General features: G+C 49.9%; 4 protein-coding genes across 17 annotated transcripts in view; 1 reads left to right on the top strand and 3 right to left on the bottom strand.

Moving 5' to 3' along the window:
* Positions 1–13,488, bottom strand: part of FBXO15 (F-box protein 15) — a 45,511-nt gene extending 32,023 nt beyond the window's left edge. The window contains exons 1-4 of the mRNA XM_076055120.1: positions 12,656–13,488; positions 7,936–8,031; positions 4,081–4,185; positions 1,896–2,780 (exon numbers count right to left, since the gene is read on the bottom strand). Coding sequence (XP_075911235.1) covers positions 1,896–2,780; positions 4,081–4,185; positions 7,936–8,031; positions 12,656–12,777 — 1,208 coding nt within the window. The 5' untranslated portion in view covers positions 12,778–13,488. The remainder of the gene's footprint in view (positions 1–1,895; positions 2,781–4,080; positions 4,186–7,935; positions 8,032–12,655) is intronic.
* Positions 13,489–45,181: 31,693 nt separating this feature from the next.
* Positions 45,182–89,719, top strand: LOC116957072 (chondroitin proteoglycan 2-like). Of its 13 annotated transcripts, none has more exons than XM_076055033.1 (19): positions 45,182–45,399; positions 47,220–47,244; positions 49,853–49,999; positions 53,505–53,552; positions 58,134–58,292; positions 59,452–59,505; positions 62,096–62,254; positions 64,480–64,539; positions 67,155–67,313; positions 69,004–69,051; positions 71,652–71,810; positions 73,613–73,672; positions 76,273–76,431; positions 78,284–78,343; positions 81,010–81,168; positions 82,292–82,450; positions 84,598–84,639; positions 85,025–85,189; positions 88,954–89,719. In XM_076055033.1, the coding sequence occupies exons 1-19, from the start codon at positions 45,331–45,333 to the stop codon at positions 88,959–88,961; spliced, it is 1,899 nt and encodes a 632-aa protein (XP_075911148.1). In that variant the 5' UTR covers positions 45,182–45,330; the 3' UTR covers positions 88,962–89,719. The 13 variants fall into 13 exon arrangements, with proteins under 13 accessions (XP_075911148.1, XP_075911146.1, XP_075911145.1 ...); XM_076055031.1 differs by having other exon boundaries at positions 68,998–69,051; XM_076055030.1 differs by having other exon boundaries at positions 68,992–69,051; positions 73,619–73,672.
* Positions 89,720–98,772: 9,053 nt separating this feature from the next.
* On the bottom strand, positions 98,773–111,778 carry LOC116957090 (chitin-binding domain protein cbd-1-like). 2 transcript variants are annotated; one of them, XM_076055028.1, is made up of 8 exons: positions 111,406–111,778; positions 108,410–108,434; positions 107,536–107,694; positions 105,779–105,820; positions 105,230–105,394; positions 104,138–104,185; positions 103,506–103,670; positions 98,773–99,500 (listed from the first exon to the last, which is right to left on the bottom strand). In XM_076055028.1, the coding sequence occupies exons 1-8, from the start codon at positions 111,472–111,474 to the stop codon at positions 99,493–99,495; spliced, it is 681 nt and encodes a 226-aa protein (XP_075911143.1). In that variant the 5' UTR covers positions 111,475–111,778; the 3' UTR covers positions 98,773–99,492. The 2 variants fall into 2 exon arrangements, with proteins under 2 accessions (XP_075911143.1, XP_075911142.1); XM_076055027.1 differs by having other exon boundaries at positions 105,779–105,826; positions 111,406–111,777.
* Positions 111,779–137,392: 25,614 nt separating this feature from the next.
* Positions 137,393–144,179, bottom strand: part of TTC5 (tetratricopeptide repeat domain 5) — a 32,849-nt gene continuing 26,062 nt past the window's right edge. The window contains exons 9-10 of the mRNA XM_076055040.1: positions 142,256–142,400; positions 137,393–138,504 (exon numbers count right to left, since the gene is read on the bottom strand). Of these exons, the coding sequence (XP_075911155.1) occupies positions 138,385–138,504; positions 142,256–142,400 (265 nt within the window). The 3' untranslated portion in view covers positions 137,393–138,384. The remainder of the gene's footprint in view (positions 138,505–142,255; positions 142,401–144,179) is intronic.

The following is a 144,179-nucleotide window of genomic DNA, read 5'->3' as shown; positions in this document are numbered from 1 at the left end:
AGGTCTGGACCGCGTACCCAAAGCAGCCATTGCAGCTGCATGAGTCACAGTCCTAAACCTCGCCCATTTACCCTCGACATCAGGAGGAGTCGGGGACGATGCCAATCCCAGCCGCAAGCGATGATGAAATTCTCGCTTGCAACTTTCATCAGATAACTGAGACCAGGCCACTTTATGTTGGAATGGGGTCCTGGGTGTACACCCACCACCGGAGTGGAAGAATGGCAGGCGCATCTTACAGATGACTAGTCGATGGTCAGAGGGCAGATCAGCTCCACGGTAGGTCCTGGTGTCAAGGACATGGGCTCGCATTCGCTGGTCCGTCACTATGTAGTCCAGCAGATGTTCTTGCTTGGACCCGGCATGCATCCATGATGTTGTGTGGATGCGCCGATGCCGGAACAGCGTGTTGGTAATTACAAGCCCATGGGCTGCACAAAAATGTAGCAGCCTCCTACCGTTGTTATTGAGCTGATCTGGCCCATGCCCTCCAATCACTCCAGACCAGGTGCCAGTATCATGACCAACTCGGGCATTGAAGTCACCCAACATGATGACTCTATCCCGAGGGGCCACTTTAGCCAGCACCTGTGACAGGAGGTCATAGAAGGCATCTGACTCATCGGCTTTGCCTGCATCCCTCCACGGATGTTCATCTTCGGTGGGGGCGTAAGTAACCACGATCACCATTCCTCGCCTCCGGTTGATGGGAAGGCGAGCCCAAAGTAGCCTGGGGCTTACAGCTTCCCACACCTCACCGCCACGCTCCCACGCCCCCTTCATTCTTTTGTTCAAAAGAAGACCCACACCCTGTTGTTTGGCAGTCTGCTGCCCCGAGTAGAGGACTGTCCACCCCTCATGGTGGCAGGAGCCAGAGCCGGTCCACCGGACCTCCTGAATGCCGCATAGATCCAGGCGGTACCGGTCCAGCTCCCGACAGAGGAGTGGCAGCCTCTCCTCTGCAGTGAGCGTTCGAACATTCCACGTGGCCACCCGTAGTGGCTTTTCGTTGTTTCTGGAGTAGCCCCGAGGGTAGGTATTCAATCTCCTGGCTCCGCCAATTGGGGTTTGGCCAGGAGACGTCATAGACGCCGGGCCCCCCGGGGCCTCCGGCACAAGCTTATTAGTTACATATTTCAGTTTAATTCGTGGTTTCGTGGTAATTAATTGAAGGTGGAGGGGTTACCAGCCCCTCGCACCCGTCCAGAGCCCCCGTTTAGCCCCTGTGGTGGACATATATGCCATGAGGGGAGGAGCCAATCAAAATTGGATCTCCCCCCACAGCACTGTCCACGACAGAGTTGCCCGTCCGGCACCGCGAGGAGGTAGGGGGTTGTTTTGCCACACACACACAGACACACACCCACACACACACACCCACACACACACACACAGACACACACCCACACACAGACACACGCTCACACACACAGACACACACACACTAATACACACACACGCACACACAGACACACCCACACACACACACACACCCACACACACACACCCACCCACACACACCCCCACACACACACCCACACACCCACGCTCACACACACACACACAGACACACGCTCACACACACACACACAGACACGCTCGCTCACGTACGCACACGCACACACACTCACACACAGACACACACACAGACACACGCTCACACACACACCCACACACACCCACACACACACACACCCACACACACACAGACACACACACACACACTAATACACACACACTCACACACACACCCACACACACACACCCACACACACACACTCACACACACACCCACACACCCACACACACACACAGACACACACACACACACACACCCACACACACCCACGCTCACACACACACACACACAGACACACACACGCTCACGTACGCACCACAGTGCCCCGTGCAGGCCGGCGGGGATGCCCGTGCACTCGTTCACCGGCAGCTTCTGCCGCAGCCGCCTCATGGCCAACGTGAACCGCTCCTGGCACGACCTCAGGTACAAGCGCCTCCAGTGGCCGGCGCTGTCCGACTGCTCCGCCGCCGGCTGTCCCGCGGGCTGTCCCGCCGGCTGTCCCACGGGCTGTCCCGCAGGCTGTCCCACGGGCTGTCCTACAGGCTGTCCCACAGGCTGTCGTCCAGGCTGTCCCAAGCGCTGTCCCACAGGCTGTCCCTCAGGCTGTCCCGCAGGCTGTCCCGCAGGCTGTCCCACGCGCTGTCCCTCAGGCTGTCGTCCAGACTGTCCCACAGGCTGTCCCACAGACTGTCCCACGCGCTGTCCGACAGGCTGTCGCCCAGGCTGTCCCGCAGGCTGTCCTACAGACTGTCCTGAGCGCTGTCCCGCAGGCTGTCCCACGGGCTGTCCCACAGACTGTCCCGAGCGCTGTCCCACAGACTGTCCCGCAGGCTGTCCCGCAGGCTGTCCCGCAGGCTGTCGTCCAGGCTGTCCCGCAGGCTGTCCCACACGCTGTCCCACAGACTGTCCTGCACGCTGTCCGACAGGCTGTCGCCCAGGCTGTCCCGCAGGCTGTCCCACAGGCTGTCCTGAGCGCTGTCCCGCACGCTGTCCCGCAGACTGTCCCACAGGCTGTCCCGCAGGCTGTCCCGCAGGCTGTCCCACAGACTGTCCCGCAGGCTGTCCCACGCGCTGTCCCACAGACTGTCCCGAGCGCTGTCCCACAGACTGTCCCACAGGCTGTCCCGCAGGCTGTCCCGAGCGCCGTGGTGCGCCCGTGACGAAGCGCGACTGTCTCTGGTACAGCGTACGCCACAGCCCGCTGGGACGTGGCGGGGGGGAGGGGTGAGGAGGAGACGGTGGTGGTGGTGATGGTGGTGGTGATGGTGGTGGTGATGGTGGTGGTGATGGTGGTGGTGGTGATGGTGGTGGTGATGGTGGTGGTGGTGATGGTGGTGGTGGTGATGGTGGTGGTGATGGTGGTGGTGGTGGTGATGGTGGTGGTGGTGATGGTGGTGGTGATGGTGGTGATGGTGGTGGTGATGGTGGTGGCGGTGGTGGTGGTGGTGGTGATGGTGGTGGTGGTGATGGTGGTGGTGGTGGCGGTGGTGGTGGTGGCGGTGGTGGTGGTGGTGATGGTGGTGGTGATGGTGGTGATGGTGGTGGTGGTGGTGGTGATGGTGGTAGTGATGGTGGTGGTGATGGTGGTGGTGATGGTGGTGGTGGTGGTGATGGTGGTGGTGGTGGTGATGGTGGCGGTGGTGGTGGCGGTGATGGTGGTGATGGTGGTGGTGGTGGTGGTGGACGTGATGGTGGTGGTGATGGTGGTGGTGGCGGTGATGGTGGTGGCGGTGGTGGTGGTGGACGTGGTGGTGGTGGTGGCAGTGATGGTGGTGGCAGTGGTGATGGTGATGGTGGTGGATGTGGTGGCAGTGGTGGTGATGGTGGTGGTCATGTTGGCGGACGTGGTGGTGGTAGTGACGATGGTGGCAGTGGTGATGGTGGTGGATGTGGTGGCGGTGGTGGTGATGGTGGTGGTGATGTTGGCGGACGTGGTGATGGTGGTAGTGATGGTGATGGCGGTGGTGGTGGTGGTGGACGTGGTGGTGGTAGTGACGATGGTGGTGGTGACGGTGGTGGTTATGGCGGTGGTGGTGATGGTAGTGGACGTAGTGGTGATGGTAGTGGTGATGGTAGTGGTGATGGTAGTGGTGATGGTAGTGGTGATGGTAGTGGTGATGGTAGTGGTGATGGTGGTGGTGGTGATTCTAATGCTGATGATGATGCTGCTGCTGAACATGTGGACGATGAAGATGATGATGCTGATGATGATGCTGATGATGCTGCTGCTGCTGCTGCTGATGACGCTGCTGCTGAACATGTGGACGATGAAGATGATGATGCTGATGATGCTGCTACTGATGCTGATGATGTTGCTACTGATGCTGATGCTGCTGATGCTGCTGATGCTGCTACTGATGATGCTGCTACTGATGCTGCTGCTGATGTTGCTGCTACTGATGCTGATGATGCTGCTGCTGATGATGCTGCTACTGATGCTGATGATGCTGCTACTGATGCTGATGATGATGCTGCTGCTGATGATGCTGCTGAGTGCGTACTTGTCACTGGCCAGCTCCCTGAAGTGGCGGTCGACAGTGGAGAGCTGCAGCAGGGCCGGCACGTCCAGCAGAGACATCACCTGAAGCATCACCTCCCTGGGCAGCCTGGGGGGCACGTGGGGGGGCACGTGGGGGGGGGGGCACGTGGTGCTGACACGTGGTGCTGACACGTGGTGATGACACGTGGTGATGACACGTGGTGATGACACGTGGTGATGACACGTGGTGCTGACACGTGGTGATGACACGTGGGGGGGGGGGGGGGTGACACGTGGTGATGACACGTGGTGATGACACGTGGGGGACACACACGTGGTGATGACACGTGGTGATGACACGTGGTGATGACACGTGGGGGGGACACACGTGGTGATGACACACGTGGTGATGACACGTGGTGATGACACGTGGTGATGACACGTGGTGATGACACGTGGTGATGACACGTGGTGATGACACGTGGTGCTGACACGTGGTGATGACACGTGGGGGGGGGGGGGGGTGACACGTGGTGATGACACGTGGTGATGACACGTGGTGATGACACGTGGGGGGGACACACGTGGTGATGACACGTGGTGATGACACGTGGTGATGACACGTGGTGATGAAACGTGGTGATGACACGTGGTGATGACACGTGGGGGGGTGACACGTGGTGATGACACGTGGTGATGACACGTGGTGATGACACGTGGTGATGACACGTGGGGGGTGACACGTGGTGATGACACGTGGTGATGACACGTGGTGATGACACGTGGTGATGACACGTGGTGATGACACGTGGGGGGGACACGTGGTGATGACACGTGGTGATGACACGTGGTGATGACACGTGGTGATGACACGTGGGGGGGTGACACGTGGTGATGACACGTGGTGATGACACGTGGTGATGACACGTGGTGATGACACGTGGTGATGACACGTGGTGATGACACGTGGTGATGACACGTGGTGACGACACGTGGTGACGACACGTGGTGATGACACGTGGTGATGACACGTGGGGGGGACACACGTGGTGATGACACGTGGTGATGACACGTGGTGACGACACGTGGTGATGACACGTGGTGACGACACGTGGTGATGATACGTGGTGATGACACGTGGTGATGACACGTGGTGATGACACGTGGTGATGACACGTGGTGATGACATGTGGTGATGACACGTGGTGATGACACGTGGGGGGGACACACGTGGTGATGACACGTGGTGATGACACGTGGTGACGACACGTAGTGATGACACGTGGTGACGACACGTGGTGATGATACGTGGTGATGACACGTGGTGATGACACGTGGTGATGACACGTGGTGATGACACGTGGTGATGACACGTGGTGATGACACGTGGTGATGACACGTGGTGATGACACGTGGGGGGGACACACGTGGTGATGACACGTGGTGATGACACGTGGTGACGACACGTGGTGACGACACGTGGTGATGACACGTGGTGATGACACGTGGTGATGACACGTGGGGGAGACACACGTGGTGATGACACGTGGTGATGACACGTGGTGACGACACGTGGTGACGACACGTGGTGATGACACGTGGTGATGACACGTGGTGATGACACGTGGTGATGACACGTGGTGATGACACGTGGGGGGGACACACATGGTGATGACACGTGGTGATGACACGTGGTGACGACACGTGGTGATGACACGTGGTGATGACACGTGGGGGGGTGACACGTGGGGGGGGGTGACACGTGGGGGGGTGACACAGAGACACGAGGGAGACACACAGAGACACGTGTACAGGGAGACACAGAGACACGTGGGGAGACACGAGAGAGACACAAAGACACGAGAGACAGGGAGACACACGGAGACACGAGAGAGACACAGAGACACAGAGACACGAGGACAGGGAGACACACAGAGACACGTGGACAAGAAGACACAGAGACACGTGGACAGGGGGACACATGGAGGCACGAGAGAGACACGAAGACACGTGGACAAGGGGACACACAGAGACACGAGAGACACACAGAGACACGTGGACAGGGACACACGGAGACACGAGAGACACACAGAGACACGTGGACAGGGGGACACAGAGACACCTGGACAGGGAGACACACAGAGACACGTGGGGAGACACGAGAGAGAGACGTGGACAGGGGGACACACAGAGACACGTGGACAGGGAGACACAGAGACACGTGGACAGAGGTACACACAGAGACACGTGGACAGGGGGGGACACAGAGACACGTGGACAGGGGGGGACACAGAGACACGAGAGAGACACAGAGACACGTGGACAGGGAGACACACAGAGACACGTGGAGAGACACAGAGACACGTGGACAGGGGTACACACAGAGACATGTGGACAAGGAGAAACAGAGACACGTGGACAAGGAGACACACAGAGACACGTGGGGAGACACGAGAGAGACACAGAGACACGTGGACAGGGAGACACAAGGAGACACGTCGACAGGGGGACACACAGAGACACGAGGGGAGACACAAAGACACGTGGACAGGGTAGACACAGAGACTCGAGAGAGACACAGAGACACGTGGACAGGGGGACACGAGGGGAGACACGTGGACAGGGGGGACACACAGAGAGACGGAGACACGAGGGAGACACACGGAGACACGTGGACAGGGAGACAAGAGGGGAGACATACAGAGACACAGAGACACGTGGACAGGGAGACACACAGAGACACGGTGACAGAGGGACACACAGAGACACGGAGACACGAGAGACACGTGGACAGGGAGACACACGGAGACACGTGGACACGAGAGAGACACGGAGACACGTGGACAGGAAGACACGAGGGGAGACACACAGAGAAACACAGAGACACGTGGACAGGGAGACACACGGAGACACGTGCACAGAGGTACACACAGAGACACGGACACACGAGAGACACGTGGACAGGGAGACACACGGAGACACGTGGACACGAGAGAGACACGAAGACACGTGGACAGGGAGACACGAGGGGAGACACACAGAGACACCCAGAGACACGTGGACAGGGAGACACACAGAGACACAGAGACACGTGGACAGGGAGACACACAGAGACACAAGGGAGACACACAGAGACACGTGGACAAGGAGACACACGGAGACACGTGGACAAGGAGACACAAAGAGACACGTGGACAGGAAGACACACAGAGACACGTGGACAGGGAGACACGAGGGGAGACACACAGAGACACACAGAGACACGTGGACAGGGAGACACACGGAGACACGTGGACACGAGAGAGACACGGAGACACGTGTACAGGGGGACACGAGGGGAGACACACAGAGACACACAGAGACACGTGGACAGGGAGACACACGGAGACACGTGGACAGAGGTACACACAGAGACACGGACACACGAGAGACACGTGGACAGGGAGACACACGGAGACACGTGGACATGAGAGAGACACGGAGACACGTGGACAGGGAGACACACGGAGACACGTGGACACGAGAGAGACACGGAGACACGTGGACAGGGAGACACGAGGGGAGACACACAGAGACACACAGAGACACGTGGACAGGGAGACACACGGAGACACACGGAGACACGTGGACACGAGAGAGACACGGAGACACGTGGACAGGGAGACACGAGGGGAGACACACAGAGACACACAGAGACACGTGGACAGGGAGACACACAGAGACACGTGGACAGGGAGACACGAGGGGAGACACACAGAGACACACGGAGACACGTGGACAGGGAGACACACGGAGACACACGGAGACACGTGTACAGGGAGACACACGGAGACACGTGTACAGGGGGACACGTGTCTCCCTGTCCCCACAGACACACCCATGAATGGTGAGGTGGTGTGGCCGAGCGGCTGAGGAGCGACGCCGGGAAACCGGCGGCGGCCTCACGCCGGTGCCGGCCCCAACAGCCTTGAGCCTAGGAGCAGCACACACACAGACTCATAGAGATACACAGACTCATAGAGATACACAGACTCATAGAGACACACAGACTCATAGAGATACACAGACTCATAGAGACACACAGACTCATTGAGATACACAGACTCATAGAGATACACAGACTCATAGAGATACACAGACTCATAGAGACACTCACACAGACTCATAGAGATACACAGACTCATAGAGACTCATAGAGATACACAGACTCATAGAGATACACAGACTCATAGAGACACACAGACTCATAGAGATACACAGACTCATAGAGACACACAGACTCATTGAGATACACAGACTCATTGAGATACACAGACTCATAGAGATACACAGACTCATAGAGACACACAGACTCATAGAGACTCATAGAGACACACAGACTCATAGAGACACACAGACTCATTGAGATACACAGACTCATAGAGACACACACACAGACTCATAGAGATACACAGACTCATAGAGATACACAGACTCATAGAGACACACACACAGACTCATAGAGACACACAGACTCATAGAGACACACAGACTCATAGAGATACACAGACTCATAGAGACACACAGACTCATAGAGATACACAGACTCATAGAGACACACAGACTCATTGAGATACACAGACTCATAGAGATACACAGACTCATAGAGACACACAGACTCATAGAGATACACAGACTCATTGAGATACACAGACTCATAGAGACACACAGACTCATAGAGATACACAGACTCATAGAGACACACACACAGACTCATAGAGACACACAGACTCATTGAGATACACAGACTCATAGAGACACACACATAGACTCATAGAGACACACACACAGACTCATAGAGACACACAGACTCATAGAGATACACAGACTCATAGAGACACACACACAGACTCATAGAGACACACAGACTCATAGAAATACACAGACTCATAGAGACACACACACAGACTCATAGAGACAAACAGACTCATAGAGATACACAGACTCATAGAGACACACACACAGATTCATAGAGACACACAGACTCATAGAGACACACAGACTCATAGAGACACTCACACAGACTCATAGAGACACACAGACTCATAGAGACACACACACTCATAGAGACACACACACAGACTCAGAGAGACACACACAGACTCATAGAGACACACACACAGACTCATAGAGACACACACACAGACTCATAGAGACACTCACACACAGACTCATAGAGACACACTGTGGGTCTCTATGTGAGTCTATGGGTCTCTATGTGAGTCTATCGGTCTCTGTGTGAGTCTCTATGTGAGACTATGGGTCTCTATGTGAGTCTATGGGTCTTTGTGTGAGTCTCTATGTGAGTCTATGGGTCTCTATGTGAGTCTATGGGTTTCTGTGTGGGTCTCTATGTGAGTCTATGGGTCTCTATGTGAGTCTATCGGTCTCTGTGTGGGTCTCTATGTGAGTCTATGGGTCTCTATATGAGTCTATAGGTCTCTATGTGAGTCTATGGATCTCTGTGTGAGTCTCTATGTGAGTTTATGGGTCTCTATGTGAGTCTATGGGTCTCTGTGTGAGTCTCTATGTGAGTTTATGGGTCTCTATGTGAGTCTATGGGTCTCTGTGTGAGTCTCTATGTGAGTCTATGGGTCTCTATGTGAGTCTATGGGTTTCTGTGTGGGTCTCTATGTGAGTCTATGGGTCTCTATGTGAGTATATGGATCTCTGTGTGGGTCTCTATGTGAGTCTATGGGTCTCTGTGTGAGTCTCTATGTGAGTGAGTCTATGGGTCTCTATGTGAGTCTATGGGTCTCTGTGAGTCTCTATGTGAGTCTATGGGTCTCTGGGTGAGTCCCTATGTGAGTCTATGGGTCTCTATGTGAGTCTATGGGTCTCTATGTGAGTCTATGTATCTCTGTGTGAGTCTATGGCTCTCTATGTGAGTCTATGGGTCTCTGTGTGAGTCTATGGGTCTCTATGTGAGTCTATGGGTCTCTATGTGAGTCTATGGGTCTCTGGTGTGAGTCTATGGGTCTCTATGTGAGTCTATGGGTCTCTATGTGAGTCTATGGGTCTCTATGTGAGTCTATGGGTCTCTGTGTGAGTCTATGGGTCTCTATGTGGATCTATGGGTCTCTATGTGAGTCTATGGGTCTCTGTGTGAGTCTATGGGTCTCTGTGTGAGTCTATGCGTCTCTATGTGAGTCTATGGGTCTCTATGTGAGTCTATGGGTCTCTGTGTGAGTCTCTATGTGAGTCTATGGGTCTCTGTGTGAGTCTATGAGTCTCTATGTGAGTCTATGGGTCTCTATGTGAGTCTACGGGTCTCTGTGTGAGTCTAGGGTCTCTGTGTAAGTCTAGGGTCTCTATGTGAGTCTATGGGTCTCTATGTGAGTCTATGGGTCTCTATGTGAGTCCACGGGTCTCTATGTGAGTCTACGGGTCTCTGTGTGAGTCTATGGGTCTCTATGTGAGTCTGTGGGTCTCTATGTGAGTCTATGGATCTCTATGTGAGTCTATGGGTCTCTATGTGAGTCTATGGGTCTCTGTGTGAGTCAATGGTACTCTATGTGAGTCTATGGGTCTCTATGTGAGTCTATGGGTCTCTATGTGAGTCTATGGGTCTCTGTGTGAGTCTCTATGTGAGTCTATGGGTCTCTGTGTGAGTCTATGGGTCTCTGTATGGGCTCTATGTGAGTCTATGGGTCTCTATGTGAGTCTATGGGTTTCTGTGTGGGCTCTATGTGAGTCTATGGGTCTCTATGTGAGTCTATGGGTCTCTATGTGAGTCTATGGGTCTCTATGTGAGTCTATGGGTCTATGTGTGAGTCTATGGGTCTCTGTGTGAGTCTAGGGTCTCTATGTGAGTCTATGGGTCTCTATGTGAGTCTATGGTTCTCTGTGTGAGTCTATGGGTCTCTATGTGGGTCTATGGGTCTCTGTGTGGGTCTCTGTGTGGGTCTCTATGTGAGTCTATGGGTCTCTGTGTGGGTCTCTGTGTGAGTCTATTGGTCTCTGTGTGAGTCTATGGGTCTCTATGTGAGTCTATGGGTCTCTATGTGAGTCTATGGGTCTCTGTGTGAGTCTCTATGTGAGTCTATGGGTCTCTGTGTGAGTCTATGGGTCTCTATGTGAGTCTATGGGTCTCTATGTGAGTCTAGGGGTCTCTATGTGAGTCTACGGGTCTCTATGTGAGTCTACGGGTCTCCGTGTGAGTCTATGGGTCTCTATGTGAGTCTGTGGGTCTCTATGTGAGTCTAGGGTCTCTATGTGAGTCTACGGGTCTCTGTGTGAGTCTAGGGTCTCTGTGTGAGTCTAGGGTCTCTATGTGAGTCTAGGGTCTCTATGTGAGTCTAGGGGTCTCCGTGTGAGTCTATGGGTCTCTATGTGAGTCTGTGGGTCTCTATGTGAGTCTATGGATCTCTATGTGAGTCTATGGGTCTCTGTGTGAGTCTATGGGTCTCTGTGTGAGTCTATGGGTCTCTGTGTGAGTCTCTCTGTGAGTCTATGGTACTCTATGTGAGTCTATGGGTCTCTATGTGAGTCTATGGGTCTCTATGTGAGTCTATGGGTCTCTGTGTGAGTCTCTATGTGAGTCTATGGGTCTCTGTGTGAGTCTATGGGTCTCTGTATGGGCTCTATGTGAGTCTATGGGTCTCTATGTGAGTCTATGGGTTTCTGTGTGGGCTCTATGTAAGTCTATGGGTCTCTATGTGAGTCTATGGGTCTCTGTGTGGGCTCTATGTGAGTCTATGGGTCTCTGTGTGGGCTCTATGTGAGTCTATGGGTCTCTATGAGTAGTATATGGGTCTCTATGTGAGTCTATGGGTCTCTGTGTGACTCTACGGGTCTCTATGTGAGTCTATGGGTCTCTATGTGAGTCTATGGTTCTCTGTGTGAGTCTATGGGTCTCTATGTGAGTCTACGGGTCTCTATGTGAGTCTATGGGTCTCTGCGCGCGTCGCCCAACCGTCAATTGACAAATGACGTCACAACGCCCTTCCCCCCTCCCCGCGACCGATGACGTCACTCACGGTCACGTGGCGCGCGGGCGTCGCGTGGCCATGGTAACGGAGGCCTTAAGGAACAGGCTCCGTCTAGGCCAAACGCTTTATTATTTAAAATAAAATAACAAAAAACTTTAAAACTTTTATAAACGCGAATATGAACATACGCGCGCGCGCAACTGTGAGATATAACTCGAGGGGTGGCGTTTAACAAAAAAAAAACGGAGTTACTTTCGCGATTATAACTTTTTAAAAAGATATGGAAAAAAATATATCGTTATAACGACCCCGCGTTGCTACGTAATTATTATTCCTTATACTAAACCGAGTCGCTCACAACTTATACACTGTTGTTGCTATGAAAACAATTATGTAACTAACATACGTTGCGTTTAAAATGCTAATGTTTTTTTTATTACATCGATGCTGTTTGTAAATACAACTTACAATGAACCTCCCCGCATAACAACAACTTAACAACAACTAAACAACAACAACTTAACAACAATTAACAACTTAACAACAACAAAATATACTCAATGTATATCCCCTCAGAATTGTTTGTTGTTGTTGTTGTTATAAAGTAACCGGCCGGCTTTGCTTTACCCTTTAGCGGTGACTTGCGCAAGCCTCTGATGTTGTTGATGTTGTTGTTGATGTTGTTTTTGTTGTTGTTGTTGATGTTGTTGATGCGGCTTAGAATGCGTTAATTTCTTTACGGCATCCATGGCCAATCGATCCGGGCGACAAACACCATGGGAGGTTTGAATCGATTCCCATTCAAACGTTGGGGGGGGGGTTGAATCGATTCCTGTTGGCTGGACCTGATGGCTACTTTCGATTCCGCCGTTGCAGTCGACGAGGGGGTTGGTGGCTGAGGAATCGATCAAAAGAAAATCGACTTCGATTTTTTTACGGGCCGCGATACGCTCTGTTATTTATTTATTTATTTGCTCGTCCCGCGGTTGAAATCCGAAAATCTTTGAAGCTCTTCCCCCCCCCCCCCACATCTTAACGTCACATCCAGAAAGGATAACAAACTATTATTACTGAGAAAATGTTTCCCCCATTTCTTTTTTCTGGCTACAAAACAGGAAATTATTATTCTTGGTTCTTTCGATAAAGTCACCACCACGTAGAAGGGAAACAATAAAATAATAAAAATATGAAGCAATTAAATTATTGTAAAACAATAAAATTATTATTCTTGGTTCTTTCGGTAAAGTCGCCACCACGTGGAAGGGAAACAATAAAATAATAAAAAAAATACATAACAATTAAATTATTGTAAAATAATAAAATTATTATTCTTGGTTCTTTCGGTATAGTCACCACCACGTAGAAGGGAAACAATAAAATAATAAAAATATAAAACAATAAAATTATTGTAAAACAATAAAATTATTATTCTTGGTTCTTTCTGTAAAGTCGCCACCACGTGGAAGGGAAACAATAAAAAAATAAAAAAATATATAACAATTAAATTATTGTAAAATAATAAAATTATTATTCTTGGTTCTTTCGGTATAGTTACCACCACGTAGAAGGGAAACAATAAAATAATAAAAATATAAAACAATTAAATTATTGTAAAACAATAAATTATTATTCTTGGTTCTTTCTGTAAAGTCGCCACCACGTGGAAGGGAAACAATAAAATAATAAAAATATAAAACAATTAAATTATTGTAAAACAATAAAATTATTATTCTTGGTTCTTTCGGTAAAGTCGCCACCACGTGGAAGGGAAACAATAAAATAAAAAAATATAACAATTAAATTATTGTAAAATAATAAAATTATTATTCTTGGTTCTTTCTGTAAAGTCACCACGTAGAAGGGAAACAATAAAATAATAAAAAAAATATATAACAATTAAATTATTGTAAAATAATAAAATTATTATTCTTGGTTCTTTCGGTATAGTCACCACCACGTAGAAGGGAAACAATAAAATAATAAAAATATAAAACAATTAAATTATTGTAAAACAATAAATTATTATTCTTGGTTCTTTCTGTAAAGTCGCCACCACGTGGAAGGGAAACAATAAAATAATAAAGATATAAAACAATAACATTATTGTAAAACAATAAAATTATTATTCTTGGTTCTTTCGGTAAAGTCACCACCACGTAGAAGGGAAACAATAAAATAATAAAAATATAAAACAGTAAAATTATTGTAAAACAATAAAATTATTATTCTTGGTTCTTTTGGTAAAGTCACCACGTTAGAAGGGAAACAATAAAATAATAAAAATATAAAACAATTAAATTATTGTAAAACAATAAATTATTATTCTTGGTTCTTTCTGTAAAGTCACCACCACATAGAAGGGAAATAATAAAATAATAAAAATAAAACCAATTAAATTATTGTAAAACAATACAATTATTATTCTTGGTTCTTTCGGTAAAGTCACCACCAAGTAGAAGGGAAACAATAAAATAATAAAAATATAAAAAATAAAATTATTGTAAAACAATAAAATTATTATTCTTGGTTCTTTCGGTAAAGTCACCACCACGTTAGAAGGGAAACAATAAAATAATAAAAACATAAAACAATTAAATTATTGTAAAACAATAAATTATTATTATTCTTGGTTCTTTCGGTAAAGTCACCACCACGTGGAAGGGAAATAATAAAATAAACTAATAAAATAATATTGAACAGCACCTGATGATGATTGCTGCTCGTGCTGCAGTCGAAACGTCGTGAGAAATTTATTGTTTTATATTTTTATTATTTTATTGTTTCCCGTTCTACGTGGTGGTGACTTTTCCGAAAGAACCAAGAATAATAATTTTATTGTTTTATATTTTTATTATTTTATTGTTTCCCTTCTACGTGGTGGTGACTTTACCGAAAGAACCAAGAATAATAATTTTATTGTTTTATATTTTTATTATTTTATTGTTTCCCTTCTACGTGGTGGTGACTTTACCGAAAGAACCAAGAATAATAATTTTATTGTTTAACAGTAATTGTATTGTTTTATATTTTTATTATTTTATTGTTTACCTTCTACGTGGTGTCTTTACCGAAAGAACCCAGAATAATAATTTTATTGTTTTACAATAATTTTATTGTTTTATCTTTTTTATTATTTTATTGTTTCCCATTCTACGTGGCGGTGACTTTACCGAAACAACCAACAATATGAATCCCTGCGGTCACGAAATCTTTAAATACAAAACAGCCATGTTAAGATGTTAAACACACAAAACTGAAACCTCAAACAAGGAATCGTGTTGCTGCGTTTCACCAGAATACTTGCGGCCGGAATCACACTCTGTTAATGAATGTGGCGTTGTCTTTGAAACTGATTGGTCCACACCAGAGACAGCTTTCTTTTGACCCTCGTCTCAAAACGTTGTAGAATAGTAGGTGCTCACCCCTAGCTATAGGTACTCTGATAGTGGCATTGGCCTTGTAACGTTCACCTGTAGGTGTCTATGAGTCTCTGTGGGTGTGTGTATGGGTCTCTGTGGGTGTCTATGAGTCTATGTGGGTTTCTATGGGTCTCTGTGGGTGTCTACGAGTCTATGTGGGTTTCTATGGGTCTCTGTGTGTGTCTATGGGTCTCTGTGTCTATGAGTCTCTGTGGGTGTCTATGCGTCTCTGTGGGTGTCTATGAGTCTCTGTGGGTGTCTATGAGTCTCTGTGGGTGTTTGTATGGGTCTCTGTGGGTGTCTATGAGTCTCTGTGGGTGTCTATGAGTCTCTGTGGGTGTCTATGGGTCTCTGTGGGTGTCTATAGGTCTTTGTGGGTGACTATGGGTCTCTGTGGGTGTCTATGAGTCTCTGTGGGTGTCTATGAGTTTCTGTGGGAGTCTATGTGTCTCTGTGGGTGTCTATGGGTCTCTGTGAGTGTCTATAGGTCTCTGTGGGTGTCTATGAGTCTCTGTGGGTGTCTATGAGTCTCTGTGAGTGTCTATGAGTCTCTGTGTGTCTATGAGTCTCTGTGGGTGTCTATGAGTCTCTGTGGGTGTCTATGAGTCTCTGTGGGTGTCTATGAGTCTCTGTGGGTGTCTATGAGTCTCTGTGTGTCTATGAGTCTCTGTGGGTGTCTATGGGTCTCTGTGGGTGTCTCTGAGGCTCTGTGAGTGTCTATGAGTCTCTGTGGGTGTCTATGAGTCTCTGTGGGTGTCTGAGTCTCTGTGGGTGTCTATGAGTCTCTGTGGGTGTCTCTGAGTCTCTGTCGGTGTCTATGAGTCTCTTTGGGTGTCTATGAGTCTCTGTGTCTATTAGTCTCTGTGGGTGTCTATGAGTCTCTGTGGGTGTCTATTAGTCTCTGTTTGTGTCTATGAGTCTGTGTGGGTGTCTATGAGTCTCTGTGTGTGTCTATGGGTCTCTGTGGGTGTCTATGAGTCTCTGTGGGTGTCTCTGTGTCTCTGTGGGTGTCTATGCGTTTATGTGGGTGTCTATGAGTCTCTGTGGGTGTCTGAGTCTCTGTGGGTGTCTATGAGTCTCTGTGGGTGTTTATGGGTCTGTGTGTGTGTCTATGGGTCTCTGTGTCTATGAGTCTCTGTGGGTGTCTCTGATTCTCCGTGGGTGTCTATGAGTCTCTGTGGGTGTCTATGAGTCTCTGTGGGTGTCTGAGTCTCTGTGTGTGTCTATGAGTCTCTGTGGGTGTCTATGAGTCTCTGTGCGTGTCTATGGGTCTCTTTGCGTGTCTATGAGTCTCTACGGTGCTAGACCAGAGGACGCCAAACATCGTCTTTTGAGACGAGCCTCAAAAGAAATGAAGGTGTCTCTGCTGTGGACCGAACAGTATCAAGGACAACGCGTCATTCATTATCAGAGTGTGGTGCTTGTGTTTGCATTTTGACCGCAAGCATTGTGGTGAATGCTAGTAACGCGATTCAGCTTTGTTGCCAGAAAGATAAGAACGGGGGTTTAAAACCCCCGTTCTTATTTCCTGGATTCTTTCCGTAAAGTCACCACGTAGAAAGGGGAAGTAATTAAGTTTAAATATATATTTTTTAAACATTGCATAATAAAAAAAAAATTCTCACGACGTTTCGGGCCACAACGCAAGCAGCCGTCCTCAGGTGAAGGAACAGAGAGCCATCTTAAAAAGACTGTGGGTGTCTATGAGTCTCTGTAGGTGTCTATGAGTCTCTGTGGGTGTCTATGAGTCTCTGTGGGTGTCTATGAGTCTCTGTGGGTGTCTATGAGTCTCTGTGGGTGTCTATGAGTCTCTGTAGGTGTCTATGAGTCTCTGTGGGTGTCTATGAGTCTCTGTGTGTGTTTATGAGTCTCTGTAGGTGTCTATAGGTCTCTGTGGGTGTCTACGAGTCTCTGTGGGTGACTATGAGTCTCTGTGGGTGTCTATGAGTCTCTGTGGGTGTTTATGAGTCTCTGCGGGTGTCTCTGAGTCTCTGTGTCTATGAGTCTCTGTGGGTGTCTATGAGTCTATGTAGGTGTCTGAGTCTCTGTGGGTGTCTATGAGTCTCTGTGTGTGTTTATGCGTCTCTGTGTGTGTCTATGAGTCTATGTGGGTGTCTGAGTCTCTGTGGGTGTCTATGGGTCTCTGTGTGTGTTTATGAGTCTCTGTGTGTGTCTATGAGTCTCTGTGGGTATCTATGAGTCTCTGTGGGTTTCTATGAGTCTCTGTGGGTGTCTATGAGTCTCTGTGGGTGTGTATGAGTCTCTGTGGGTGTCTATGAGTCTCTGTGGGTGTCTATGAGTCTCTGTGGGTGTCTATGAGTCTCTGTGGGTGTCTATGAGTCGCTGTGGGTGTCTATGAGTCTCTGTGGGTGTGTATGAGTCTCTGTGGGTGTCTATGAGTCTCTGTGGGTGTCTATGAGTCTCTGTGGGTGTCTATGAGTCTCTGTGGGTATCTATGAGTCTCTGTGTGCGTTGATGGGTCTCTGTGGGTGTCTATGAGTCTCTGTGGGTGTCTATGAGTCTCTGTGGGTGTCTATGGGTCTCTGTGGGTGTCTATGGGTCTCTGTGGGTGTCTACGAGTCTCTGTGGGTGTCTCTGAGTCTCTGTGGCTATGAGTCTCTGTGGGTGTCTATGAGTCTCTGTGGGTGTCTATGAGTCTCTGTGGGTATCTATGAGTCTCTGTGTGTGTTTATGAGTCTCTGTGGGTGTCTATGGGTCTCTGTGGGTGTCTATGAGTCTCTGTGGGTGTCTCTGAGTCTCTCTGTGGGTGTCTATGAGTCTCTGTGGGTGTCTATGAGTCTCTGTGGGTGTCTATGAGTCTCTGTGGGTGTCTCTGAGTCTCTGTGTCTATGAGTCTCTGTGGGTGTCTATGAGTCTCTGTGGGTGTCTATGAGTCTCTGTGTGTGTTTATGAGTCTCTGTGGGTGTCTATGGGTCTCTGTGGGTGTCTACGAGTCTCTGTGGGTGTCTCTGAGTCTCTGTGTCTATGAGTCTCTGTGGGTGTCTATGAGTCTCTGTGGGTGTCTATGAGTCTCCGTGGGTGTCTATGAGTCTCTGTGGGTGTGTATGAGTCTCTGTGGGTGTCTATGAGTCTCTGTGGGTGTCTATGAGTCTCTGTGGGTGTCTATGAGTCTCTGTGGGTATCTATGAGTCTCTGTGTGCGTTGATGGGTCTCTGTGGGTGTCTATGGGTCTCTGTGGGTGTCTACGAGTCTCTGTGGGTGTCTCTGAGTCTCTGTGGCTATGAGTCTCTGTGGGTGTCTATGAGTCTCTGTGTGTCTATGAGTCTCTGTGGGTGTCTATGAGTCTCTGTGGGTGTCTATGAGTCTCTGTGTGTCTATGAGTCTCTGTGGGTGTCTACGAGTCTCTGTGGGTGTCTATGAGTCTCTGTGGGTGTCTCTGAGTCTCTGTGTCTATGAGTCTCTGTGGGTGTCTATGAGTCTCTGTGGGTGTCTATGAGTCTCTGTGTGTGTTTATGAGTCTCTGTGGGTGTCTATGGGTCTCTGTGGGTGTCTACGAGTCTCTGTGGGTGTCTCTGAGTCTCTGTGTCTATGAGTCTCTGTGGGTGTCTATGAGTCTCTGTGGGTGTCTATGAGTCTCCGTGGGTGTCTATGAGTCTCTGTGGGTGTGTATGAGTCTCTGTGGGTGTCTATGAGTCTCTGTGGGTGTCTATGAGTCTCTGTGGGTGTCTATGAGTCTCTGTGGGTATCTATGAGTCTCTGTGTGCGTTGATGGGTCTCTGTGGGTGTCTATGGGTCTCTGTGGGTGTCTACGAGTCTCTGTGGGTGTCTCTGAGTCTCTGTGGCTATGAGTCTCTGTGGGTGTCTATGAGTCTCTGTGGGTGTCTATGAGTCTCTGTGGGTGTCAATGAGTCTCTGTAGGTGTCTATGAGTCTCTGTAGGTGTCTATGAGTCTCTGTGGGTGTTTATGAGTCTCTGTGGGTATCTATGAGTCTCTGTGTGTGTTTATGAGTCTCTGTGGGTGTCTATGGGTCTCTGTGGGTGTCTATGAGTCTCTGTGGGTGTCTATGGGTCTCTGTGGGTGTCTACGAGTCTCTGTGGGTGTCTATGAGTCTCTGTGGGTGTCTATGAGTCTCTGTGGGTGTCTATGAGTCTCTGTGGGTGTCTCTGAGTCTCTGTGTCTATGAGTCTCTGTGGGTGTCTATGAGTCTCTGTGGGTGTCTATGAGTCTCTGTGTGTGTTTATGAGTCTCTGTGTGTGTCCATGAGTCTCTGTGGGTGTCTATGAGTCTCTCAAAAAGACGGCTCTGTGTTTTCTTTTTTTTGTTACCGAAAGAACCGAGGATTTGAATCCCCGCAGTCGGGGAAAGATTCAAAAAATCGAAACCCATTCTCATGTTTTGTTGCTGGCAAAGGAGATCTCACGATGTATAAGTCAGGTGTCGTCTGCTTGTTCACAAGCACCGCGCGCGTGTGTGTGTGCGTGTGTGTGGTTCACGCGGGCAGCTTTGATTCCTTACAAAAGCCATGATCTACGGGGCGTTTGAACGTCTTGACACAACCTCCTGAATTACTGCCAGAAAGGGGTTAAAAAATAACACACACACACACAATTATTATTTCGATTGAAAGCTTTCGTGACTGCAGGGATTCATATTCTTGGTTCTTTCGGTAAAGTCACCACCACGTAGAAGGGAAACAATAAAATAAAAAATATATAAAACAATAAAATTATTGTAAAACAATAAAATTATTATTCTTGGTTCTTTTGGTAAAGTCACCACGCAGAAGGGAAACAATAAAATAATAAAAATATAAAACAATAAAATTCTCACGACGTTTCGACTGCAGCAGCACAAGCAGCAATCATCATCAGGTGTGAAAACCACAGCAAGAAACGATGATGATTGCTGCTTGGTGTTGCAGTCGAAACGTCGTGATAATTTTATTGTTTTATATTTTTATTATTTTATTGTTTCCCTTCTACGTGGTGACTTTACCGAAAGGACCAAGAATAATAATTTTAGTGTTTTACAATACACAGAGACCAGTAGATTCACACAGAGACCCATAGACTCACACAGAGACCCGTAGACTCACACAGAGACCGGTAGACTCACACAGAGACCCGTAGACTCACATAGTGTGGGTCTCTATGTGAGTCTACGGGCCCCTACATGAGTCTATGGGTCTCTATATGAGTCTATGGGTCTCTATGGGAGTCTATGGGTCTCTATGGGAGTCTATGGGTCTCTGTGTGAGTAGTTTCTTTGTCTCTGTGTGGGACTCTGTGTGAGTCTATGGGTCTCTGTGTGAGTCTATGGGTCTCTTTGTAAGTCTATGGTTCTCTATGTGAGTCTATGGGTCTAATTGTGAGTCCATGGGTCTCTGTGTGAGTCTCTATGTGAGTAGTCTATGAGTCTCTATGTGAGTCTATGGGTCTCTGTGTGAGTCTCTATGTGAGTAGTCTATGAGTCTCTATGTGAGTCTATGGGTCTCTATGTGAGTCTATGGGTCTCTGTGTGAGTCTCTATGTGAGTAATCTATGAGTCTCTATGTGAGTCTATGGGTCTCTATGTGAGTCTATGGGTCTCCATGCGAGTCTATGGGTCTCTGTGTGAGTCTCTATGTGAGTAGTCTATGGGTCTCTATGTGAGTCTATGGGTCTCTATGTGAGTCTATGGGTCTCTATGTGAGTCTATGGGTCTCTAAGCGAGTCTATGGGTCTCTGTGTGAGTCTCTATGTAAGTCTACGGGTCTCTGTGCGAGTCTACGGGTCTCTATGTGAGTCTATGGGTCTCTATGTGAGTCTATGGGTCTCTGTGTGAGTCTCTTTGTGAGTAGTCTATGAGTCTCTATGTGAGTCTATGGGTCTCTATGTGAGTCTACGGGTCTCTGTGCGAGTCTATGGGTCTCTGTGTGGGTCTCTATGTGAGTCTATGGGTCTCTGTGTGAGTCTCTATGTGAGTAGTCTATGAGTCTCTATGCGAGTCTACGGGTCTCTCTGTGGGTCTCTATGTGAGTCTATGGGTCTCTGTGTGAGTCTCTATGTGAGTAGTCTATGAGTCTCTATGCGAGTCTATGGGTCTCTGTGTGAGTCTCTATGTGAGTAGTCTATGAGTCTCTTTGCGAGTCTACGGGTCTCTGTGTGGGTCTCTATGTGAGTCTACGGGTCTCTATGCGAGTCTACGGGTCTCTGTGTGAGTCTCTATCGGAGGAGTCTATGAGTCTCTATGCGAGTCTACGGGTCTCTATGCGAGTCTACGGGTCTCTGTGTGGGTCTCTATGTGAGTCTATGGGTCTCTGTGTGAGTCTCTATGTGAGTAGTCTATGAGTCTCTATGCGAGTCTATGGGTCTCTGTGTGAGTCTCTATGTGAGTAGTCTATGGGTCTCTATGTGAGTCTATGGGTCTCTATGTGAGTCTATGGGTCTCTATGCGAGTCTACGGGTCTCTGTGCGAGTCTACGGGTCTCTATGTGAGTCTATGGGTCTCTGTATGGGTCTCTATGTGAGTAGTCTACGGGTCTCTATGTGAGTAGTCTATGGGTCTCTATGTGAGTAGTCTATGAGTTTCTATGTGAGTAGTCTATGAGTCTCTATGTGAGTAGTCTATGGGTCTCTATGTGAGTAGTCTATGGGTCTCTATGTGAGTAGTCTATGGGTCTCTATGTGAGTAGTCTATGGGTCTCTATGTGAGTAGTCTATGGGTCTCTATGTGCGTAATCTATGGGTCTCTATGTGAGTAGTCTACGGGTCTCTATGTGAGTAGTCTATGGGTCTCTATGTGAGTAGTCTATGAGTCTCTATGTGAGTAGTCTATGAGTCTCTATGTGAGTAGTCTATGGGTCTCTATGTGAGTAGTCTATGGGTCTCTTTGTGAGTAGTCTATGAGTCTCTATGTGAGTAGTCTACAGGTATCTATGTGAGTAGTCTATGGGTCTCTATGTGCGTAGTCTATGGGTCTCTATGTGAGTAGTCTATGAGTCTCTATGTGAGTAGTCTATGGGTCTCTATGTGAGTAGTCTATGGGTCTTTATGTTAGTAGTATATGGGTCTCTATGTTAGTAGTCTATGGGTCTCTATGTGAGTAGTCTACGGGTCTCTATGTTAGTCTACGGGTCTCTATGTGAGTCTACGGGTCGCTATGTGAGTAGTCTATGGGTCTCTATGTGCGTAATCTATGGGTCTCTATGTGCGTAGTCTATGGGTCTCTATGTGAGTAATCTATGGGTCTCTATGTGAGTAGTCTACGGGTCTCTATGTGAGTAGTCTATGAGTCTCTCTGTGCGTAGTCTACGGGTCTCTGATGGTCACCTTCTTCTTACAACCCGCTCTGAGTCCGACCTGGCACTCACCGACAACACCAACACCAACACCTCTCCTCTCCCCCCCCCCCCTTGCTCAGGCTGAAGAATCAAGCCCCAGGGCCTCCTGGATGCCAGGAGGCCCTGGGCACCGACTGGACTACGCGGCTGTCACGGACGTCCGCATCCACCGCGCCGTCGCTCGCGCGGCTGACACCACAGGCCAATTCGATCGGCGGTGACCCTCGAACCGAACCGCGGACGCATCGGCCGACCGAAACCGCGGGGGGGGACGAAAAGGCGCGGCGGTGCAGGCACCGGCCGTCCGAAATTTACGCTCGGCTCAATGATTCGCCGACGGAAAAAACCCCCCACGCTTCGGGGGTGAATGTTCACGGGGCGCTGGACGCGGCAAACCCAAGACGCCGGTTATCACCAGCTGCGCAAACACTGCCGGCTCCACGGGACGGGTATGAGAGGCGTCGCCGGTTTTGATAACAAAAACGACGGGGGGGGGGCAAAACCGCAGGCACCATCGATGAGACGCGGGAAGCATCCGTCACCCGGCAACAGCGCAAAACACAGTCAAGGTGGGGGGGAGCGGACGGACGGGAAAAAAAAAGATTGAACCGCACGTCGCGCCTTAGAAGCTTGGACGACCGAGGCGAAGAAATGCAATGCCCGCGGGCATTCCGACGGACACCCGCCGCTGGAATGATTTATTTTTTCCGCTGTCGTTGCTTTTGTCTCTTTTATTTTTTTATGTTTAAAAACAAAGACAGAAAGCGACAGTCTTCAGGTGGACCATGGCGACAGGGGGGGGCGGGCCTCGCGCAGCCATCGTCCACAGGCGGGACGGGCATCTTCGAGGGCAGAAATGCCATCCATCGCCTTCCGCTGGCAGGAAGGGCCTCGGCAGGCCTTTCCGGCCGCGACGGCCCGTTTCGCAATGAAGGTGGTGGTGGTGGTGGTGGTTTTATTTTCATTTTTTCATTTTTCTTCGGCTGAGGCCGCGTCCGTTCTTGATTTGAAGCTTTCGTGGCTGCTGGGATCCACACTCTGTGGTTCTGTCGGGGTAAAGTCACGTACTTGGAAATAGAATGAGTAAAAATCACGACGTTTCAGCCACAACACAAGGCGGCCTTGATGAAGGCCGCCTTGTGTTGTGGCCGAAATGTCGTGATTTTTTGTCATTTTATTTCCAAGCACGTGACTTTACCCCGATAGAACCAAAGAGTATGAGGTCGCGTTACTCGCGAAAGTGTCTTAATAACCCTCCACCACCCGGCACGGCCGATCAGCAAAACAAATATAAAAAGGCATCACGTTATAAGAATAGGTTTTACCCTTTTAACTGGCACAAAAAACTGACACCTTTATTCAAGGCATCGTGTTTGCAATAACCACAACACAAGCAGTCAAAATGCAAACAAAAAAGACAACTCTGACAAACTCTGACAGTGCCGATATTATTATCAGAGTTGTCTTTTTTGTTTGCATTCTGACTGCTTGTGTTGTGGTTATTGCAAACACGATCCCCTTGAATAAAGGTGTCAGTTTTTGTGCCAGTTAAAAGGGTAAAACCTATTCCTATATCTTGTTTCTGGCAAAGGAGGTCTCATAAAGGTGTCACGTTGACAAAAGGGACGAAATAGTTCGCTACTTTAGCCCCACGCCGGTGGTGTGTTGTTGTTGTTGCTGTTGTTGCTGAAGAGTGAATCCCACGACATTTGCAGTTTGAGTAGTTCTGTGACGTTCCGCTGGCAATTACATCCCCAGCATCATCAGCATCATCATCATCGGGCAATTCGCCAGAATGGTAAGGGCCCTCTCCACTTGCATCCGGTCTTAAATAGAGCAGCAGTAGTGTGACGTCATCGTTTAACTCATTTCAGGTGCGGTGATTTGAGGCGTATGGGGGTGGGGGTATTGCAATTCATAATAAAGTTTTTTGGGTTAGATCGCGTTTATTTATAAATGTGTCGTAACCCTCCACCACCCGACACGGTTATTTTGTCTTTTTGTCAACGTGACACTTTTTTTTTGCTGATTGGCCGTGTCGGGTGGTGGAGGGTTACGACACATTTATAAATAAACGCGATCTCACCCCAAAAAAACCTTTATTATGAATAATATTGGTCGCGAAAGGCTACGTGTTAAACGGGTATTGTAATTATATAATCGATTGGTAATCGGCCAATGGTTCTGATTAGCAATGAGTTGTAGATTAGCAATTAGTTGTAATGCGTGCTATTGTGATTATATGCTACGTTAGTAACCCGCTAATCAGCATGTGTTTCCCCTATAAGGAATTGTAATATGCATTTTTTTTAGCTCTTTCGCTAAAGTCACGTTGAGGGGAAACAATAAAATAATAAAATATATATGAAACAATAACAAAAAATTCTCACGACGTTTCGACCATAACACAAACAGTCGTCATCAGGTGTGTCACACAGAGAGAGAGAGACACAGACAGACACAGAGACACAGAGAGAGAAACACAGACAGACACAGACACACAGAGAGAGACACAGACAGACACATACACACAGAGAGAGACACACAAAATAAATAAATTTATGCAAACCGACACACCTGATGACGACCGTTTGTGTTATGGTCGAAACGTCGTGAGAATTTTTTTTATTGTTTTACATATATTTTATTATTTTTTTATCGTTTCCCCTTCAACGTGGTGACTTTACCGAAAGAGCTGAGGATTTGAATTGCCGCGGTAACGAAAGCTTTAAATCAAAAATGTAACACGCATTGCTCAATAATACGCTCCCAACTGCAACGCTGCTGCGGGCCCTCCCGTGTTCCGCGAGGTTCTGCAACACTCCACCGCCGAGGATTTAGCCGGAGGGACCCGACGATGCTTGAAGCGGCGAAATCTGCCACGCAGGTGGAGGATAACAAACCTAGTGGGCTAGGCCAGACATCCCTGCTGAGATTTACAAACCTAACGGGCGCGCGCAAACTCCCTCGTGGCCAGGATCAGTTTTTTTCGCTTTAATTTATTTTGTCGCAGATCCCTGTTGAAGCCATTTCGGCTCTTGAATCGGCTGCAACAGCAACAGGCGTCTTCTGGTCCAACACCGGTGGAGACTAAAGGGCTCTAAGAAAAAGCCGTCTCGGGTGTGGACCAATCAAATTCAAGGACAGTGCCAATATTATTATCAGAGTTGTCTCTTTTTACGTTTGCATTTTGACTGCTTGTGTTGCGGTTATTGCAAACACGATCCCCTTGAATAAAGGTGTCAGTTTTTGTGCCAGTTAAAAGGGTAAAAACCTATTCCTATATCTTGTTACTGGCAAAGGAGGTCTCATAATGTAAATGCTAATCCCGAGCCCTCAATACTCTGATAGTGCGCTGTTTTTGAGTTGTACGCCTTTTGGCGTCTTCTGGTCCAACACCGGTGGAGACTAAAGGGCTCTAAGAAAAAGCCGTCTCGGGTGTGGACCAATCAAATTCAAGGACAGTGCCAATATTATTATCAGAGTTGTCTCTTTTTACGTTTGCATTTTGACTGCTTGTGTTGTGGTTATTGCAAACACGATCCCCTTGTATAAAGGTGTCAGTTTTTGTGCCAGTTAAAAGGGTAAAAACCTATTGCTATATCTTGTTACTGGCAAAGGAGGTCTCATAATGAGAAAAAAATACATCTTAAAGTGACTACGTGTTGACTGTGCAAAACAGGAAATCCGGAAAAGCAACGTGCAAAATATTCCTGAAAACAGCAACACCAACAACAACAACAACTTTTGATTTAAAGCAATTTGGCAATCTTTGAAATAGCGTAATCAAGCGGGCCACGGGTTAATTGTGTTTTTGACCGACCGTCTGTGTGGTGTTATATGGTTTCCAAATTTTGCTGGAACCCTGTTCGAATTAGTGCGTTCCCCCGTCTATCTCTCTCTCTGCGTCTCCTGTTGTATCTGTGTCTGAATATATATATTTATCTGCGGTTATGTGTCTCTCCCCTCTCTCTCTCGTAAATTTAGCTCTTCTGCACCTGATGATGATGATAATGATGATTGCTTGCGTTGCAATCGAAACTTCGTACGCCGTTTTACGTAATTTTTATTATTTCTTATTTCTAACGTGGCTTTACCGAAAGGAAAGAAGAAAAAACCACCACCACCACCACCACCAAAGAGTAAGGAAAAAAATAATAATCACTGCCAAGAATTCCACTCGGCAGACTTCGACAAACTTTGCCGACGAAGAGTCCTTCCTGAAACGCAGAGGGGGCATTCGACCCGGCAGGGGGGAATACCCTTCTCAGGCCCGTCAACTCCGAGAGAAGTGTCAGGAGCAGAGACCTCCATTGTACGCGAAACCTTCACCTCGATTTGGCTGGCAAAATGTGTTCATTGAACGCGTAAGCTTTAGCGACCAATATCATCCAAGGTGTTGGCGTGCCAGTGACGAATTGGCCACGTTCTGTTCACGTGACGAACCGTGCTAGTTGGCTGTGTCGGGTGGTGGCGGGTTTTAACGACACAACAACATTTATATATTCTTGGTTCTTTCGGTGAAGACAGCACGTAGAAAGGGAAACAATAAAATAATACAAATATTAAACAATACAATTATTGTAAAACAGTAAAATTATTATTCTTGGTTCTTTCAGTAAAGTCACCACGTAGAAGGGAAACAATAAAATAACAAAAATATAAAACAATAGAATTATTGTAAAACAATACAATTATTATTCTTGGTTCTTTCGGTAAAGTCACCACCACGTAGAAGGGAAACAATAAAATAATAAAAATATAAAACAATTAAATTATTGTAAAACAATACAATTATTATTTTTGGTTCTTTCGGTAAAGTCACCACGTAGAAGGTAAACAATAAAATAACAAAAATATAAAACAATAGAATTATTGTAAAACAATAACATTATTATTCTTGGTTCTTTAGGTAAAGTCACCACGTAGAAGGGAAACAATAAAATAATAAAAATATAAAACAATAAAATTATTGTAAAACAGTAAAATTATTATTCTTGGTTCTTTCAGTAAAGTCACCACGTAGAAGGGAAACAATAAAATAACAAAAATATAAAACAATAGAATTATTGTAAAACAATACAATTATTATTCTTGGTTCTTTCGGTAAAGTCACCACCACGTAGAAGGGAAACAATAAAATAATAAAAATATAAAACAATTAAATTATTGTAAAACAATACAATTATTATTTTTGGTTCTTTCGGTAAAGTCACCACGTAGAAGGTAAACAATAAAATAACAAAAATATAAAACAATAGAATTATTGTAAAACAATAACATTATTATTCTTGGTTCTTTAGGTAAAGTCACCACGTAGAAGGGAAACAATAAAATAATAAAAAATATAAAACAATAAAATAATTGTAAAACAATATAATTGTTATTCTTGGTTCTTTCGGTAAAGTCACCACGTAGAAGGGAAACAATTTTATAGTTTTACAATAATTTTATTGTTTTATATTTTTATTATTTTACTGTTTCCCTTCTAACGTGGTGACTTTACCGAACGAACCAAGAATATTAATTGTATTGTTTTATATTTTTATTATTTTATTGTTTCCCTTCTAACGTGGTGGTGACTTTACCGAAAGAACCAAGAATAATAATTTTATTGTTTTACAATAATGTTATTGTTTTATATTTTTATTATTTCATTGTTTCCCTACTACGTAGTGACTTTACCGAAAGAACCAAGAATAATAATTTTATTGTTTTACAATAATTGTATTGTTTTATATTTTTATTAGTTTATTGTTTCCCTTCTAACGTGGTGGTGGTGACTTTACCGAAAGAACCAAGAATATGAATCCCTGCGACCACGAAGAGCTTACAATCAAAACAATTGTATCCTTACGTGATCTAACCTTCTACGGGAAAACGCGTGTTGACGTCCTCCGCCCGTTGCATCAAGGGGTACACAGGCTGTCATCCTCTCGGATGGTGACACTTCAGAGGCAATGGAAGCAAGGGCCGGTGTGAATCCAAGGCTGCGTTATTGATATCACTCGGAGGACTAGACGGGGGGTGATGCCTCCAACATCAACCGTTTCATAGCCAAATCGAAAACATCAATCACATCCGTTATTGGATTCCAACGTGCTGATGATCCATCATAGAGGTGTTTTTTTTTGGGGGGTGAGGTCGCGTTGTTGTGTCGTTGAAAGCCACCACCACCCGACACAGCCAACCCAGTGAGAGGTTGTCACGTGAACAGAACGTGCCAATTCGTCACTAGTACAGCACTAGTGTGTAGTGTAGTGTGTAGTGTAGTGTGTAGTGTAGTGTATAGTCGTGTAGTGTGTAGTGTATAGTAGTGTATAGTGTAGTGTATAGTGTAGTTGTGTAGTGTAGTTGTGTAGTGTATAGTGTAGTGTGTAGTGTAGTGTGTAGTGTAGTGTATAGTGTAGTTGTGTAGTGTAGTTGTGTAGTGTATAGTGTAGTGTGTAGTGTAGTGTGTAGTGTAGTGTGTAGTGTAGTGTGTAGTGTAGTGTATAGTGTAGTGTGTAGTGTAGTGTATAGTAGTGTAGTGTGTAGTGTATAGTAGTGTATAGAGTAGTGTATAGTGCAGTGTGTAGTGTAGTGTGTAGTGTAAAAAGTAGTGTATAGTGTAGTGTATAGTGTAGTGTATAGTGCAGTATATAGTGTAGTGTATGGTGTAGTGTATAGTATAGTGTGTAGTGTATAGTGCAGTGTAGTGTGTAGTGTAGTGTGTAGTGTAGTGTATAGTGTAGTGTATAGTGTAGTGTATAGTGTAGTGTATAATGTAGTGTATAGTAGTGTAGTGTGTAGTGCAGTGTATAATGTAGTGTATGGTAGTGTAGTCTATAGTGTAGTGTATAATGTAGTGTATAGTAGTGTAGTGTATAGTGTAGTGTATAGTAGTGTAGTGTATAGTAGTGTATAGTGTATAGTAGTGTAGTGTATAGTGTAGTGTATAGTAGAGTAGTACATAGTAGTGTAGTGTATAGTGTAGTATATAGTAGTGTAGTGTATAGTGTATAGTAGTGTAGTGTATAGTGTAGTGTATAGTAGTGTATAGTAGTGTAGTGTATAGTGTAGTGTATAGTAGTATAGTGTAGTGTAGCCAGGTACCACGCCATAAGCCCCGTGCTAAGCCAGCATTAAATTACATTTTCCCCATCCGTCAACTTCCAAGGAGTTAAATTAACAATTTTCTGCACCCTTGCAACGCGCACGCGCGCCCACGGCGTCCGGATGTTGCCCCTAGCAACGCGCACGCGCCCGGATGTTGCCCCTAGCAACGCGCACGCACGCCAACGGCGTCCGGATGTTGCCCCCTAGCAACGCGCGCGCGCGCCAACGGCGTCGGGATGTTGCCCCCCCCTTAGCAACGCGCACGCGCGCAGACGCCGTCCGGAAATTGCCCCCTAGCAACGCGCACGCGCGCCAACGCCGTCCGGATGTTGCCCCCTAGCAACGCGCACGCGCGCCAACGCCGTCCGGAAGTTGCCCCTAGCAACGCGCTGGCTACATCTGTGGAGGTCTGTGGGGAGATTTCTCATTCGAGTCGACACCTTCCAAGGTAAGGCGCACGGGGAGATTTGTTGCTTAGTATCCAACATTCAACGATCTTGGGGTGAACCTTTCGCTGCCTGTTACAGGAATCCATCGACCGTTTGGGCTCTCTCGGCAAAGTCCACGAAGGTGGGAAAAAATTTAATTGAATAGAATAAATTTTTTTTTTAAAAAAATAAAAATTTGTCGATCACGGCGTATTGGAAGAATTGAATGAAATAAAATAAATGCTCGATCGCCACGTATTCGAAGAATTATTTTGTTTTAGATTTTTATTATTTTATTGTTTCCCTTCCACGTGGTGACTTTACCGAAAGAACCAAGAATAATAATTTTATTGTTTTATATTTTTATTAGTTTATTGTTTCCCTTCTACGTGGTGACTTTACCAAAAGAACCAAAAATAATAATTTTATTGTTTTACAATAATTTTATTGTTTTATATTTGTATTATTTTATTGTTTCCCTTCCACGTGGTGACTTTACCGAAAGAACCAAGAATAATAATGTTATTGTTTTACAATAATTTTATTGTTTTATATTTTTATTATTTTATTGTTTCCCTTCCACGTGGTGACTTTACCGAAAGAACCAAGAATAATAATTTTATTGTTTTACAATAATTTTATTGTTTTATATTTTTATTAGTTTATTGTTTCCCTTCTACGTGGTGACTTTACCGAAAGAACCAAGAATAATAATTTTATTGTTTTATATTTTTATTATTTTATTGTTTCCCTTCTACGTGGTGGGGACTTTACCGAAAGAACCAAGAATAATAATTGTATTGTTTTACAATAATTTTATTGTTTTATATTTGTATTATTTTATTGTTTCCCTTCTACGTGGTGGTGACTTTACCGAAAGAACCAAGAATAATAACTTTATTGTTTTACGAGAATTTTATTGTTTTATATTTTTATTATTTAATTGTTTCCTTTCTACGTGGTGACTTTACCGAAAGAACCAAGAATATTAAATGAATGTTTGAATCTCCGAACGAGTGCATTTAGCAGGAACTTCGCTTCTCTCCGTAAAGTCGCGTGCATAGAGAAATAAGACAAATACATTCCGTTACTTTAAATAACAGATCAGTGTGCGTGTGTCAGTGTAAGTCCAAGTGTGTGTGTTATAGTCCAAGTGTGTGTGTGTGTGTGTTACAGGCTAAGTGTGTGTGTGTTAAAGTCTAAGTGTGTGTGTGTGTGTTATAGTCTATGTGTGTGTGTGTCACTGTGTGTGTGTGTTATAGTCTATGTGTGTGAGTCGCTGTGTGTGTAAGTCCATGTGTGTGTGTAAGTCCATGTGTGTGTGTGTGAGTCGCTGTGTGTGTAAGTCCAAGTGTGTGTGTGTGTAAGTCCAAGTGTGTGTGTGAGTCACTGTGTGTGTGTAAGTCCAAGTGTGTGTGTGTGAGTCGCTGTGTGTGTGTTATAGTCTATGTGTGTGAGTCGCTGTGTGTGTAGGTCCAAGTGTGTGTAAGTCCATGTGTGTGTGTGTGTCAGTCCATGTGTGTGTGTGAGTCACTGTGTTGTGTGTCACTGTGTGTGTGTGAGTCAGTGTGTTGTGTGTCACTGTGTGTGTGTGAGTCACTGTGTTGTGTGTAAGTCCATGTGTGTGTGTGAGTCGCTGTGTGTGTAAGTCGACGTGTGTGTGTGTGTAAGTCCAAGTGTGTGTGTGAGTCACTGTGTGTGTGTGTAAGTCCAAGTGTGTGTGTGTGTGTTATAGTCCATGTGTGTGTGTGAGTCACTGTGTGTGTTTGTGTGTAAGTCCATGTGTGTGTGTGTGTTATAGTCCATGTGTGTGTGTGTGTGAGTCATTGTGTGTGTGTGTAAGTCCATGTGTGTGTGTGTAAGTCCAAGTGTGTGTGTGTAAGTCCAAGTGTGTGTGTGTGTGTAAGTCCATGTGTGTGTGTGTGTTATAGTCCATGTGTGTGTGTGTGAGTCACTGTGTGTGTGTGTGAGTCACTGTGTGTGTGTAAGTCCATGTGTGTGTGTGTAAGTCCAAGTGTGTGTGTGTAAGTCCAAGTGTGTGTGTGTGTGTAAGTCCATGTGTGTGTGTGTGTGAGTCACTGTGTGTGTGTGTAAGTCCATGTGTGTGTGTGTAGTCCAAGTGTGTGTGTGTAAGTCCAAGTGTGTGTGTGTGTGTAAGTCCAAGTGTGTGTGTGTGACATAGTCCATTTGTGTGTGTGAGTCGCTGTGTGTGTGTGTGTAAGTCCATGTGTGTGTGGGTGTGTAAGTCCATGTGTGTGTGTGTCGGCCAGCACCGATGACGATTCTCTGAAACGGTCGTGGGCCTCCTTGAGTTCGACTCAGCTGCAGATGAGAATCAGCTGCGATGTGTAGTAAACATGGGACTCAAAGTTATTTCTTTCTAACACGACGTCTATTACTGCTTCAAAAACATGCACAGATTGTCCCCGACTTACGCTATTTGGATCTTACGGTGGCGATATGACAAAATCGTACGCGTGATACGTAGCTTCAGCGATTTCATTTCAGGGTTGCCACGATACAGTACGTCCAATGCATGTTAAACGTTTATATATATTTTTAATATAGCAGATAGGGATTGTTTCCTGAAAAATAATTCTTTCTATTAAATTGCAGGTAAGGCTAAGAATTTTCCTCGTTTATTTTCCCCCTTTACATTTTACCATGCGACACAGCATTGTAATTAATAAATACACGCAGTGTATAGTTTTTGTGGCACGGTACTGAAAATTGTTCTGTTTTGCTCAATTATCACCGTTCTTTAAGACCCCTTGGGTAGGCTAAGGCCATCTTCGACTTACGATATTTTTAACTTACGATAGGGGGGGGAGGGGTCGTTGTAACGCATCTCCATCTTAAGTAGAGGACTACCCCTGTTTTTAATGCTTCAGCATTCTTCACGATAAAGGTTTTTTTTTGGGGGGGGGTGAGATCGCGGCGTTATTTATAAATGTGTCGTAACCCTCCACCAACCACCCGACACGGCCAATCAGCAAAAAAAGGTGTACGTTGACAAAAAGACAAAATAGTTCGCTACTTTAGCCCCACGCCGGTACTGTTGTTGAAGAGTGAATCCACAACATTTACAGTTTGAGTAGTGCTGTGACGTTTCGCTGGTACTTACATCCAGCATCATCGGGAAATTCTGGCGAATTCTGGCGAATTTCGCGATGAAGCTGGGGATGTAATTACCAGAATTCTGGCCAATTTCATGATGATGCTGGGGATGTAATTACCAGAATTCTGGCGAATTTCCTGATGATGCTGGGGATGTAATTACCAGAATTCTGGCGAATTTCCTGATGATGCTGGGGATGTAATTACCAGAATTCTGGCGAATTTCCTGATGATGCTGGGGATGTAATTACCAGAATTCTGGCGAATTTCCTGATGATGCTGGGGATGTAATTACCAGAATTTTGGCGAATTTCCTGATGATGCTGGGGATGTAATTACCAGAATTCTGGCCAATTTCCCGATGATGTAAATGTTGTGGATTCGCTCTTCAACAACACCACCGGCGTGGGGATAAAGTAGCCAACTATTTTGTCTTTTTGTCAACGTGACACTTTTTTTTTGCTGATTGGCCGTGTCGGGTGGTGGAGGGTTACGACACATTTACAAATAACGCCGCGATCTAACCCCCCCCCCCCAAAAAAAACCTTTATTGTGAATAATATCGGTCGCGAAAGGCTGCTACGTGTTAAGCTACGCTTTAGCATTCATTAAACAACTCTGTCCATTACACTACACCCACCCCTCCAAGCAATACGGCCCTTGAGTGGTGGTGAGGTTCTGTTAATTCTGCTTGATTGGTGTGCATCTGCTCAGAGTTACTGGAAAGCTACGTTGGTTTATTACGCCATTAATTACACGCTTTCTATTATTAACTCACTCTGTCTGTTGTTGTTGTTGCTGACCTATCCTCAAATATTGTAACGCGATTTTAACCCACTTCACCAATGTGGCATCGACTAGACACTTGGTATACTGATGCCATGCTGATGACAATTACTATATCATTAAAACAAATATTTAAACGATCTTTTTACACGTTTCCTATTAACTAACGCTCTTGTTTGACCTATCCTCAAATATTGTAACGCGATTTTAACCCACTTCACCAATGTGGTATCGACTACAGACTTGGTATACTGATATCATGATGATGACAATACTCTGTTCCATCATTAAAACAAAAATTTAAAAGATCTTTTTACACGTTTTCTATTAACTCACGCTGTTGTTTCACGTATCCTCAAATATTGTAACTCGATTTTAACCCACTTCACCAATGTGGTATCGACTAGACACTTGGGATACTGATGCCATGCTGATGACAATTACTCTATTCCATCATTAAAACAAAAAAATTAAAGATCTTTTTACACGTTTCCTATTAATTCACGCTGTTTTTTCACGTATCCTCAAATATTGTAACTCGATTTTAACCCACTTCACCAATGTGGCATCGACTACAAATTTGCTATGCTTATGTCATGCTGATGACAATACTATATTCTATCATTAAAACAAATATTTAAACGATCTTTTTACACGTTTCCTGTTAACTAACGCTGTTGTTTGACCTATCCTCAAATATTGTAACTCGATTTTAACCCACTTCACCAATGTGATATCGACTAGACACTTGGGATACTGATGCCATGCTGATGACAATTACTATATTCTATCATTAAAACAAATATTTAAACGATCTTTTCACACGTTTTCTATTAACTAACGCTGTTGTTTCACGTATCCTCAAATATTGTAACTCGATTTTAACCAACTTCACCAATGTGGTATCGACTGCAAATTTGGTATACTGATGCCATGCTGATGACAATACTATATTCTATCATTAAAACAAATATTTAAACGATCTTTTTACATTATGAGACCTCCTTTGCCAGAAACAAGATATAGGAATAGGTTTTACCCTTTTAACTGGCACAAAAACTGACACCTTTATTCAAGGCATCATGTTTGTAATAACCACAACACAAGCAGTCAAAATGCAAACAAAAAAGACAACTCTGATAATGATATTGGCACTGTCCTTGAATTTGATTGGTCCACACCAGAGACGGCTTTTCTTAGAGCCCTTTAGTCTCCACTGGTGTTGGACCAGAAGACGCCAAAAGGCGTACAACTTTAAAACAGCGCACCATCAGAGTATTGAGGGCTCGGGGTGAGCATTTACATTATGAGACCTCCTTTGCCAGAAACAAGATATAGGAATAGGTTTTACCCTTTTAACTGGCACAAAAACTGACACCTTTATTCAAGGCATCGTGTTTGCAATAACCACAACACAAACCTATTCCTAGATCTTTTTACACGTTTCCTATTAACTAACGCTGTTGTTTGACATATCCTCAAATATTGTAACTCGATTTTAACCCACTTCACCAATGTGGTATCGACTACAGACTTGGTATACTGATATCATGCTGATGACAATTACTCTATTCCATCATTAAAACAAAAATTGAAACGATCTTTTTACACGTTTCCTATTAACTAACGCTGTTGTTTGACGCATCCTCAAATATTGTAACTCGATTTTAACCCATTTCACCAATGTGGTATCGACTACAGACTTGGTATACTGAAGCCATGCTGATGACAATACTATATTCCATCATTAAAACAATTATTTAAACGATCTTTTTACACGTTTCCTGTTAACAAACGCTGTTGTTTCACCTATCCTCAAATATTGTAACTCGATTTTAACCCACTTCACCAATGTGGTATCGACTACAAATTTGCTATGCTTATGTCATGCTGATGACAATACTATATTCTATCATTAAAACAAATATTTAAACGATCTTTTTACACGTTTTCTATTAACTCACGCTGTTGTTTGACGTATCCTCAAATATTGTAACTCGATTTTAACCAACTTCACCAATGTGGTATCGACTACAGACTTGGTATACTGATGTCATGCTGATGACAATACTATATTCTATCATTAAAACAAATATTTAAACGATCTTTTTACACGTTTCCTATTAACTCACGCTGTTGTTTCACGTATCCTCAAATATTGTAACGCGATTTTAACCCACTTCACCAATGTGGTACCGACTACAGACTTGGTATACTGATGTCATGATGATGACAATACTATATTCCATCATTAAAACAAATATTTAAACGATCTTTTTACACGTTTCCTATTAACTCACGCTGTTGTTTCACGTATCCTCAAATATTGTAACTCGATTTTAACCCACTTCACCAATGTGGTATCGACTACACACTTGGTATACTGATGTCATGATGATGACAATTACTATATTCTATCATTAAAACAAATATAAAATATCTTTTTACACGTTTTCTATTAACTAACGCTGTTGCTTCACGTATCCTCAAATATTGTAACTCGATTTTAACCCACTTCACCAATGTAGTATCGACTAGACACTTGGGATACTGATGCCATGCTGATGACAATTACTATATTCTATCATTAAAACAAATATTTAAGCGATCTTTTTACACGTTTCCTATTAACTCACGCTGTTGTTTCACGTATCCTCAAATATTGTAACTCGATTTTAACCCACTTCACCAATGTGGTATCGACTACACACTTGCTATACTGATGTCATGCTGATGACAATTACTATATTCCATCATTAAAACAAATATTTAAGCGATCTTTTTACACGTTTCCTATTAACTAACGCTGTTGTTTCACGTATCCTCAAATATTGTAACTCGATTTTAACCCACTTCACCAATGTGGTATCGACTACACACTTGCTATACTGATGTCATGCTGATGACAATTACTATATTCCATCATTAAAACAAATATTTAAGCGATCTTTTTACACGTTTTCTATTAACTAACGCTGTTGTTTCACGTATCCTCAAATCTTGTAACGCGATTTTAACCCACTTCACCAATGTGGTATCGACTACACACTTGCTATACTGATGTCATGATGATGACAATACTCTATTCCATCATTAAAACAAATATTTAAACGATCTTTTTACACGTTTTCTATTAACTCACGCTGTTGTTTGACGCATCCTCAAATATTGTAACGCGATTTTAACCCACTTCACCAATGTGGTATCGACTACAAATTTGCTATGCTTATGTCATGCTGAGGACAATACTCTATTCCATCATTAAAACAAAACATTTTTAAACAACTCACGTTGGCTGTAAATCACCAAGGTCCCCTTACGTTGTGGCAAGCTTCTTGGGCCACTTGCTGGAGTCGTGGAAGCTCTTCCATTACCAGTAGGGTACATTTGAAAACTATTATTTAATAACTGAGTTACTAAATAGAAAAGTTCAAATGTGTGTGTGTGTAAGTCCATGTCTGTGTGTGTAAGCCGATATTTGTGTGTGTGTGGGTCGATGCCTGTGTGTGTGTGTCAGTGGATGTCTGTGTGTGTGTAAGTCGATGCCTGTGTGTGTGTAAGTCGATGTCTGTGTGTGTGTAAGTCTATGTGTGTGTGTAAGTTGATGTCTGTGTGTAAGTCGATGTCTATGTGTGTGTGTGTGTGTAAGTCGATGTGTGTGTGTGTGTGTAAGTCGATATCTGTGTGTAAGTCTATGTGTGTGTGTGTGTAAGTCTATGTATGTGTGTGTAAGTCGATGTGTGTGTGTAAGTCTATGTGTGTGTGTGTAAGTCGATGTCTGTGTGTGTAAGTCCATGTCTGTGTGTGTGTGTAAGTGGATGTCTGTGTGTGTGTAAGTCGATGTCTGTGTGTGTGTAAGTCGATGTCTGTGTGTGTGTAAGTCTATGTGTCTGTGTGTGTGTGTAAGTCGATGTCTGTGTGTGTGTGTGTGTCTTTTTCGCCTGGGCAACGCCTGGCACTTCCCACCAGTTAATGATAAAAACAAACAAACAAAAAAGAACCCCACCCATCGCTTCCGTCTTCGAAAAGTTCGACAACGGGGGCCAATGATGCATCGGGGGCGCGAGACCTTTTGGAAGCCACAAAGACAAAGATCTCCCCGACCCCACCCACACCCGTGTTAGCCTGTGACAGACCGTCAGGGCAAGTGCTGTTAGCGAGTAGCAGCAGCAGTAGCAGCAGCAGCGCCTACAATGACTGGCGGCCACTAAGGCACCACGCAAACGGGGTTGGGTGGTCAGCGCCACCACGCCTGGCCGCCTTTGTCTTCCCCCCACCGGTCATAGCCATGTTCACTGCACACCGCTACGCCCAGGTACTCATTTGAAGCCGAGCGGACCTAGGGGAGGCCCCGGGACCGGTTCGGATAGTCGCCACCGGCGGTGCCGTCCGTGAGCGGGAACGTGGCGCAGCGTAGCGCTAACCGCTGCACCACCGCTCCCCCCACACACACACACAGACAAAAGACAAAGATCCCCCGTGTAGCCTGTAACAGACTGTAGGGGCAAGTGCTGTTAGCGAGCACCTATGAAGGCCGGAACGGTACACGGGGGGGGGGGTAGGTGGCCAGCACCACGCCCGACCGCCTTTGTCTCCCCAGTGGCGATGTTTACACACAGCACCAGGTACTCATTTGAGGCTGAGTCGACCTAGGGGAGGCCCGGGACCGGTCCAGATAATCGTCACCGGTGGTGGTGGCCGTGAGCGGGATTCGAACCCCGGGTCGCCGGGTTCATAGCGCAGCGTAGCGCTAACCGCTACACTATCGCTCCCCACACACACACAGACACACACACATGGACTATAACACACACACATACACACAGATACACACACACACATACACACACACATACACGTACACACATACATACACACACAGACACACACATACACACACACGTACACACATACATACACACACAGACACACAACAACAACACCAACGTCATTCGCCACTAAGTGGCGGTGACGTCACCACGACGTTTGTGCCAGGCCATGTGCACCTTGAGGCCACGTGGAGTGTCGAACGCCCGCTGGCAGGAGGTCACGGGGTAGACCCAGGTGCCACGGGTCGACTGACTGAGATGACTGAGATGACTGGCTGGTGCACCACCTGTGCCCTCTTATGTGCCAACTTGCTGTGCTTTAGCCACCCGGCGCTCCGCTCGTTGTTGTGAGCTTCGCTCCTCTGCCCTCCGTTGTTGTTGGAGGGCGACTACCTCCAACTGCCCAGTAGCGTCCTGCACGAGCCTCCTCCACAGAGGCCGATCTTGACACCGCTGGTACCGGTCATCGGCAAGTCCACTCAGCTCCACGTCCTCCTGTACCACATCACTCCATCTCTTCTCTAGCCCGTGCCGCGCCCGTTTAGCCCCCTCGATCCGGCCGAACAAAATCTGTTTCGGCATGCGGTGGCTGGGCATGCGGGCTACATGACCCAGCCATCGCAGCCTTGCCCGCCGGTAGAGCTCACCGATGGGACCTTGCCCAGATCTTTCAAGGATTTGTGAGCTCCTCACACAATCCAGCCTGGTTAAACCCAGGATGGATCGTAGGCAGGCCAGCCTAAATGTTTCTAACCGGCGAAGATGTTCCATTAGGGGGGGGTCCACGTTTCGCAAGCGTAGAGAAGGGAGGGAATGACCGTGGCCGAGAAGACCTGAAGCTTAGCGCGGAGCGACAGACCAGGTAGCTTCCGCGCAGCGTTACGCAACCGATGAAAATATATTGCCGCTCGACCGATTCGGAGCGAGACCTTACATACACACACAGACACATCGCCCACAGATTCGCCCCGAGGCACCGATCTAATCGTCTGCATTTATAGAACACGAAGACGTGAGTCGCTCATCGCCAAGAATTTTTTTGCATCGTTTCCCCGTGAAAGATTGAACGATAAAAAATAAATATTCCTCCAGCTGTGACCTCTTCAAATACCGCCGCTGGGGGTAAATTGCCGTGATTATTTTGTGTTGTTATTATTAGCAGCAGCAGCAGCAGTAGGCGAACTAATAAGGAAACAATTCGCGTGTTTAACCGGGGAGTCAGTTCGGTTTTTATAAAGTAAAAAAATGTTCAAAAGCGATCTGGGCCATCAAGGAGTGACAGCCGCTCGAGCAAGAGGCTCGTGGTCATCACCATCATCATCATCGTTGTTGTTGCGTGGAAATTACAAAGGCGTAGAGACCCACAGAGATGCATAGAGACCCATAGAGACACACAGAGATGCACAGAGACCCACAGAGATACACAGAGACCCATAGAGATACACAGAGACACACAGATATACACAGAGACCCACAGAGATACACAGAGACACACAGAGATACACAGAGACCCACAGAGATACACAGAGACCCATAGAGATACACAGAGACCCATAGCGATGCATAGAGACCCACAGAGATACACAGAGACACACAGCCATACGTAGAGACCCATAGACATACACAGAGACCCATAGAGCTACACAGAGAACAATGAATACACAAAGATTCATACAGATACACAGAGACCCATAGAGATACATCTAGACTCATAGACATACACAGAGACCCATAGAAATATATCGAGACCACAGAGATTCAGACACCCACAGAGATACATAGAGACCAATGAAGACACAAAGACTGATAGAGATACTTAGAGACCCACAGAGATACACAGAGACCCACAGAGATACACAGAGACCCATAGAGATACACACAGATATGCATAGAGACACAACAACAACCGCCATTCGCCACTAAGTGGCGGTGACGTCACCACGACGCTTGTGCCAGGCTATGTGCACCCTGAGGACACGTGAAGTGTCGAACGCCCGCTGGCAGGAGGTCACGGGGCAGACCCAGGTGCCACGGGTCGACTGACTGAGATGACTGGCTGATGCACCACCTGTGCCCCCTACTGTGCCAATCTGCTGTGCTTTAGCCACCCGGCGCTCCGCTCGTTGTTCTGAGCGTCGCTCCTTCGCCCTCCGTTGTTGTTGAAGGGCGACTACCTCCACCTGCCCAGTAGTATCCTTCACGAGCCTCCTCCACAGAGGCCGATCTTGACACCGCTGGTACCAGTCATCGGCAAGTCCACATAGTGAGAATATTATTGTGTTATTTTATTTTATCAATTTATTATTTTATTCTCATTCTACGTGACTTTACCGAAAGAACCAAAGAAGAAGTCCACTCAGCTCCACGTCCTCCTGTACCACATCACTCCATCTCTTCTCTAGCCCGTGCCGCGCCCGCTTAGCCCCCTCAATCCGGCCGAACAAAAGCTGTTTCGGCATGCGGTGGCTGGGCATGCGGGCTACATGACCCAGCCATCGCAGCCTTCCCCACCGGAGGAGCTCACCGATGGGACCTTGCCCAGATATTTCAAGGATTTGTGAGCTCCTCACATAATCCAGTCTGGTGAAACCCAGGATGGATCGTAGGCAGGCCAGCCTAAATGTTTCTAACGGGCGAAGATGTTCCATTAGGGGGGTCCACGTTTCGCAAGCGTAGAGAAGGGAGGGAATGACCGTGGCCGAGAAGACCTAAAGCTTAGTGCAGAGCGACAGACCAGGTAGCTTCCACACAGCGTTACGCAACCGATGAAAAGATATTGCCGCTCGACTGATTCGGAGTGAGACCTCTGCTGTTAAACTGGAGCCAGTCATAAGCACACTGCCCAGGTATGGGAAACTCTCCACTCTCTCCACAACTGCCCCATCACCGATTGGGAGTTGTGGGGATGGAGTGTCCGATGGTACAAAATACCCAGGCAGGTGCTTAGTTTTGGTGGGGCTGATGGTAAGGCCCCACCTCTCAGTGGCACGCTCCAGTCTCAGCAGCAGCGTCTCCAGCTCCTCCTCTGAATGAGCAGCTATTACCAAATCATCAGCATACATAACGTGGTTGAGCAATAGGGAGCCATCCCTTGACCGCACCCGGGCATCGATCAGCCTCCCATTATATCTGTACCATATGGAGATTCCCCCGGTACAGCTATTGAAGGCTTCACGAACTACGTGGTCAAAATAGATGTTAAATAATGTGGGAGCCAGAGGACATCCCTGTCGCACCCCAAGGTGTACAGAGAATGGCTCTGACTCCCAGCCATGTAGTTTTACCCGGGCCCGCTCACCATCATGAAGGTCCTTAATGATCGTGAGCAGAGGGTCGGCTACTCCAAAAGCACGAAGAACAACCCAGAGCCCAGGCCTACTGATGGTATCATAGGCCTTGACCAGGTCAATAAAGCAGAGATGTAGGTCTTGTTGGAATTCCCTACACCTCTGCTGTAGCAGACGGACAGAAAATATGGCATCTGTGCAGGACCGCCCTTTCCTGAAACCGCATTGGGGCTCCGCAAGCCTCTCCTCAGCGTGCCTGGCAAGGCGATGCTGAATAATCCTTGCCAGGACCTTTCCCGGCACACTGAGGAGTGAGACGCCCCTGTAGTTGTTACAGTCTGTGCGGTCCCCCTTCAGAGACACAGACACACACACACAGACACACACCTGGACACACACACAGACAGACGCCTAGACATACACACAGACACATACACAGACAACAACAACCGCCATTCGCCACTAAGTGGCGGTGACGTCACCACTACGCTTGTGCCAGGCCATGTGCACCTTCAGGCCACGTGAAGTGTCGAACGCCCGCGGGCAGGAGGTCACGGGGCAGACCCAGGTGCCACGGGTCGACTGACTGAGATGACTGGCTGATGCACCACCTGTGTCCCCTACTGTGCCAACCTGCTGTGCTTTAGCCACCCGGCGCTCCGCTCGTTGTTGTGAGCGTCGCTCCTCCGCCCTCCGCACACACACACACAGACACACACACAGACACACACACATAGAGACACACACACAGACACACACACAGACACAATATCACAATAACCGCCATTCGCCACTAAGTGGTGGTGACGTCACTACGACGCTTGTGCCAGACAGACACACACCTGGACAGACACACACCTAGAGACACACACAGACACAGACACACACACACAGACACACACAGACACACACACAGACAGACACACAGACACACACAGACACACACACACACAGACACACACACAGACACACACACACAGACACACAGACAGACACACACACAGACACACAGACAGACACACACACACAGACACACAGACAGACACACACACAGACACACACACACACACACAGACACACACACACAGACACACAGACACACACACACAGACACACAGACAGACACACACACACAGACACACAGACACACACAGACACAGACACACACACAGACAGACACACACACACAGACACACACACAGACATACACACACACAGACACACAGACACACACACACAGACACACACCGTCCACAGATTCGCCCCGAGGCACCAATCTAGTCGTCTGTATTTATAGAACATGAAGGCGTGAGTCGCTCATCGCCCAGAATTTGGTTGCATCGTTTCCCGTCAAAGAAAAAAATTCAAATCTTCTTCTCGGTGTGACCTCTTCAAATACCGCCGCTGGGGGTAAATTGCCGTGATTATTTTGCGTTATTATTATTAGCAGCAGCAGCAGTAGGCGAACTAATAAGGAAACAATTCGCGTGTTTAACCGGGGAGTCAGTTCGGTTTTTATAAAGTAAAAAATGTTCAAAAGCGATCTGAGCCATCAAGGAGTGACAGCCGCTCGAGCAAGAGGCTCGTGGTCATCACCATCATCATCATCGTCGTTGTTGTTGCGTGGAAATTACAAAGGCGTAGAGACCCACAGAGATGCATAGAGACCCACAGCCATACGTGGAGACCCATAGAGATACATAGAGACCCATAGAGACACACAGAGACCCACAGAGATACACAGAGATACATAGACATACACAGAGACACACAGCCATACGTAGAGACCCATAGAGATACACAAAGACCCACAGAGATACACAGAGACCCACAGAGATACACAGAGACCCACAGAGATACACAGAGACACATAGAGATAGACAGAGACCCATAGAGATACACAGAGACCCATAGAGATACACAGAGACCCACAGAGATACACAGATACCCATAGAGATACACAGAGACCTATAGAGATACACAGATACCCATAGAGACACACAGAGAGACACAGAGATACACAGAGACCCATAGAGATAGACAGAAACCCACAGAGATGCACAGAGACCCATAGAGATACACAGAGACACATAGAGACCCATAGAGACACATAGAGATACACAGAGACCCATATAGATACACAGAGACCCACAGAGATGCACAGAGACCCACAGCGATACACAGAGACACACAGAGATACACAGAGACGCATAGAGACCCATAGAGACACATAGAGATACACAGAGACCCATAGAGATACACAGAGACCCACAGATATGCACAGAGACCCACAGAGATGAACAGAGACCCATAGAGATACACAGAGACACACAGAGATACACAGAGACACATAGAGACCCATAGAGACCCATAGAGATACACAGAGACCCACAGAGATGCACAGAGACACACAGAGATACACAGAGACATATAGAGACCCATAGAGACACACAGCCATACGTAGGATGGAGGAGGAGGTGGAGCAGGGAGTGGAGGATGGAGGAGGTGGAGGAGGTGGAGGGAGTGGAGGATGGAGGAAGAGGTGGAGCAGGTGGAACAGGGTGGAGGAGGTGGAGGAGGTGGAGGAGGAGGTGGAAGGAGTGGAGGAGGTGGAGCAGGGTGGAGGAGGAGGAGGAGGTGGAGGGAGTGGAGGATGGAGGAGGAGGTGGAGGTGGAGGGAGTGGAGGATGGAGGAGGAGGTGGAGGAGGAGGTGGAGGGAGTGGAGGATGGAGGATGGAGGATGAGTAGGAGGAGGAGGTGTAGGACGTCATCGTCGTGAGATGACGCGACTGGGCGCGCCTCCTCTCCCCGGGGCGACGTTTTCGAGGCTCCCCGCGGCCGTGGAGGGCGGCGACCCCCACGGCACCGCCAGCCGCTCGCCCATAAAAAGGCGACGACTCTCAAGCAGTGGCATCACTCCGCCTGACACCTCCAGGACCACCCCAGGACCACTCCAGGACCACTCCAGGACCACTCCAGGACCACCCCAGGACCACTCCAGGACCACTCCAGGACACCGCCGATTCCCCTCTGCATCCTCTCCACGTGCCCACCATGGCTCAGAGCATCGTGCCCCTGGTGGTCGTGTTGCTCGCCGGCTCGCTGGCTCTCAGCAACGCGAACGTGAGTCCTGGACCCTACTGGAGGGGAGCCTTAGTCTGGCTCTGTGAGTCTCAGTGATTAACACTGAACCCTGTGGGAGCCTTAGTCTGGCTCTGTGAGCATCAGTGATTAACACTGAACCCTGTGGGAGCCTTAGTCTGGCTCTGTGAGCATCAGTGATTAACACTGAACCCTGTGGGAGCCTTAGTCTGGCTCTGTGAGCATCACTGATTAACACTGAACCCTGTGGGAGCCTTAGTCTGGCTCTGTGAGCATCACTGATTAACACTGAACCCTGTGGGAGCCTTAGTCTGGCTCTGTGAGCATCAGTGATTAACACTGAACCCTGTGGGAGCCTTAGCCTGGCTCTGTGAGTCTCAGTGATTGACACTGAACCCTGTGGGAGTGAGCCTTAGTCTGGCTCTGTGAGCATCAGTGATTGACACTGAACCCTGTGGGAGCCTTAGTCTGGCTCTGTGAGCATCAGTGATTAACACTGAACCCTGTGGGAGCCTTAGTCTGGCTCTGTGAGTCTCAGTGATTAACACTGAACCCTACGGGAGGGAGCCTTAGTCTGGCTCTGTGAGTCCTGGGGGATTGACACTGAACCCTGTGGGAGCCTTAGTCTGGCTCTGTGAGCATCAGTGATTAACACTGAACCCTGTGGGAGCCTTAGTCTGGCTCTGTGAGTCTCAGTGATTGACACTGAACCCTATGGGAGGGAGCCTTAGTCTGGCTCTGTGAGTCCTGGGGGATTGACACTGAACCCTATGGAAGGGAGCCTTAGCCTGGCTCTGTGAGTCTCAGTGATTAACACTGAACCCTACGGGTGTGAGACTTAGCCTGGCTCTGTGAGTCCTGGGGGATTGACACTGGACCCTACGGGAGGGAGCCTTAGTCTGGCTCTGTGAGTCTGGGGGGATTGACACTGAACCGTACGGGAGTGAGCCTTAGTCTGGCTCTATGAGTCCTGGGGGATTGACACTGAACCGTACGGGAGTGAACCTTAGTCTGGCTCTGTGAGTTTTGGGGGATTGACACTGAACCGTACGGGAGTGAGCCTTAGCCTGGCTCTGTGAGCATCAGTGATTGACACTGAACCGTACGGGGGTGAGCCTTAGTCTGGCTCTGTGAGGTTTGGGGGATTGACACTGGACCTTACGGGAGTGAGCCTTAGTCTGGCTCTATGAGTCCTTTGGGATTGACACTGAACACTACGGGAGGGAGCCTTAGCCTGGCTATGTGAGCATCAGTGATTAACACTGAACCCTGTGGGAGCCTTAGTCTGGCTCTGTGAGCATCAGTGATTAACACTGAACCCTGTGGGAGCCTCAGTCTGGCTCTGTGAGTCTTGGTGATTTTCACACCTGATGATTGCTTGTGTGTTGCAGTCGAAACGTCGTGAGAATTTGATTGTTTATATTTTAATTATTTTATTGTTTCCCTTCTACGTCGTTACTTTACCGAAAGAACCAAGCATATATAAATATATAATTGTTATAACAACACTAATTGTTATGACAACACTCGTACAACATCAGAGTGCAGCGCCACGTGAAATACGCGCTACAATGACAATAGTTTACAGCGATTTGAATCATGTTTTATATTCAAAGTGGAAATATGGTTTTGGGGGGGGGGAGGGGCAGAGATTTGTGACGTCATATTTGAGGGGGGGGGTAAAAAATCGTCCAAAATCGCGTGACGTCATTTATGGACAGCCCCTTATACAGCTGAAGGTCTCTATGTTAATAGGTGGTGTTGACATTTGACGATTCCGATGATGTTTTGAGTTCCCTCCCGATCGTGTGCTCATTCTTTTCTTTGTTTACATTTTACAGGGAAGCAGCAGTGGATTTAACAACGGTAAGAACCACAAACTACTCACACAGTAGAGACCCACAGACTACTCACACAGTAGAGACCCACAGACTACTCACACAGTAGAGACCCACAGACTACTCACACAGTAGAGACCCACAGACTACTCACACAGTAGAGACCCACAGACTACTCACACAGTAGAGACCCACAGACTACTCACACAGTAGAGACCCACAGACTACTCACACAGTAGAGACCCATAGACTACTCACACAGTAGAGACCCATAGACTACTCACACAGTAGAGACCCATAGACTACTCACACAGTAGAGACCCACAGACTACTCACACAGTAGAGACCCATAGACTACTCACACAGTAGAGACCCACAGACTACTCACACAGTAGAGACCCACAGACTACTCACACAGTAGAGACCCACAGACTACTCACACAGTAGAGACCCATAGACTACTCACACAGTAGAGACCCACAGACTACTCACACAGTAGAGACCCATAGACTACTCACACAGTAGAGACCCACAGACTACTCACACAGTAGAGACCCACAGACTACTCACACAGTAGAGACCCACAGACTACTCACACAGTAGAGACCCACAGACTACTCACACAGTAGAGACTCACAGACTACTCACACAGTAGAGACCCACAGACTACTCACACAGTAGAGACCCACAGATTACTCACACAGTAGAGACCCATAGACTACTCACACAGTAGAGACCCACAGACTACTCACACAGTAGAGACCCATAGACTACTCACACAGTAGAGACCCAGAGACTACTCACACAGAAGAGACCCACAGACTACTCACACAGTAGAGACCCACAGACTACTCACACAGTAGAGACCCATAGACTACTCAAACAGAGACCCACAGACTACTCAAACAGAGACCCATAGACTACTTACACAGTAGCGACCTATAGACTACTCACACAGTAGAGACAAATAGACTACTCACACAGTAGAGACCCATAGACTACTCACACAGTAGAGACCCACAGACTACTCACACAGTAGAGACCCACAGACTACTCACACAGTAGAGACCCATAGACTACTCACACAGTAGAGACCCATAGACTACTCACACAGTAGAGACCCACAGACTACTCACACAGTAGAGACCCATAGACTACTCACACAGTAGAGACCCACAGACTACTCACACAGTAGAGACCCACAGACTACTGACACAGTAGAGACCCATAGACTAGTCACACAGATACACACAGACTACTCACACATTCTAGACCCACAGACTACTCAAACAGTAACCCATAGACTACGCACACAGTAGAGACCCACAGCCTACTCACACAGTAGAGACCCATAGACTACTCACACAGTAGAGACCCACAGACTACTCACACAGTAGAGACCCACAGACTACTCACACAGTAGAGACCCATAGACTACTCACACAGTAGAGACCCATAGAATATTTATACAGAGACCCAAAGACTGCTCACACACACAGAGACCCACAGACTACTCACACAGAGACCCACAGACTCATCACACAGAGACCCACAGACTCATCACACAGAGACCCACAGCCTACTCACACAGTAGAGACCCATAGACTACTCACACAGTAGAGACCCACAGACTACTCATACAGTAGAGACCCACAGACTACTCACACAGTAGAGATCCATAGACTACTCACACAGTAGAGACCCATAGAATATTTATACAGAGACCCAAAGACTGCTCACACACACAGAGACCCACAGACTACTCACACAGTAGAGACCCACAGACTTCTCACACAGTAGAGACCCATAGAATACTTATACAGAGACCCAAAGACTACTCACACACACAGAGACCAACAGACTACTCACACAGTAGAGACCCACAGACTACTCACACAGAGACCCACAGACTACTCACACAGTAGAGACCCACAGACTACTCACACAGAGACCCATAGACTACTCACACAGAGACCCATAGACTACTCACACAGAGACCCACAGACTACTCACACAGAGACCCACAGACTACTCACACAGAGACCCACAGACTACTCACACAGTAGAGACCCACAGACTACTCACACAGTAGAGACCCACAGACTACTTACACAGTAGAGACCCATAGACTACTCACACAGTAGAGACCCACAGACTACTTACACAGTAGAGACCCACAGACTACTTACACAGTAGAGACCCACAGACTACTCACACAGTAGAGACCCACAGACTACTCACACAGAGACCCACAGACTCATCACACAGAGACCCACAGACTACTCACACAGAGACCCACAGACTACTCACACAGAGACCCATAGACTACTCACACAGAGACCCATAGACTACTCACACAGAGACCCACAGACTCATCACACGGATACCTGCTAACATCTCTTCCTTTATGCTTAGTTTTTTCGGTAAAGTCACGTTGAAGGGAAACAACAAATAATAAAATATATTGTTTTATATATTTTATTATTTTGTTGTTTTATATATTTTTTATTATTTTGTTGTTTCCCTTCAACGTGACTTTACCGAAAAAACTAAGAATATGAATCACTGCAGTCACGAAAGCTTTAAATCAAAATTGTATCTCTTCCTTTGTCTCCTGCAACGTTTGACCCACCCAGTGTTCTGTCAGAGCAAGGCCGATGGTCTGTACGCAGACTGCTCAGACTCCCACAGCTTCTACCACTGCTCCAATTCCCTGACGTACCACAAGCAATGCCCAGCCAACCTGGTGTTCAACCCGGCCAAAAACTTGTGCGACTGGTCAGGTACGCATCGCACTTTCACCCCATCCACTCACTCATTCATTCACCCATTCACTCATTCACCCACCCATTCATTCACCTCCTCGCTTGTACACCCACTCAACAACAACAACAACCGCCATTCGCCACTAAGTGGCGGTGACGTCACCACGACGCTTGTGCCGGGCCACGTGCACCCTGAGGCCACGTGAAGTGTCGAACGCCCGCTGGCAGGAGGTCACGGGGCAGACCCAGCAGGTGCCACGGGTTGACTGACTGAGATGACCGAGATGAGTGGCCGATGCACCACTCTGTGCCCTCTGCTGTGCCAACGTGATGTGCTTTAGCCACCGGGCGCTTTTGCTGATTGTTGTGAGCGTCGCTCCTCTACCCTCCGTTGTTGGAGGGGGACTGCCTCCAACTGCTCAGTAGCGTCCTTCACGAGCCTCCTCCACAGAGGCCGATCTTGACACCGCTGGTACCAGTCATCGGCAAGTCCACTCAGCTCCACATCCTCCTGTACAACATCACTCCATCTCTTCTCTAGCCCGTGCCGCGCCCATTTAGCCCCCTCTATCCGGCCGAACAAAAACTGTTTCGGCATGCGGTGGCTGGGCATGCGGGCTACATGACCCAACACAGCCTTGCCTGCCAGAGAAGCTCACCGATGAGACTTTGCCCAGATCGTTCAAGGATTTGTGAGCTCCTCACACAATTCAGCCTCGTTAAACCCAGGATGAATCGTAGGCAGGCTAGCCTAAATGTTTCTAACCGGTAATGATGTTCCATTAAGGAGGTCCACGGTAAGCCTCCTCATTCTCCGATGTGGGAAGCTGTAGACGATAAGAGTGGACCTGTCGCTTTTTCTCAGCCAGCCTGAACACCTCCTCTGTCAGCCAGGGTCTCTCGGGAGGTCTGGACCGTGTACTCAATGCAGCCATTGCAGCTGCATGAGCCACAGTCCTAAACCTCGCCGATTTCCCCTCGACATCAGAAGGAGTGGGGAACGATGCCAACCCCAGCCAAAAGCGTTGATGAAATTCTCGGTTCCATCTTTCATCAGCTAGCTGAGACCATACCATTAAGGGTTTGAATGGGGTCCTGGGTGTACACCCACCACCGGAGTGGAAAAATGGCAGGCGCATCTTACAGATGACCATATCAAGGGGCAGTGGGCAGATCAGCTCCACGGTAGGTCCTGGTGTCAAGGACATGGCCCGCATCTGCTGTTCCGTCACTACGTAGTCCAACAGATGTTCTTGCTTGGACCCAACATGAATCCATGATGTTGTGTGGATGCGCCGATGCCGGAACAGCATGTTGGTAATTACAAGCTCATGGACTGCACAAAAATCTAGCAGCCTCCTACCGTTGTTATTGAGCTGATCTGGCCCATGCCCTCCAATCACTCCAGACCAGGTGCCAGCATCATGAATAACTCGGGCATTAAAGTCACCCAACAAGATGCCTCTATCCCGAGGGGCCACTTTAGCTAACACTTGTGACAGGAGGTCATAGAAGGCATCTGACTCATCGGCTTTGCCTGCATCCCTCCACTGATGTTCATCTTTGGTGGGGGCATAAGTAACCACGACCACCACTCCTCGCCTCTGGTTGATGGGAAGGTGAGCCCAAAGTAGCCTGGGGCTTACAGCTTCCCACACCTCATCGCCACGCTCCCACGCCCCCTTCATTCTTTTGTTCAAAAGAAGAGCCACACCCTGTTGTTTGGCAGCCTCCTGCCCCGGGTAGAGGACTGTCCACCCCTCATGGTGGCAGGAGCCAGAGCCGGTCCACCGGACCTCCTAAATACCACAGAGATCTAGGCGGCACCGGTCCAGCTCCCGACAGAGGAGTGGCAGCCTCTCCTCCGCAGTGAGCGTTCGAACGTTCCACGTGGCCATCTGCAGGAGCTTTTTGCTGTTTCTGGAGGAACCCCGAGGGTAAAGATTCAATCTCCTGGCTCCGCCAAATGGGGTTTAGTGGTACTTGGATTGAACGTGGAGGGGTTACCAGCCCCTCGCACACGTCCAGAGCCCCCTTTGGCTGCTGTGGTGGCTATAAACGCCATGAGGGGAGTGGCCAATCGAAATTGGCCTTGCCCCCAAGGCACTGCTCACCACAGCGTTATCGTCCGGCACCAACTCATTCACACACCCAAACATTCACGCAAATACACACACACTCAGTAACCCACTCACCTCACCACTCGTTCACTCACCCACCCACTCACTCATTTGCCGATTCACTCATTCACCCACCCATTCATTCATTCACTAATTTGCTCATTCACCCACTCGTTAACCCACCGATAGGCTACTCACTCAGAGACCCATAGAATACACACAGAGACCCATTGACTACACACACAGTAGAGACCCACAAACCAATCACACAGAGACCCACAGACTACTCACACAGTAGAGACCCACAAACCAATCACACAGAGACCCATAGACTACTCACACACAGAGACCCACAGACTACTCACACAGTAGAGACCCATAGACTACTCACACACAGAGACCCATAGACTGCTCACACAGAGACCCACAGACTACTCGCACAGTAGAGACCCACAGACTACTCACACAGTAGAGACCCACAGACTACTCACACAGTAGAGACCCACAGACTACTCACACAGTAGAGACCCACAGACTACTCACACAGTAGAGACCCACAGACTACTCACACAGTAGAGACCCACAGACTACTCACACAGTAGAGACCCACAGACTACTCACACAGTAGAGACCCACAGACTACTCACACAGTAGAGACCCACAGACTACTCACACAGTAGAGACCCACAGACTACTCACACAGTAGAGACCCATAGACTACTCACACAGTAGAGACCCACAGACTACTCACACAGTAGAGACCCACAGACTACTCACACAGTAGAGACCCACAGACTACTCACACAGTAGAGACCCACAGACTACTCACACAGTATAGACCCACAGACTACTCACACAGTAGAGACCCACAGACTACTCACACAGTAGAGACCCACAGACTACTCACACAGTAGAGACCCACAGACTACTCACACACAGTAGAGACCCACAGACTACTCACACAGTAGAGACCCATAGACTACTCACACAGTAGAGACCCACAGACTACTCACACAGTAGAGACCCACAGATTACTCACACAGTAGAGACCCACAGACTACTCACACAGTAGAGACCCACAGACTACTCACACAGTAGAGACCCACAGACTACTCACACAGTAGAGACCCACAGACTACGCACACAGTAGAGACCCACAGACTACTCACACAGTAGAGACCCACAGACTACTCACACAGTAGAGACCCATAGACTACTCACACAGTAGAGACCCACAGACTACTCACACAGTAGAGACCCACAGACTGCTCACACAGTAGAGACCCATAGACTACTCACACAGTAGAGACCCATAGACTACTCACATAGTAGAGACCCACAGACTACTCACACAGTAGAGACCCATAGATTACCCACACATTGAGTCTGTGTCGTGTGTGCAGTTGGAGACGAAGTCGCAGCAGCAACCACCCAGGGTCACAACCTACCGGGTAAGCCCTCAACTCGTGTCGACTCCACCCCCCACACTCCCCTCCATCTCCGTTGCACGCCTTGACCAGGGTGTCGTGGCCTCTGTAGCAGCCGGGAGGGTGATGGTGGTGATGGTGGTGATGGTGGTGATGGTGGTGGTGATAGTGGTGGTGTTGGTGGTGATGATGATCATCATCACCACCAACAACAACCGCCATTCGCCACTAGGTGGCGGTGACATCACCACGACGCTTGTGCCAGGCCATGTGCACCTTGAGGCCACGTGAAGTGTCGAACGCCCGCTGGCAGGAGGTCACGGGGCAGACCCAGCAGGTGCCACGGGTCGACTGACTGAGATGACTGGCTGATGCAACACCTGTGCCCCCTACTGTGCCAATCTGCTGTGCTTTAGCCACCCGGCGCTCCGCTCGTTGTTGTGAGCATCGCTCTTCTGCCCTCCGTTGTTGTTGGAGGGCGACTGCCCCCAACTGGCCAGTAGCATCCTTCACGAGCCTCCTCCACAGAGGCCGTTCTTGACACCGCTGGTACCAGTCATCGGCAAGTCCACTCAGCTACACGTCCTCCTGTACCACATCACTCCATCTCTTCTCTAGCCCGTGCCGCGCCCATTTAGCCCCCTCAATCCGGCCGATCAAAAGCTGTTTAGGCATGCGGTGGATGGGCATGCGGGCTACATGGCCCAGCCAATGCAGCCTTGCCTGCCGGAGGAGCTCACCGATGGGTCTTTGTTCAGATCTTTAGAGGATTTGTGAGCTCTTCACACAATCCAGCCTGGTTAAATCCAGCATTGATTGTAGGAAGGCAAGCCTAAATGTTTTTTACCGGCGAAGATGTTCCATTAGGGGGGTCCACGTTTTGCAAGCATAGAGATGGGAGGGAATGACCGTGGCCGAGAAGACCTGAAGCTTCGTGCGGAGCGACAGACCAGGTAGCTTCCACACAGCGTTACGCAATCGATGAAAAGATAATGTCGCTCAAATAATTCGGAGTGAGACCTCTGCTGTTTAACCGGAGCCAGTCATGAGCACACTGCCCAGGTATGGGAAACTCTCCACTCTCTCCACAACTGCCCCATCACCGATTGGGAGTTATGGGGGTGGAGTGCCCGATGGTACAAAATACCCAGGCAGGTGCTTAGTCTTGGTGGGGCTGATGGTAAGACCCCACCTCTTAGTGGCACACTCCAGTTTCAGCAGCAGCACCTTCAACTCCTCCTCTGAGTGAGCCGCAATTACCAGGTCATCGGCATACGTAACATGGTTGACCAATAGGGAGCCATCCCTTGACCTCACCCGGGCATCGATTCAGCAGCTGTACCGGAGGAATTTCCAGATGGAAATTTCCAGATGGAAATTCTTCCGGTACAGCTACTGAAGGCTTCACGAACTACGTGGTCAAAATAGATATTAAATAATGTGGGAGCCAGAGGACATTCCTGTCGCACCCCAAGGTGAACAGGGAGTGGCTCCGACTTCCGGCCACGTAGTTTTACCCGGGCCTGCTCACCATCATGAAGGTCCTTAATGATCGTGAGCAGAGAGTCAGGGAGTCCGAAAGCACAAAGAACAACCCAGAGCCCAGGCCTACTGATGGTATCATAGGCCTTGACCAGGTCAATAAAGCAGAGATGTAGGTCTTGTTGGAATTCCCTACACCTCTGCTGTAGCAAACGGACAGAAACTATGGCATCTGTGCAGGACCGCCCTTTCCTGAAACCGCAATTGGGCTCCGCAAGCCTCTCCTCAGCGTGCTGAGCAACGCGATATTGAATAATCCTTGCCAGGACCTTTCCTGGCACACTGAGGAGTGAGATGTCCCTGTAGTTGTTACAGTCTGTGCGGTCCCCCTTCTTAAAGAGGGGGACCACCAGGGCATCCTTCCAATCCTGTGGAACCCGTCCAGTGGTCCAGACTGTTGTTATCATGTCATGTAGGGCAGTCTGTGCACAAACGCCTCCCTCCCTCAGCATTTCACTTGGGAGATCATCTCTGCCCGGTGCCTTTACTATCTACAGACTCTGGATTGCCTTCAGTACTTCCTCAACAGATGTCACCTCAGACAGCCACTCGCAGGGGGTGACTTCCAATATTTGAGGCACCGCAGCCTCAGCAGGGTCATCCCCACTTTGTCCCACGATGTTTTCCATGTGGAGGGAATTCCCCTCCCCCAGGACTTCACAGAAATGCTCAGCAAATCTGCAAACCTGTTCCTGGGGATCGGAGATTGGATCTCCGTTTTTTCCCCTAATGATGGTATTAGGTGTGGCGCTGCAGGTTACTTTTTTGATGGAATTAAATAGTGATTTGTGATCGCGGGCCATTGAGGCAGACTCCATATCCTCAGCAACCCACGACCACCGCCCATCCTTGCAGCGCCTCACGGCTCTCCAAACCTCCGAGCGAAGGCTGCGTTAAGCCTCCTCATTCTCCGACGTGGGATGCTGTAGCTGATGAGAGTGGGCCTGTCGCTTTATATCAGCCAGCTTAAATACCTCCTCTGTCAGCCAGGGTCTCTGGGGAGGTCTGGACCGTGTACCCAAAGCAGCCATTGCAGCTGCCTGAGTCACAGTCCTTAATCTCACCCATTTACCCACGAAATCTGGAGGAATAGGGGACGATACCAACCCCAGCCGCAAGCGATGATAAAATTCTCGCTTGCAACTTTAATCAGCTAGCTGAGACCAGGCCACCTTAGGATTGAGTGGAAGAATGGCAGGCGCATCTTACAGATGACTAGTCGATGGTCAGAGGGTAGATCAGCTCCACGGTAGTTCCTGGTGTCGAAGACATTGGCCCGCATCCCCTGTTTCGTCACTATATAGTCCAGCAAATGTTCTTGCTGGGACCCGGCATGCATCCATGATGTTGTATGGTTGCGCCGATGCTGGAACAGCGTGTTGGTAATTACAAGCCCATGGGCTGCACAAAAATCTAGCAGCCTCCTACCGTTGTTGTTGAGCTGATCTGGCCCATGCCTTCCAATCACTCCAGACCAGGTGCCAGCATCATGACTAACTCGGGCATTAAAGTCACCCAACAAGATGACTCTATCCCGAGGGGCCACTTTATCCGGCACCTGTGACAGGCGGTCATAGAAGGCATCTGACTCATCGGCTTTGCCTGCATCCATCCAAAGATATTCGTCTTCGGTGGGGGCATAAGTAACCACGACCACCACTCCTCGCCTCCTGTTGATGGGAATACGAGCCCAAAGTAGCCTGGGGCTTACATCTTCCCACACCTCACCATCACGCTCCAAGGCCCCCTTCATTTTTTTGTTCAGAAGAAGAGCCACTCCCTGTTGTTTGGGAGTCTCCTGCCCCTAGTAGAGGACTGTCCATCCCTCATTGTGGCAGGAGCCAGAGCCGCTCCACCGGACCTCCTGAATACCACAGAGATCCAGGCGGTACCGGTCCAGCTCCCGACAGAGGAGTGGCAGCCTCCCCTCCGCAGTGAGCGTTCGAACATTCCACGTTGCTACCGTAGTGGCATTTTATTGTTTCTAGAGGAGCCCCGAGGGTAAAGATTCAATCTCCTGGCTCCGCCAAATGGGGTTTGCCCAGGAGACGTCATAGATGCCTGTCCCCCCAGAGCCTCCGGCACAAGCTTGTTAATTAAAATTTTCGGTCGTAGTTTAGCGGTAATTAATTGAAGGTGAAGGGGTTACCGGCCCCTCGCACCTGTTCAGAGCCCCCATTTAGCCGCTGTGGTGGTCACAGATGCCATGAGAGGAAAGGCCACTCGAAATTGGCCCTCCCCCCCTCCGCACTGTCCACAACAGTGTTGCACGTCCGGCACCACGAGGAGGTAGGGGGTTGTGTTACATATACTCATCACACAGAGACCCACAGACTCATCACCAAGAGACCCATAAACTACTCATTTGAGACCCATAGACTCACACAGAGTCTCATAGACTTATCACACAGAGACCCATAGACGACTCACCACATAGAGACCCATAGATTAATCACACAGTGACCCATAGACTCATCACACAGAGACCCATAGACTCATCACACAGAGACCCATAGACTCATGACACAGAGACCCATAGACTCATCAAACAGAGACCCATAGACTCATCAAACACAAACCCATAGACTCATCACACAGATATCCATAGACTCATCACACAGAGACCCATAGACTCATCACACAGAGACCCACAGACCCATCGCACAGAGACCCACAGACTCATCACACAGAGACCCATAGACTCATCAAACCGAGACCCATAGACTCATCAAACACAGACCCATAGACTCATCACACAGAGACCCATAGACTCATCAAACAGAGACCCATAGACTCATCACACAGAGACCCATAGACTCATCACACAGAGACCCATAGACTCATCACACAGAGACTCACAGACTCATCACACAGAGACCCACAGACTCATCACATGAAGACCCATAGACTCATCACACAGAGACCCATAGACTCATCACACAGAGACCCATAGACTCATCAAACAGAGACCCATAGACTCATCAAACAGATACCCATGGACTAATCACACAGAGACCCACGTACATAGAGACCCGCTAACAGCTCCACCTTTGTCTCCTGCAGTGGTGAACCCGATATTCTGTCAGAGCAAGGCCGATGGTCTGTATGCAGACCCCTCAGACTCCCACAGCTTCTACCACTGCTCCAATTTCCTGACGTACCACAAGCAATGCCCAGCCAACCTGGTGTTCAACCCGGCCATCAGCGTGTGCGACTGGCCCGGTACGCATTGCACATTCACCCCATCCACTCACTCATCCATTCACTCATTCACTCATTCACCCACCAATTTATTCACCTACCCACTCGCAAGCTCATTCACCCACCATTCATTCATTCATTCACCCACTCATTCATGCATTCATCTACACACTCGTACGCTCATTCACCCACCCATTAATTCACCTTCCCACTCATTCTTTCTTTGACCTATCCACTCGCACGCTCATTCACCCACTCATTCATTCATTCACCTACCCACTCGCACGCTCATTCACCCACCCACAGACGACTGACAGAGAGAGCTTTAGGCTGATCACACAGAGACCCATAGACTCATCAAACGGAGACCCTTAGATTCATCATGCAGAGACCCTTAGACTCACATACAGACCCAATGACTTATTCACACAGAGGCCCACAGAATCATCACCCAGAGATCCATAGACTAGTCATTTGAGAACCACAGACTCATCACACAGAGACCCATAGACTCATCACACAGAGACCCATAGACTAGTCATTTGATACCCATAGACTCATCACACAGAGACCCATAGACTAGTCATTTGAGACCGATAGACTCATCACACAGAGACCCATAGACAACTCACACAGTAGAGACCCATAGACTACTCACACAGTAGAGACCCATAGACTACTCACACAGTAGAGACTCACAGACTACCCACACAGTAGAGACCCACAGACTACTCACACAGTAGAGACCCACAGACTACTCACACAGTAGGGACCCATAGACTACTCACACAGTAGAGACCCATAGACTACTCACACATAGAGACCCTCAGACTACTCACACATTAGAGACCCACAGACTACTCACACAGTAGAGACCCATAGACTACTCACACAGTAGAGACCCACAGACTAGTCACGCAGCAGAGACCCACAGACTACTCACACAGTAGAGACCCATAGACTACTCACACAGAGATCCACAGACTACTCACACAGCAGAGACCCAAAGACTACTCACACAGTAGAGACCCGTAGACTACTCACACAGTAGAGACCCACAGACTACTCACACAGTAGAGACCCACAGACTACTCACACAGCAGAGACCCACAGACTACTCACACAGTAGAGACCCAAAAATTACCCACACATTGAGTCTGTGTCTGTGTCGTGTGTGCAGGTGCAGGTGCAGGTCAAGTCGCAGCAGCGACCACCCAGGGTCACAACATACCGGGTAAGCCCTCAACTCGTGTCGACTCCACTCCCCCCCCCACACTCCCCTCCATCTGCATTGCACGCCTTGACCAGGGTGTTGTGGCCTCTGTAGAAGCCGGGAGGGTTATGGTGGTGGTGGTGATGGTGGTGATGGTGGTGATGATGGTGGTGATAGTGGTGGTGATGATGATCATCACCACCAACAACAACCGCCATTCGCCACTATGTGGCGGTGACGTCACAACGACGCTTGTGCCAGGCCATGTAACTGTTGTTATGTCAAATAGGGCAGTCTGTGCACAAACGCCTCCCTCCCTCAGCATTTCACTTGGGAGATCATCTCTGCCCGGTACCTTTCTTGGCTACAGACTCTGGATCGCCTTCAGTACTTCCTCAACAGATGTCACCTTAGACAGTCACTCACCGGGGTGTGACTTCCTCTTCCAATATTTGAGGCACCGCAGCCTCAGCAGGGTTATCCCCACTTTTTCCCACGATGTTTTCCACGTGGAGGGATTTCCCCTCCCCCAGGACTTCACAGAAATGATCAGCAAATCTGCAAACCTGTTCCTGGGGGTCAGAGATTGGATCACCGTTTTTTCCCCTAATGATGGTAATAGGTGTGGCGCTGCAGGTTACTTTTTTGATGGAATTAAATAGAGATTTGTGATCGCGGGCCATTGAGGCAGACTCCATCTCCTCAGCAACCCACTACCACCACCCATCCTTGCAGCACCTCACGGCTCCCCGAACCTCCGAGCGAAGGCTGCGCTAATCCTCCTCATTCTCCGACATGGGATGCTGTAGCCGATGAGAGCGGGCCTGTCGCTTTTTCTCAGCCAGCTTGAACACCTCCTCTGTCAACCAGGGTGTCTGGGGAGGTCTGGACGGTGTACCCAAAGCAGTCATTGCAGCTGCCTGAGTCACAGTCCTTAATCTCACACATTTACCCTCGAAATCGGAGGAATAGGGGACGATGCCAACCCCAGCCGCAAGCGATGATGAAATTCTCGCTTGCAACTTTAATCAGCTAGCTGAGACCAGGCCACCTTAGGATTGAGTGGAAGAATGGCAGGCGCATCTTACAGATGACTAGTCGATGGTCAGAGGGTAGATCAGCTCCACGGTAGGTCCTGGTGTCAAGGACATGGGCTCGCATTCGCTGGTCCGTCACTATGTAGTCCAGCAGATGTTCTTGCTTGGACCCGGCATGCATCCATGATGTTGTATGGTTGCGCCGATGCCGGAACAGCGTGTTGGTAATTATAAGCCCATAGGCTGCACAAAAATCTAGCAGCCTCCTACCGTTGTTGTTGAGCTGATCTGGCCCATGCCTTCCAATCACTCCAGACCAGGTGCCAGCATCATGACCAACTCGGGCATTGAAGTGACCCAACATGATGACTCTATCCCGAGGGGTCACTTTATCCAGCACCTGTCACAGGAGGTTATAGAAGGCATCTGACTGATCGGCATTGCCTGCATCCCTCCACGGATGTTCGTCTTCCGTGGGGGCATAAGTAACCAGGACCACCACTCCTTGCCTCCGGTTGATGGGAAGGTGAGCCCAAAGTAGCCTGGAGCTTACATCTTCCCACACCTCACCGCCACGCTCCAACGCCCCTTCATTCTTTTGTTCAAAAGAAGAGCCACACCCAGTCTTTTGGCAGTCTGCTGCCCCGAGTAGAGGACTGTCCACCCCTCATCGTGGCAGGAGCCAGAGCCGGTCCATCGGACCTTCTGAATACCACAGAGATCCAGGCGGTACCGGTCCAGCTCCCAACAGAGGAGTGGCAGCCTCCCCTCCGCAATGAGCGTTCGAATATTCCACGTTGCTACCGTAGTTGCATTTTATTGTTTCTGGAGGAGCCCCGAGGGTAAAGATTCAATCTCCTGGCTCCGCCAAATGGGGTTTGCCCAGGAGACGTCATGGATGCCTGTCCTCCCAGAGCCTCCGGCACAAGCTTGTTAATGAAACATTTCGGTCGTAGTTTAGCGGTAATTAATTGAAGGTGGAGGGGTTAACAGCCCTCACACCTGTCCAGAGCCCCCATTTAGCCGCTCTGGTGGTCACAGATGCCATGAGGGGAAAGGCCACTCGAAATTGGCCCTCGCCCCCTCAGCACTGTCCACGACAGCGTTGCACGTCCGGCACCACGAGGAGGTAGGGGGTTGTGTTACATAGACTTATCACACAGAGACCCATAGACTCACCAAACAGAGACCCACAGACTCACCACACAGAGACCCATAGACTCATCAAACAGAGACCCATAGACTCATCACCAAGAGACCCATAGACTACTCATTTGAGACCCACAGACTCAGACAGGGTATCATAGACTCATCACACAGAGACCCATAGACTCATCACACAGAGACCCATAGACTCATCACCAAGAGACCCATAGACTACTCATTTGAGACCCATAGACTCACACAGGGTATCATAGACTCATCACACAGAGACCCATAGACTCATCACACAGAGACCCATAGACTCATCACACAGAGACCCATATACTCATCACACAGAGACCCACAGACTCATCACACAGAGACCCACGTACATAGAGACCCGTTAACAGCTCCACCTTTGTCTCCCGCAGTGGTGAACCCGGTATTCTGTCAGAGCAAGGCCGATGGTCTGTACGCAGATCCCTCAGACTCCCACAGCTTCTACCACTGCTCCAATTCCCAGACGTACCACAAGCAATGCCCATCCAACCTGGTGTTCAACCCGGCCATCAGCGTGTGTGACTGGCCCGGTACGCATCGCACATTAACCCCATCCACTCACTCATTCATTCATCCATTCACTCATTCACCGGCCCATTTGTTCACCTACCCACTCGCAAGCTCATTCATCCACCCATTCATTCATTCATTCACCCACTCATTCATGCATTCATCTACACACTCGTACGCTCATTCAGCCACCCATTCATTCACCTTCCCACTCATTCATTCTTTGACCTATCCACTCGCACGCTCATTCACCCACTCATTCATTCATTCACCTACCCACTCGCATGCTCATTCACCCACCCACAGACGATTCACAGAGAGAGCGTTAGGCTGATCACACAAAGACCATACTCATCACACAGAGACCCTCAGACTCATCACACAGATACCCACAGACTCATCACACAGAGACCCACAGACTCACCACACAGAGGCCCACAGAATCCTCACACAGAGACGCACAGACTCATCACATAGAGGCCCACAGACTCATCACACAGAGACCCATAGACTCATCACACAGAGACCCATAGACTCATCACACAGAGACCCATAGACTAATCATTTGAGACCCATAGACTCATCACACAGAGACCCATAGACAACTCACACAGTAGAGACCCATAGACTACTCACACAGTAGAGACCCATAGATTACTCACACAGTAGAGGCCCACAGACTACTCACACAGTAGAGACCCACAGACTACTCACACAGTAGAGACCCACAGACTACTCACACAGTAGAGACCCACAGATAGCTCACACAGTAGAGACCCACAGACCACTCATACAGTAGAGACCCAAAGACTACTCACACAGTAGAGACCCATAGACTACTCACACAGTAGAGAACCATAGACTACTCACACAGTAGAGACCCACAGACTACTCACACAGAGACCCATAGACTACTCACACAGTAGAGACCCACAGACTACTCACACAGTAGAGACGCACAGACTACTCACACAGTAGAGACCCACAGACTACTCACACAGTAGAGACCCATAGATTACTCACACAATAGAGACCCATAGATTACTCACACAGTAGAGACCCACAGACTACTCACACAGTAGAGACCCATAGATTACTCACACAGTAGAGACCCATAGATTACTCATACAGTAGAGACCCATAGACTACTCACACAGTAGAGACCCATAGACTACTCACACAGTAGAGACCCACAGACTACTCACACATTAGAGACCCACAGACCACTCACACAGTAGAGACCCACAGACTACTCACACAGTAGAGACCCACATACTACTCACACAGTAGAGACCCACATACTACTCACACAGTAGAGACCCACAGACTACTCACACAGTAGAGACCCACAGACTACTCACACAGTAGAGACCCAAAGACTACTCACACAGTAGAGACCCACAGACTACTCACACAGTAGAGACCCACAGACTACTCACACAGTAGAGACCCATAGACTACTCACACAGTAGAGACCCACAGACTACTCACACAGTAGAGACCCATAGATTACTCACACAATAGAGACCCATAGATTACTCACACAGTAGAGACCCATTGATTACTCACACAGTAGAGACCCATAGACTACTCACACAGTAGAGACCCATAGACTACTCACACAGTAGAGACCCACAGACTACTCACACATTAGAGACCCACAGACCACTCACACAGTAGAGACCCACAGACTACTCACACAGTAGAGACCCACATACTACTCACACAGTAGAGACCCACATACTACTCACACAGTAGAGACCCACAGACTACTCACACAGTAGAGACCCACAGACTACTCACACAGTAGAGACCCACAGACTACTCACACAGCAGAGACCCACAGACTACTCACACAGTAGAGACCCATGGACTACTCACACAGTAGAGACCCACAGACTACTCACACAGTAGAGACCCACAGACTACTCACACAGTAGAGACCCATAGACTACTCACACAGTAGAGACCCACAGACTACTCACACAGTAGAGACCCATAGACTACTCACACAGCAGAGACCCACAGACTACTCACACAGTAGAGACCCACAGACTACTCACACAGTAGAGACCCATAGACTACTCACACAGTAGAAACCCACAGAATACTCACACAGTAGAGACCCACAGACTACTCACACAGTAGAGACCCACAGACTACTCACACAGCAGAGACCCACAGACGACTCACACAGTAGAGACCCAAAAATTACCCACACATTGAGTCTGTGTCTGTGTCGTAGGTGCAGGTGCAGGTGCAGGTCAAGTCGCAGCAGCGACCACCCAGAGTCACAACCTACCGGGTAAGCCCTCAACTCGTGTCGACTCCACCCCCCCCCCCACACTCCCCTCCATCTGCATTGCACGCCTTGACCAGGGTGTTGTGGCCTCTGTAGAAGCCGGGAGGGTTATGGTGGTGGTGGTGATGGTGGTGATGGTGGTGATGATGGTGGTGATAGTGGTGGTGATGATGATCATCACCACCAACAACAACCGCCATTCGCCACTATGTGGCGGTGACGTCACCACGACGCTTGTACCAGGCCATGTAACTGTTGTTATCATGTCAAATAGGGCAGTCTGTGCACAAACGCCTCCCTCCCTCAGCATTTCACTAGGGAGATCATCTCTGCCCGGTGCCTTTCTTGGCTACAGACTCTGGATCGCCTTCAGTACTTCCTCAACAGATGTCACCTCAGACAGCCACTCATAGGGGGTGACTTCCTCTTCCAACATTTGAGGCACCGCAGCCTCAGCAGGGTCAGCCCCACTTTTTCCCACGATGTTTTCCACGTGGAGAGATTTCCCCTCCCCCAGGACTTCACAGAAATGATCAGCAAATCTGCAAACCTGTTCCTGGGGGTCGGAGATTGGATCACCGTTTTTTCCCCTAATGATGGTAATAGGTGTGGCGCTGCAGGTTACTTTGTTGATGGAATTAAATAGAGATTTGTGATCGCGGCCATTGAGGCAGACTCCATCTCCTCAGCAACCCACGACCATCACCCATCCTTGCAGCACCTCACGGCTCCCCGAACCTCCGAGCGAAGGCTGCGGTAAGCCTCCTCATTCTCCGACATGGGATGCTGTAGCCGATGAGGGTGAGCCTGTTGCTTTTTCTCAGCCAGCTTGAACACCTCCTCTGTCAACCAGGGTCTCTGGGGAGGTCTGGACCGCGTACCCAAAGCAGCGATTGCAGCTGCCTGAGTCACAGTCCTTAATCTCACCCATTTACCCTCGAAATCGGAGGAATAGGGGTCGATGCCAACCCCAGCCGCAAGCGATGATGAAATTCTCGCTTGCAACTTTAATCAGCTAGCTGAGACCAGGCCACCTTAGGATTGAGTGGAAGAATGGCAGGCGCATTTTACAGATGATTAGTCGATGGGCAGAGGGTAGATCAGCTCCACAGTAGGCCCTGGTGTCAAAGACATTGGCCCGCATCCGCTGTTCTGTCACTACGTAGTCCAGCAGATGTTCTTGCTTGGAACCGGCATGCATCCATGATGTTGTGTGGATGCGCCGATGCAGGAACAGCGTGTTGGTAATTACAAGCCCATGGGCTGCACAAAAATCTAGCAGCCTCCTACTGTTGTTGTTGAGCTGATCTGGCCCATGCCTTCCAATCACTCCAGACCAGGTGCCAGCATCATGACCAACTCGGGCATTGAAGTGACCCAACAAGATGACTCTATCCCGAGGGGCCACTTTATCCAGCACCTGTGACAGGAGGTCATAGAAGGCATCTGACTGATCGGCCTTGCCTGCATCCCTCCACGGATGTTCGTCTTCCGTGGGGGCATAAGTAACCACGACCACCACTCCTTGCCTCCGGTTGATGGGAAGACGAGCCCAAAGTAGCCTGGAGCTTACATCTTCCCACACCTCACCGCCACGCTCCAACGCCCCTTCATTCTTTTGTTCAAAAGAAGAGCCACACTCTGTTTTTTGGCAGTCTGCTGCCCCGAGTAGAGGACTGTCCACCCCTCATCGTGGCAGGAGCCAGAGCCGGTCCACCGGACCTCCTGAATACCACAGAGATCCAGGCGGTACCGGTCCAGCTGCCAACAGTGGAGTGGCAGCCTCCCCTCCGCAATGAGCGTTCGAATATTCCACGTTGCTACCGTAGTTGCATTTTATTGTTTCTGGAGGAGCCCCGAGGGTAAAGATTCAATCTCCTTGCTCCGCCAAATGTGGTTTGGCCAGGAGACGTTATAGATGCCTGTCCCCACAGAGCCTCCGGCACAAGCTTGTTAATTAAAATTTTCGGTCGTAGTTTAGTGGTAATTAATTGAAGGTGGAGGGGTTCCCAGCCCCTCGCACCTGTCCAGAGACCCCATTTAGCCGCTGTGGTGGTCACAGATGCCATGAGGGGAAAGGCCACTCGAAATTGGCCCTCCCCCCCTCAGCACTGTCCACGACAGCGTTGCACGTCCTGCACCACGAGGAGGTAGAGGGTTGTTTTACATAGACTTATCACACAGAGACCCATAGACTCACCAAACAGAGACCCACAGACTCACCACACAGAGACCCATAGACTCATCAAACAGAGACCCATAGACTCATCACCAAGAGACCCATAGACTACTCATTTGAGACCCACAGACTCAGACAGGGTATCATAGACTCATCACACAGAGACCCATAGACTCATCACACAGAGACCCATAGACTCATCACCAAGAGACCCATAGACTCATCACCAAGAGACCCATAGACTACTCATTTGAGACCCATAGACTCACACAGGGTATCATAGACTCATCACACAGAGACCCATAGACTCATCACACAGAGACCCATAGACTCATCACACAGAGACCCATATACTCATCACACAGAGACCCACAGACTCATCACACAGAAACCCACGTACATAGAGACCCGCTAACAGCTCCACCTTTGTCTCCCGCAGTGGTGAACCCGATATTCTGTCAGAGCAAGGCCGATGGTCTGTACGCAGACCCCTCAGACTCCCACAGCTTCTACCACTGCTCCAATTCCCAGACGTACCACAAGCAATGCCCATCCAACCTGGTGTTCAACCCGGCCATCAGCGTGTGTGACTGGCCCGGTACGCATCGCACATTAAGCCCATCCATTCACTCATTCATTCATCCATTCACTCATTCACCCGCCCATTTGTTCACCTACCCACTCGCAAGCTCATTCACCCACCCATTCATTCATTCACCCACTCATTCATTCATTCATCTACACACTCGTACGCTCATTCAGCCACCCATTCATTCACCTTCCCACTCATTCATTCTTTGACCTATCCACTCGCACGCTCTTTCACCCACTCATTCATTCATTCACCTACCCACTCGCATGCTCATTCACCCACCCACAGACGACTCACAGAGAGAGCTTTAGGCTGATCACACAGAGACCATACTCATCACACAGAGACCCTCAGACTCATCACACAGATACCCACAGACTCATCACACAGATACCCACAGACTCACCACACAGAGGCCCACAGAATCCTCACACAGAGACGCACAGACTCATCACATAGAGGCCCACAGACTCATCACACAGAGACCCATAGACTAATCATTTGAGACCCATAGACTCATCACACAGAGACCCATAGACAACTCACACAGTAGAGACCCATAGACTACTCACACAGTAGAGACCCATAGACTACTCACACAGTAGAGACCCACAGACTACTCACACAGTAGAGACCCACAGACTACTCACACAGTAGAGACCCACAGACTACTCACACAGTAGAGACCCATAGACAGCTCACACAGTAGAGACCCACAGATCACTCACACAGTAGAGACCCAAAGACTACTCACACAATAGAGACCCATAGACTACTCACACAGTAGAGACCCATAGACTACTCACACAGTAGAGACCCACAGACTACTCACACAGAGACCCACAGACTACTCACACAGTAGAGACCCACAGACTACTCACACAGTAGAGACCCATAGATTACTCACACAATAGAGACCCATAGATTACTCACACAGTAGAGACCCACAGACTACTCACACAGTAGAGACCCATAGATTACTCACACAGTAGAGACCCATGGATTACTCACACAGTAGAGACCCATAGACTACTCACACAGTAGAGACCCATAGACTACTCACACAGTAGAGACCCACAGACTACTCACACAGTAGAGACCCACAGACTACTCACACAGTAGAGACCCACAGACTACTCACACAGTAGAGACCCACAGACTACTCACACAGTAGAGACCCACAGACTACTCACACAGTAGAGACCCACAGACTACTCACACAGTAGAGACCCACAGACTACTCACACAGTAGAGACCCACAGACTACTCACACAGTAGAGACCCACAGACTACTCACACAGTAGAGACCCATAGACTACTCACACAGTAGAGACCCACAGTCTACTCACACAGTAGAGACCCACAGACTACTCACACAGTAGAGACCCATAGACTACTCACACAGTAGAGACCCACAGACTACTCACACAGTAGAGACCCACAGACTACTCACACAGTAGAGACCCACAGACTACTCACACAGTAGAGACCCACAGACTACTCACACAGTAGAGACCCATAGACTACTCACAAAGTAGAGACCCACAGACTACTCACACAGTAGAGACCCACAGACTACTCACACAGTAGAGACCCACAGACTACTCACACAGCAGAGACCCACAGACTACTCACACAGAGACCCAAAGATTACCCACACATTGAGTCTGTGTCTGTGTCGTAGGTGCAGGTGAAGGTGCAGGTCAAGTCGCAGCAGCGACCACCCAGGGTCACAACATACCGGGTAAGCCCTCAACTCGTGTCGACTCCACCCTCCACCCACACTCCCCTCCATCTCCGTTGCACGCCTTGATGAGGGTGTCGTGGCCTCTGTAGAAGCCGGGAGGGTGAAGGTGGTGATGGTGGTGATGGTGGTGGTGATAGTGGTGGTGATGATGATCATCACCACCAACAACAACCGCCATTCGCCACTAGGTGGCGGTGACGTCACCACGATGCTTGTGCCAGGCCATGTAACTGTTGTTATCATGTCATATAGGGCAGTCTGTGCACAAACGCCTCCCTCCCTCAGCATTTCACTTGGGAGATCATCTCTGCCCGGTGCCTTTCTTGGCTACAGACTCTGGATCGCCTTCAATACTTCCTCAACAGATGTCACCTCAGACAGCCGCTCACAGGGGGTGACTTCCTCTTCCAATATTTGAGGCACCGCAGCCTCAGCAGGGTTATCCCCACTTTTTCCCACGATGTTTTCCATGTGGAGGGATTTCCCCTCCCCCAGTACTTCACAGAAATGATCAGCAAATCTGCAAACCTGTTCCTGGGGGTCGGAGATTGGATCACCATTTTTTCCCCTAATGATGGTAATAGGTGTGGCACTGCAGGTTACTTTTTTGATGGAATTAAATAGAGAATTGTGATCGCGGGCCATTGAGGCAGACTCCATCTCCTCAGCAACCCACGACCACCACCCATCCTTGCAGCACCTCACGGCTCCCCGAACCTCCGAGCGAAGGTGGCGGTAAGCCTCCTCATTCTCCGACATGGGATGCTGTAGCCGATGAGGGTGAGCCTGTCGCTTTTTCTCAGCCAGCTTGAACACCTCCTCTGTCAACCAGGGTCTCTGGGGAGGTCTGGACCGCGTACCCAAAGCAGCGATTGCAGCTGCCTGAGTCACAGTCCTTAATCTCACCCATTTACCCTCGAAATCGGAGGAATAGGGGTCGATGCCAACCCCAGCCGCAAGCGATGATGAAATTCTCGCTTGCAACTTTAATCAGCTAGCTGAGACCAGGCCACCTTAGGATTGAGTGGAAGAATGGCAGGCGCATTTTACAGATGATTAGTCGATGGGCAGAGGGTAGATCAGCTCCACAGTAGGCCCTGGTGTCAAAGACATTGGCCCGCATCCGCTGTTCTGTCACTACGTAGTCCAGCAGATGTTCTTGCTTGGAACCGGCATGCATCCATGATGTTGTGTGGATGCGCCGATGCAGGAACAGCGTGTTGGTAATTACAAGCCCATGGGCTGCACAAAAATCTAGCAGCCTCCTACTGTTGTTGTTGAGCTGATCTGGCCCATGCCTTCCAATCACTCCAGACCAGGTGCCAGCATCATGACCAACTCGGGCATTGAAGTGACCCAACAAGATGACTCTATCCCGAGGGGCCACTTTATCCAGCACCTGTGACAGGAGGTCATAGAAGGCATCTGACTGATCGGCCTTGCCTGCATCCCTCCACGGATGTTCGTCTTCCGTGGGGGCATAAGTAACCACGACCACCACTCCTTGCCTCCGGTTGATGGGAAGACGAGCCCAAAGTAGCCTGGAGCTTACATCTTCCCACACCTCACCGCCACGCTCCAACGCCCCTTCATTCTTTTGTTCAAAAGAAGAGCCACACTCTGTTTTTTGGCAGTCTGCTGCCCCGAGTAGAGGACTGTCCACCCCTCATCGTGGCAGGAGCCAGAGCCGGTCCACCGGACCTCCTGAATACCACAGAGATCCAGGCGGTACCGGTCCAGCTGCCAACAGAGGAGTGGCAGCCTCCCCTCCGCAATGAGCGTTCGAATATTCCACGTTGCTACCGTAGTTGCATTTTATTGTTTCTGGAGGAGCCCCGAGGGTAAAGATTCAATCTCCTTGCTCCGCCAAATGTGGTTTGGCCAGGAGACGTTATAGATGCCTGTCCCCACAGAGCCTCCGGCACAAGCTTGTTAATTAAAATTTTCGGTCGTAGTTTAGTGGTAATTAATTGAAGGTGGAGGGGTTCCCAGCCCCTCGCACCTGTCCAGAGACCCCATTTAGCCGCTGTGGTGGTCACAGATGCCATGAGGGGAAAGGCCACTCGAAATTGGCCCTCCCCCCCTCAGCACTGTCCACGACAGCGTTGCACGTCCTGCACCACGAGGAGGTAGAGGGTTGTTTTACATAGACTTATCACACAGAGACCCATAGACTCACCAAACAGAGACCCACAGACTCACCACACAGAGACCCATAGACTCATCAAACAGAGACCCATAGACTCATCACCAAGAGACCCATAGACTACTCATTTGAGACCCACAGACTCAGACAGGGTATCATAGACTCATCACACAGAGACCCATAGACTCATCACACAGAGACCCATAGACTCATCACCAAGAGACCCATAGACTCATCACCAAGAGACCCATAGACTACTCATTTGAGACCCATAGACTCACACAGGGTATCATAGACTCATCACACAGAGACCCATAGACTCATCACACAGAGACCCATAGACTCATCACACAGAGACCCATATACTCATCACACAGAGACCCACAGACTCATCACACAGAAACCCACGTACATAGAGACCCGCTAACAGCTCCACCTTTGTCTCCCGCAGTGGTGAACCCGATATTCTGTCAGAGCAAGGCCGATGGTCTGTACGCAGACCCCTCAGACTCCCACAGCTTCTACCACTGCTCCAATTCCCAGACGTACCACAAGCAATGCCCATCCAACCTGGTGTTCAACCCGGCCATCAGCGTGTGTGACTGGCCCGGTACGCATCGCACATTAAGCCCATCCATTCACTCATTCATTCATCCATTCACTCATTCACCCGCCCATTTGTTCACCTACCCACTCGCAAGCTCATTCACCCACCCATTCATTCATTCACCCACTCATTCATTCATTCATCTACACACTCGTACGCTCATTCAGCCACCCATTCATTCACCTTCCCACTCATTCATTCTTTGACCTATCCACTCGCACGCTCTTTCACCCACTCATTCATTCATTCACCTACCCACTCGCATGCTCATTCACCCACCCACAGACGACTCACAGAGAGAGCTTTAGGCTGATCACACAGAGACCATACTCATCACACAGAGACCCTCAGACTCATCACACAGATACCCACAGACTCATCACACAGATACCCACAGACTCACCACACAGAGGCCCACAGAATCCTCACACAGAGACGCACAGACTCATCACATAGAGGCCCACAGACTCATCACACAGAGACCCGTAGACTCATCACACAGAGACCCATAGACTCATCACACAGAGACCCATAGACTAATCATTTGAGACCCATAGACTCATCACACAGAGACCCATAGACAACTCACACAGTAGAGACCCATAGACTACTCACACAGTAGAGACCCATAGACTACTCACACAGTAGAGACCCACAGACTACTCACACAGTAGAGACCCACAGACTACTCACACAGTAGAGACCCACAGACTACTCACACAGTAGAGACCCATAGACAGCTCACACAGTAGAGACCCACAGATCACTCACACAGTAGAGACCCAAAGACTACTCACACAATAGAGACCCATAGACTACTCACACAGTAGAGACCCATAGACTACTCACACAGTAGAGACCCACAGACTACTCACACAGAGACCCACAGACTACTCACACAGTAGAGACCCACAGACTACTCACACAGTAGAGACCCATAGATTACTCACACAATAGAGACCCATAGATTACTCACACAGTAGAGACCCACAGACTACTCACACAGTAGAGACCCATAGATTACTCACACAGTAGAGACCCATGGATTACTCACACAGTAGAGACCCATAGACTACTCACACAGTAGAGACCCATAGACTACTCACACAGTAGAGACCCACAGACTACTCACACATTAGAGACCCACAGACCACTCACACAGTAGAGACCCACATACTACTCACACAGTAGAGACCCACAGACTACTCACACAGTAGAGACCCACAGACTACTCACACAGTAGAGACCCACAGACTACTCACACAGTAGAGACCCACAGACTACTCACACAGTAGAGACCCACAGACTACTCACACAGTAGAGACCCACAGACTACTCACACAGTAGAGACCCACAGACTACTCACACAGTAGAGACCCACAGACTACTCACACAGTAGAGACCCACAGACTACTCACACAGTAGAGACCCATAGACTACTCACACAGTAGAGACCCACAGTCTACTCACACAGTAGAGACCCACAGACTACTCACACAGTAGAGACCCATAGACTACTCACACAGTAGAGACCCACAGACTACTCACACAGTAGAGACCCACAGACTACTCACACAGTAGAGACCCACAGACTACTCACACAGTAGAGACCCACAGACTACTCACACAGTAGAGACCCATAGACTACTCACAAAGTAGAGACCCACAGACTACTCACACAGTAGAGACCCACAGACTACTCACACAGTAGAGACCCACAGACTACTCACACAGCAGAGACCCACAGACTACTCACACAGAGACCCAAAGATTACCCACACATTGAGTCTGTGTCTGTGTCGTAGGTGCAGGTGAAGGTGCAGGTCAAGTCGCAGCAGCGACCACCCAGGGTCACAACATACCGGGTAAGCCCTCAACTCGTGTCGACTCCACCCTCCACCCACACTCCCCTCCATCTCCGTTGCACGCCTTGATGAGGGTGTCGTGGCCTCTGTAGAAGCCGGGAGGGTGAAGGTGGTGATGGTGGTGATGGTGGTGGTGATAGTGGTGGTGATGATGATCATCACCACCAACAACAACCGCCATTCGCCACTAGGTGGCGGTGACGTCACCACGATGCTTGTGCCAGGCCATGTAACTGTTGTTATCATGTCATATAGGGCAGTCTGTGCACAAACGCCTCCCTCCCTCAGCATTTCACTTGGGAGATCATCTCTGCCCGGTGCCTTTCTTGGCTACAGACTCTGGATCGCCTTCAATACTTCCTCAACAGATGTCACCTCAGACAGCCGCTCACAGGGGGTGACTTCCTCTTCCAATATTTGAGGCACCGCAGCCTCAGCAGGGTTATCCCCACTTTTTCCCACGATGTTTTCCATGTGGAGGGATTTCCCCTCCCCCAGTACTTCACAGAAATGATCAGCAAATCTGCAAACCTGTTCCTGGGGGTCGGAGATTGGATCACCATTTTTTCCCCTAATGATGGTAATAGGTGTGGCACTGCAGGTTACTTTTTTGATGGAATTAAATAGAGAATTGTGATCGCGGGCCATTGAGGCAGACTCCATCTCCTCAGCAACCCACGACCACCACCCATCCTTGCAGCACCTCACGGCTCCCCGAACCTCCGAGCGAAGGTGGCGGTAAGCCTCCTCATTCTCCGACATGGGATGCTGTAGCCGATGAGGGTGAGCCTGTCGCTTTTTCTCAGCCAGCTTGAACACCTCCTCTGTCAACCAGGGTCTCTGGGGAGGTCTGGACCGCGTACCCAAAGCAGCGATTGCAGCTGCCTGAGTCACAGTCCTTAATCTCACCCATTTACCCTCGAAATCGGAGGAATAGGGGTCGATGCCAACCCCAGCCGCAAGCGATGATGAAATTCTCGCTTGCAACTTTAATCAGCTAGCTGAGACCAGGCCACCTTAGGATTGAGTGGAAGAATGGCAGGCGCATTTTACAGATGATTAGTCGATGGGCAGAGGGTAGATCAGCTCCACAGTAGGCCCTGGTGTCAAAGACATTGGCCCGCATCCGCTGTTCTGTCACTACGTAGTCCAGCAGATGTTCTTGCTTGGAACCGGCATGCATCCATGATGTTGTGTGGATGCGCCGATGCAGGAACAGCGTGTTGGTAATTACAAGCCCATGGGCTGCACAAAAATCTAGCAGCCTCCTACTGTTGTTGTTGAGCTGATCTGGCCCATGCCTTCCAATCACTCCAGACCAGGTGCCAGCATCATGACCAACTCGGGCATTGAAGTGACCCAACAAGATGACTCTATCCCGAGGGGCCACTTTATCCAGCACCTGTGACAGGAGGTCATAGAAGGCATCTGACTGATCGGCCTTGCCTGCATCCCTCCACGGATGTTCGTCTTCCGTGGGGGCATAAGTAACCACGACCACCACTCCTTGCCTCCGGTTGATGGGAAGACGAGCCCAAAGTAGCCTGGAGCTTACATCTTCCCACACCTCACCGCCACGCTCCAACGCCCCTTCATTCTTTTGTTCAAAAGAAGAGCCACACTCTGTTTTTTGGCAGTCTGCTGCCCCGAGTAGAGGACTGTCCACCCCTCATCGTGGCAGGAGCCAGAGCCGGTCCACCGGACCTCCTGAATACCACAGAGATCCAGGCGGTACCGGTCCAGCTGCCAACAGAGGAGTGGCAGCCTCCCCTCCGCAATGAGCGTTCGAATATTCCACGTTGCTACCGTAGTTGCATTTTATTGTTTCTGGAGGAGCCCCGAGGGTAAAGATTCAATCTCCTTGCTCCGCCAAATGTGGTTTGGCCAGGAGACGTTATAGATGCCTGTCCCCACAGAGCCTCCGGCACAAGCTTGTTAATTAAAATTTTCGGTCGTAGTTTAGTGGTAATTAATTGAAGGTGGAGGGGTTCCCAGCCCCTCGCACCTGTCCAGAGCCCCCATTTAGCCGCTGTGGTGGTCACAGATGCCATGAGGGGAAAGGCCACTCGAAATTGGCCCTCCCCCCCTCAGCACTGTCCACGACAGCGTTGCACGTCCTGCACCACGAGGAGGTAGAGGGTTGTTTTACATAGACTTATCACACAGAGACCCATAGACTCACCAAACAGAGACCCACAGACTCACCACACAGAGACCCATAGACTCATCAAACAGAGACCCATAGACTCATCACCAAGAGACCCATAGACTACTCATTTGAGACCCACAGACTCAGACAGGGTATCATAGACTCATCACACAGAGACCCATAGACTCATCACACAGAGACCCATAGACTCATCACCAAGAGACCCATAGACTCATCACCAAGAGACCCATAGACTACTCATTTGAGACCCATAGACTCACACAGGGTATCATAGACTCATCACACAGAGACCCATAGACTCATCACACAGAGACCCATAGACTCATCACACAGAGACCCATATACTCATCACACAGAGACCCACAGACTCATCACACAGAAACCCACGTACATAGAGACCCGCTAACAGCTCCACCTTTGTCTCCCGCAGTGGTGAACCCGATATTCTGTCAGAGCAAGGCCGATGGTCTGTACGCAGACCCCTCAGACTCCCACAGCTTCTACCACTGCTCCAATTCCCAGACGTACCACAAGCAATGCCCATCCAACCTGGTGTTCAACCCGGCCATCAGCGTGTGTGACTGGCCCGGTACGCATCGCACATTAACCCCATCCATTCACTCATTCATTCATCCATTCACTCATTCACCCGCCCATTTGTTCACCTACCCACTCGCAAGCTCATTCACCCACCCATTCATTCATTCACCCACTCATTCATTCATTCATCTACACACTCGTACGCTCATTCAGCCACCCATTCATTCACCTTCCCACTCATTCATTCTTTGACCTATCCACTCGCACGCTCTTTCACCCACTCATTCATTCATTCACCTACCCACTCGCATGCTCATTCACCCACCCACAGACGACTCACAGAGAGAGCTTTAGGCTGATCACACAGAGACCATACTCATCACACAGAGACCCTCAGACTCATCACACAGATACCCACAGACTCATCACACAGATACCCACAGACTCACCACACAGAGGCCCACAGAATCCTCACACAGAGACGCACAGACTCATCACATAGAGGCCCACAGACTCATCACACAGAGACCCGTAGACTCATCACACAGAGACCCATAGACTCATCACACAGAGACCCATAGACTAATCATTTGAGACCCATAGACTCATCACACAGAGACCCATAGACAACTCACACAGTAGAGACCCATAGACTACTCACACAGTAGAGACCCATAGACTACTCACACAGTAGAGACCCACAGACTACTCACACAGTAGAGACCCACAGACTACTCACACAGTAGAGACCCACAGACTACTCACACAGTAGAGACCCATAGACAGCTCACACAGTAGAGACCCACAGAACACTCACACAGTAGAGACCCAAAGACTACTCACACAATAGAGACCCATAGACTACTCACACAGTAGAGACCCATAGACTACTCACACAGTAGAGACCCACAGACTACTCACACAGAGACCCACAGACTACTCACACAGTAGAGACCCACAGACTACTCACACAGTAGAGACCCATAGATTACTCACACAATAGAGACCCATAGATTACTCACACAGTAGAGACCCACAGACTACTCACACAGTAGAGACCCATAGATTACTCACACAGTAGAGACCCATGGATTACTCACACAGTAGAGACCCATAGACTACTCACACAGTAGAGACCCATAGACTACTCACACAGTAGAGACCCACAGACTACTCACACATTAGAGACCCACAGACCACTCACACAGTAGAGACCCACATACTACTCACACAGTAGAGACCCACAGACTACTCACACAGTAGAGACCCACAGACTACTCACACAGTAGAGACCCACAGACTACTCACACAGTAGAGACCCACAGACTACTCACACAGTAGAGACCCACAGACTACTCACACAGTAGAGACCCACAGACTACTCACACAGTAGAGACCCACAGACTACTCACACAGTAGAGACCCACAGACTACTCACACAGTAGAGACCCACAGACTACTCACACAGTAGAGACCCATAGACTACTCACACAGTAGAGACCCACAGACTACTCACACAGTAGAGACCCACAGACTACTCACACAGTAGAGACCCATAGACTACTCACACAGTAGAGACCCACAGACTACTCACACAGTAGAGACCCACAGACTACTCACACAGTAGAGACCCACAGACTACTCACACAGTAGAGACCCATAGACTACTCACACAGTAGAGACCCACAGACTACTCACACAGTAGAGACCCACAGACTACTCACACAGTAGAGACCCATAGACTACTCACAAAGTAGAGACCCACAGACTACTCACACAGTAGAGACCCACAGACTACTCACACAGTAGAGACCCACAGACTACTCACAGCAGAGACCCACAGACTACTCACACAGAGACCCAAAGATTACCCACACATTGAGTCTGTGTCTGTGTCGTAGGTGCAGGTGAAGGTGCAGGTCAAGTCGCAGCAGCGACCACCCAGGGTCACAACATACCGGGTAAGCCCTCAACTCGTGTCGACTCCACCCTCCACCCACACTCCCCTCCATCTCCGTTGCACGCCTTGATGAGGGTGTCGTGGCCTCTGTAGAAGCCGGGAGGGTGAAGGTGGTGATGGTGGTGATGGTGGTGGTGATAGTGGTGGTGATGATGATCATCACCACCAACAACAACCGCCATTCGCCACTAGGTGGCGGTGACGTCACCACGATGCTTGTGCCAGGCCATGTAACTGTTGTTATCATGTCATATAGGGCAGTCTGTGCACAAACGCCTCCCTCCCTCAGCATTTCACTTGGGAGATCATCTCTGCCCGGTGCCTTTCTTGGCTACAGACTCTGGATCGCCTTCAATACTTCCTCAACAGATGTCACCTCAGACAGCCGCTCACAGGGGGTGACTTCCTCTTCCAATATTTGAGGCACCGCAGCCTCAGCAGGGTTATCCCCACTTTTTCCCACGATGTTTTCCATGTGGAGGGATTTCCCCTCCCCCAGTACTTCACAGAAATGATCAGCAAATCTGCAAACCTGTTCCTGGGGGTCGGAGATTGGATCACCATTTTTTCCCCTAATGATGGTAATAGGTGTGGCACTGCAGGTTACTTTTTTGATGGAATTAAATAGAGAATTGTGATCGCGGGCCATTGAGGCAGACTCCATCTCCTCAGCAACCCACGACCACCACCCATCCTTGCAGCACCTCACGGCTCCCCGAACCTCCGAGCGAAGGTGGCGGTAAGCCTCCTCATTCTCCGACATGGGATGCTGTAGCCGATGAGGGTGAGCCTGTCGCTTTTTCTCAGCCAGCTTGAACACCTCCTCTGTCAACCAGGGTGTCTGGGGAGGTCTGGACCGCGTACCAAAAGCAGCCATTGCAGCTGCCTGAGTCACAGTCCTTGATCTCACCCATTTACCCTCGAAATCGGAGGAATAGGGGACGATGCCAACACCAGCCGCAAGCGATGATGAAATTCTCGCTTGCAACTTTAATCAGCTAGCTGAGACCAGGCCACCTTAGGATTGAGTGGAAGAATGGCAGGCGCATCTTACAGATGATTAGTCGATGGGCAGAGGGTAGATCAGCTCTACGGTAGGTCCCGGTGTCAAAGACATTGGCCCGCATCCGCTCTTTTGTCACTACGTAGTCCAGCAGATGTTCTTGCTTGGACCCGGCATGCATCCACGATGTTGTTTGGATGCGCCGATGCAGGAACAGCGTGTTGGTAGTTACAAGCCCATGGGATGCACAAAAATCTAGCAGCCTCCTACCGTTGTTGTTGAGCTGATCTGGCCCATGCCTTCGAATCACTCCAGACCAGGTGCCAGCATCATGACTAACTCGGGTATTAAAGTCACCCAACAAGATGACTCTATCCCGAGGGGCCACTTTATCAAGCACCTGTGACAGGAGGTCATAGAAGGCATCTGACTGATCGGCTTTGCCTGCATCCCTCCACGGATGTTCGTCTTCCGTGGGGGCATAAGTAACCAGGACCACCACTCCTTGCCTCCGGTTGATGGGAAGGCGAGCCCAAAGTAGCCTGGAGCTTACATCTTCCCACACCTCACAGCCACGCTCCAACGCCCCCTTCATTCTTTTGTTCAAAAGAAGAGCCACACCCTGTTTTTTGGCAGTCTGCTGCCCCGAGTAGAGGACTGTCCACCCCTCATCGTGGCAGGAGCCAGAGCCGGTCCATCGGACCTTCTGAATACCACAGAGATCCAGGCGGTACCGGTCCAGCTCCCAACAGAGGAGTGGCAGCCTCCCCTCCGCAATGAGCGTTCGAATATTCCACGTTGCTACCGTAGTTGCATTTTATTGTTTCTGGAGGAGCCCCGAGGGTAAAGATTCAATCTCCTGGCTCCGCCAAATGGGGTTTGCCCAGGAGACGTCATAGATGCCTGTCCCCCCAGAGCCTCCGGCACAAGCTTGTTAATTAAACATTTCGGTCGTAGTTTAGTGGTAATTAATTGAAGGTGGAGGGGTTAACTGCCCCTCACACCTGTCCAGAGCCCCCATTTAGCCGCTCTGGTGGTCACAGATGCCATGAGGGGAAAGGCCACTCGAAATTGGCCCTCCCCCCCTCCGCACTGTCCACGACAGTGTTGCACGTCCGGCACCACGAGGAGGTAGGGGGTTGTGTTACATATACTCATCACACAGAGACCCACAGACTCATCACCAAGAGACCCATAGACTACTCATTTGAGACCCATAGACTCACACAGAGTCTCATAGACTTATCACACAGAGACTCATCACACAGACACCCATAGACTCATCACACAGAGACCCATAGACTCATCACACAGAGACCCATAGACTCATCACACAGAGACTCATAGACTTATCACACAGAGACCCATAGACTCATCAAACAGAGACCCATAGACTTATCAAACACAGACCCATAGACTCATCACACAGAGACCCATAGACTCATCACACAGAGACCCATAGACTTATCACACAGAGACCCATAGACTCATCACACAGAGACCCATAGACTCATCAAACAAAGACCCATAGACTCATCAAATAGAGACCCATAGACTCATCACACAGAGACCCATAGTCTCATCAGACAGAGACCCGTAGACTCATCACACAGAGACCCACGTACATAGAGACCCGCTAACAGCTCCACCTTTGTCTGCCGCAGTGGTGAACCCGGTATTCTGTCAGAGCAAGGCCGATGGTCTGTACGCAGACCCCTCAGACTCCCACAGCTTCTACCACTGCTCCAATTCCCAGACGTACCACAAGCAATGCCCAGCCAACCTGGTGTTCAACCCGGCCATCAGCGTGTGCGACTGGCCCGGTACGTATCGCACATTAACCTATTCACTCATTCACCCATTCACTCATTCACCCACCCATTCGTTCACCTACCCACTCGCACGCTGATTCACGCACCCATTCATTCACCTTCCCACTCATTCATTCTTTCACCTACCCACTCGCACGCTCATTCACCCACCCATTCGTTCACCTTACCACTCATTCATTTCTTTCACCTACCCACTCACACGTTGATTCACCCACTCATTCATTCACCATCCCACTCATTCATTGATTCACCCACCCATTCATTCACCTACCCACTCAATTATTCTTTCACCTACCCACTCGCACGCTCATTCACCCACCCATTCATTAATTTTCCCACTCATTCATTCATTCACCCACCCATTAATTCACCTATCCACTCGCACACTCATTCACCCACTCATTAATTCAATCTTCCACTCATTCATTAATTCACCCACTCATTCATTCACCCACTCATTCATACACCCACCCATTCATTCACCTACCCACTCGCCCGCTCATTCACCCACCCACAGACGACTCGCAGAGTGAGCTGTAGGCTGATCACACAGAGACCCATAGACTCATCACACAGAGACCCTCAGACTCATCACACAGAGACCCATTGACTCATCACACAGAGTCCCATAGACTCATCACACAGAGATCCATAGGCTAGTCATTTGAGACCCATAGACTCATCACACAGAGACCAACAGACTCATCACACAGAGACCCACAGACTCATCACACAGAGATCCATAGACTCATCACACAGAGACCCATAGACTCATCACACAGAGACCCATAGACTCATCACACAGAGACCAACAAACTCATCACACAGAGACCTACAAACTCACCACACAGCGACCCATAGACTCATCACACAGAGACCCAGACTCATCACACAGGGACCCACAGACCCATCGCACAGAGACCCACAGACTCATCGCACAGAAACCCACAGACTCATCACACAGAAACCCACAGACTCATCACATAGAGACCCACGTACTCATCACACAGAGACCCACAGACCCATCGCACAGATACCCACATACTCATCACATAGAGACCCACAGACTCATCACATAGAGACCCGCTAACAGCTCCACCTTTGTCTCCTGCAGTGGTGAACCCGGGATTCTGTCAGATCAAGGCTGATGGTCTGTACGCAGACCCCTCAGACTCCCACAGCTTCTACCACTGCTCCAATTTCCTGACGTACCACAAGCAATGCCCAGCCAACCTGGTGTTCAACCCGGCCGTCAGCGTGTGCGACTGGCCCGGTACGCATCTCACATTCACCCCATCCACTCATTCACCCACCCATTCATTCACCTGCTCGCTTGTACACCTACTCAACAACAACAACAACCGCCATTCACCACTAAGTGGCGGTGATGTCACCACGATGCTTGTGCCAGGCCATGTGCACCTTGAGGCCACGTGAAGTGTCGAACGCCCGCTGGCAGCAGGTCACGGGGCAGACCCAGGTGCCGCGGGTCGACTGACTGAGACGACTGGCTGATGCACCACCTGTGCCCCCTACTGTGCCAAACTGCTGTGCTTTAGCCACCCGGCGCTCCGCTCGTTGTTGTGAGCGCCATGAGGGGAATGACCAATCGAAATTGGCCTTCCCCCCCAGGGCACTGCTCACCACACCGTTAACATCCGGCACCAACTCATTCACACACTCACACAATCATTCACGCAAATACACACACACTCAGTAACCCATTCACCTCACCACTCGTTCACTCACCCACCCATTCACTCATTCGCCGACTCACTTATACTCCCCCTCATTAATTCACTCACTAATTTGCTCATTCACCCACTCGTTCACCCACCCATAGACTCGCTTTGCATAGAGACCCACAGACTACACATACAGAGACCCACAGACTATTCACACAGTAGAGACCCACAGACTACTCACACAGTAGAGACCCATAGACTACTCACACAATAGAGACCCACAGACTACTCACACAGTAGAGACCCACAGACTACTCACACAGTAGAGACCCACAGACTACTCACACAGTAGAGACCCACAGACTACTCACACAGTAGAGACCCATAGACTACTCACACAGTAAAGACCCACAGACTACTCACACAGTAGAGACCCACAGACTACTCACACAGTAGAGACCCACAGACTACTCACACAGTAGAGACCCACAGACTACTCACACACAGTAGAGACCCACAGACTACTCACACAGTAGAGACCCACAGACTACTCACACAGTAGAGACCCACAGACTACTCACACAGTAGAGACCCACAGACTACTCACACAGTAGAGACCCACAGACTACTCACACAGTAGAGACCCACAGACTACTCACACAGTAGAGACCCACAGACTACTCACAAAGTAGAGACCCATAGACTACTCACACAGTAGAGACCCATAGACTACTCACACAGTAGAGACCCACAGACTACTCACACAGTAGAGACCCACAGACTACTCACACAGTAGAGACCCACAGACTATTCACACAGTAGAGACCCACAGACTACTCACACAGTAGAGACCCACAGACTACTCACACACTAGAGACCCATAGCCTACTCACACAGTAGAGACCCACAGACTACTCACACACAGTAGAGACCCACAGACTACTCACGCAGTAGAGACCTACAGACTACTCACACAGTAGAAACCCACAGACTACTCACACAGTAGAGACCCACAGACTACTCACACAGTAGAGACCCACAGACTACTCACACAGTAGAGACCCATAGGCTACTCACACAGTAGAGACCCGTAGACTACTCACACAGTAGAGACCCGTAGACTACTTACACAGTAGAGACCCACAGACTACTCACACACAGTAGAGACCCACAGACTACTCACGCAGTAGAGACCTACAGACTACTCACACAGTAGAGACCCACAGACTACTCACACAGTAGAGACCCGTAGACTACTCACACAGTAGAGACCCACAGACTACTCACACAGTAGAGACCCACAGACTACTCACACAGTAGAGACCCGTAGACTACTCACACAGTAGAGACCCATAGACTACTCACACAGTAGAGACCCACAGACTACTCACACAGTAGAGACCCGTAGACTACTCACACAGTAGAGACCCATAGACTACTCACACAGTAGAGACCCACAGACTACTCACACAGAGACCCACAGACTACTCACACAGTAGAGACCTACAGACTACTCACACAGTAGAGACCCACAGACTACTCACACAGTAGAGACCCATAGGCTACTCACACAGTAGAGACCCGTAGACTACTCACACAGTAGAGACCCGTAGACTACTTACACAGTAGAGACCCGTAGACTACTCATACAGTAGAGATCCACAGACTACTCACACAGAGACCCATAGACTATGCCCACACTGAGTCTGTGTCTGTGTTGTGTGTGCAATTCCAGAAAACGTCGCACAAGCGACCACCCAGGGAATCACCGTACCACGTAAGCCCTCAACTCGTGTCATCTCGAGGCTACACAGGGGACCTTTGTCTGTGTGTCTATATGGTACTGCTGCTGCTACTCACAGCACTTGCCCCTACATCCCTGCTAGAGGCTACACGGGGGACCTTTGTCTGTGTGTCTACAGGGCACTGCTGCTGCTACTCACAGCACTTGCCCCGACAGCCCTGCTAGAGGCTACACGGGGCACCTTTGCATTTGTGTCGATAGGTCCTGATACTAACAGCACTTGCCCCTGCCGTCTGTTAGAGGCTACACGAGGCATCTTTGTCTGTGTGTGTATCAATAGGAGCTGGTCGCTCACAGCCACTTGCCCCCTTCCCTCTGCTAAGAGGCTACGCGGGTCACCTTTGCCTGTCGTGCGCAGCGTTCGTGGCGAACTTCTGCGAGGCCAAGGCGGACGGCATGTTCGCAGACTCGCAGAACAGCAACGCCTTCTACCACTGCTCCAACCACAACACCTACCACAAACTCTGCCAGCAGGGCCTGGTGTTCAACCAGGGGCTCGGAGCTTGCGTGTGGCCAAGCCAAGGTGAGTCGGCTGTCTGTGTGGGTGCTGTGTGTGGGTGCTGTGTGTGGGTCTGTGTGTGCTCTGCCTCTGTGTGTGTGTGCACGTGGTCCGGAAAAACAACCCCCCACCTCCTCGTGGTGCCGGACGGGCAACGTTGTCGTGGGCAGTGCTGTGGGGGGAGGGCCGATTCCGATTGGCTCCTCCCCTCACGGCGTCTGTGACCACCACAGCTGCCAAACAGTGGGCTCTGGATGGTTACGAGGGGCTGGTAACCCCATCCACCTTCAATCAATTACCGCTAAACCACGACAGAAATTTTTTAATCATAAGCTTGTGCCGGAGGCCCCGGGGGGACAGGCTTCTATGACGTCTCCTGGCCAAACCCCATTTGGCGGAGCCAGGAGATTGAATCTCTACCCTCGGGGCTCCTCCAGAAACAAGAAAAAGCCACTACGGGTGGCCACGTGGAATGTTCGAATGCTCACTGCGGAGGAGAGGCTGCCACTCCTCTGTTGGGAGCTGGACCGGTACCGCCTGGATCTCTGTGGTATTCAGGAGGCCCGGTGGACCGGTTCTGGCTCCTGTCACCATAAGGGGTGGACAGTCCTCTACTCGGGGCGGGAGACTGCCAGTGTGTGGCAGTCTCATGACGGGGGCGTGGGAGCGTGGCGGTGAGGTGTGGGAAGCTGTAAGCCCCAGGTTACTTTGGGCTCGCCATCCCATCAACCGGAGGCCAGGAGTGGTGGTCGTGGTTACTTATGCCCCCACCGAAGACGAACATCCGTGGAGGGATGCAGGCAAGGCCGATGAGTTAGATGTCTCCAATGACCTCCTGTCACAGGTGCTGGCTAAAGTGGCCCCTCGGGATAGAGTCATTTTGTTGGGTGACTTCAATGCCCGAGTTGGTCATGCTTTTGGCACCTGGTCTGGAGTGATTGGAAGGCATGGGCCAGATCAGCTCAATAACAACGGTAGGAGGCTGCTAGATGTTTGTGCAGCCCATGGGCTTGTAATTACCAACACGCTGTTCCGGCATCGGCGCATCCAAACAACATCATAGATGCATGCTGGGTTCAAGCAAGAATATCTGCTGGACTATATAGTGACGGAACAGCGGATGCGGGCCCATGTCCTTGACACCGGGACCTACCATGGAGCTGATCTGCCCACTGACCATCGACTTGTCATCTGGAAGATGCGCCTGCCATTCTTCCACTCCGGTGGTGGGTGTACACCCAGGACCCAAATCAAACCCTTAGTGGCATGGTCGCAGCTAACTTATGAAAGTTGGAAGCGAGAATTTCATCAACGCCTTTAGCTAAGGTTTGCATCGTCCCCCACTCCTCCTGATGTCGAGGGGAAATGGGCGAGATTTAGGACTGTGACTCATGCAGCTGCAATGGCTGCATTGAGTACGCGGTCCGGACCCCCCAGAGACCCTGGCTGACAGAGGAGGTGTTCCGGCTGGCTGAGAAAAATCGACAGGCCCACAGTCATTGGCTACAGCATCAAAAAAGTGACCTGCAGTGCCACACCTATTACCATCATTAGGGGAAAGAACGGTGATCCAATCTCCGACCCCCAGGAACAGGTTTGCAGATTTGCTGAGCATTTCTGTAAGCTCCTGGGTGGGACATCCCTCAGCCTGGATAATAACGTGGACAAAGTGGGGATGACCCTGCCGGGCTGCGGTGCCTCAAATATTGGAAGAAGTCACCCCCTGTGAGTAGCTGGCTGAGGTGCCATCTGTTGAGCAAGACTGAAGGCGATCCGGAGTCTGAGACCAGGAAAGGCACCGGGCAGAGATGATCTCCCAAGCGAAATGCTGAGGGAGGGTGGCGTTTGTGCACAAACTGCCCTATATGACATCATAAGAACAGTCTGGACCACTGGACGGGTTCCACAGAATTGGAAGGATGCCCTGCTGGTCCCCCTCTTTAAGAAGGGGGACCGCACAGACTGCAATAACTACAGGGGTATCTCACTCCTCAGTGTACCGGGAAAGGTCCTGGCAAGGATTATTCAACATTGCTTTGCTAGGCATGCTGAGGAGAGGCTTGCGGAGCCCCAATGCGAGTTTCAGGAAAGGGCAGTCCTGCAGGGATTCTATATTTTCTGGCCATCTGCTACAACAGAGGTGTAGGCATTTCCAACAACATCTACATCTCTGCTTATTGACCTGGTCAAGGCCTATGATACCATCAGTAGGCCTGGGCTCTGAGTTGTTCTTCGTGCTTTCGGAGTCCCTGACCCTTTGCTCACGATCATTAAGAGCCTTCATGATGGTGAGCGGGCCCGGGTAAAACTACGTGGCCGGGAGTCAGAGCCATTCCCTGTACACCTTGGAGTATGACAGGGATGTCCTCTGGCTCTCACATTATTTAACATCTATTTCGACCACGTAGTTCATGAAGCCTTTAATAGCTGTACCGGAGAAATTTCCATCTGGTACAGATATAATGGGAGGCTGATCGATGCCCGGGTGCAGTCAAGGGATGGCTCCCTATTGCTCAACTACCGTTATGCATGCCGATGATTTGGTAATAGCTGCTCATTCAGAGGAGGAGTTGGAGACGCTGCTGCTGAGACTGGAGCGTGCCACTAAGAGATGGGGCCTTACCATCAGCCCCACCAAAACTAAGCACCTGCCTGGGTATTTTGTACCATCGGACACTCCACCCCCACAACTCCCAATTGGTGATGGGGAAGTTGTGGAGAGAGTGGAGAGTTTCCCATACCTGGGCAGTGTGCTTATGACCGCCTCCAGTTTAACAGCAGAAGTCTCACTCCGAATCAGTCGAGCAGCATTATCTTTTCATCGGTTGCGTAACGCTGTGTGGAAGCTACCTGGTCTGTCGCTCCGCACTAAGCTTCAGGTCTTCTAGGCCACGGTCATTCCCTCCCTTCTCTACGCTTGCGAAACGTGGACCCCCCCTAATGGAACATCTTCGCCGGTTAGAAACATTTAGGCTTGCCTGCCTACGATCCATCCTGGGTTTAACCAGGCTGGATTGTGTGAGGAGCTCACAAATCCTTGAAAGATCTGGGCAAGGTCCCATCGGTGAGCTCCTCCGGCAGGCAAGGCTGCGTTGGCGATAGGGCAGCAGTTGTGGACAGAGTGGAGAGCTTCCCAAACCCTGTGGATTTTTCTCTGGGTCCTCCGGTTTCTCCCCTCCACATTTAAGAATCGACGTCACCACCACGCTGTCCTAGAGTTGTTTGGCTGCTGCCGCTGCTGCTGCTGCTGTAGATTCACACGTGGTGGTGACGATGGCGATGGTGATGGTGACGACGACGATGATGATGATGATGTCAGCCACTTGGGTTGAGCTTTTGTGATGGGCCAGGTTGCTTCTGAAAAAGAGCTCCTACACAGCATCTTAGTGGTGGGGCTGGTGGTGGGGGTGGAGGAGGTGGTAGTGGTGAAGGAGGTGGTGGTGGTAGTGGTGGAGTTGGTGGTGGAGGTGGTGGTGCTAGTGGTGGTTGTACATGTGGTGGTGGAGGTGGTAGTGGTGGATTTGGTGGTGGAGGTGGTGGTGCTAGTGGTGGTTGTACATGTGGTGGTGGAGGTGGTAGTGGTGGATTTGGTGGTGTAGGTGTTGGTGCTGGTAGAGATGGTGGTGGTACAGGTGGTGGTGGTGCTAGTGGTGGTGGTGCTAGTGGTGGTACAGGTGGTGGTGGAGGTTGGTGGTGGTACAGGTGGTGGTGGAGGTGGTGGTGCTGCTGGTGGTGGCGTTGGAGTAAATCCGTGCCACCTTTGTCTCTCTCTGTGTGTGAGCCCGCAGGAGTCTAAGTTGGAGTCACGGGACATCCAGGCGGTGAAGGCGTCTCCTACAATGTCACCATCACCACCACATCACCACCCTCATCATCACCATCAATTTACTACCAACATAATCACCACCACCATCACGACCACATCACTACCATCACCATAATCATCGTGACTACCATCACAACCACATCGCTAACATCACCACCACATCACTAACATCACCACCACATCACTACCACCACCACTATCACTACCATCACCATGATCATCATAGGGGCTGATGTTGCTACTCGCTACTAACAGCACTTGCCCCTACATCCTGCTAGAGGCTACACGGGGGACCTTTGTCTGTGTGTCTATAGGGCACTGCTGCTACTAACAGCACTTTGCCCCTACACCCTACTAGAGGCTACACGGGGGACCTTTGTCTGTGTGTATATAGAGCACTGCTGCTGCTACTCACAGCACTTGCCCCTACAGCCTATTAGAGGCTACACGGGGGACCTTTGTCTGTGTGTCTATAGGCACTGCTGCTGCTACTCACAGCACTTGCCCCTACAGCCTGCTAGAGGCTACACGGGGGACCTTTGTCTGTGTGTCTATAGGCACTGCTGCTACTCACAGCACTTGCCCCTACAGCCTGCTAGAGGCTACATGGGTGACCTTTGTCTTTGCACCACACACGTCTCTCAGGATTGCACAAAGTGCTTTGGGGGTGAAATTTTGGGGCAATGTGATTGGGTGAAGTTCCTAATAAAGTTGATCGGTGTTCTGCACGATGACTCCACTTCCACGACTTTGATTGTTCAGATTAAGATGTCGCTGTGTGTGAGTAGTCTGTGGGTCTCTACTGTGTGAGTAGTCTGTGGGTCTCTACTGTGTGAGTAGTCTGTGGGTCTCTACTGTGTGAGTAGTCTGTGGGTCTCTACTGTGTGAGTAGTCTGTGGGTCTCTGTGTGAGTAGTCTGTGGGTCTCTGTGTGTGTGAGTAGTGTGTGGGTCTCTGTGTGAATAGTCTGTGGGTCTCTACTGTGTGAGTAGTCTGTGGGTCTCTACTGTGTGAGTAGTCTGTGGGTCTCTCTACTGTGTGAGTAGTCTGTGGGTCTCTACTGTGTGAGTAGTCTATGGGTCTCTACTGTGTGAGTAGTCTGTGGGTCTCTACTGTGTGAGTAGTCTGTGGGTCTCTACTGTGTGAGTAGTCTATGGGTCTCTACTGTGTGAGTAGTCTGTGGGTCTCTACTGTGTGAGTAGTCTGTGGGTCTCTGTGTGAGTAGTCTGTGGGTCTCTGTGTGTGTGAGTAGTGTGTGGGTCTCTGTGTGAATAGTCTGTGGGTCTCTACTGTGTGAGTAGTCTGTGGGTCTCTACTGTGTGAGTAGTCTGTGGGTCTCTCTACTGTGTGAGTAGTCTGTGGGTCTCTACTGTGTGAGTAGTCTATGGGTCTCTACTGTGTGAGTAGTCTGTGGGTCTCTACTGTGTGAGTAGTCTGTGGGTCTCTACAGTGTGAGTAGTCTATGGGTCTCTACTGTGTGAGTAGTCTGTGGGTCTCTACTGTGTGAGTAGTCTGTGGGTCTCTACTGTGTGAGTAGTCTGTGGGTCTCTACTGTGTGAGTAGTCTGTGGGTCTCTACTGTGTGTGAGTAGTATGTGGGTCTCTACTGTGTGAGTAGTCTGTGGGTCTCTGGGTGAGTAGTCTGTGGGTCTCTGTGGGTATCTGTGTGTGTGAGTAGTCTATGAGTCTCTACTGTGTGATTAGTCTATGGGTATCTACTGTGTGAGTAGTCTGTGGGTTTATACTGTGTGAGTTGTCTGTGGGTCTCTACTGTGTGAGTAGTCTGTGGGTCTCTACTGTGTGAGTAGTCTATGGGTCTCTACTGTGTGAGTAGTCTGTGGGTCTCTACTGTGTGAGTAGTCTATGGGTCTCTACTGTGTGAGTAGTCTGTGGGTCTCTACTGTGTGAGTAGTCTGTGGGTCTCTACTGTGTGAGTAGTCTGTGGGTCTCTACTGTGTGAGTAGTCTGTGGGTCTCTACTGTGTGAGCAGTCTATGGGTCTCTGTGTGTGGGTGTGAGTAGTTTGTGGGTCTCTGTGTGTGTAGTCTGTGGGTCTCTGCTGTGTGAGTAATCTGTGGGTCTCTACTGTGTGAGTAGTCTGTGGGTCTCTACTGTGTGAGCAGTCTATGGGTCTTTACTGTGTGAGTAGTCTATGGGTCTCTGTGTGTGGGTGTGAGTAGTTTGTGGGTCTCTGTGTGTGTGAGTAGTCTGTGGGTCTCTACTGTGTGAGTAATCTGTGGGTCTCTACTGTGTGAGTAGTCTGTGGGTCTCTGTGTGTGTGAGTAGTCTGTGGGTCTCTGTGTGTGTGTGTGAGTCGTAACAACTACAGGGGCATCTCACTCCTCAGGGTGCCGGGAAAGGTCCTGGCAAGGATTATTCAACATCGCCTTGCCAGGCACGCTGAGGAGAGGGTTGCGGTGCCCCAATGCGGTTTCAGGAAAGGGCGGTCCTGCACAGATGCCATATTTTCTTTCCGTCTGCTACAGCAGAGGTGTAGGGAATTCCAACAAGACCTACATCTCTGCTTTATTGACCTGGTCAAGGCCTATGATATCATCAGTAGGCCTGGGCTCTGGGTTGTTCTTTGTGCTTTCGGAGTCCCTGACCTGCTGCTCACGATCATTAAGGACCTTCATGATGGTGAGCAGGCCCGGGTAAAACTACGTGGCCGGAAGTCGGAGTCACTCCCTGTTCACCTTGGGGTGCGACAGGGATGTCCTCTGGCTCCAACATTATTTAACATATATTTCGACCACGTAGTTCGTGAAGCCTTCAATAGCTGTACCGGGGGAATCTCCATTTGGTACAGATATAATGGGAGGCTGATTGATGCCCGGGTGCGGTCAAGGAATGGCTCCCTATTGCTCAACCACGTTATGTATGCCGATTATTTGGTAATTGCTGTTCACTCAGCGAAGGAGTTGGAGACGCTGCTGCTGAGACTGGAGCTTGCCACTAAGAGGTGGGGCCTTACCATCAGCCCCAGCAAAACTAAGCACCTGCTTGGGTATTTTGTACCATTGGACACTCCACCCCCACAACTCCCAATTGGTGATGGGGAAGTTGTGGAAAGAGTGGAGAGTTTCCCATACCTGGGCAGTGTGCTTATGACCGCCTCCAGTTTAACAGCAGAGGTCTCACTCCGAATCAGTCGAGCGGCAATATCTTTTCATCGGTTGCGTAACGCTGTGTGGAAGCTACCTGGTCTGTCGCTCCGCACTAAGCTTCAGGTCTTCTCGGCCACGGTCATTCCCTCCCTTCTCTACGCTTGCGAAACGTGGACCCCCTTAATGGAACATCTTCGCCGGTTAGAAACATTTAGGCTGGCTTGCCTACGATCCATCCTGGGTTTAACCAGGCTGGATTGTGTGAGGAGCTCACAAATCCTTGAAAGATCTGGGCAAGGTCCCATCGGTGAGCTACTCCGGCAGGCAAGGCTGGGTTGGCTGGGTCATGTAGCCAGCATGCCCAGCCACCGCATGCCGAAACAGCTTTTGTTCGGCCGGAACGAGGGGGCTAAATGGGCGCGCCACGGGCTAGAGAGGACGTGGAGCTGAGTGGACTTGCCGATGACTGGTACCAGCGGTGTCAAGATCGGCCTCTGTGGAGGAGGCTCGTGAAGGACGCTACTGGGCAGTTGGAGGCAGTCGCCCTCCAACAACAACGGAGGGCGGAGGAGCGACGCCCACAACAACGATCGGAGCGCCGTGTGGCTAAAGCACAGCAGGTTGGCACAGTAGGGGGCACAGGTGGTGCATCAGCCAGTCATCTCAGTCAGTCGACCCGTGGCACCTGGGTCTGCCCCGTGACCTCCTGCCAGCGGGCGTTCGACACTTCACGTGGCCTCAAGGTGCACATAGCCTGGCACAAGCGTCGTGGTGACGTCACCGCCACTTAGTGGCGAATGGCGGTTGTTGTTGTTGTGTATACGCGCGTGTATGTATGTACGTGTGTGTCTTTGTGAGTGTGTGCGTGTGTGTGTACATGTATGTAGTCCGGCAAAACAACCCCCTACCTCCTCGGTGTCCGGAAGGGCAACTCTGTCGTGGACAGTGCTGTGGGGGGAGGTCCAATTCCGATTGGCTCCTAACCTCATGGCGTCTGTGACCACCACAGGGGCTAAACGGGGGCTCTGGACGGGTGCGAGGGGCTGGTAACCCCTCCACCTTCAAAAAATTACCACTAAACCACGTCTAAAATATCTAACTAATAAGCTTGTGCCGGAGGCCCCGGGGGGACAGGCGTCTATGACGTCTCCTGGTCAAACCCCAATTGGCGGAGCCAGGAGATTGAATCTCTACCCTCGGGGCTCCTCCAGAAACAACGAAAAGCCACTATGTGTGGCCACGTGGAATGTTCGAACGCTCACTGCGGAGGAGAGGCTGCCACTCCTCTGTCAGGAGCTGGACCGGTACCACCTGGATCTCTGTGGCATTCAGGAGGTCCGGTGGACCGGTTCTGGCTCCTGCCACCATGAGGGGTGGACAGTCCTCTACTCGGGGCAGCAGACTGCCAAACAACATGGTGTGGCTCTACATATGAACAAAAGAATGAAGGGGGCGTGGGATCGTGGGGGTGAGGTGTGGGAAGCTGTAAGCCCCAGGCTACTTTGGCCTCACCTTCCCATCAACGGGAGGCAAGGAGTGGTGGTCCTGGTTACTTATGCCCACACCGAAGACGAATTTCCGTGGAGGGATGCAGGCAAAGCGGATGAGTCAGATGCCTTCTATGACCTCCTGCCACAGGTGTTAGCTAAAGTGGCCCCTCGGGATAGAGTCATCTTGTTGGGTGACTTCAATGCCTGAGAGGGTCATGATGCTGGCACCTGGTCTGGAGTAATTGGAAGGCATGGGCCAGATCAGCTCAATAACAACGGTAAGAGGCTGCTAGATTTTTGTGCAGCCCATGGGCTTGTAATTACCAACACGCTGTTCAGGCATCGGCGCATCCACACAACGTCATGGATGCATGCCGGGTCCAACCAAGAACATCTACTGGACTACATAGTGACGGACCAGCGGATGCGAGCCCATGTCCTTGACACCAGGACCTACCATGGAGCTGATCTGCCCTCTGACCATCGACTTGTCATCTGTAAGATGCTCCTGCCATTCTTCCGCTCCGGTGGTGGGTGTACACCCAGGACCCCATTCCAACCTAAAGTGGCCTGGTCTCAGTTATCTGATGACAGTTGCAAGCGAGAATTTCAACATCGCCTGCGGCTGGAGTTGGCATCGTCCCCCACTCCTCCTGATGTCGAGGGTAAATGGGCGAGGTTTAGGACTGTCACTAATGCAGCTGCATTGACTGCTTTGGGTACGCGGTCCAGACCTCCCCAGACACCCTGGCTGACAGAGAAGGTGTTCAGGATAGTTGAGAAAAAGTGACAGGCCCACTGCCATCGGCTACAGAATCCCACGTCAGAGAATGAGGAGGCTTACCACAGCCTTCGCTTGGAGGTTCGGAGAGCCGTGAGGCGTTGCAAGGATGGGTGGTGGTCGTGGGTTGCTGAGGAGATGGAGTCTGCCTCAGTGGCCCGCGGTCACAAATCTCTATTTAACTCCATCAAAAAAGTAACTTGCAGCGCCACACCTATTACCATCATTAGGGGAAAAAACGGTGTTCCAATCTCCGACCCCCAGGAACAGGTTTGCGGATTTGCTGAGCATTTCTGTGAGGTCCTGGGGGAGGGAAAATCCCTCAGCCAGGAAAACATCGTGGCACAAAGTGAGGATGACCCTGCTGAGGCTGCGGTGCCTCAAATATTGGAAGAAGTCACCCCTTAAATTTTGATTTAAAGCTTTCGTGACTGCAGTAATTCATATTCTTAGTTTTTTCGGTAAAGTCACGTTGAAGAGAAACAACAAAATAATAATATATATAAAACAATAAAAAATTCTCACGACGTTTCGACCATAACTCAAACGGTCATCTTCAGGTGTGTTGGTTTGCATAAATTTATTTTTAAACGGCGCATTTATTTATTAAAAAAAAAACGTTAGCGCCACGCGCAGCGATTTGGCAGTTTACCCAGGACAGTCCATCTATATTCTGAAAAGAGGAGGGGAGAGACGAATTTTTTTATAATGTATGCTGTCTGAAAGCCACTGTAAGCGTGAACAATCAATTAAGAACTGAAATGGTTTATCAAATCTTTCCAATGATTGCTAAGATAGAATCCATCTTCTCGGTTGAAATGGTCTCTGTGCTTGTATATGTGGATAGCCTCATGAACGAATCTCTCATGGAAGCCAGATGGCTTACAAAGAACCTCTGTCTTGGAAAAGTCAATGGCATGTGAGCCTACTGAATTAGAACAATGATCTGCTACGGCCGAGGTGTTGGTCCTACCGTGTTTAAGGTCTGCTTTGTGTTCACGAATGCGGTCCGAGACATGGCGTTTGGTTTCTCTGTAAAATATGTGATTCCGGACATACAATACCCTGGTGTCTACAAACTAAGTTGCCTCTGTGGTAGTAGTTACATTGGAGAAACCAAACGCCATGTCTCGGACCGCATTCGTGAACACAAAGCAGACCTTAAACACGGTAGGACCAACACCTCGGCCGTAGCAGATCATTGTTCTAATTCAGTAGGCTCACATGCCATTGAATTTTCCAAGACAGAGGTTCTTTGTAAGCCATCTGGCTTCCATGAGAGATTCGTTCATGAGGCTATCCACATATACAAGCACAGAGACAATTTCAACCGAGAAGATGGATTCTATCTTAGCAATCATTGGAAAGATTTGATAAACCATTTCAGTTCTTAATTGATTGTTCATGCTTACAGTGGCTTTCAGACAGCATACATTATAAAAAATTTCGTCTCCCCCCTCCTCTTTTCAGAATATAGATGGACTGTCCTGGGTAAACTGCCAAATCGCTGCGCGTGGCGCTAACGTTTTTTTATAAATAAATAAATGCGCCGTTTAAAAATAAATGTATGCAAACCAACACACCTGAAGATGACCGTTTGAGTTATGGTCGAAACGTCGTGAGAATTTTTTATTGTTTTATATTTATTTTATTATTTTGTTGTTTCTCTTCAATGTGACTTTACCGAAAAAACTAAGAATAAGTCACCCCCTGTGAGTGGCTGGCTGAGGTGCCATCTGTTGAGGAAGTACTGAAGGCGATCCGGAGTCTGAGACCAGGAAAGGCAGCGGGCAGAGATGATCTCCCAAGCGAAATGCTGAGGGAGGGCGGCGTTTGTGCACAGACTGCCCTATATGACATCATAACAACAGTCTGGACCACTGGATGGGTTCCGCAGGATTGGAAGGATGCCCTGGTGGTCCCCCTCTTTAAGAAGGGGGACCGCACAGACTGTAACAACTACAGGGGCATCTCACTCCTCAGTGTGCCGGAAAAAATCTTGGCAAGGATTATTCAACATCGCCTTGCCAGGCACGCTGAGGAGAGGCTTGCGGAGCCCCAATGCGGTTTCAGGAAAGGGCGATCCTGCACAGATGCCATATTTTCTGTCCGTCTGCTACAGCAGAGGAGTAGGGAATTCCAGCAAGACCTAAATCTCTGCTTTATTGACCTGGTCAAGGCCTATGATACCATCAGTAGCCCTGAGCTCTGGGTTGTTTTTCGTGCTTTTCAAGTCCCTGACCCTCTGCTCCCAATCATTAAGGACCTTCATGATGGTGAGCGGGCCCGGGTAAAACTACGTGGCCGGGAGTCAGAGCCATTCCCTGTACACCTTGGGGTGCGACAGGGATGTCCTCTGGCTCCCACATTATTTAACATCTATTTTGACCAAGTAGTTCGTGAAGCCTTCAATAGCTGTACCGGGGGAATCTCCATTTGGTACAGATATAATCGGAGGCTGATCGATGCCCAGGTGCGGTCAAGGGATGGCTCCCTATTGCTCAACCACGTTATGTATGCCGATGATTTGGTAATAGCTGCTCATTCAGAGGAGGAGTTGGAGACGCTGCTGCTGAGACTGGAGCGTGCCACTAAGAGATGGTGACTTACCATCAGCCCCACCAATATTAAGCACCTGCCTGGGTATTTTGTACCATCGGACACTCCACCGCCACAACTCCCAATCGGTGAAGGGGCAGTTGTGGAGAGAGTGGAGAGTTTCCCATACCTGGGAGTGTGCTTATGACCGGCTCCAGTTTAACAGCAGAGGTCTCACTCCGAATCAGTCGAGCGGCAATATCTTTTCATCGGTTGCGTAACGCTGTGTGGAAACTACCTGGTCTGTCGCTCCAAATCATCGGCATACGTAACGTGGCTGAGCAATAGGGAGCCATCCCTTGACCACACCCGAGCATCGATCAGCCTCCCATTATATCTGTACCAAATGGAGATTCCCACGCTACAGCTATTGAAGGCTTCACGAACTACGTGGTCAAAATAGATGTTAAATAATGTTGGAGCCAGAGGAAATCCCTGTCGCACCCCAAGGTGTACAGGGAATGGCTCTGACTCCCGGCCACGTAGTTTTACCCGGGACCGCTCACCATCGTGAAGGTTTTTAATGATCGTGAGCAGAGGGTCAGGGACTCCAAAAGCACGAAAAATAACCCAGAGCCCAGGCCTACTAATGGCCTTGACCAGGTCAATAATGCAGAGATGTAGGTCTTGTTGGAATTCTCTATACCTCTGCTGTAGCAGACGGACAGAAAATATGGCATCTGTGCAGGACCGCCATTTCCTGAAACTGCATTGGTTCTCCGCAAGCCTCTCCTCAGCGTGCCTGGCAAGGCAATGTTGAATAATCCTTGCCAAGACCTTTCCCGGCACACTGAGGAGTGAGATGCCCCTGTAGCTGTTACGACTCACACACACAGAGACCCACAGACTACTCACACACACAGAGACCCACAGACTACTCACACAGTAGAGACCCACAGACTACTCACACACCCAGAGACCCACAGACTACTCACACAGTAGAGACCCAAAGACTGCTCTCACAGTAGAGACCCACACACTACTCACACAGTAGAGACCCACAGACTACTCACACAGTAGAGACCCACAGACTACTCACACAGTAGAGACACATAGACTACTCACACACACACAGAGACCCATAGACTCCTCACACACACAGAGACCTAGACAGTCTACTCACACAGAGACCCACAGACCACTCACAAAGAGACCCACAGACTACTCACACAGAGACCCACAAACTACTCACACAGTAGAGACCCACAGACTACTCACAGTAGAGAACCACATACTACTCACACAGTAGAGACCCTTAGACTACACACACAGAGACCCATAGACTACTAACACAGTAGAGACCCTTAGACTACTCACACACAAACATAGACCCATAGACTCCTCACACACAGAGACCCACAAACTACTCACACCCACACACAGAGACCCATAGACTACTGACACAGTAGAGACACATAGACTACTCACACAGTAGAGACCCACAGACTACTCACACACAGAGACCTACAGACTACTCACACAGTAGAGACCCACAGACTACTCACACAGTAGAGACCCATAGACTACTCACACAGTAGAGACCCACAGACTACTCACACAGTAGAGACCCACAGACTACTCACACAGTAGAGACCCACAGACTACTCACACAGTAGAGACCCACAGACTACTCACACAGTAGAGACCCACAGACTACTCACACAGTAGAGACCCACAGACTACTCACACAGTAGAGACCCACAGACTACTCACACAGTAGAGACCCACAGACTACTCACACAGAGACCCACAGACCACTCACACACAGAGACATCTTAATCCGGACAATCAAAGTCGTGGACGGGCAGTCATCGTGCAGAACACCGATAAACTTTATTAGGAACTTCACCCAATCACATTGCCCCAAAATTTCACCCCCAAAGCACTTGTGCAATCCTGAGAGACGTGTGTGGTGCAAAGAAAAAGGTCCCCGTGTAGCCTCTTGCAGGCTGTAGGGGCAAGTGCTGTGAGTAGCGAGTAGCAGTGCCTATAGACACACAGACAAAGGTCCCCCGTGTAGCCTCTAGCAGGGCTGTAGAGGCAAGTGCTGTTAGTAGCAGCAGTGCCCTATAGACACAAAGACAAAGGTCCCCCGTGTAGCCTCTAGCAGGACTGTAGGGGCAAGTGCTGTGAGTAGCGAGTAGCAGTGCCCAATAGAAAGAAAGACAAAGGTCCCCCGTGTAGCCTCTAGTAGGCTGTAGGGGCAAGTGTTGTTAGTAGCGAGTAGCAAGATCAGCCCCTATGATGATCATGGTGATGGTAGTGATAGTAGTGGTGATGGTAGTGATAGTGGTGATGGTAGTGATAGTGGTGGTGGTAGTGGTGGTGGTAGTGATAGTAGTGATGGTGGTAGTGATAGTGGTGGTGATGTTAGTGATGTGGTGGTGATAGTAGTCACGATGATTATGGTGATGGTCGTGATGTGGTCGTGATGGTGATGGTGATTATGTTAGTAGTGAATTGATGGTGATGATGATGGTGACATTGTAGGAGACGCCTTCACCGCCTGGAAGTCCCGTGACTCCAACTTAGACTCCTGCGGGCTCACACACAGAGAGAGACAAAGGTGGCACGGGTTTACCCCAACCACCAGCACCACCACCTCCACCACCACCTGTACCATCACCACCTCCACCACCACTAGCACCACCACCACCTGTACCACAACCACCTCCACCACCACATGTAACACCACCAGCACCACCACCACCAGCACCACCACCTCCACCACCACCTGTCCCACCACCACCACCACTAGTACCACCACCACCTATACCACCACCACCACCTCCACCACCACTAGCACCACAACCTGTACCACCACCACCTGTACCACCACCACCTCCACCACCACATGCACCACCACCACCTCCACCACCACATGTACAACCACCACTAGCACCACCACCTCCACCACCAACTCCACCACTACCACCTCCACCTCCTTCACCACCACCACCACCTCCTCCACCACCACCACCACCTCCACCACCACCACCAGCCCCACCACTGAGATGATGTGTAGGAGCTCCTTTTCAGAAGCGACCTGGCCCATCACAAAAGCTCAACCCAAGTGGCTGACATCATCATCATCATCGTCGTCGTCACCATCACCAGCGCCATCGTCACCACCACGTGTGAATCTACAGCAGCAGCAGCGGCAGCAGCCAAACAACGCTAGGACAGCGTGGTGGTGACGTCGATTCTTAAATGTGGAGGGGAGAAACCGGAGGACCCAGAGAAAAATCCACAGACTTTGGGAAACTCTCCACTCTGTCCACAACTGCTGCCCTATTGCCAACGCAGCCTTGCCTGCCGGAGGAGCTCACCGATGGGACCTTGCCCAGATCTTTCAAGGATTTGTGAGCTCCTCACACAATCCAGCCTGGTTAAACCCAGGATGGATCGTAGGCAGGCCAGCCTAAATGTTTCTAACCGGCGAAGATGTTCCATTAGGGGGGTCCACGTTTCGCAAGCGTAGAGAAGGGAGGGAATGACCGTGGCCGAGAAGACCTGAAGCTTAGTGCGGAGCGACAGACCAGGTAGCTTCCACACAGCGTTACGCAACCGATGAAAAGATATTGCCGCTCGACTGATTCGGAGTGAGACCTCTGCTGTTAAACTGGAGCCAGTCATAAGCACATTGCCCAGGTATGGGAAACTCTCCACTCTCTCCACAACTGCCCCATCACCGATTGGGAGTTGTGGGGGTGGAGTGTCCGATGGTACAAAATACCCAGGCAGGTGCTTAGTTTTGGTGGGGCTGATGGTAAGGCCCCATCTCTTAGAACCACGCTCCAGTCTCAGCAGCATCGTCTCCAACTCCTCCTCTGAATGAGCAGCTATTACCAAATCATCGGCATACATAACGTGGTTGAGCAATAGGGAGCCATCCCCTGACCGCTCCCGGGCATCGATCAGCCTCCCATTATATCTGTACCATATGGAGATTCCCCCAGTACAGCTATTGAAGGCTTCACAAACTACGTGGTCGAAATAGATGTTAATTAATGTGGGAGCCAGAGGACATCCCTGTCGCACCCCAAGGTGTACAGGGAATGGCTCTGACTCCCGGCCACGTAGTTTTACCCGGGCCCGCTCACCATCATGAAGGTCCTTAATGATCGTGAGCAAAGAGTCAGGGACTCCGAAAGCACTAAGAACTACCCAGAGCCCAGGCCTCATGATGGTATCATAGGCCTTGACCAGGTCAATAAAGCAGAGATGTAGGTCTTGTTGGAATTCCTTACACCTCTGCTGTAGCAGACGGACAGAAAATATGGCATCTGTGCAGGACCGCCCTTTCTTAAAACTCGCATTGGGGCTCCGCAAGCCTCTCCTCAGCGTGCATGGCAAGGCAATGTTGAATAATCCTTGCCAGGACCTTTCCCGGTACACTGAGGAGTGAGATACCCCTGTAGTTGTTACAGTCTGTGCGGTCCCCCTTCTTAAAGAGGGGGACCACCAGGGCATCCTTCCAGTCCTGCGGAACCCGTCCAGTGGTCCAGACTGTTGTTATGATGTGATAGGGCAGTCTGTGCACAAACGCCACCCTCCCTCAGCATTTCGCTTGGGAGATCATCTCTGCCCGGTGCCTTTCCTGGTCTCAGACTCCGGATCGCCTTCAGTACTTGATCAACAGATGGCACCTCAGCCAGCCACTCACAGGGGGTGACTTCTTCCAATATGTGAGGCACCGCAGCCTCAGCAGGGTCATCCTCACGTTGTGCCACGATGTTTTCCAGGCTGAGGGATTTTCCCTCCCCCAGGACCTCACAGAAATGCTCAGCAAATCTGCAAACCTGTTCCTGGGGGTCAGAGATTGGATCACCGATTTTTCCCCTAATGATGGTAATAGGTGTGGCGCTGCAGGTTACTTTATTGATGGAGTTAAATAGAGATTTGTGATCACGGGTCACCGAGGCAGATTCCATCTCCTCAGCAACCCGCGACCACCACCCATCTTTGCAGCGCCTCACGGCTCTCCGAACCTCCGAGTGAAGGCTGCGGTAAGCCTCCTCATTCTCCAATGTGGGATGCTGTAGACGATGAGAGTGGGCCTGTGGCTTTTTCTCAGCCAGCCGGAACACCTCCTCTATCAGCCAGAGTCTCTGGGGAGGTCTGGACCGCGTACCCAAAGCAGCCATTGCAGCTGCCTGAGTCACAGTCCTAAACCTCGCCCATTTACCCTTGACATCAGGAGGAGTGGGGGACGATGCCAACCTCAGCCAAAAGCGTTGATGAAATTCCCGCTTGCAACTTTCATCAGCTAGCTGAGACCATGCCACTAAGGGTTTGAATTGGGTCCTGGGTGTACACCCACCACCAGAGTTGAAGAATGGCATGCGCATCTTACAGATAACAAGTCGATGGCCAGTGGGCAGATCAGCTCCATGGTAGGTCCCGGTTTCAAGGACATGGGCCCGCATCCGCTGTTCCGTCACTATATAGTCCAGCAGATATTCTTGCTTGTACCAAGCATGCATCTATGATGTTGTGTGGATGCGCCGATGCCGGAACAGCGTGTTGGTAATTACAAGCCCATGGGCTGCACAAAAATCTAGCAGCCTCTTACCGTTGTTATTGAGCAGATCTGGCCCATGCCTTCCAATCACTCCAGACTAGGTGCCAGCATCATGACCAACTCGGGCATTGAAGTCACCCAACAAGATGACCCGAGGGGCGACTTTAACTAGCAAATGTGACAGGAGGTCATTGGAGACATCTGACTCATCGGCCTTGCCTGCATCCCTCCACGGATGTTCGTCTTCGGTGGGGGCATAAGTAACCACGACCACCACTCCTTGCCTCCCGTTGATGGGAAGGCGAGCCCAAAGTAGCCTGGGGCTTACAGCTTCCACACCTCACCACCACGCTCCCACGCCCCCTTCATTCTTTTGTTCAAAAGAAGAGCCGCTCCTGTTGTTTGGCAGTCTGCTGCCCAGAGTAGAGGACTGTCCACCCCTCATGGTGGCAGGAGCCAGAACCGGTCCACCGGGCCTCCTGAATGCCACAGAGATCCAGGCGGTACCGGTCCAGCTCCCGACAGAGGAGTGGCAGCCTCTCCTCCGCAGTGAGCGTTTGAACATTCCACGTGGCCACACGAAGTGGCTTTTCGTTGTTTCTGGAGGAGCCCTGAGGGTAGAGATTCAATCTCCTGGCTCCGCCACTTGGGGTTTGGCCAGGAGACGTCATAGACGCCTGTCCCCCCGGGGCCTCCGGCAAAAGCTTATTAGTTAAAAATTTCCGTCGTGGTTTAGCGGTAATTAATTGAAGGTGGAGGGGTTACCAGCCCCTCGTACCCATCCAGAGCCCACTTTTTGGCAGCTGTGGTGGTCACAGACGCCGTGAGGGGAGGAGCCAATCGGAATCGGCCCTCCCCCCCACAGCACTGCCCACGACAGCGTTGCCTGTCCGGCACCACGAGGAGGTGGGGGGGGTTGTTTTGCCGGACCACGTGCACACACACACACAGAGGCAGAGCACACACAGACCCACACACAGCACCCACACACAGCACCCACACAGACAGCCGACTCACCTTGGCTTGGCCACACGCAAGCTCCGAGCCCCTGGTTGAACACCAGGCCCTGCTGGCAGAGTTTGTGGTAGGTGTTGTGGTTGGAGCAGTGGTAGAAGGCGTTGCTGTTCTGCGAGTCTGCGAACATGCCGTCCGCCTTGGCCTCGCAGAAGTTCGCCACGAACGCTGCGCACGACAGGCAAAGGTGACCCGCGTAGCCTCTTAGCAGAGGGAAGGGGGCCAGTGGCTGTGAGCGACCAGCTCCTATTGATACACACACAGACAAAGGTGCCCCGTGTAGCCTCTAACAGACGGCAGGGGCAAGTGCTGTTAGTAGCAGCAGCAACTATCGACACAAATGCAAAGGTGCCCCGTGTAGCCTCTAGCAGGGCTGTCAGAGCAAGCCCTGTGAGTAGCAGCAGCAGTGCCCTGTAGACACACAAAGGTCCCCCGTGTAGCCTCTATCAGGGATGTAGGGGCAAGTGCTGTGAGTAGCAGCAGCAGTGTCCTATAGACACACAGACAAAGGTCCCCCGTGAAGCCTCTATCAGGGATGTAGGGGCAAGTGCTGTGAGTAGCAGCAGCAGTGCCCTATAGACACACAGACAAAGGTCCCCCGTGAAGCCTCGAGTTGACACGAGTTGAGGGCTTACGTGGTACGGTGATTCCCTGGGTGGTCACTGGGGCGACTTTTTCTGGAACTGCACACACAACACAGACACAGACTCAGTGTGTGAGTAGTCTATGGGTCTCTGTGTGAGTAGTCTGTGGGTCTCTACTGTGTGAGTAGTCTGTGGGTCTCTACTGTGTGAGTAGTATGTGGGTCTCTACTGTGTGAGTATTCGATGGGTCTCTACTGTGTGGGTAGTCTGTGGGTCTCTACTGTGAGTAGTCTATGGATCTCTACTGTGTGAGTAGTCTGTGGGTCTCTACTGTGTGAGTAGTCTGTGGGTCTCTACTGTGTGAGTAGTCTATGGGTCTCTACTGTGTGAGTAGTCTGTGGGTCTCTACTGTGTGAGTAGTCTGTGGGTCTCTACTGTGTGAGTAGTCTGTGGGTCTCTACTGTTTGAGTAGTCTATGGGTCTCTACTGTGTGAGTAGTCTGTGGGTCTCTACTGTGTGAGTAGTCTATGGGTCTCTACTGTGTGAGTAGTCTGTGGGTCTCTACTGTGTGAGTAGTCTGTGGGTCTCTACTGTGTGAGTAGTATGTGGGTCTCTACTGTGTGAGTATTCGATGGGTCTCTACTGTGTGGGTAGTCTGTGGGTCTCTACTGTGAGTAGTCTATGGATCTCTACTGTGTGAGTAGTCTGTTTCTGGAGGAGCCCTGAGGGTAGAGATTCAATCTCCTGGCTCCGCCACTTGGGGTTTGGCCAGGAGACGTCATAGACGCCTGTCCCCCCGGGGCCTCCGGCAAAAGCTTATTAGTTAAAAATTTCCGTCGTGGTTTAGCGGTAATTAATTGAAGGTGGAGGGGTTACCAGCCCCTCGTACCCATCCAGAGCCCACTTTTTGGCAGCTGTGGTGGTCACAGACGCCGTGAGGGGAGGAGCCAATCGGAATCGGCCCTCCCCCCCACAGCACTGCCCACGACAGCGTTGCCTGTCCGGCACCACGAGGAGGTGGGGGGTTGTTTTGCCGGACCACGTGCACACACACACACACAGAGGCAGAGCACACACAGACCCACACACAGCACCCACACACAGCACCCACACACAGACAGCACACACAGACAGCCGACTCACCTTGGCTTGGCCACACGCAAGCTCCGAGCCCCTGGTTGAACACCAGGCCCTGCTGGCAGAGTTTGTGGTAGGTGTTGTGGTTGGAGCAGTGGTAGAAGGCGTTGCTGTTCTGCGAGTCTGCGAACATGCCGTCCGCCTTGGCCTCGCAGAAGTTCGCCACGAACGCTGCGCACGACAGGCAAAGGTGACCCGCGTAGCCTCTTAGCAGAGGGAAGGGGGCAAGTGGCTGTGAGCGACCAGCTCCTATTGATACACACACAGACAAAGGTGCCCCGTGTAGCCTCTAACAGACGGCAGGGGCAAGTGCTGTTAGTAGCAGCAGATATCGACACAAATGCAAAGGTGCCCCGTGTAGCCTCTAGCAGGGATGTCGGGGCAAGTGCTGTGAGTAGCAGCAGCAGTGCCTATAGACCCACAGACAAAGGTCCCCCGTGTAGCCTCTATCAGGGATGTAGGGGCAAGTGCTGTGAGTAGCAGCAGCAGTACCCCATAGACACACAGACAAAGGTCCCCTGTGTAGCCTCGAGATGACACGAGTTGAGGGCTTACGTGGCACGGTGATTCCCTTGGTGGTCACTGGGGCGACTTTTTCTGGAACTGCACACACAACACAGACACAGACTCAGTGTGTGAGTAGTCTGTGGGTCTCTACTGTGTGAGTAGTCTATGGGTCTCTGTGTGAGTAGTCTGTGGGTCTCTACTGTGTGAGTAGTCTGTGGGTCTCTACTGTGTGAGTAGTATGTGGGTCTCTACTGTGTGAGTAGTCTGTGGGTCTCTACTGTGTGAGTAGTCTGTGGGTCTCTACTGTGTGAGTAGTCTGTGGGTCTCTACTGTGTGAGTATTCGATGGGTCTCTACTGTGTGGGTAGTCTGTGGGTCTCTACTTTGCGAGTAGTCTATGGGTCTCTACTATGTGAGTAGTCTGTGGATCTCTACTGTGTGAGTAGTCTGTGGGTCTCTACTGTGTGAGTAGTCTGTGGGTCTCTACTGTTTGAGTAGTCTATGGGTCTCTACTGTGTGGGTCGTCTGTGGGTCTCTACTGTGTGAGTAGTCTACGGGTCTCTACTGTGTGAGTAGTCTGTGGGTCTCTACTGTGTGAGTAGTCTATGGGTCTCTGTGTGAGTAGTCTGTGGGTCTCTACTGTGTGAGTAGTCTGTGGGTCTCTACTGTGTGAGTAGTATGTGGGTCTCTACTGTGTGAGTAGTCTGTGGGTCTCTACTGTGTGAGTAGTCTGTGGGTCTCTACTGTGTGAGTAGTCTGTGGGTCTCTACTGTGTGAGTATTCGATGGGTCTCTACTGTGTGGGTAGTCTGTGGGTCTCTACTTTGCGAGTAGTCTATGGGTCTCTACTATGTGAGTAGTCTGTGGATCTCTACTGTGTGAGTAGTCTGTGGGTCTCTACTGTGTGAGTAGTCTGTGGGTCTCTACTGTTTGAGTAGTCTATGGGTCTCTACTGTGTGGGTCGTCTGTGGGTCTCTACTGTGTGAGTAGTCTATGGGTCTCTACTGTGTGAGTAGTCTGTGGGTCTCTACTGTGTGAATAGTCTGTGGGTCTCTACTGTGTGAGTAGTCTATGGGTCTCTACTGTGTGAGTAGTCTGTGGGTCTCTACTGTGTGAATAGTCTGTGGGTCTCTGTATGTATAGTCTGTGGGTCTCTATGCAAAGCGAGTCTATGGGTGGGTGAACGAGTGGGTGAATGAGCGAATTAGTGACTGAATTAATGAGGGGGAGTATGAGTGAGTCGGCGAATGAGTGAGTGGGTGGGTGATTGAACGAGTGGCGAGGTGAATGGGTTACTGAGTGTGTGTGTATTTGCGTGAATGATTGTGTGAGTGTGTGAATGAGCTTGTGCCGGACGGTAACGCTGTGGTGAGCAGTGACCTGGGGGGGGGGCGGGGGGGAAGGCCAATTTCGATTGGCCATTCCCCTCATGGCGCTCACAACAACGAGTGGAGCGCCGGGTGGCTAAAGCACAGCAAGTTGGCACAATAGGGGGGCACAGGTGGTGCATCAGCCAGTCGTCTCAGTCATCTCAGTCAGTCGACCCGTGGCACCTGCTGGGTCTGCCCCGTGACCTCCTGCCAGCGGGCGTTCGACACTTCACGTGGCCTCAAGGTGCACGTGGCCTGGCACAAGCGTCGTGGTGACGTCACCGCCACTTAGTGGTAAATGGCGGTTGTTGTTGTTGTTGTTGAGTGGGTGTACAAGCGAGCAGGTGAATGAATGGGCGGGTGAATGAGTGAATGGGTGAACGAGTGAGTTAGTGGATGGGGTGAATGAGTGGATGGGGTTAATATGAGATGCGTACCGGGCCAGTCGCACACGCTGATGGCCGGGTTGAACACCAGGTTGGCTGGGCATTGCTTGTGGTACGTCTGGGAATTGGAGCAGTGGTAGAAGCTGTGGGAGTCTAAGGGGTCTGCGTACAGACCATCGGCCTTGCTCTGACAGAATACCGGGTTCACCACTGCAGGAGACAAAGGTGGAGCTGTTAGCGGGTCTCTATGTGATGAGTCTGTGGGTCTCTATGTGATGAGCACGTGGGTCTTGGTGTGATGAGTCTATGGGTCTCTGTGTGATGAAGCTATGGGTCTCTGTGCGATGAGTCTATGGGTATCTGTGTGAGTAGTCTATGGGTCTCTACTGTGTGAGTAGTCTGTGGGTCTCTATGTTTGAGTAGTCTGTGGGTCTCTACTGTGTGAGTAGTCTGTGGGTCTCTACTGTGTGAGTAGTCTGTGGGTCTCTACTGTGTGGGTAGTCTATGGGTCTCTACTGTGTGAGTAGTCTGTGGGTCTCTACTGTGTGAGTAGTCTATTTGTCTCTGTGTGAGTAGTCTGTGGGTCTCTACTGTGTGAGTAGTCTGTGGGTCTCTACTGTGTGAGTAGTCTATGGGTCTCTACTGTGTGAGTAGTCTGTGGGTCTCTACTGTGTGAGTAGTCTGTGGGTCTCTACTGTGTGGGTAGTCTATGGGTCTCTACTGTGTGAGTAGTCTGTGGGTCTCTACTGTGTGAGTAGTCTATTTGTCTCTGTGTGAGTAGTCTGTGGGTCTCTACTGTGTGAGTAGTCTGTGGGTCTCTACTGTGTGAGTAGTCTGTGGGTCTCTACTGTGTGAGTAGTCTGTGGGTCTCTACTGTGTGAGTAGTCTGTGGGTCTCTACTGTGTGAGTAGTCTGTGGGTCTTACGGTTGTTAAATCCACCGCCTCTTCCCTGTAAAATGTAAACAAAGAAAAGAATGAGCACACGATGGGAGAGGAACTCAAAACATCATCGGAATCGTCAAATGTCAACACCACCTATTAACATAGAGACCTTCAGCTGTATAAGGGGCCGTCCATAAATGACGTCACGCGATTTTGAACAATTTTTGACCCCCCCAAATATGACGTCACAAAGCTCTGCCCCTCCCCCCCCCCCACAACCATATTTCCACTTTGAATATAAAACATGATTCAAATCGCTTTAAACTATTGTCATTGTAGTGCGTATTTCACGTGGCGCTGCACTCTAATGTTGTACGAGTGTTGTTATAACAATTAGTGTTGTTATAACAATTATATATTTATATTTTTGGTTCTTTCGGTAAAGTCACCACGAAGAAGGGAAACAATAAAATAATAAAAATATAAAACAATAAAATTCTCACGACGTTTCGCCTGCAACACCAAGCAGCAATCATCATCAGGTGTGAAAACCACAGCAAGAAAATTTTATTGTTTTATATTTTTATTATTTTATTGTTTCCCTTCTAACGTGGTGACTTTACCAAAAGAACCAAGAATAATAATTTTATTGTTTTACAATAATTTTATTGTTTTATATTTTTATTAGTTTATTGTTTCCCTTCAACGTGGTGACTTTACCGAAAGAACCAAGAATAATAATTGTATTGTTTTATATTTTTATTATTTTATTGTTTCCCTTCTACGTGGTGGTGACTTTATCGAAAAAACCAAGAACAATAATTTTATTGTTTAATATTTTTATTATTTTATTGTTTCCCTTCTACGTGGTGACTTTACCGAATGAACCAAGAATAGTAATTTTATTGTTTTATATTTTTATTATTTTATTGTTTCCCTTCTACGTGGTGACTTTATCGAAAGAAACAAGCATAATAATTTTATTGTTTTACAATAATTTTATTGCTTTATATTTTTATTATTTTATTGTTTCCCTTCTACGTGGTGACTTTACCGAAAGAACCAAGAATAATAATTTTATCGTTTTACAATAATTTTATTGTTTTATATTTTTATTATTTTATTGTTTCCCTTCTACGTGGTGACTTTACCGAAAGAACCAAGAATATAATAAAAAATATTGTTTTATATTTTTATTATTTTATTGTTTCCCTTCTGCGTGGTGACTTTACCGAAAGAACCAAGAACAATAATTTTATTGTTTTACAATAATTTCATTATTTTATATTTTTATTATTTTATTGTTTCCCTTCTACGTGGTTGTGACTTTACCTAAAGAACCAAGAATAATAATTCATTGTTTTATATTTTTATTAGTTTATTGTTTCCCTTCTACGTGGTGACTTTACCGAAAGAACCAAGAATATAATAAAAATATTGTTTTATATTTTTATTATTTTATTGTTTCCCTTCTACGTGGTTGTGACTTTACCTAAAGAACCAAGATTATAATAATTTATTGTTTTATATTTTTATTATTTTATTGTTTCCCTTCTGCGTGGTGACTTTACCGAAAGAACCAAGAATAATAATTTTAGTGTTTTACAATAATTTTATTGTTTTATATTTTTATTAGTTTATTGTTTCCCTTCTGCGTGGTGACTTTACCGAAAGAACCAAGAATAATAATTGTATTGTTTTATATTTTCATTATTTTATTGTTTCCCTTCTACGTGGTGGTGACTTTACCGAAAGAACCAAGAATACGAATCCCCTGCATTCACGACAACTTAAAATCAAAACTTTAATTCTACATTCATTTAAAGTTGTGCATTTTGATGTGACGTCACGTTTCTCAAACACCCCTCCTCCCCCCTCTCTCGTCACACATCGTCACAAATGTCTGACCCCCCCTCGTGACGTCATATATGGACGGTCCCTCAGGTCTCGTACCCCTTCTCGGGGCTACTGCCCTACAGGGTAGAAAGCTAGAAATTGTGTTACCCAGGACAGCTTTCAGTAAACACAAATAACAAGGGGTTAGACGTCTGAAAACCCAAGATTGTTGATTTGAAGACCCCAACACCCCCACCCTGCCACGTGTCGACGTTTAAAATGCCCCCACGAGAACGTTTGGAGTTCGTGGGGCACTTTAAAACTTCCATGGCATCAGATTTGCCGTGGGGGGTGGGGGGTTTATTTTTCCCTTCGATTGAGCTTCAGCCGCACGGATGTCGAGCATCCACGTAGGGTCCGGTGTCAATCACTGAGACTCACAGAGCCGGGCTAAGGCTCCCACAGGGTTCAGTGTCAATCACTGATGCTCACAGAGCCAGACTAAGGCTCCCTCCCGTAGGGTCCAGTGTCAATCACTGAGACTCACAGCGCCAGGCTAAGGCTCCCACAGGGTTCAGTGTTAATCACTGATGCTCACAGAGCCAGACTAAGGCTCTCACAGGGTTCAGTGTTTATCAATGAGACTCACAGCGCCAGGCTAAGGCTCCCACAGGGTTCTGTGTTAATCGCTGATGCTCACAGAGCCAGACTAAGGCTCCCACAGGGTTCAGTGTTAATCACTGAGACTCACAGAGCCAGACTAAGGCTCCCACATGGTTCAGTGTTAATCACTGATGCTCACAGAGCCAGGCTAAGGCTCCCACAGGGTTCAGTTTTAATCACTGAGACTCACAGAGCCAGGCTAAGGCTCCCACAGGGTTCAGTGTCAATCACTGAGACTCACAGAGCCAGGCTAAGGCTCCCACAGGGTTCAGTTTTAATCACTGATGCTCACAGAGCCAGACTAAGGCTCCCACAGGGTTCAGTGTCAATCACTGAGACTCACAGAGCCAGGCTAAGGCTCCCACAGGGTTCAGTGTTAATCACTGATGCTCACAGAGCCAGACTAAGGCTCCCACAGGGTTCAGTGTTAATCACTGATGCTCACAGAGCCAGACTAAGGCTCCCACAGGGTTCAGTGTCAATCACTGATGCTCACAGAGCCAGACTAAGGCTCCCCTCCCGTAGGGTCCAGGACTCACGTTCGCGTTGCTGAGAGCCAGCGAGCCGGCGAGCAGCACGACCACCAGGGGCACGATGCTCTGAGCCATGGTGGGCACGTGGAGAGGACGCAGAGGGGAAGCGGCGGTGTCCTGGGGTGGTCCTGGAGTGGTCCTGGAGTGGTCCTGGAGTGGTCCTGGAGTGGTCCTGGAGTGGTCCTGGGGTGGTCCTGGAGTGGTCCTGGAGTGGTCCTGGAGTGGTTCTGGGGTGGTCCTGGAGTGGTCCTGGAGTGGTCCTGGGGTGGTCCTGGAGTGGTCCTGGAGTGGTCCTGGAGTGGTCCTGGGGTGGTCCTGGAGTGGTCCTGGAGTGGTCCTGGAGGTGTCAGGCGGAGTGATGCCACTGCTTGAGAGTCGTCGCCTTTTTATGGGCGAGCGGCTGGCGGTGCCGTGGGGGTCGCCGCCCTCCACGGCCGCGGGGAGCCTCGAAAACGTCGCCCCGGGGAGAGGAGGCGCGCCCAGTCGCGTCATCTCACGACGATGACGTCCTACACCTCCTCCTCCTACTCATCCTTCTGCTCCACCTCCTCCTCCACCCTGCTCCACCTCCTCCACCTCCTCCTCCATCCTCCACTCCCTCCACCTCCTCCTCCTCCTACTCATCCTCCATCCTCCAACGTCCACTCCCTCCACCTCCTTCTCCATCCTCGTTCACTCCCTCCACCTCCTCCACCTCCTCCTCCACCTCCTCCACCTCCTCCTCCACCCTGCTCCACCTCCTCCACTCCCTCCTCCTCATCCTCCACTCCCTCCACCTCCTCCACCTCCTCCACCCTGCTCCACCTCCTCCTCCTCCATCCTGCTCCACCTCCTCCATCCTCCACTCCCTCCACCTCCTCCTCCACCTCCTCCACCTCCTCCACTCCCTCCACTCCCTCCACCTCCTCCACCATCCTCCTCATCCTCCACTCCCTCCACCTCCTCCTCCACCTTCCTCCTCCTCCACCTCCTCCACCATCCTCCTCATCCTCCACTCCCTCCACCTCCTCCTCCACCCTCCACTCCCTCCACCTCTTCCACTCCCTCCACCTCACCCCTCCACCTCCTCCTCCATCCTCCACTCCCTCCACTTCCTCCTCCACCTCCTCCTCCACCCTGCTCCACCTCCTCCACCTCTTCCTCCATCCTCCACTCCCTCCACCTCCTCCTCCACCTGCTCCTCCAACTCCTCCACCTCCTCCACCTCCTCCACTCCCTCCACCTCCTCCACCATCCTCCTCATCCTCCACTCCCTCCATCTCCTCCTCCACCCTGCTCCACCTCCTCCACCTCCTCCTCCACCTCCTCCATCCTCCACTCCCTCCACTCCCTCCACCTCCTCCACCTCCTCCTCCATCCTCCACTCCCTCCACCTCCTCCACCTCCTCCTCCTCCATCCTCCACTGCCTCCACCTCTTCCACTCCCACCACCTCCCCCCTCCACCTCCTCCACCTCTCTCTCACTACGCCTCTTGAGATAATCGTTTATCGACGATGACGCACGCCACTGTTGGTGGGGGGTGGTGGTGGTGGGGAGTGGTGGTGGGGAGTGGTGGGGGGTGGTGGGGGGTGGTGGGGGGTGGTGGGGGGGGCTGTGTGGAGGGGGGAACAAAGACGGCCGTGTAGGCGTTGGTTGCTGACCACCCATCCCATCGTGCGTCACTCACTCAGTCACTCACTCACTCAGTCACTCACTCAGTCACTCACTCACTAACACACACAGTCACTCACTCAGTCACTCACACACTCACTAACACACTCACACAGTCACTCACTCACTAACACACTCACACAGTCACTCACACAGTCACACAGTCACTCACTAACTCACACAGTCACTCACTCACTAACACACACAGTCACTCACACAGTCACTCACTCACTAACACACTCACACAGTCACTCACTCACTAACACACTCACACAGTCACTCACTCACACACTCACTCACGCAGTCACTCACACAGTCACTCACTCACTCAGTCACTCACTCACACTCACTCATTCACTCACTAACACACTCACACAGTCACTCACTCACACACTCACTCACTAACACACTCACTCACTAACACACTCACACAGTCACTCACTCACTCACACACTCACTAACACACTCACACTCACTCACTAACACACTCACACAGTCACTTACACACTCACTCACTAACACTCTCACACAGTCACTCACTCAGTCACACAGTCACTCACTCACACACTCACTCACGCAGTCACTCACACAGTCACTCACTCACTCAGTCACACAGTCACTCACACACTCACACACTCACTCACACACTCACTCACACTCACTCACACACTCACACACTCACTCACTCAGTCACTCACTCACTCACTAGCACACTCACACAGTCACTCATTCACTCACACACTCACTCACACAGTCACTCACTCACTCAGTCACTCACACACTCACTCACTAACACACTCACACAGTCACTCACTCACTCACACACTCACTCACACAGTCACTCACACAGTCACTCACTCGCTCACTCAGTCACTCACACACTCACTCACACAGTCACTCACACAGTCACTCACTCACTCAGTGACTCACACACTCACACTCACTAACACACTCACACAGTCACTCACTCACTCACACACTCACTCACACACTCACTGAAGCAGTCACTCACACAGTCACTCACTCACTCAGTCACACAGTCACTCACACACTCACTCACTCACACACTCACTCACACACTCACTCACTCATACACTCACTCACACACTCACTCACACTCACTCACACACTCACACACTCACTCACTCACACACTTACACACTCACTCACACACTCACACAGTCACTCACTCACACACTCACATACTCACACACTTACACAGTCACTCACACACTCACGCACTCACTCAGTCACACAATCACTCACACACTTACTCACTCACACACAGTCACTCACTCAATCATACACACACTCACTCACACAGTCACTCACCCACTCACTCACTTACACAGTCACACACTCACACTCACTCACACATTAACTCAAACACTCAATCAAACACTCACCCACTCACTCACACACTCACTCACTCATACACTCACTCACACACTCACTCACACACTCACTCAGTCACACACTCACACACTCACACACTCACTCACACACTCACTCACACAGTCACTCACTCACACACTCACTCACTCACACACTCACACACACTCACACTCACGCACACACTCACTCACACTCACTCACACAGTCACTCACTCACACACTCACTCACACACTCAATCACTCACACACTCACTCACACACTCACTCACATATCTCTGTGGGTCTTTGTGTATCTCTGTGGGTCTCTGTGTATCTCTATGGGTCTCTGTGTATCTCTATGGGTATCTGTGTGTCTCTATGAGTCTGTGTATCTCTATGGGTCTCTGTGTATCTCTATGGGTCTCTGTGTATCTCTGTGGGTCTCTGTATATCTCTATGGGTCTCTGTGTATCTCTATGGGTCTCTGTGTATATCTGTGTATGTCTATGGGTCTCTGTGTATCTCTGTGGGTATCTGTGTATCTCTATGGGTCTGTGTATCTCTGTTGGTCTTTGTGTATATCTATGTGTCTCTGTGTATCTCTGTGGGTCTCTGTGTATCTCTGTGGGTCTCTGTGTGTCTCTGTGGATCTATATGTATCTCTATGGGTCTCTGTGTATCTCTATGGGTCTCTGTGTATGTCTATGGGTCTCTGTGTATCTCTGTGGATCTCTATGCATCTCTATGGGTCTCTGTGTATCTCTGTGGGTCTCTGTGTATCTCTATGGGTCTCTGAGTATCTCTATGGGTCTCTGTGTATCTTTATAGGTCTCTGTGTATCTCTATGGGTCTCTATGTATCTCTATGGGTCTCTGTGTATCTCTGTGTATCTCTGTGGGTCTCTGTGTATCTCTATGAGTCTCTGTGTTTCTCTATGGGTCTCTGTGTATCTCTGTGGGTCTCTATGTATCTCTATGGGTCTAGACTCTAGATGTATCTCTATGGGTCTCTGTGTATCTCTATGGGTCTCTGTGTGTTTCTATGGGTCTCTGTGTATCTCTGTGGGTCTCTGTGTATCTCTATGGGTCTCTGTGTATCTCTATGGGTCTCTGTGTATCTCTGTGGGTCTCTGTGTGTCTCTGTGGGTATCTGTGTATCTCTATGGGTCTCTATGTATCTCTATGGGTCTCTATGTATCTCTATGGGTCTCTATGCATCTCTATGGGTCTCTGTGTGTCTATATGTGTCTCTGTGCATCTCTATGGGTCTCTGTGTATGTCTATGGGTCTCTGTGTGTCTCTGTGGGTCTCTGTGTATCTCTGTGGGTCTCTGTGTATCTCTATGGGTCTCTGTGTATTTCTATGTGTCTATGTGTATCTCTATGGGTCTCTGTGTATCTCTATGGGTCTCTATGTATCTCTATGGATTTAGATGTATCTCTATGGGTCTCTGTGTATCTCTATGGGTCTCTGTGTATCTCTATGGGTCTCTGTGTATCTCTATGGGTCTCTATGTATCTCTATGGATTTAGATGTATGTCTATGGGTCTCTGTGTATCTCTATGGGTCTCTGTGTATGTCTATGGGTCTCTACGTATGGCTGTGTATCTCTGTGTATCTCTGTGGGTCTCTATGCATCTCTATCGGTCTCTGTGTATCTCTTTGTGTCTCTGTGTATCTGTGTGGGTCTCTGTGTATCTCTATGGGTCTCTGTGTATCTCTGTGGGTCTCTGTGTATCTCTATGGGTCTCTGTGTGTCTCTATGGGTCTCTGTGTATCTCTATAGGTCTAGATGTATCTCTATGGGTCTCTGTGTATCTCTGTGGGTCTCTGTATATCTCTATGGGTCTCTGTGTATCTCTATGGGTCTCTGTGTATCTCTGTGTATGTATATGGGTCTCTGTGTATCTCTGTGGGTATCTGTGTATCTCTATGGGTCTGTGTATCTCTGTTGGTCTTTGTGTATATCTATGTGTCTCTGTGTATCTCTGTGGGTCTCTGTGTATCTCTGTGGGTCTCTGTGTGTCTCTGTGGATCTCTATGTATCTCTATGGATCTCTGTGTATCTATGGGTCTCTGTGTATGTCTATGGGTCTCTGTGTATCTCTGTGGATCTCTATGCATCTCTATGGGTCTCTGTGTATCTCTGTGGGTCTCTGTGTATCTCTATGGGTCTCTGAGTATCTCTATGGGTCTCTGTGTATCTTTATAGGTCTCTGTGTATCTCTATGGGTCTCTATGTATCTCTATGGGTCTCTGTGTATCTCTGTGTATCTCTGTGGGTCTCTGTGTATCTCTATGAGTCTCTGTGTTTCTCTATGGGTCTCTGTGTATCTCTGTGGGTCTCTATGTATCTCTATGGGTCTAGATGTATCTCTATGGGTCTCTGTGTATCTCTATGGGTCTCTGTGTGTCTCTATGGGTCTCTGTGTATCTCTGTGGGTCTCTGTGTATCTCTATGGGTCTATGTGTATCTCTATGGGTCTCTGTGTATCTCTGTGGGTCTCTGTGTGTCTCTGTGGGTCTCTGTGTATCTCTATGGGTCTCTATGTATCTCTATGGGTTTCTATGTATCTCTATGGGTCTCTATGTATCTCTATGGGTCTCTATGCATCTCTATGGGTCTCTGTGTGTCTATATGTGTCTCTGTGCATCTCTATGGGTCTCTGTGTATGTCTATGGGTTTCTGTGTGTCTCTGTGGGTCTCTGTGTATCTCTGTGGGTCTCCGTGTATCTCTATGGGTCTCTGTGTATTTCTATGTGTCTATGTGTATCTCTATGGGTCTCTGTGTATCTCTATGGGTCTCTATGTATCTCTATGGATTTAGATGTATCTCTATGGGTCTCTGTGTATCTCTATGGGTCTCTGTGTATCTCTATGGGTCTCTGTGTATCTCTATGGGTCTCTATGTATCTCTATGGATTTAGATGTATGTCTATGGGTCTCTGTGTATCTCTATGGGTCTCTGTGTATGTCTATGGGTCTCTACGTATGGCTGTGTATCTCTGTGTATCTCTGTGGGTCTCTGTGGGTCTCTGTGTATCTCTATGGGTCTCTATGCATCTCTATGGGTCGCTGTGTGTCTCTATGTGTCTCTGTGTATCTCTGTGTGTCTCTGTGTGTCTCTGTGGGTCTCTGTGTATCTCTATGGGTCTCTATGTATCTCTATGGGTCTCTGTGTATCTCTGTGTATATCTGTGTGTGTCTCTGTGGGTCTCTGTGTATCTCTATGGGTCTCTATGTATCTCTGTGGGTCTCTTTGTATCTCTGTGGGTCTCTGTGTATCTCTGTGGGTCTCTGTGTATCTCTGTGTATCTCTATGGGTCTCTGTGTATCTCTATGGGTCTCTGTGTATCTCTATGGGTCTCTGTGGGTCTCTGTGTGTCTCTGTGGGTCTCTGTGGGTCTCTATGGGTCTCTGTGTATCTCTATGGGTCTCTATTTATCTCTATGGGTCTCTGTGTATCTCTGTGGGTCTCTGTGTATCTCTATGGGTCTCTGTGTATCTCTATGGGTCTCTGTGTATCTCTATGGGTCTCTGTGTATCTCTATGGGTCTCTGTGTATCTCTATGGGTCTCTGTGTATCTCTATGGGTCTCTGTGTATCTCTATGGGTCTCTGTGTATCTCTATGGGTCTCTGTGTATCTCTGTGTGTCTCTGTGGGTCTCTGTGTATCTCTATGGGTCTCTATGTATCTCTGTGGGTCTCTGTGTATCTCTGTGGGTCTCTGTGTATCTCTATGGGTCTCTGTGTATCTCTGTGAGTCTCTATTTATCTCTATGGGTCTCTGTGTATCTCTGTGGGTCTCTGTGTATCTCTGTGGGTCTCTGTGTATCTCTATGGGTCTAGATGTATCTCTATGGGTCTCTGTGTATCTCTATGGGTCTCTGTGTGTCTCTATGGGTCTCTGGGTATCTCTATGGGTCTCTATTTATCTCTATGGGTCTCTGTGTATCTCTGTGGGTCTCTGTGTATCTCTATGGGTCTCTGTGTATCTCTATGGGTCTAGATGTATCTCTATGGGTCTCTGTGTATCTCTATGGGTCTCTGTGTATCTCTATGGGTCTCTGTGGGTCTCTGTGTGTCTCTGTGGGTCTCTGTGGGTCTCTATGGGTCTCTGTGTGTCTCTGTGGGTCTCTGTGTATCTCTATGGGTCTCTATTTATCTCTATCGGTCTCTGTGTATCTCTGTGGGTCTCTGTGTATCTCTATTGGTCTCTGTGTATCTCTATGGATCTCTGTGTATCTCTGTGGGTTTCTGTGTATCTCTATGGGTCTCTGTGTATCTCTATGGGTCTAGATGTATCTCTATGGGTCTCTGTGTATCTCTGTGGGTCTCTATGTATCTCTATAAGTCTGTGTATCTCTGTGGGTCTCTGTGTGTCTCTATGGGTCTCTATGCATCTCTGTGTGTCTCTGTGGGTCTCTGTGGGTCTCTATGGGTCTCTGTGTGTCTCTGTGGGTCTCTGTGTATCTCTATGGGTCTCTATTTATCTCTATCGGTCTCTGTGTATCTCTGTGGGTCTCTGTGTATCTCTATTGGTCTCTGTGTATCTCTATGGATCTCTGTGTATCTCTGTGGGTCTCTGTGTATCTCTATGGGTCTCTGTGTATCTCTATGGGTCTAGATGTATCTCTATGGGTCTCTGTGTATCTCTGTGGGTTTCTATGTATCTCTATAAGTATGTGTATCTCTGTGGGTCTCTGTGTGTCTCTATGGGTCTCTATGCATCTCTGTGGGTCTCTACGCCTTTGTGATTTCCACGCAACAACAACGATGATGATGATGGTGATGACCACGAGCCTCTTGCTCGAGCGGCTGTCACTCCTTGATGGCTCAGATCGCTTTTGAACATTTTTTACTTTATAAAAACCGAACTGACTCCCCGGTTAAACACGCGAATTGTTTCCTTATTAGTTGGCCTACTGCTGCTGCTGCTGCTAATAATAATAACACAAAATAATCACGGCAATTTACCCCCAGCGGCGGTATTTGAAGAGGTCACACCGAGAAGAAGATTTGAATTTTTTTCTTTGACGTGAAACGATGCAACCAAATTCTGGGCGATGAGCGACTCACGCCTTCATGTTCTATAAATACAGACGACTAGATCGGTGCCTCGGGGCGAATCTGTGGACGGTGTGTGTGTGTCTGTGTGTGTGTGTCTGTGTGTGTGTCTGTGTGTGTGTCTGTGTGTGTGTGTCTGTCTGTATGTGTCTGTGTGTGTGTCTGTATGTGTGTCTGTTTGTGTGTGTGTGTCTGTATGTGTGTCTGTTTGTGTGTGTGTGTCTGTCTGTGTGAGGGGTGGACAGTCCTCTACTCGGGGCAGCAGACTGCCAAACAACAGGGTGTGGGTCTTCTTTTGAACAAAAGAATGAAGGGGGCGTGGGAGCGTGGCGGTGAGGTGTGGGAAGCTGTAAGCCCCAGGCTACTTTGGGCTCGCCTTCCCATCAACCGGAGGCGAGGAATGGTGGTCGTGGTTACTTATGCCCCCACCGAAGATGAACATCCGTGGAGGGATGCAGGCAAAGCCGATGAGTCAGATGCCTTCTATGACCTCCTGTCACAGGTGCTGGCTAAAGTGGCCCCTCGGGATAGAGTCATCATGTTGGGTGACTTCAATGCCCGAGTTGGTCATGATACTGGCACCTGGTCTGGAGTGTTTGGAGGGCATGGGCCAGATCAGCTCAATAACAACGGTAGGAGGCTGCTAGATTTTTGTGCAGCCCATGGGCTTGTAATTACCAACACGCTGTTCCGGCATCGGCGCATCCACACAACATCATGGATGCATGTCGGGTCCAAGCAAGAACATCTGCTGGACTACATAGTGACGGACCAGCGAATGCGAGCCCATGTTCTTGACACCAGGACCTACTGTGGAGCTGATCTGCCCTCTGACCATCGACTAGTCATCTGTAAGATGCGCCTGCCATTCTTCCACTCCGGTGGTGGGTGTACACCCAGGACCCCATTCCGACCTAAAGTGGCCTGGTCTCAGTTATCTGATGAAAGTTGCAAGCGAAAATTTCATCATCGCTTGCGGCTGGGATTGGCATCGTCCCCGACTCCTCCTGATGTCGAGGGTAAATGGGCGAGGTTTAGGACTGTGACTCATGCAGCTGCAATGGCTGCTTTAGGTACGCGGTCCAGACCTCCCCAGAGACCCTGGCTGACAGAGGAGATGTTCTGGCTGGCTGAGAAAAAGCGACAGGCCCACTGTCATCGGCTACAGAATCCCACGTCAGAGAATGAGGAGGCTTACCGCAGCCTTCGCTCGGAGGTTCGGAGAGCCGTGAGGCGCTGCAAGGATGGGTGGTGGTCGCGGGTTGCTGAGGAGATGGAGTCTGCCTCAGTGGCCCGTGATCACAAATCTCTATTTAACTCCATCAAAAAAGTAACCTGCAGCGCCACACCTATTACCATCATTAGGGGAAAAAACGGTGATCCAATCTCCGACCCCCAGGAACAGGTTTGCAGATTTGCTGAGCATTTCTGTGAGGTCCTGGGGGAGGGAAAATCCCTCAGCCAGGAAAACATCGTGGCACAGAGTGAGGATGACCCTGCTGAGGCTGCGGTGCCTCAAATATTGGAAGAAGTCACCCCCTGTGAGTGGCTGGCTGAGGTGCCATCTGCTGAGGAAGTACTGAAGGCGATCCGGATTCTGAGACCAGGAAAGGCAGTGGGCAGAGATGATCTCCCAAGCGAAATGCTAAGGGAGGGTGGCGTTTGTGCACAGACTGCCCTATATGACATCATAACAACAATCTGGACCACTGGACGGGTTCCGCAGGATTGGAAGGATGCCCTGGTGGTCCCCCTTTTTAAGAAGGGGTACCGCACAGACTGTAACAACTACAGGGGCATCTCACTCCTCAGTGTTCCAACAAGACCTACATCTCTGCTTTATTGACCTGGTCAAGGCCTATGATACCATCAGTAGGCCTGGGCTCTGGGTCGTTCTTCGTTCTTTTGGCGTACCTGACTCTCTGCTCACGATCATTAAGGACCTTCATGATGGTGAGCGGGCGCGGGCAAAACTACGTGCCCGGTAGTCAGAGCCATTCCCTGTACACCTTGGGGTGCGACAGGGATGTCCTCTGGCTCCCACATTATTTAACATCTATTTTGACCAAGTAGTTCGTGAAGCATTCAATAGCTGTACCGGGGGAATCTCCATTTGGTACAGATATAATGGGAGGCTGATCGATGCCCGGGTGCGGTCAAGGGATGGCTCCCTATTGCTCAACCACGTTATGTATGCTGATGATTTAGTAATAGCTGCTCAGTCAGAGGAGGAGTTGGAGACGCTGCTGCTGAGACTGGAGCGTGCCACTAAGAGGTGGGGCCTTACCATCAGCCCCACCAAAACTAAGCATCTGCCTCGGTATTTTGTACCATCGGACACTCCACCCCCACAACTCCCAATCGGTGATGGGGCAGTTGTGGAGAGAGTGGAGAGTTTCCCATACCTGGGCAGTGTGCTTATGACTGGCTCCAGTTTAACAGCAGAGGTCTCACTCCGAATCAGTCGAGCGGCAATATCTTTTCATCGGTTGCGTAACGCTGTGTGGAAGCTACCTGGTCTGTCGCTCCGCACTAAGCTTCAGGTCTTCTCGGCCACGGTCATTCCTTCCCTTCTTTACGCTTGCGAAACGTGGACCCCCCTAATGGAACATTTTCGCCGGTTAGAAACATTTAGGCTGGCCTGCCTACGATCCATCCTGGGTTTAACCAGGCTGGATTGTGTGAGGAGCTCACAAATCCTTGAAAGATCTGGACACGGTCCCATCGGTGAGCTCCTCCGGCAGGCAAGGCTGCGTGGGCTGGGTCATGTAGCCCGCATGCCCAGCCACCTCATGCCCAAACAGCTTTTGTTCAGCCGGATTGAGGGGGCTAAGCGGGCGCGGCACGGGCTAGAGAAGAGATGGAGCGACGTGGTACAGGAGGATGTGGAGCTGAGTGGACTTGCCAATGACTGGTACCAGCGGTGTCAAGATCGGCCTCTGTGGAGGAGGCTCGTGAAGGACGCTACTGGGCAGTTGGAGGCAGTCGCCCTCCAACAACCACGGAGGGCTGAGGAGCGACGCTCACAACAACAAGCGGAGCGCCGGGTGGCTAAAGCACAGCAGGTTGGCACAGTAGGGGTTACAGGTGGTGCATCAGCCAGTCATCTCAGTCAGTCGACCCGTGGCATCTGGGTCTTCCCCGTGACCTTCTGTCGGCGGGCGTTCGACACTTCACGTGGCCTCAGGGTGCACATGGCCTGGCACAAGCGTCGTGGTGACGTCACCGCCACTTAGTGGCGAATGGCGTTTGTTGTTGTTGTCTGTGTATGTGTCTGTGTGTATATGTGTCTGTGTGTGTGTCTAGGCGTCTGTCTGTGTATGTGTCTGTATGTGTGTCTGTCTGTGTCTAGGCGTCTGTCTGTGTGTGTGTCCAGGTGTGTGTCTGTGTGTGTGTCTGTGTGTGTGTCTAGGCGTCTGTCTGTGTGTGTGTCCAGGTGTGTGTCTGTGTGTGTGTGTCTGTGTGTGTCTGTGTGTGTGTCTGTGTGTGTGTCTGTGTGTGTGTCTAGGCGTCTGTCTGTGTGTGTGTCCAGGTGTGTGTCTGTGTGTGTGTCTGTGTGTGTCTGTGTGTGTGTCTGTGTGTGTGTCTAGGCGTCTGTCTCTGTGTGTGTCCAGGTGTGTATCTGTGTGTGTGTCTCTGTGCGGTTAGCGCTACGCTGCGCTATGAACCTGGCGACCCGAGTTCAATTCCCAATCACGGCCAACACCAGTGACGATTATCTGAACCGGTCCTGGGCCCCCCTAGGTCGACTCAGTCTCAAATGAGTACCTGGTGCGGTGGATAAAAACATTGCCACTGGGGAGACAAAGGCGGTCGGGCGTGGTGCTGGCCACCCACCCCCTGGTGTACCGTTCCGGCCTTCATAGGTGCTGCTCACTAACAGCACTTGCCCCTACACTCTGTTAAGGCTACACGGGGGATCTTTGTCTTTTATCTTTGTGTCTCTGTGCACATGCAGTGGAGTGGCGAAGGTGCGTTGTGGAAACAGCGTGATCACATGATCACACAGACAGCACGGGTTATCTCGGGTCAGCCTGGAGCAGAAGGCGAATACAGTGCAGGTTATGTTGGGGCAATTAAAGCTGGGGGTAGCCGTGGACGGCCGTGATTGGTTGGTGCTGTTGGCCGGGGCCGGAGAGGCGTCTGGAAGTCTGGCGAGGTAACAGGTGCGGACGGTCACGCGGAGCGCCGTTGGGACGCGCAGTTAATTAATTGGGGGGTGTAATGAGAGCGGGTATAAGACCAGGTCCGATGTCTGAGCGTGGTTGTGTTTCGCTAAATTCTCCTGTTTGATGAGTACTAGGTGCCTCGGTGAATGTATATACTCTGACTTTAACATAGCTATTTCTGTGTCCAGTTACTAGCTAATCACTAAACTATTTAAATGCTAAATTCTATGCTAATTTCCTTTGTCAAGGGGCACCTCTGCGGATGTGTATACTTTAACTTAGCTATTTCAATGAGCCATTTCAATGCTAATTTATATGCTAATTCCTTTGTCAAAGCCCGTGGTCTTCCTCTTCTCACACAGCTTAAATGTCGTGATCTAAGCGTGGCTTCTTCCACTCCAGCGCTGTCCTCCAGACAGTCTCGTCCCTTCACCTGATGAAGGCCGCTTGTGTTGTGGCCGAAACGTCGTGATTATTGTTGTTTTATTATTTACCTACATGACTTTACCGAATAGAACCAAAGAGTATCAACAGAGGGGAGTTGAATGGTGGGAGATGAAGTAGCAAGAGGTTTTAACCCTTCTTCTTTGGTTCTTTCGGTAAAGTCACCACCGCCACGTAGAATGAGAATAAAATAATAAATTGATAAAATAAAATAGCACAATAAAATTCTCACGACGTTTCGGCCACAACACAAGCGGCCTTCATCAGGCGAAGGGACGAGACTGTCTGGTAGGACAGCGCTGGAGCGAACAAAGCCACGCTCAGATCGCGACCTTTAAGCTTAGAGTCGCGGCATCTCTTCAGAAAGGTGAGAGACTCGATTAGTTGAGCCTTCTTATCCCGGAGTCTGTTGAATGATCTTAAGGTTGTGTGGAATCCCTCCCTCACGTCGTGAGAATTTTATTGGGTTATTTTATTTTATCAATTTATTATTTTATTCTCATTCTACGTGGTGACTTTACCGAAAGAACCAAAGAAGATGAATCCTTGCAGTCACGAAAGCTTTAAATCGAGGTTTTTACCCTTTTATCTGGCACAAAAACTGACACCTTTATACAAGGGGGATCATGTTTGCAATAACCACAACACAAGCAGTCAAAATGCAAACAAAATGAGACAACTCTGATAATGATATTGGCACTGTCCTTGAATTTGATTGGTCCACACCCGAGACGGCTTTTCTTAGAGCCCTTAGTCTCCACTGGTGTTGGACCAGAAGACGCCAAAAGGCGTACAACTCAAAAACAGCGCACTATCAGAGTATTGAGAGCTCAGGGTAAGCACTTACATTATGAAAACCTCCTTAGCCAGTAACAAGATTTAGTAATAGGCTTTTATCCTTTTATCTGGCACAAAAACTTGACACCTTTATACAAGGGATCATGTTTGCAATAACCACAACACAAGCAGTCAAGGACAGTGCATATTGCATTTTGACTGCTTACGTTGTGGTTATTGCAAACACGATCCCCTTGTATGAAGGTGTCAAGTTTTTGTGCCAGTTAAAGGAGTAAAAACCTATTACTATATCTTGTTACTGGCAAAGGTCTCATAATGTAAAGGCTTACCCCGAGCTCTCAATACTCTGATGGTGCGCTGTTTTTGAGTTGTACGCCTTATGGTGTCTTCTGATCTAACACCAGTGGAGACTAAAGGGCTCTAAGAAAAGCCGTCTCGTGTGTGGACCAATCAAATTCAAGGACAGTGCCAATATCATTATCAGAGTTGTCTCTTTTTATGTTTGCATTTTGACTGCGTGTGTTGTGGTTATTGCAAACACGATCCCCTTGTATAAAGGTGTCAGTTTTTGTGCCAGATAAAAGGGTAAAAAACCTATTACTAAATCGTGTTACTGGCTAAGGAGGTCTCATAATGTAAAAGCTTGGAGGTGAGTTGAAGTGTGGAGAGTTTGGAAGACAGAGTTTTGAGAGACAGAGCTTGGAAGGCAGAGTTTGAGAGACAGAGTTGGAAGCTGAAGACGCTGTGTGCGGAGACGCTGTGTGGAGACGCTGTGTGCGGAGTCGCTGAGTGCGGAGACGCTGTGTGCGGAGTCGCTGGGTGTGGAGTCGCTGGGTGTGGAGACGCTGTGTGCGAAGACGCTGAGTGCGGAGACGCTGAGTGCGGAGTCGCTGGGTGCGGAGTCGCTGAGTGCGGAGCAAGCGAAGCAATCGTGGGGAGTGGAGAGACAAAGGTGGCGAGCGAGTCGAGTGAAGCAGGGCGAGCGAGCCGTGGCGACCTGGATACTGTGGAATGTGAAGGACATGCGGAGAGTTGTAAATAAGGCGGCGTTCGAAGAAAGACTGAAGTTGTCCGAATGAAATCGAACACTACACATATCTGCGTGTATCTCTGTGTGTTTCTTTGTATCTCCGTGGGTATCTGTGTATCTCTGTGGGTCTCTAAGTATCTCTATCAGTCTTTGTGTCTTCATTGGTCTCTATGTATCTCTGTGGGTGTCTGAATCTCTGTGGTCTCGATATATTTCTATGGTTCTCTGTGTATGTCTGTGTATCTCTATGAGATACATCTATGGGTCTAGATGTATCTCTATGGGTCTCTGTGTATCTCTATGAGTCTTTGTGTATTCATTGTTCTCTGTGTATCTCTATGGGTCTCTGTGTATGTCTATGGGTCTCTACGTATGGCTGTGTCTCTGTGTATCTCTGTGGGTCTCTATGCATCTTTATGGGTCTCTGTGTATGTCTATGGGTCTCTACGTATGGCTATGTGTCTCTGTGGGTCTCTGTGTATGTCTATGGGTCTCTACGTATGGCTGTGTATCTCTGTGGGTCTCTATGCATGTCTATGGGTCTCTTTGTATGTCTATGGGTCTCTACGTATGGCTGTGTGTCTCTGTGTGTCTCTGTGGGTCTCTGTGTATCTCTATGGGTCTCTGTGTATCTCTATGGGTCTCTGTGTATCTCTATGGGTCTATGTGGGCCTCTGTGTATCTCTATGGGTCTCTATGGGTCTATGTGGGTCTCTGTGGGTTTCTGTGGGTCTCTGTGTATCTCTATGGGTCTCTGTGTAGCTCTATGGGTCTCTGTGTATCTCTATGGGTCTCAGTGTATCTCTGTGGGTCTCTGTGTATCTCTGTGGGTCTCTGTGTATCTCTATGGGTCTCTGTGTAGCTCTATGGGTCTCTGTGTATCTCTATGGGTCTCTGTGTATCTCTGTGGGTCTCTGTGTATCTCTGTGGGTCTCTGTGTATATCTGTGTGTCTCTATGTATCTCTATGGGTCTCTACGTATGGCTGTGGGTCTCTATGCATCTCTGTGGGTCTCTACCCCTTTGTAATTTCCACGGAACGATGATGATGATGGTGATGACCACGAGCCTCTTGCTCGAGCGGCTGTCACTCCTTGATGGCCCAGATCGCTTTTGAACATTTTTACTTTTTAAAAACCGAACTGACTCCCCGGTTAAAGTTCGCCTACTGCTGGTGCAGCTGCTAATAATAACACAAAATAATCACGGCAATTTACCCCCAACGGCGGTATTTGAAGAGGTCACACCGGGAGGAAGATTTTTTTTCAATCTATGACGGGAAACGATGCAACCAAATTCTGGGCGATTAGCGACTCACGCCTTCATGTTCTATAAATACAGACGATTAGATCGGTGCCTCGGGGGCGAATCTGTGGACGGTGTGTGTGTGTCTGTGTGTGTGTCTGTGTGTGTGTCTGTGTGTGTGTGTGGGTCTGTGTCCGGCAAAACAACCCCCTACCTCTCGATTTAAAGCTTTCGTGACTGCAAGGATTCATCTTCTTTGGTTCTTTCGGTAAAGTCACGTAGAATGAGAATAAAATAATAAATTGATAAAATAAAATATTGTGTTATTTTATAAAAAAAATTATTAAAATTTTATTAAAATATTGTGTTATTTTATTTTATCAATTAAAAATTTTATTCTCATTCTACGTGACTTTACCTAAAGAACCAAAGAAAATGAATCCTTGCAGTCACGAACGCTTTAAATCGAAATTTAACCGCTTCTACGGGGAGGGATTTCACACAACCTTAAGATCATTCAACAGACTCCGGGACAAGAAGGCTCAACTAATCGAGTCTCTGACCTTTTTGACTTTACCGAAAGAACCAAAGAAGATGAAACCCCAACCTCCTCGCGGTGCCGGACGGGCAACTCTGTCGTGGACGGTGCTGTGGGGGGAGGGCCAATTCCGATTGGCCTCTCCTCTCATGGCGTCTGTGACCACCACAATGGCTAAACGGGGGCTCTGGATGGGTGCGAGGGGCTAGTAACCCCTCCACCTTCAATTAATTACCACTGAACCACGGCTAAAATATCTAACTAATAAGCTTGCGCCGGAGGCCCCGGTACCGCCTGGATCTCTGTGGCATTCAGGAGGTCCGGTGGACCGGTTCTGGCTCCTGCCACCATGAGGGGTGGACAGTCCTCTAATCGGGGCAGCAGACTGCCAAACAACAAGGTGTGGCTCTTTTGAACAAAAGAATGAAGGGGGCGTGGGTGCGTGGCGGTGAAGTGTGGGAAGCTGTAAGCCCCAGGCTACTTTGGGCTCGCCTTCCCATCAACCGGAGGCGAGGAGTGGCGGTCGTGGTTACTTATGCCCCCACCGAAGACAAACATCCGTGGAGGGATGCAGGCAAAGCCGATGAGTCAGATGCCTTCTATGACCTCCTGTCACAGGTGATGGCTAAAGTGGCCCCTCGGGATAGAGTCATCTTGTTGGGCGACTTCAATGCCCGAGTTGGTCATGATGCTGGCACCTGGTCTGGAGTGATTGGAGGGCATGGGCCAGATCAGCTCAATAATAACGGTAGGAGGCTGCTAGATTTTTGTGCAGCCCATGGGCTTGTAATTACCAACACGCTGTTCCAGCATCGGCGCATCCATACAACATCATGGATGCATGCCTGGTCCAAGCAAGCACATCTGCTGGACTACATAGTGTCGGACCCGCGAATGCGAGCCCATGTTCTTGACACCAGGACCTACCGTGGAGCTGATCTGCCCTCTGACCATCGACTAGTCATCTGTAAGATGCGCCTGCCATTCTTCCACTCCGGTGGTGGGTGTACACCCAGGCCCACATTCCAACCTAAAGTGGCCTGGTCTCAGTTATCTGATGAAAGTTCAAAGCGAAAATTTCATCATCGCTTGCGGCTGGGGTTGGCATCGTCCCCCACTCCTCCTGATGTCGAGGGTAAATGGGCGAGGTTTAGGACTGTGACTCATGCAGCTGCAATGGCTGCTTTGGGTACGCGGTCCAGACCTCGGCAGAGACCCTGGCTGACAGAGGAGGTGTTCAGGATGGTTGAGAAAAAGCGACAGGCCCACTGTCACCGGCTACAGGATCCCACGTCAGAGAATGAGGAGGCGTACCGCAGCCTTCGCTCAGAGGTTCGGAGAGCCGTGAGGCGCTGCAAGGATGGGTGGTGGTCGCGGGTTGCTGAGGAGATGGAGTCTGCCTCAGTGACCCGTGATCACAAATCCATATTTAACTCCATCAAAAAAGTAACCTGCAGCGCCACACCTATTACCATCATTAGGGGAAAAAACGGTGATCCAATCTCCGACCCCCAGGAACAGGTTTGCAGATTTGCTGAGCATTTCTGTGAGGTCCTGGGGGAGGGAAAACCCCTCAGCCAGGAAAGCATCGTGGCACAAAGTGGGGATGACCCTGCTGAGGCTGCATTGCCTCAAATATTGGAAGAAGTCTGGCTGGCTGAGGTGCCATCTGTTGAGGAAGTGCTGAAGACGATCCGGAGTCTGAGACCAGGAAAGGCACTGGGTAGAGACGATCTCCCAAGCGAAATGCTGAGAGAGGGTGGCGTTTATGCACAGACTGCCCTATATGACATCATAACAACAATCTGGACCACTAGACGGGTTCCGCAGGATTGGAAGGATGCCCTAGTGGTCCCCCTCTTTAAGAAGGGGGAGCGCACAGACTGTAACAGCTACAGGGGCATTTTACTCCTCAGTGTGCCGGGAAGGGTCTGGCAAGGATTATTCAACATCGCCTTGCCAGGCACGCTGAGGAGAGGCTTGTGGAGCCCCAATGTGGTTTCAGGAAAAGGCGGTCCTGCACAGATGCCATATTTTCTGTCCGTCTGCTACAGCAGAGGTGTAGGGAATTCCAACAAGACCTACATCTCTGCTTTATTGACCTGGTCAAGGCCTATGATACCATGAATAGGCCTGGGCTCTGGGTTGTCCTTCGTGCTTTTGGAGTCCCTGACCCTCTGCTCACGATCATTAAGGACCTTCATGATGGTGAGCAGGCCCAGGTAAAACTACGTGGCCGGGAGTCCGAGCCAATCCCTGTACACCTTGGGGTGCGACAGGGATGTCCTCTGGCTCCCAAATTATTTAACAGCTATTTTGACCATGTAGTTCGTGAAGCCTTCAATAGCTGTACCGGGGGAATCTCCATTTGGTACAGATATAATGGGAGGCTGATCAATGCCCAGGTGTGGTCAAGGGATGGCTCCCTATTGCTTAACCACGTTATGTATGCCGATGATTTGGTAATAGCTGCTCAGTCAGAGGAGGAGTTGGAGACGCTGCTGCTGAGACTGGAGCGTGCCACTAAGAGGTGGGGCCTTACCATCAGCCCCAACAAAACTAAGCACCTGCCTGGGTATTTTGTACCATCGGACACTCCACCCCCACACCTCCCAATCGGTGATGGGGCAGTTGTGGAGAGAGTGGAGAGTTTCCCATACCTGGGCAGTGTGCTTATGACCGGCTCCAGTTTAACAGCAGAGGTCTCACTCCGAATCACTCGAGCGGCAATATCTTTTCATCGGTTGCGTAATGCTGTGTGGAACCTACCTGGTCTGTCGCTCCGCACTAAGCTTCAGGTCTTCTCGGCCACGGTCATTCCCTCCCTTCTCTACGCCTGCGAAACGTGGACCCTCTTAATGAAACATGTTCGCCAGTTAGAAACATTTAGGCTAGCCTGCCTACGATCCATCGTGGGTTTAACCAGGCTGGATTGTGTGAGGAGCTCACAAATCCTTGAAAGATCTGGGCACGGTCCCATCGGTGAGCTCCTCCGGCAGGCAAGGCTGCGTTGGCTGGGTCATGTAGCCCGCATGCCCAGCCACCGCATGCCCAAACAGCTTTTGTTCGGCCGGATCGAGGGGGCTAAACAGGCGCGGCACGGGCAAGAGAAGAGATGGAGTGATGTGGTACAGGAGGACGTGGAGCTGAGTGGACTTGCCGATGACTGGTACCAGCCGTGTCATAATCGGCCTCTGTGGAGGAGGCTCGTGAAGGACGCTACTGGGCAATTGGAGGTAGTCGCCCAACAACAACGGAGGGCGGAGGAGCGATGCTCACAACAACGAGCGGAGCGCCGGGTGGCTAAAGCACAGCAGGTTGGCACAGTAGGCAGCACAGGTGGTGCATCAGCCAGTCGTCTCAGTCAGTCGACCTGTGGCACCTGGGTCTGCCCCGTGACCTCCTGCCCGCGGGCGTTTGACACTTCACGTGGCCTCAAGGTGCACATGGCCTGGCACAAGCGTCCTGGTGATGTCACCGCCATTTAGTGACTAATGGCAGTTGTTGTTGTTGTGTGAGTAGTCTATGCGTCTCCACTGTGTGAGTTGTCTGTGGGTCCATACTCTTTGGTCCTATTCGGTAAAGTCACGTAGGTAAAAAATTAAAACAAAAATCACGACGTTTCGGCCACAACACAAGCAGCCTTCATCAGGTGAAGGGTTCAGGCTGTCTCGAGGACAGCGCTGGAGTGAAACACAGCCACGCTCAGACCGCGACCTTCAAGCTGTGTGCGAGGAAACAAGGTGCCTTGACAAAGGAATTAGCATAAAAATTAGCATTTGATTGGCCGACTTAGCATACAGGTGGTGTACATGCGGGTGAACATGCCGGTTGGCGCGGGGGTGGGAGAGGGGGAGTTTACCTATTGATGGTGTGAAAAAGGAATTTAAGAGCTGCGAAAGTTTGGGGTACCACTACTTGAAAAATATACTGTACCATTGAAAATTAGTTTAATGTTTGGTTCGATTTAGAACATCTTTCCAATGGTTGCTTAATTTGAAACCATCTTCTCGGTTGAAATTGTGTCTGTGCCTGTAGATCTGAATTGCCTCGTGAACAAATCTCTGATAAAAACCCGTGGGTTTGCAAAGAACCTTGGTATCGGAGAAAATTATATCGTGATCACCCACAGCGTTGTAACAATGATCAGCTACGGCAGAAGAATTCGTTTTGCCGTGTTTCAAATCTGATTTGTGCTCGCGAATTCGGTCAGAGCCATGTCGCTTTGTCTCCCCGATATAGCAATCACCGCAGGTACAACTCAATTTGTAAATCCCGGGGTACTGTAAGTCAGGAATGACATCCTTCACGGATGGGATCAGATCACGAATTTTGTGTACTGTATTGAACCGGACCTGGATCTTGTGTTTGTTTAGAATTTTGGAAATCCTTTTAGTAACACCTGCTACATATGGTAGTGTGATGGTTTTGACCGGAGTATCAAGTGGTTGTTTCTGTATGGAGGGAGAAACAGCTTAGCGGATGGTACGGTCAGAGTATCCATTCCTTTTGAGGGCCAGGTGTACATGTTTTAATTCACTGGTCAGGTGGTGTTGGTCCGAAATGCAATTAGCCCAATGGTATAAAGTTTTGATGAGAGAATTATTCTGGGCTGGGTGGTGGTGGGAATCAGGCTTCAAGTAGGAATCCGTGTGGGTGGGTTTCCTGTAGACAGAATGCCCCAATGAGCCATCAGGTCTCCTCTCAAACAGAACATCCAAGAATGGTAGCTTGCCATCTTTCTCCACCTCCATGGTGAATTTGATGGTGGGATGTCTGGAATTGATGTGGTGTAGAAAAAGGTTCAGAGCTGGGAGGCCATGTGGCCAAATGACGAAAGTGTCATCCACATATCTCTTCCACAGGGAAGGTCTGAGGGTGGAAGTCTGGATGGCGTCTGATTCAAATTTCTCCATTAAAATATTGGCTATCACTGGTGACAAGGGGGATCCCATGGGGGTACCCTCATTTTGTTTGTAGAAGGAGCCATTCCAAGTAAAGTAGGTATTGTTGAGGCAGTGCCTAACCAGTGCAGGTGTGTTGGGGTCTAGTCCATGTTGGACCAAATTTTCAATTATTTCAATGGTATCAGGCACTGGGACCTTGGTGAACAAAGAGACCACATCGAAGCTGACAAGGATATCGTCAGGGGACAGTACAACATCTTTGACCATAGAGACCAATTGGGCTGAGTTAAGTACTGCTGAGGCGGTCTTGCCAGTGAAAGGCAGCAAGGTATCTGACAGAAAACGGGCCAGTCTATAGGTAGGGGAGTTGATCGTGGATACGATGGATCGTAGTGGGGTGCCTTCTTTATTAATTTTGGGAAGACCATAGAATCTAGGGGGTCTTGCAGCAGAAGGTTTTAGGGAGGGACGTTTAGTTGGGTCGATTAGGGAGGTCGAACTTGTGATGATCTTGTTGGTTTTTATCGCTAGGCTATTGGTAGGGTCATTTTAAATTTTTGAGTAACTTCCATCGTTGAGCAGATTCTGGATTTTGTTGTTGTATGAATCTTTATTCATAATTACAGTAGCGTTGCCTTTATCGGCTGAGAGGATGACTATATCACTTCTGTTTTTTAAATTCGCGAGTTCAGAGCGTTCATTTTTGCTGATGTTACTAATGGGTTTCTTAGCATTCTTAAGAAAAGTGGCTATTTCAGCTCTCGCAACGTCTGCTTAGATGTGTCCCACGCCTTTGAGGGCTACATCGACCTGAGAGATGATATCATCTACTGGTATGTGTTTTAGGGGTGACAGCAAAATTCAGTCCCCTAGCCAGTACTATTTTCAGATTGTCCGAAATCGGGGTGCTACTCTGAGTTATTACGATTTTGTTAACGTCTAGTTTTGTTGTATTTGGAATTGGGGTCTTCTTTGATAGGTGGTTGAATTTAGAAATCAGGTTAGCTTTACATTTGACTGACAGTGACTCAGCCGAAGAAGCAGTCATGTTGTCTACGTGATTCCAATCAGAAGGTGACTTTTTTGTGTTAACATTAAATGAGCTTGTAGGAGAGTCCTGTCTCCTACAAGTTGTCCTCGAGACAGCCTGATCCCTTCACCTGATGAAGGCCGCTTGTGTTGTGGCCGAAACGTCGTGATTTTTGTTGTTTTATTTTTTACCTACGTGACTTTACCGAATAGAACCGAAGAGTATGGATCCTTGCAGTCACGAAAGCTTTAATTCTAGAATAGTCTGTGGGTCTCTACTGTGTGAGTAGTCTATGGGTCTCTACTGTGTGAGTAGTCTGTGGGTCTCTACTGTGTGAGTAGTCTGTGGGTCTCTACTGTGTGAGTAGTCTGTGGGTCTCTACTGTGTGAGTAGTCTATGGGTCTCTACTGTGTGAGTAGTCTATGGGTCTCTACTGCGTGAGTAGTCTGTGGATCTCTACTGTGTGAGTAGTCTGTGGGTCTCTACTGTGTGAGTAGTCTATGGGTCTCTATTGTGTGAGTAGTCTGTGGGTCTCTACTGTGTGAGTAGTCTGTGGGTCTCTACTGTGTGAGTAGTCTATGGGTCTCTACTGTGCGAGTAGTCTATGGGTCTCTACTGTGTGAGTAGTCTGTAGGTCTCTGTGTGTGAGTAGTCTGTGGGTCTCTGTGTGAGTAGTCTGTGGGTCTTTACTGTGTGAGTAGTCTGTGGGTCTCTGTGTGAGTAGTCTTTGGGTCTCTACTGTGTGAGTAGTCTGTGGGTCTCTACTGTGTGAGTAGTCTGTGGGTCTCTACTGTGTGAGCAGTCTATGGGTCTCTGTGTGAGTAGTCTATGGGTCTTTGTGTGTGTGAGTAGTCTATGGGTCTCTACTGTGTGAGTAGTCTATGGGTCTCTACTGCGTGAATAGTCTATGGGTATCTGTGTGAGTAGTCTGTGGGTCTCTGTGTGAGTAGTCTGTGGGTCTCTACCGTGTGAGTAGTCTATGGGTCTCTACTGTGTGAGTAGTCTATGGGTCTCTACTGTTTGAGTAGTCTATGGGTCTCTGTGTTAGTAGTCTGTGGGTCTCTGTGTGTGGGTGTGAGTAGTTTGTGGGTCTCTGTGAGTAGTCTATGGGTCTTTGTGTGTGAGTAGTCTATGGGTCTCTACTGTGTGAGTAATCTGTGGGTCTCTACTGCGTGAGTAGTCTATGGGTCTCTGTGTGAGTAGTCTGTGGGTCTCTGTGTGAGTAGTCTGTGGGTCTCTACCGTGTGAGTAGTCTATGGGTCTCTACTGTGTGAGTAGTCTATGGGTCTCTACTGTTTGAGTAGTCTATGGGTCTCTGTGTGAGTAGTATGTGGGTCTCTGTGTGAGTAGTCTGTGGGTTTCTGTGCGAGTAGTATGTGGGTCTCTGTGTGAGTAGACTATGTAGGTCTCTGTGTGTGTGAGGAGTCTATGGGTCTCTGTGTGTGAGTAGTCTGTGGGTCTCTATGTGTGTGAGTAGTCTATGGGTCTCTACTGTGTGAGTAGTCTGTGGGTCTCTACTATGTGAGTAGTCTGTGGGTCTCTGTGTGTGAGTCGTAACAACTACAGGGGCATCTCACTTCTCAGTGTGCCGGGAAAGGTCCTGGCAAGGATTATTCAACATCGCCTTGCCAGGCACTTTGAGGAGAGGCTTGCGGTGCCCCAATGCGGTATCAAGAAAGGGTGGTCCTGCACAGATGCCATATTTTCTTTCCGTCTGCTACGGCAGAGGTGTAGGGAATTCCAACAAGACCTACATCTCTGCTTTATTGACCTGGTCAAGGCCTATGATACCATCAGTAGGCCTGGGCTCTGGGTTGTTCTTTGTGTTTTTGGAGTCCCTGACCCCCTGCTCACGATCATTAAGGACCTTCATGATGGTGAGCGGGCCGAGGTAAAACAACGTGGCCGGGAGTCGGAGCCATTCCCTGTACACCTTGGGTTGCGACAGGGATGTCCTCTGGCTCCTACATTATTTAACATCTATTTCGACCACGTCGTTGGTGAAGCCTTCAATAGCTGTACCGGAGGAATTTCCATCTGGTACAGATATAATGGGAGGCTGATCGAGGCCCGGGTGCGGTCAAGGGATGGCGCTCAACCATGTTACGTATGCCGATGATCTGGTAATTGCTGCTCACTCAGAGGAGAAGTTGGAGGTGCTGCTGCTGAACCTGGAGCTTACCACTAAGAGGAGGGGCCTTACCATCAGCCCCAGCAAAACTAAGCACCTGCCTGGGTATTTTGTACCATCGGACACTCCACCCCCACAACTCCCAGTCGGTGATGGGGCAGTTGTGGAGAAAGTGGAGAGTTTCCCATACCTGGGCAGTGTGCTTATGACCGGCTCCGGTTTAACAGCAGAGGTCTCACTCCGAATCAGTCGAGCGGCATCATCTTTTCATCGGTTGCGTAACGCTGTGTGGAAGCTATCTGGTCTGTCGCTCCGCCCGAAGCTTCGGGTCTTCTCGGCCACGGTCATTCCCTCACTTCTCTACGCTTGCGAAACGTGGACCCCCTTAATGGAACATCTTAGCCGATTAGAAACATTTAGGCTGGCCTGCCTACGATCCATCCTGGGTGTAACTAGGCTGGATTGTGTGAGCTCACAAATCCTTGAAAGATCTGGACAAAGTCCCATCGGTGAGCTCCTCCCGCAGGCAAGGCTGCATTGGCTGGGCCATGTAGCCCGCATGCCCAGCCACCGCATGCCCAAACAGCTTTTCTTCGGCCGGATCGAGGGGGTGAAACGGGCGCGGCACGGGCTAGAGAAGAGATGGAGTGATGTGGTACAGGAGGACGTGGAGCTGAGTGGACTTGCCGATGACTGGTACCAGCGGTGTCAAGATCGGCCTCTGTGGAGGAGGCTCGTGAAGGATGCTACTGGGCAGTTGGAGGCAGTCGCCCTCCAACAACGACGGAGGGCGGAGGAGCGACGCTTACAACAACAAGCGGAGCGCCCAGTGGCTAAAGCACAGCAGGTTGGCACAGTAGGGGGCGCAGGTGGTGCATCAGCCAGTCATCTCAGTCGTCTCAGTCAGTCGACTTGTGGCACCTGGGTCTGCCCCGTGACCTCCTGCCGGTGGGCGTCCGACACTTCACGTGGCCTCAAGGTGCACATAGCCTGGCACAAGCGTCGTGGTGACGTCACCGCCACTTAGTGGCGAATGGCGGTTGTTGTGTTATCTGTGGGTCTCTGTGAGTCGTCTTTGGAGCTGGACTCCACCCACATTGACTCCACCCCCTGACTCCACCTTTCACTGACTCCACCCCCACTGACTCCACCCCCACTGACTCCACCCCCACTGACTCAACCCCCACTGACTCCACCCCACCCCCACTGACTCTACCCCTCAATTGACTCCACCCCCCCCCCCACTGACTCCACCCCCGACTGACTCCACCCCCCCCACAGACTCCACCCCCCCCACCACAGACTCCACCCTCCCACAGACTCCACCCCCCCCCCCACTGACTCCACCCTCCCACTGACTCCACCCCCACAGACTCCACCCCCCCCCACCACAGACTCCACCCCCCCTCCCCACTGACTCCACCCTCCCACTGACTCCACCCCCACAGACTCCACCCCCACAGACTCCACCCCCCCCACCACAGACTCCACCCCCCCCCACAGACCCCACCCCCCCCCACAGACTCCTCCCCCCTCCACTGACTCCACCCTCCCACAGACTCCACCCCCCCACAGACTCCACCCCCATCGGCACGTAAAAAGAAAACTGATTGGGCAACGTCGTTATCGCTTTAATTCGAGTGCCGGATCGGCCGTCGCCTTTACAGCCACGACAACAACAACAACGTCGCTTGCGGGTATCCGCTACACCACCGGCGGGGCTACGCTGCCTGGGGGAGCTTTGTCTTTGTCTGTGTTGTCCGAAGAGCTGCCATCTGTACAAAGCGGTGGCTGTGACTACACCCTCGGACGCGCGTCGCATGGCCTGTGGCTAGGAGATGTTGACCACCTCGCCTGGTACGCGGGAGGTCGTGGGTTCCATCCCGACCCTGACGACGCCCGCTTCTACGTGAACTTCCTGCTGCAGGAGGCGGGGCTACATGAACTTCCTGCTGCAGGAGGCGGGGCCACGTGAACTTCCTGCTGCAGGAGGCGGGGCTACGTGAACTTCCTGCTGCAGGAGGCGGGGCTATGTGAACTTCCTGCTGCAGGAGGCGGGGCTACGTGAACTGTCTGCTGCAGTAGGCGGGGCTATGTGAACTTCCTGCTGCAGGAGGCGGGGCTACGTGAACTGTCTGCTGTAGGAGGCGGAGCTACGTGAACTTCCTGCTGACTGGGGGCGGGGCTACGCGAACTTCCTGCTGCAGGGGGCGGGGCTACGTGAACTTCCTGCTGCAAGGGGCGGGGCTACGTGAACTTCCTGCTGCAGCGGGCGGGGCTACGTGAACTTCCTGCTGCAGGGGGCGGGGCTACGTGAACTTCCTGCTGTAGGAGGCGGGGCTACAGGAGGCGGGGCTATAGAAACTGTCTGCTGCAGGAGGCGGGGCTACAGGAGGCGGGGCTATATAAACTGTCTGCTTCAGGGGGCGGGGCTACGTGAACTTCCTGCTGCAGGGGGCGGGGCTACGTGAACTTCCTGCTGTAGGAGGCGGGGCTACAGGAGGCGGGGCTATATAAACTGTCTGCTTCAGGGGGCGGGGCTACGTGAACTTCCTGCTGCAGGGGGCGGGGCTACATGAACTTCCTGCTCCAGGGGGCGGGGCTACGTGAACTTCCTGCTGTAGGAGGCGGTGACTGCGGCCTGCTTGCTGCTGCCCTGCTGCCTCCCGTTGACCACCAGCGACGCGGGGCTGGAGACGCGCACACACGGGAACGCGAGCACCTGCACACACGGGGGGGCAGTGGTGGGGGGCGGTGGTGGTGGGGGGCAGTGGTGGTGGGGGGCAGTGGTGGGGGGGGGCAGTGGTGGGGAGGGGGCAGTGAGGGGGGGCCAGTGGGTGGGGTGTAGTTGTTATGAGTTGTTGTTGTTGTGACCACGCTTGTTGACGTGAATGAAGAGCCCTGGGCGTGGGTGACGGGGCCGTCACCGCCGGAACCGCAGAAAAGGCAAAGGTCCCCCGTGTAGCCTCTAGCAGGGCTGCTGGGGCAAGTGCTGTTAGCGACCAGCGCCTCTATACACACAAAGACAAAGGTCCCCCGTGTAGCCTCTAACACGCTGCTGGGGCAAGTTCTGTTAGCGACCAGCTCCTCTATACACACAAAGACAAAGGTCCCCCATGTAGCCTCTAGCAGGGCTGTCGGGGCAAGTGCTGTGAGTAGCAGCAGCAGTGCCCTATAGACACACAGACAAAGGTCCCCCGTGTAGCCTCTAGCAGGGCTGTAGGGGCAAGTGCTGTGAGTAGCAGCAGCAGTGCCCTATAGACACACAGACAAAGGTCCCCCGTGTAGCCTCTAGCAGGGCTGTCGGGGCAAGTGCTGTGAGTAGCAGCAGCAGTGCCCTATAGACACACAGACAAAGGTCCCCCATGTAGCCCACACAGATTGTAGGGGCAAGTGCTCTTAGTAGGGAGTAGCAGCGCCTACGAAGGCTACCGGCACTGTGGCACACACAGCGGGGGTGGGTGGCCAGCACCACCACGCCCGGCCGCCAGGTAACTCATTTGAGGCCGAGTCGACCTAGGGGAGGCCCAGGACCGGTTCAGATAATCGTCACCGGTGGTGGCCGTGAGCGGGAATCGAACCCGGAACACCAGGTTCGTAGCGCAGCGTAGCGCTAACCGCTACACCCACCACTCCCCATACCGTAACAAAGACCCCACGTACGTATGTGTGTGTGTACGTGTGTGTGTGTACGTGTGTGTGTCTGTGTGTGTGTGTGTGGGGAGCGATAGTGTAGCGGTTAGCGCGCTGCGCTATGAACCTGGCAACCCGGGTTCGATTCCCGCTCACGGCCAACACCAGTGACGATTATCTGAACCGGTCCCAGGCCTCCCCTAGGTCGACTCAGCCTCAAATGAGTACCTGGTGCGGTGTGTAAACATTGCCACTAGGGAGACAAAGGCGGTCGGGCGTGGTGCTGGCCACCCACCCCCTCGTGTACCATTCCGGTCTTCTAACAGCACTTGCCCCTACAGTCTGTTAAGGCTATATGGGGGATCTTTGTGTCTGTGTGTACGTGTGTGTGTACGTGTGTGTGCGTACATGTGTGTGTACGTGTGTGTGTGTGCACGTGGGGTCCGTCCGGCAAAACAACCCCCTACCTCCTTGCGGTGCCAGACGGGCAACTCTGTCGTGGACAGTGCTGTGGGGGGAGGGCCAATTCCGATTGGATCCTCCCCTCATGGCGTCTATGACCACCACAGTGGCTAAACGGGGGCTCAGGACGGGTGCGAGGGGCTGGTAACCCTTCCACCTTCAGAAATGAACCACTAAACCACGACTGAAATATCTAACTAATAAGCTTGTGCCGGAGGCCCCGGGGGGGACAGGCGTCTATGGCGTCTCCTGGCCAAACCCCAATTGGCGGAGCCAGGAGATTGAATCTCTACCCTCGGGGCTCCTCCAGAAACAACGAAAAGCCACTTCGTGTGGCCATTCCACGTGGAATGTTCGAACGCTCACTGCGGAGGAGAGGCTGCCACTCCTCTGTCGGGAGCTGGACCGGTACCGCCTGGATCTCTGTGGCATTCAGGAGGACCGGTGGACCGGTTCTGGCTCCTGCCACCGTGAGGGGTGGACAGTCCTCTACTCAGGGCAGCAGACTGCTAAACAACAGGGTGTGGCTCTTCTTATGAACAAAATAATGAAGGGGGTGTGGGAAGGTGGCGGTGAGGTGTGGGAAGCTGTAAGCCCCAGGCTACTTTGGGCTCGCCTTCCCATCAACCGGAGGCGAGGAGTGGTGATCGTGGTTACTTATGCCCCCACCGAAGACGAACATCCGTGGAGGGATGCAGGCAAAGCCGATGAGTCAGATGCCTTCTATGACCTCCTGTCACAGGTGCTGGCTAAAGTGGCCCCTCGGGATAGAGTCATCTTGTTGGGCGACTTCAATGCCCGAGTTGGTCATGATGCTGGCACCTGGTCTGGAGTGATTGGAAGGCATGGGCCAGATCAGCTCAATAACAACGGCAGGAGGCTGCTAGATTTTTGTGCAGCCCATGGGCTTGTAATTACCAACACGCTGTTCCAGCATCGGCGCATCCACACAAATCATGGATGCATGCCAGGTCCAAGTAAGAACATCTGATGGACTACATAGTGACAGACCAGCGGATGCGAGCCCATGTCCTTGACACCAGCAACTACCGTGGAGCTGATCTGCCCTCTGACCATCGACTAGTCATCTGTAAGATGCGCCTGCCATTCTTCCACTCCGGTGGTGGGTGTACACCCAGGACCCCATTCTAACCTAAAGTGGTCTGGTCTCAGTTTTCTGATGAAAGTTGCAAGCGAGAATTTCATCATCGCTTGTGGCTGGGGTTAGCATCGTCCCCCACTCCTCCTGATGTCGAGGGTAAATGGGCGAGGTATAATGGGAGGCTAATCGATGCCCGGGTGCGGTCAAGGGATGGCTCCCTATTGCTCAACCACGTTATGCATGCCGATTATTTGGTAATAGCTGCTCAGTCAGAGGAGGAGTTGGAGACGCTGCTGCTGAGACTGGAGCGTGCCACTAAGAGGTGGGGCCTTACCATCAGCCCCACCAAAACTAAGCAGCTGCCTGGGTATTTTGTACCATCGGACACTCCACCCCCACAACTCCCAATTGGTGATGGGGCAGTTGTGGAGAGAGTGGAGAGTTTCCCATACCTGGGCAGTGTGCTTATGACTGGCTCCAGTTTAACAGCAGAGGTCTCACTCCGAATCAGTCGAGCGGCAATATCTTTTCATCGGTTGCGTAACGCTGTGTGGAAGCTACCTGGTCTGTCGCTCCGCACTAAGCTTCAGGTCTTCTCGGCCACGGTCATTCCCTCCCTTCTGTACGTGTGTGTGTGTGTGTGCGTGTGTTTGTGTGTGTATATGTGTGTCTGTGTGTGTATGTGTGTGTGTACATGTGTCTGTGTGTGTGTCTGTGTATGTGTGTCTGTGTGTGTGTACGTGTGTCTGTGTGTGTATGTGTGTACGTGTGTCTGTGTGTGTCTGTGTACGTGTGTGTGTACGTGTGTGTGTCTGTGTGTATGTGTGTACGTGTGTGTTTGTGTGTGTCTGTGTGTTTATGTGTGTGTACGTGTGTGTGTGTGTGTCTGTGTGTATGTGTGTGTACGTGTGTGTGTGTACGTGTGTATGTACGTGTGTACGTGTGTGTGTGTGTCTGTGTACGTGTGTGTGTACGTGTGTGTGTGTATGTGTGTACGTGTGTGTTTGTGTGTGTCTGTGTGTGTACGTGTGTCTGTGTGTGTCTGTGTACGTGTGTGTGTACGTGTGTGTGTCTGTGTGTATGTGTGTACGTGTGTGTTTGTGTGTGTCTGTGTGTTTATGTGTGTGTACGTGTGTGTGTGTCTGTGTGTGTCTGTGTGTATGTGTGTGTACGTGTGTGTGTGTGTCACTGCTCGTGGCTGCTCCCGCACTCACCCCCGGCCCCCCCCACAATCCCCCACCGCGTCCCCCCCCCCCTGCCCCCCCTGCCCCCCCACCTGCTGCCCATCGTGGACGTGGTGCGTGCGCAGTGAGGGCGAGGGCACCGCCACCGAGTCCCCGATGAGAACTCCCCAGCCGGACACAAAGTTGTAGACGGACACCGCACAGCACGAGCCCTGTGAGTCCAGCAGGCCAAACACGCTGCACACACACACACAGACACACACATACACGTACACACAGACACACAAGTACATACATACACACACGTACACACACGTACACACACACACATACACACACACATACGCACACATATGTAGAGGTGTTAACTACGCGCTGTTGCGTAACCTGCATTGCCACCAGGGCAGTGCAGCATTACCCCTGGGTACAACGGTTGGGGTCAGTCGAGGTGAAACGGATCGTGGCCAGGGTTTGGTGCGAACCAATCAGACGGTTCCACGTGGGAATGTATGATTGGTTCTACCTGGCCACGAAGGGGTATAAGACGGGTGACCCAACGGACCTCGGGGAGTTCTCTCCCTGCACGAAGATAGAAGACTGGGCTGAAGCCTAGCTAGGACCCTGGACCAGCCCTTCAGCCCTTCTAAGGGCTAAGGCTCGGCATACCCAGTGGTCAGGACCCACCGGGCCAGCGGTGGGTCAGATAGCCTCCCCTAGGTCCTAGCCGGAGGACTAGGATAGCGGTAGACGTGTGAGTCCCGCCAAGTCCGGAGGTTGTACCTCCTTAGGTATCAAGGAGGTTAGCGGTGGACGTGTGAGTCCCGCCAGGTCCGGAGGCTGTACCTCCCTAGGGTATCGGGTGAGGGGACCGAATATCCCTCTGTGTGTGTTAAGCATTGTATAAGGAAATAATACAATAAACAGAGTGTGCCACCATAAGAAGTCTGCTCGTCCTTACAACACTACACATACACACACATACACACACGCACACACATACATACACACACACATACATACACACACACACACACAGACACACACATACAGACACACACATACACGTACACACAGACACACAAGTACATACATACACACACGTACACACACGTACACACACACACATACGCACACATACACACACACACATACACACGTACACACACACATACATACGTACACACACACACACACAGACACACACATACATACACACACGTACACACACAGACACACAAGTACATACATACACACACGTACACACACGTACACACACACACATACACACATACATACACACACGCACACACACGTACATACATACACACGTACAGACACACACACACGTACACACACACATACATACACGTACACACACACGTACAGATGTATATGCATACACACACGTACACACACGTACACATGTGCATACATACACGCACAAACACACGCACACACAAACACGTACACACACACGTACACACACACGCACAGACACATACACAGACACACACAGACACACACCCAGACACACACACACAGACAACAACCGCCATTCGCCACTAAGTGGCGGTGACATCACCACAACGCTTGTGCCAGGCCATGTGCACCTGGAGGCCACGTGAAGTGTCGAACGCCCGTGGGCAGGAGGTCACGGGGCAGACCCAGCAGGTGCCACGGGTCGACTGACATGACTGGTTGGTGCACCACCTGTGCCCCCTACTGTGCCAACCTGCTGTGCTTTATCCATCTGGCGCTCCGCTCGTTGTTGTGAGCGTCGCTCCTCCGCCTTCCGTTGTTGTTGGAGGGCGACTGCCTCCAACTGCCCAGTAACGTCCTTCACGAGCCTCCTCCACAGAGGCCGATCTTGACACCGCTGGTACCAGTCATCGGCAAGTCCACTCAGCTCCACGTCCTCCTGTACCACATCACTCCATCTCTTCTCTAGCCCGTGCCGTGCCCGTTTAGCCCCCTCGATCCGGCCGAACAAAAGCTGTTTCGGCATGCGGTGGCTGG

The sequence above is a fragment of the Petromyzon marinus genome, chromosome 69, assembly GCF_048934315.1.
Source record: "Petromyzon marinus isolate PM22_M1 ecotype Great Lakes invasive population chromosome 69, UKy_Petmar_22M1.pri1.0, whole genome shotgun sequence".
Lineage (NCBI taxonomy): Eukaryota > Metazoa > Chordata > Hyperoartia > Petromyzontiformes > Petromyzontidae > Petromyzon > Petromyzon marinus.
The sequence above is the reverse complement of the archived record's forward strand: the minus strand, read 5'-3'. Positions and strand labels throughout refer to the sequence as shown.

What these genes read in the sequence shown, in the direction of transcription:
- LOC116957072 (XM_032978996.2), top strand. Translation starts at nt 45,331, where the DNA reads ATGGCTCAGAGCATCGTGCCCCTGGTGGTCGTGTTGCTCGCCGGCTCG. An exon ending in CCAGGGTCACAACATACCGG is followed by an intron (nt 69,052 to 71,651) that starts GTAAGCCCTCAA and finishes TGTCTCCCGCAG; the next exon opens with TGGTGAACCCGATATTCTGT. An exon ending in CCAGGGTCACAACATACCGG is followed by an intron (nt 78,344 to 81,009) that starts GTAAGCCCTCAA and finishes TGTCTGCCGCAG; the next exon opens with TGGTGAACCCGGTATTCTGT.
- LOC116957090 (XM_076055027.1), bottom strand. Translation starts at nt 111,474, where the DNA reads ATGGCTCAGAGCATCGTGCCCCTGGTGGTCGTGCTGCTCGCCGGCTCG. An exon ending in AGGCGGTGGATTTAACAACC is followed by an intron (nt 107,695 to 108,409) that starts GTAAGACCCACA and finishes TGTCTCCTGCAG; the next exon opens with TGGTGAACCCGGTATTCTGT. An exon ending in CCAGGGAATCACCGTACCAC is followed by an intron (nt 103,671 to 104,137) that starts GTAAGCCCTCAA and finishes TGTCGTGCGCAG; the next exon opens with CGTTCGTGGCGAACTTCTGC.